This window comes from Pristiophorus japonicus, chromosome 9, assembly GCF_044704955.1.
Source record: "Pristiophorus japonicus isolate sPriJap1 chromosome 9, sPriJap1.hap1, whole genome shotgun sequence".
NCBI classification, from domain to species: Eukaryota; Metazoa; Chordata; class Chondrichthyes; family Pristiophoridae; genus Pristiophorus; species Pristiophorus japonicus.
Genome location: NC_091985.1, coordinates 193,262,565 through 193,406,743, shown reverse-complemented (window position 1 = coordinate 193,406,743; position 144,179 = coordinate 193,262,565). Strand labels below are relative to the sequence as shown.

Here is a 144,179-nt window from a genome sequence, read left to right as displayed (position 1 = left end):
AATTGTACACCGTAACTCCCAGTGTGATATGGTGACCAGAACTGTACACAGTAACTCCCAGTGTGATATGACTAGAACTGTATACAGTAACTCCCAGTGTGATATGGAGACCAGAAATGTACACAGTAACTCCCAGTGTGATATGGAGACCAGAACTGTACACAGTAACTCCCAGTGTGATATGGAGACCTGAACTGGACACAGTAACTCGCAGTGTGATATGTAGACCAGAACTGTACACAGTAACTCCCAGTGTGATATGGAGACCAGAATTGTACACAGTAACTCCCAGTGTGATATGGGGACCAGAACTGTACACAGTAACTCCCACTGTGATATGGTGACCAGAACTGTACACAGTAACTCCCAGTGTGATATGGAGATCAGAACTGTACACAGTAACTCCCAGTGTGATATGGAGACCAGAACTGTGCACAGAAACTCCCAGTGTGATATGAAGACCAGAACTGTACACAGTAACTCCAAGTGTGATATGGTGATCAGAACTGTACACAGTAACTCCCAGTGTGATATGACCAGACCTGTACACAGTAACTCCCAGTGTGATATGGAGACCAGAAATGTGCACAGTGTCTCCCAGTGTGAAATGTAGACCAGAATTGTACACCGTAACTCCCAGTGTGATATGGTGACCAGAACTGTACACAGTAACTCCCAGTGTGATATGACCAGAACTGTATACAGTAACTCCCAGTGTGATATGGAGACCAGAAATGTACACAGTAACTCCCAGTGTGATATGGAGACCAGAACTGTACACAGTAACTCCCAGTGTGATATGGAGACCAGAACTCTGTACAGTAACTCCCAATATGATATGGAGACCAGAACAGCGCATAGTAACTCCCAGTGTGATATGACCAGAACTGTACACAGTAACTCCCAGTGTGATATGGAGACCAGAACTGTACACATTAACTCCCAGTTTGATATGGAGAACAGAACTGTACACAGTAACTCCCAGTGTGATATGGAGACCAGAACTGTACACAGTAATTCCCAGTGTGATATGTAGACCAGAACTGTACACAGTAACTCCCAGTGTGATACGGACACCAGAACTGTGCACAGTAACTCACAGTGTGATATGGAGACCAGAACTGTACACAGTAACTCCCAGTGTGATATGACCAGGACTACACAGTAACTCCCAGTGTGATATGGAGACCAGAACTGTACACAGTAATTCCCAGTGTGATATGTAGACCAGAACAGTACACAGTAACTCCCAGTGTGATTTGTAGACCAGAACTGTACACAGTAACTCCCACTGTGATATGTAGACCAGAACTGTACACAGTAACTCCCAGTGTGATATGACCAGAACTGGAAACAGTAACTCCCAGTGTGATATGAACAGAATTGTACACAGTAACTCCCAGTGTGATATGGAGAACAGAACTATACACAGTAACTCCCAGTGTGATATGGGGACCAGAACTGTGCACAGTAACTCCCAGTGTGATATGGTGAGCAGAACTGTACACAGTAACTCCCAGTGTGATATGGAGACCAGAACTGTACACAGTAACTCCCAGTGTGATGTGACCAGAACTGTACACAGAAACTTCCAGTGTGATATGGAGACCAGAACTGTACACAGTAACTCCCAGTGTGATATGGAGTCCAGAACTGTGCAGAGTAACTCCCAGTGTGATATGCAGACCAGAACTGTGCACAGTAACTCCCAGTGTGATATGGAGACCAGAACAGTGCACAGAAACTCCCAGTGTGATATGGAGACCAGAACTGTACACAGTAACTCCAAGTGTGATATGGTGATCAGAACTGTACACAGTAACTCCCAGTGTGATATGACCAGAACTGTACACAGTAACTCCCAGTGTGATATGGAGACCAGAACTGTACACAATAATTTCCAGTGTGAAATGGAGACCAGAACTGTGCAGAGTAAATCCCAGTGTGATATGTAGACCAGAACTGTGCACAGTAACTCCCAGTGTGATATGGAGACCAGAACTGTACACAGTAACTCCCAGTGTGATCTGGAGACCAGAACTGTGCACAGAAACTCCCAGTGTGATATGGAGCCCAGAACTGTACACAGTAACTCCCAGTGTGATATGGTGACCAGAACTGTACACAGTAACTCCCAGTGTGATAGGGAGACCAGAACTGTGCACAGTAACTCCCAGTGTGATATGGAGATCAGAACTGTACACAGTAACTCCCAGTGTGATATGGAGACCAGAAATGTGCACAGTGACTCCCAGTGTGATATGTAGACCAGAATTGTACACCGTAACTCCCAGTGTGATATGGTGACCAGAACTGTACACAGTAACTCCCAGTGTGATATGACCAGAACTGTATACAGTAACTCCCAGTGTGATATGGAGACCAGAACTGTACACAATAACTCCCAGTGTGATGTGATGACCAGAACTGTACACGGTAACTCCCAGTGTGATATGGAGACCAGAAATGTGCACAGTAACTCCCAGTGTGATATGGAGACCAGAACTGTACAGAGTAACTCCCAGTGTGATACGGAGACCAGAGCTGTGCACAGTAGCTCCCATTGTGATATGACCAGGACTGTACACAGTAACTCTCAGTGTGATATGGAGACCACAACTGTACACAGTAACTCCCAGTGTGATATGGAGACCAGAACTGTACACAGTAACTCCCAGTGTGATATGGTGACCAGAACTGTACACAGTAACACCCAGTGTGATATGGAGACCAGAACTGTACACAGTAACTCCCAGTGTGATCTGGAGACTAGAACTGTACACAGCAACTCCCAGTGTGATATGGAGACCAGAACTGTACACAGTAACTTCCAGTGTGATATGGTGACCAGAACTGTACACAGTAACACCAAGTGTGATATGGAGACCAGAACTGTATACAGTAACTCCCAGTGTGATATGGAGACCAGAACTGTACACAGTAACTCCCAGTGTGAAATGGAGACCAGAACTGTGCACAGTAACTCCCAGTGTGATATGGAGACCAGAAATGTGCACAGTGACTCCCAGTGTGAAATGTAGACCAGAATTGTACACCGTAACTCCCAGTGTGATATGGTGACCAGAACTGTACACAGTAACTCCCAGTGTGATATGACTAGAACTGTATACAGTAACTCCCAGTGTGATATGGAGACCAGAAATGTACACAGTAACTCCCAGTGTGATATGGAGACCAGAACTGTACACAGTAACTCCCAGTGTGATATGGAGACCAGAACTCTGTACAGTAACTCCCAATATGATATGGAGACCAGAACAGCGCATAGTAACTCCCAGTGTGATATGACCAGAACTGTACACAGTAACTCCCAGTGTGATATGGAGACCAGAACTGTACACAGTAACTCCCAGTTTGATATGGAGAACAGAACTGTACACAGTAACTCCCAGTGTGATATGGAGACCAGAACTGTACACAGTAATTCCCAGTGTGATATGTAGACCAGAACTGTACACAGTAACTCCCAGTGTGATACGGACACCAGAACTGTGCACAGTAACTCACAGTGTGATATGGAGACCAGAACTGTACACAGTAACTCCCAGTGTGATATGACCAGGACTGTACACAGTAACTCCCAGTGTGATATGGAGACCAGAACTGTACACAGTAATTCCCAGTGTGATATGTAGACCAGAACAGTACACAGTAACTCCCAGTGTGATTTGTAGACCAGAACTGTGCACAGTAACTCCCAGTGTGATATGTAGACCAGAACTGTACACAGTAACTCCCAGTGTGATATGACCAGAACTGTAAACAGTAACTCCCAGTGTGATATGAACAGAATTGTACACAGTAACTCCCAGTGTGATATGGAGAACAGAACTATACACAGTAACTCCCAGTGTGATATGGGGACCAGAACTGTGCACAGTAACTCCCAGTGTGATATGGGGAGCAGAACTGTACACAGTAACTCCCAGTGTGATATGGAGACCAGAACTGTACACAGTAACTCCCAGTGTGATGTGACCAGAACTGTACACAGAAACTTCCAGTGTGATATGGAGACCAGAACTGTACACAGTAACTCCCAGTGTGATATGGAGACCAGAACTGTGCAGAGTAACTCCCAGTGTGATATGCAGACCAGAACTGTGCACAGTAACTCCCAGTGTGATATGGAGACCAGAACAGTGCACAGAAACTCCCAGTGTGATATGGAGACCAGAACTGTACACAGTAACTCCAAGTGTGATATGGTGATCAGAACTGTACACAGTAACTCCCAGTGTGATATGACCAGAACTGTACACAGTAACTCCCAGTGTGATATGGAGACCAGAACTGTACACAATAATTTCCAGTGTGAAATGGAGACCAGAACTGTGCACAGTAACTCCCAGTGTGATATGTGGACCAGAACTGTGCACAGTAACTCCCAGTGTGATATGGAGACCAGAACTGTACACAGTAACTCCCAGTTTGATCTGGAGACCAGAACTGTGCACAGAAACTCCCAGTGTGATATGGAGCCCAGAACTGTACACAGTAACTCCCAGTGTGATATGGTGACCAGAACTGTACACAGTAACTCCCAGTGTGATAGGGAGACCAGAACTGTGCACAGTTACTCCCAGTGTGATATGGAGATCAGAACTGTACACAGTAACTCCCAGTGTGATATGGAGACCAGAAATGTGCACAGTGACTCCCAGTGTGATATGTAGACCAGAATTGTACACCGTAACTCCCAGTGTGATATGGTGACCAGAACTGTACACAGTAACTCCCAGTGTGATATGACCAGAACTGTATACAGTAACTCCCAGTGTGATATGGAGACCAGAACTGTACACAATAACTCCCAGTGTGATGTGATGACCAGAACAGTACACGGTAACTCCCAGTGTGATATGGAGACCAGAAATGTGCACAGTAACTCCCAGTGTGATATGGAGACCAGAACTGTAAAGAGTAACTCCCAGTGTGATACGGAGACCAGAGCTGTGCACAGTAGCTCCCATTGTGATATGACCAGGACTGTACACAGTAACTCTCAGTGTGATATGGAGACCACAACTGTACACAGTAACTCCCAGTGTGATATGGAGACCAGAACTGTACACAGTAACTCCCAGTGTGATATGGTGACCAGAACTGTATACAGTAACACCCAGTGTGATATGGAGACCAGAACTGTACACAGTAACTCCCAGTGTGATATGGAGACTAGAACTGTACACAGTAACTCCCAGTGTGATATGGAGACCAGAACTGTACACAGTAACTTCCAGTGTGATATGGTGACCAGAACTGTACACGTGTAACACCAAGTGTGATATGGAGACCAGAACTGTATACAGTAACTCCCAGTGTGATATGGAGACCAGAACTGTACACAGTAACTCCCAGTGTGAAATGGAGACCAGAACTGTGCACAGTAACTCCCAGTGTGATATGTAGACCAGAACTGTACACCGTAACTCCCAGTGTGATATGGTGACTAGAACTGTACACAGTAACTCCCTGTGTGATATGACCAGAACTGTACACAGTAACTCCCAGTGTGATATGACCAGAACTGTACACAGTAACTCCCAGTGTGATTTGGAGACCAGATTTGTACACAGTAACTCCCAGTGTGATATGTAGACCAGAACTGTGCACAGTAACTCCCAGTGTGATATGGAGACCAGAACTGTACACAGTAACTCCCAGTGTGATATGGAGACCAGAACTGTGCACAGAAACTCCCAGTGTGATATGACCAGAACTGTAAACAGTAACACCCAGTGTGATATGAACAGAATTGTACACAGTAACTCCCAGTGTGATATGGAGAACAGAACTATACACAGTAACTCCCAGTGTGATATGGGGACCAGAACTGTGCACAGTAACTCCCAGTGTGATATAGGGAGCAGAACTGTACACAGTAACTCCCAGTGTGATATGGAGACCAGAACTGTACACAGTAACTCCCAGTGTGATATGGAGACCAGAACTGTACACAGTAATTCCCAGTGTGATATGTAGACCACAACTGTACACAGCAACTCCCAGTGTGATATGAAGACCAGAACTGTACACAGTAACTCCCAATGTGAATTGTAGACCAGAACTGTACACAGTAACTCCCAGTGTGATATTGAGACCAGAACTGTACACAATAATTTCCAGTGTGAAATGGAGACCAGAACTGTGCAGAGTAAATCCCAGTGTGATACGTAGACCAGAACTGTGCACAGTAACTCCCAGTGTGATATGGAGACCAGAACTGTACACAGTAACTCCCAGTGTGATCTGGAGACCAGAACTGTGCACAGAAACTCCCAGTGTGATATGGAGCCCAGAACTGTACACAGTAACTCCCAGTGTGATATGGTGATCAGAACTGTACACAGTAATTCCCAGTGTGATATGGAGAACAGAACTGTACACAGTAACTCCCAGTGTGATATGGAGACCAGAAATGTGCACAGTGACTCCCAGTGTGATATGTAGACCAGAATTGTACACCGTAACTCCCAGTGTGATATGGTGACCAGAACTGTACACAGTAACTCCCAGTGTGATATGACCAGAACTGTATACAGTAACTCCCAGTGTGATATGGAGACCAGAACTGTACACCATAACTCCCAGTGTGATATGGTGACCAGAACTGTACACGGTAACTCCCAGTGTGATATGGAGACCAGAAATGTGCACAGTAACTCCCAGTGTGATATGGAGACCAGAACTGTACAGAGTAACTCCCAGTGTGATACGGAGACCAGAGCTGTACACAATAGCTCCCAGTGTGATATGACCAGGACTGTACACAGTAACTCTCAGTGTGATAAGGAGACCAGAACTGTACACAGTAACTCCCAGTGTGATATGGAGACCAGAACTGTACACAGTAGCTTCCATTGTGATATGGAGACCAGAACTGTACACAGTAACTCCCAGTGTGATATGGAGACCAGAACTCTGTACAGTAACTCCCAGTATGATATGGAGACCAGAACAGCGCACAGTAACTCCCAGTGTGATATGACCAGAACTGTACACAGTAACTCCCAGTGTGATATGGAGACCAGGACTGTACACAGTAACTCCCAGTGTGATATGGAGAACAGAACTGTACACAGTAACTCCCAGTGTGATATGGAGACCAGAACTGTACACAGTAATTCCCAGTGTGATATGTAGACCAGAACTGTACACAGTAACTCCCAGTGTGATACGGACACCAGAACTGTGCACAGTAACTCACAGTGTGATATAGAGACCAGAACTGTACACAGTAACTCCCAGTGTGATATGACCAGGACTGCACACAGTAACTCCCAGTGTGATATGGAGACCAGAACTGTACACAGTAATTCCCAGTGTGATATGTAGACCAGAACATTACACAGTAACTCCCAGTGTGATTTGTAGACCAGAACTGTACACAGTAACTCCCAGTGTGATATGGAGACCAGAACTGTACACAGTAACTCCCAGTGTGATATGACCAGAACTGTAAACAGTAACTCCCAGTGTGATATGAACAGAATTGTACACAGTAACTCCCAGTGTGATATGGAGAACAGAACTATACACAGTAACTCCCAGTGTGATATGGGGACCAGAACTGTGCACAGTAACTCCCAGTGTGATATGGGGAGGAGAACTGTACACAGTAACTCCCAGTGTGATATGGAGACCAGAACTGTACACAGTAACTCCCAGTGTGATGTGACCAGAACTGTACACAGAAACTTCCAGTGTGATATGGAGACCAGAACTGTACACAGTAACTCCCAGTGTGATATGGAGACCAGAACTGCACACAGTAACTCCCAGTGTGATATGGAGACCAGAACTGTGCACAGAAACTCCCAGTGTGATATGGAGACCAGAACTGTAAACAGTAACTCCCAGTGTGATATGGAGAACAGAACTGTACACAGTAACTCCCAGTGTGATATGGAGAACAGAACTGTACACAGTAACTCCCAGTGTGATATGGAGACCAGAACTGTACACAGTAATTCCCAGTGTGATATGTAGACCAGAACTGCACACAGTAACTCCCAGTGTGATACGGACACCAGAACTGTGCACAGTAACTCACAGTGTGATATGGAGACCAGAACTGTACACAGTAACTCCCAGTGTGATATGACCAGGACTGTACACAGTAACTCCCAGTGTGATATGGAGACCAGAACTGTACACAGTAACTCCCAGTGTGATATGGAGACCAGAACTGTGTACAGTAACTCCCAGTGTGATATGGAGACCAGAACAGCGCACAGTAACTCCCAGTGTGATATGACCAGAACTGTACACAGTAACTCCCAGTGTGATATGGAGACCCAAATTGTACACAGTAATTCCCAGTGTGATATGGAGAACAGAACTGTACACATAAACTCCCAGTGTGATATGGAGACCAGAACTGTACACAGTAATTCCCAGTGTGATATGTAGACCACAACTGTACACAGCAACTCCCAGTGTGATATGGAGACCAGAACTCTACACGGTTACTCCCAGTGTGAATTGTAGACCAGAACTGCACACAGTAACTCCCAGTGTGATATGGTGACCAGAACTGTACACAGTAACTCCCAGTGTGATATGGAGACCAGAACTGTACACAGTAACTCCCAGTGTGATATGGAGACCAGAACTGTACACAGTAACTCCCAGTGTGATATGGAGACCAGAACAGTAAACAGTAACTCCCAGTGTGATATGGTGACCAGAACTGTAAACAGTAACTCCCAGTGTGATATGGAGTCCAGAACTGTACAAAGTAACTCCCAGTGTGATATGGAGACCTGAACTGCACACAGTAGCTCCCAGTGTGATATGGAGACCAGAACTGTACACAGTAACTCCCAGTGTGATATGTAGACCAGAACTGTACACAGTAACTCCCAGTGTGATATGGAGACCAGAACTGTACACAGTAACTCCCAGTGTGACATGACCAGAACTGTAAACAGTAACTCCCAGTGTGAGATGAACAGAATTGTACACAGTAACTCCCAGTGTGATATGGTGACCAGAACTATACACAGTAACTCCCAGTGTGATATGGAGACCAGAACTGTACACAGTAACTCCCAGTGTGATATGGAGACCAGAACAGTACACAGTAACTCCCAGTGTGATATGGAGACCAGAACTCTGTACAGTAACTCCCAGTATGATATGGAGACCAGAACAGCGCACAGTAACTCCCAGTGTGATATGACCAGAACTGTACACAGTAACTCCCAGTGTGATATGGAGACCAGACCTGTACACAGTAACTCCCAGTGTGATATGGAGAACAGAACTGTACACAGTAACTCCCAGTGTGATATGGAGACCAGAACTGTACACAGTAATTCCCAGTGTGATATGTAGACCAGAACTGTACACAGTAACTCCCAGTGTGATAAGAACACCAGAACTGTGCACAGTAACTCACAGTGTGATATGGAAACCAGAACTGTACACAGTAACTCCCAGTGTGATATGACCAGGACTGTACACAGTAACTCCCAGTGTGATATGGAGACCAGAACTGTACACAGTAATTCCCAGTGTGATATGTAGACCAGAACAGTACACATTAACTCCCAGTGTGATATGGGGACCAGAACTGTGCACAGTAACTCCCAGTGTGATATGGGGAGCAGAACTGTACACAGAAACTTCCAGTGTGATATGGAGACCAGAACTGTACACAGTAACTCCCAGTGTGATATGGAGACCAAAACTGTACACAGTAACTCCCAGTGTGATATGGAGACCAGAACTGTGCACAGAAACTCCCAGTGTGATATGGAGACCAGAACTGTAAACAGTAACTCCCAGTGTGATATGGAGACCAGAACTGTACACAGTAACTCCCAGTGTGATATGGAGAACAGAACTATACACAGTAACTCCCAGTGTGATATGGAGACCAGAACTGTACACAGTAATTCCCAGTGTGATATGTAGACCAGAACTGCACACAGTAACTCCCAGTGTGATACGGACACCAGAACTGTGCACAGTAACTCACAGCGTGATATGGAGACCAGAACTGTACACAGTAACTCCCAGTGTGATTTGACCAGGACTGTACACAGTAACTCCCAGTGTGATATGGAGACCAGAACTGTACACAGTAACTCCCAGTGTGATATGGAGACCAGAACTGTGTACAGTAACTCCCAGTGTGATATGGAGACCAGAACAGCGCACAGTAACTCCCAGTGTGATATGACCAGAACTGTACACAGTAACTCCCAGTGTGATATGGAGACCCAAATTGTACACAGTAATTCCCAGTGTGATATGGAGAACAGAACTGTACACAGAAACTCCCAGTGTGATATGGAGACCAGAACTGTACACAGTAATTCCCAGTGTGATATGTAGACCACAACTGTACACAGCAACTCCCAGTGTGATATGGAGACCAGAACTCTACACGGTTACTCCCAGTGTGAATTGTAGACCAGAACTGCACACAGTAACTCCCAGTGTGATATGGTGACCAGAACTGTACACAGTAACTCCCAGTGTGATATGGAGACCAGAACTGTACACAGTAACTCCCAGTGTGATATGGAGACCAGAACTGTACACAGTAACTCCCAGTGTGATATGGAGACCAGAACAGTAAACAGTAACTCCCAGTGTGATATGGTGACCAGAACTGTAAACAGTAACTCCCAGTGTGATATGGAGACCAGAACTGTACAAAGTAACTCCCAGTGTGATATGGAGACCTGAACTGCACACAGTAGCTCCCAGTGTGATATGGAGACCAGAACTGTACACAGTAACTCCCAGTGTGATATGTAGACCAGAACTGTACACAGTAACTCCCAGTGTGATATGGAGACCAGAACTGTACACAGTAACTCCCAGTGTGACATGACCAGAACTGTAAACAGTAACTCCCAGTGTGAGATGAACAGAATTGTACACAGTAACTCCCAGTGTGATATGGTGACCAGAACTATACACAGTAACTCCCAGTGTGATATGGAGACCAGAACTGTACACAGTAACTCCCAGTGTGATATGGAGACCAGAACAGTACACAGTAACTCCCAGTGTGATATGGAGACCAGAACTCTGTACAGTAACTCCCAGTATGATATGGAGACCAGAACAGCGCACAGTAACTCCCAGTGTGATATGACCAGAACTGTACACAGTAACTCCCAGTGTGATATGGAGACCAGACCTGTACACAGTAACTCCCAGTGTGATATGTAGACCAGAACCGTACACAGTAACTCCCAGTGTGATAAGAACACCAGAACTGTGCACAGTAACTCACAGTGTGATATGGAAACCAGAACTGTACACAGTAACTCCCAGTGTGATATGACCAGGACTGTACACAGTAACTCCCAGTGTGATATGGAGACCAGAACTGTACACAGTAATTCCCAGTGTGATATGTAGACCAGAACAGTACACATTAACTCCCAGTGTGATATGGGGACCAGAACTGTGCACAGTAACTCCCAGTGTGATATGGGGAGCAGAACTGTACACAGAAACTTCCAGTGTGATATGGAGACCAGAACTGTACACAGTAACTCCCAGTGTGATATGGAGACCAGAACTGTACACAGTAACTCCCAGTGTGATATGGAGACCAGAACTGTGCACAGAAACTCCCAGTGTGATATGGAGACCAGAACTGTAAACAGTAACTCCCAGTGTGATATGGAGACCAGAACTGTACACAGTAACTCCCAGTGTGATATGGAGAACAGAACTATACACAGTAACTCCCAGTGTGATATGGAGACCAGAACTGTACACAGTAATTCCCAGTGTGATATGTAGACCAGAACTGCACACAGTAACTCCCAGTGTGATACGGACACCAGAACTGTGCACAGTAACTCACAGCGTGATATGGAGACCAGAACTGTACACAGTAACTCCCAGTGTGATATGACCAGGACTGTACACAGTAACTCCTAGTGTGATATGGAGACCAGAACTGTACACAGTAACTCCCAGTGTGATATGGAGACCAGAACTGTGTACAGTAACTCCCAGTGTGATATGGAGACCAGAACAGCGCACAGTAACTCCCAGTGTGATATGACCAGAACTGTACACAGTAACTCCCAGTGTGATATGGAGACCAGAACTGTACACAGTAATTCCCAGTGTGATATGTAGACCACAACTGTAAACAGCAACTCCCAGTGTGATATGGAGACCAGAACTGTACACAGTAACTCCCAGTGTGAATTGTAGACCAGAACTGTACACAGTAACTCCCAGTGTGATATGGTGACCAGAACTGTACACAGTAACTCCCAGTGTGATATGGAGACCAGAACTGTACACAGTAACTCCCAGTGTGATGTGGAGACCAGAACTGTACACAGTAACTCCCAGTGTGATATGGAGACCAGAACAGTAAACAGTAACTCCCAGTGTGATATGGTGACCAGAACTGTAAACAGTAACTCCCAGTGTGATATGGAGACCAGAACTGTACACAGTAACTCCCAGTGTGATATGGAGACCAGAACTGTACACAGTAACTCCCAGTGTGATATGGAGACCAGAACTGTACACAGTAACTCCCAGTGTGATATGGAGACCAGAACTGTACACAGTAACTCCCAGTGTGACATGACCAGAACTGTAAACAGTAACTCCCAGTGTGAGATGAACAGAATTGTACACAGTAACTCCCAGTGTGATATGGAGACCAGAACTGTACACAGTAACTCCCAGTGTGATATGGAGACCAGAACAGTACACAGTAACTCCCAGTGTGATATGGAGACCAGAACTCTGTACAGTAACTCCCAGTATGATATGGAGACCAGAACAGCGCACAGTAACTCCCAGTGTGATATGACCAGAACTGTACACAGTAACTCCCAGTGTGATATGGAGACCAGACCTGTACACAGTAACTCCCAGTGTGATATGGAGAACAGAACTGTACACAGTAACTCCCAGTGTGATATGGAGACCAGAACTGTACACAGTAATTCCCAGTGTGATATGTAGACCAGAACTGTACACAGTAACTCCCAGTGTGATAAGAACACCAGAACTGTGCACAGTAACTCACAGTGTGATATGGAAACCAGAACTGTACACAGTAACTCCCAGTGTGATATGACCAGGACTGTACACAGTAACTCCCAGTGTGATATGGAGACCAGAACTGTACACAGTAATTCCCAGTGTGATATGTAGACCAGAACAGTACACATTAACTCCCAGTGTGATATGGGGACCAGAACTGTGCACAGTAACTCCCAGTGTGATATGGGGAGCAGAACTGTACACAGTAACTCACAGTGTGATATGGAGACCAGAACTGTACACAGTAACTCCCAGTGTGATGTGACCAGAACTGTACACAGAAACTTCCAGTGTGATATGGAGACCAGAACTGTACACAGTAACTCCCAGTGTGATATGGAGACCAGAACTGTACACAGTAACTCCCAGTGTGATATGGAGACCAGAACTGTGCACAGAAACTCCCAGTGTGATATGGAGACCAGAACTGTAAACAGTAACTCCCAGTGTGATATGGAGACCAGAACTGTACACAGTAACTCCCAGTGTGATATGGAGAACAGAACTATACACAGTAACTCCCAGTGTGATATGGAGACCAGAACTGTACACAGTAATTCCCAGTGTGATATGTCGACCAGAACTGCACACAGTAACTCCCAGTGTGATACGGACACCAGAACTGTGCACAGTAACTCACAGCGTGATATGGAGACCAGAACTGTACACAGTAACTCCCAGTGTGATATGACCAGGACTGTACACAGTAACTCCCAGTGTGATATGGAGACCAGAACTGTACACAGTAACTCCCAGTGTGATATGGAGACCAGAACTGTGTACAGTAACTCCCAGTGTGAATTGTAGACCAGAACTGTACACAGTAACTCCCAGTGTGATATGACCAGAACTGTACACAGTAACTCCCAGTGTGATATGGAGACCAGAACTGTACACAGTAATTCCCAGTGTGATATGTAGACCACAACTGTACACAGCAACTCCCAGTGTGATATGGAGACCAGAACTGTACACAGTAACTCCCAGTGTGAATTGTAGACCAGAACTGGACACAGTAACTCCCAGTGTGATATGGTGACCAGAACAGTACACAGTAACTCCCAGTGTGATATGGAGACCAGAACTGTACACAGTAACTCCCAGTGTGATGTGGAGACCAGAACTGTACACAGTAACTCCCAGTGTGATATGGAGACCAGAACAGTAAACAGTAACTCCCAGTGTGATATGGTGACCAGAACTGTAAACAGTAACTCCCAGTGTGATATGGAGACCAGAACTGTACACAGTAACTCCCAGTGTGATATGGAGACCTGAACTGTACACAGTAGCTCCCAGTGTGATATGGAGACCAGAACTGTACACAGTAACTCCCAGTGTGATATGGAGACCAGAACTGTACACAGTAACTCCCAGTGTGATATGGAGACCAGAACTGTACACAGTAACTCCCAGTGTGACATGACCAGAACTGTAAACAGTAACTCCCAGTGTGAGATGAACAGAATTGTACACAGTAACTCCCAGTGTGATATGGTGACCAGAACTATACACAGTAACTCCCAGTGTGATATGGAGACCAGAACTGTACACAGTAACTCCCAGTGTGATATGGAGACCAGAACAGTACACAGTAACTCCGAGTGTGATATGGAGACCAGAACTCTGTACAGTAACTCCCAGTATGATATGGAGACCAGAACAGCGCACAGTAACTCCCAGTGTGATATGACCAGAACTGTACACAGTAACTCCCAGTGTGATATGGAGACCAGAACTGTACACAGTAACTCCCAGTGTGATATGGAGAACAGAACTGTACACAGTAACTCCCAGTGTGATATGGAGACCAGAACTGTACACAGTAATTCCCAGTGTGATACGGACACCAGAACTGTGCACAGTAACTCACAGTGTGATATGGAGACCAGAACTGTACACAGTAACTCCCAGTGTGATATGACCAGGACTGTACACAGTAACTCCCAGTCTGATATGGAGACCAGAACTGTACACAGTAATTTCCAGTGTGATATGTAGATCAGAACAGTACACAGTAACTCCCAGTGTGATATGTAGACCAGAACTGTACACAGTAACGCCCAGTGTGATATGGAGACCAGAACTGTACACAGTAACTCACAGTGTGATATGGAGACCAGAACTGTACACAGTAACTCCCAGTGTGATACGGACACCAGAACTGTGCACAGTAACTCACAGTGTGATATGGAGACCAGATTTGTGCACAGTAACTCCCAGTGTGATATGACCAGGACTGTACAAATTAACTCCCAGTGTGATATGTAGACCAGAACTGTACACAGTAACTCCCAGTGTGATATGGAGACCAGAACTGTGTACAGTAACTCCCAGTGTGATATGGAGACCAGAACAGCGCACAGTAACTCCCAGTGTGATATGACCAGAACTGTACACAGTAACTCCCAGTGTGATATGGAGACCAGAACTGTACACAGTAATTCCAAGTGTGATATGGAGAACAGAACTGTACACAGTAACTCCCAGTGTGATATGGAGACCAGAACTGTACACAGTAATTCCCAGTGTGATATGTAGACCACAACTGTACACAGCAACTCCCAGTGTGATATGGAGACCAGAACTGTACACAGTAACTCCCAGTGTGAATTGCAGACCAGAACTGTTCACAGTAACTCCCAGTGTGATATGGTGACCAGAACTGTACACAGTAACTCCCAGTGTGATATGGAGACCAGAACTGTACACAGTAACTCCCAGTGTGATATGGAGACCAGAACTGTACACAGTAACTCCCAGTGTGATATGGAGACCAGAACAGTAAACAGTAACTCGCAGTGTGATATGGTGACCAGAACTGTAAACAGTAACTCCCAGTGTGATATGGAGACCAGAACTGTACACAGTAACTCCCAGTGTGATATGGAGACCTGAACTGTACACAGTAGCTCCCAGTGTGATATGGAGACCAGAACTGTACACAGTAACTCCCAGTGTGATATGTAGACCAGAACTGTACACAGTAACTCCCAGTGTGATATGGAGACCAGAACTGTACACAGTAACTCCCAGTGTGACATGACCAGAACTGTAAACAGTAACTCCCAGTGTGAGATGAACAGAATTGTACACAGTAACTCCCAGTGTGATATGGTGACCAGAACTATACACAGTAACTCCCAGTGTGATATGGAGACCAGAACTGTACACAGTAACTCCCAGTGTGATATGGAGACCAGAACAGTACACAGTAACTCCCAGTGTGATATGGAGACCAGAACTCTGTACAGTAACTCCCAGTATGATATGGAGACCAGAACAGCGCACAGTAACTCCCAGTGTGATATGACCAGAACTGTACACAGTAACTCCCAGTGTGATATGGAGACCAGAACTGTACACAGTAACTCCCAGTGTGATATGGAGAACAGAACTGTACACAGTAACTCCCAGTGTGATATGGAGACCAGAACTGTACACAGTAATTCCCAGTGTGATATGTAGACCAGAACTGTACACAGTAACTCCCAGTGTGATAAGGACACCAGAGCTGTGCACAGTAACTCACAGTGTGATATGGAGACCAGAACTGTACACAGTAACTCCCAGTGTGATATGACCAGGACTGTACACAGTAACTCCCAGTGTGATATGGAGACCAGAACTGTACACAGTAATTCCCAGTGTGATATGTAGACCAGAACAGTACACAGTAACTCCCAGTGTGATATGTAGACCAGAACTGTACACAGTAACGCCCAGTGTGATATGGAGACCAGAACTGTACACAGTAACTCCCAGTGTGATATGACCAGAACTGTAAACAGTAACTCCCAGTGTGATATGAACAGAATTGTACACAGTAACTCCCAGTGTGATATGGAGACCAGAACTATACACTGTAACTCCCAGTGTGATATGGGTACCAGAACTGTGCACAATAACTCCCAGTGTGATATGGGGAGCAGAACTGTACACAGTAACTCCCAGTGTGATATGGAGACCAGAACTGTACACAGTAACTCCCAGTGTGATGTGACCTGAACTGTACACAGAAACTTCCAGTGTGATATGGAGACCAGAAATGTACACAGTAACTCCCAGTGTGATATGGAGACCAGAACTGTGCAGAGTAACTCCCAGTGTGATATGTAGACCAGAACTGTGCACAGTAACTCCCAGTGTGATATGGAGACCAGAACTGTACACAGTAACTCCCAGTGTGATATGGAGACCAGAACTGTGCACAGAAACTCCCAGTGTGATATGGAGACCAGAACTGTAAACAGTAACTCCCAGTGTGATAAGGAGACCAGAACTGTACACAGTAACTCCCAGTGTGATATGAAGAACAGAACTGTGCACAGTAACTCCCAGTGTGATATGTAGACCAGAACTGTACACAGTAATTCCCAGTGTGATATGTAGACCAGAACTGTGCACAGTAACTCCCAGTGTGATACGGACACCAGAACTGTGCACAGTAACTCACAGTGTGATATGGAGACCAGAACTGTACACAGTAATTCCCAGTGTGATATGACCAGGACTGTACACAGTAACTCCCAGTGTGATATGGAGACCAGAACTGTACACAGTAACTCCCAGTGTGATATGGTGACCAGAACTGTACACAGTAACTCCCAGTGTGATATGGAGACCAGAACTGTACACAGTAACTCCCAGTGTGATATGGAGACCAGAACTGTACACAGTAACTCCCAGTGTGATATGGAGACCAGAACTGTACACAGCAACTCCCAGTGTGATATGGAGACCAGAACTGTACACAGTAACTCCCAGTGTGATATGGAGACCAGAACAGCGCAGAGTAACTCCCAGTGTGATATGACCAGAACTGTACTCAGTAACTCCCAGTGTGATATGGAGACCAGAACTGTACACAGTAATTCCCAGTGTGATATGGAGAACAGAACTGTACACAGTAACTCCCAGTGTGATATGGAGACCAGAACTGTACACAGTAATTCCCAGTGTGATATGTAGACCAGACCTGTACACAGCAACTCCCAGTGTGATATGGAGACCAGAACTGTACACAGTAACTCCCAGTGTGATATGGAGACCAGAACTGTACACAGTAACTCCCAGTGTGATATGGTGACCAGAACTGTACACAGTAACTCCCAGTGTGATATGTAGACCAGAACTGTACACAGTAACTCCCAGTGTGATATGGAGACCAGAACTGTACACAGTAACTCCCAGTGTGATATGGAGACCAGAACTGTGCACAGAAACTCCCAGTGTGATATGGAGACCAGAACTGTAAACAGTAACTCCCAGTGTGATATGGAGACCAGAACTGTACTCAGTAACTCCCAGTGTGATATGGAGACCAGAACTGTACACAGTAATTCCCAGTGTGATATGGAGAGCAGAACTGTACACAGTAACTCCCAGTGTGATATGGAGACCAGAACTGTACACAGTAATTCCCAGTGTGATATGTAGACCAGAACTGTACACAGCAACTCCCAGTGTGATATGGAGACCAGAACTGTACACAGTAACTCCCAGTGTGATATGGAGACCAGAACTGTACACAGTAACTCCCAGTGTGATATGGTGACCAGAACTGTACACAGTAACTCCCAGTGTGATATGTAGACCAGAACTGTACACAGTAACTCCCAGTGTGATATGGAGACCAGAACTGTACACAGTAACTCCCAGTGTGATATGGAGACCAGAACTGTGCACAGAAACTCCCAGTGTGATATGGAGACCAGAACGGTAAACAGTAACTCCCAGTGTGATATGGAGACCAGAACTGTACACAGTAACTCCCAGTGTGATATGGAGAACAGAACTGTGCACAGTAACTCCCAGTGTGATATGGAGACCAGAACTGTACACAGTAATTCCCAGTGTGGTATGTAGACCAGAACTGTGCACAGTAACTCCCAGTGTGATACGGACACCAGAACTGTGCACAGTAACTCACAGTGTGATATGGAGACCAGAACTGTACACAGTAACTCCCAGTGTGATATGACCAGGACTGTACACAGTAACTCCCAGTGTGATATGGAGACCAGAACTGTACACAGTAACTCCCAGTGTGATATGGTGACCAGAACTGTACACAGTAACTCCCAGTGTGATATGGAGACCAGAACTGTACACAGTAACTCCCAGTGTGATATGGAGACCAGAACTGTACACAGTAACTCCCAGTGTGATATGGAGACCAGAACTGTGTACAGTAACTCCCAGTGTGATATGGAGACCAGAACAGCGCAGAGTAACTCCCAGTGTGATATGACCAGAACTGTACTCAGTAACTCCCAGTGTGATATGGAGACCAGAACTGTACACAGTAATTCCCAGTGTGATATGGAGAACAGAACTGTACACAGTAACTCCCAGTGTGATATGGAGACCAGAACTGTACACAGTAATTCCCAGTGTGATATGTAGACCAGAACTGTACACAGCAACTCCCAGTGTGATATGGAGACCAGAACTGTACACAGTAACTCCCAGTGTGATATGTAGACCAGAACTGTACACAGTAACTCCCAGTGTGATATGGTGACCAGAACTGTACACAGTAACTCCCAGTGTGATATGTAGACCAGAACTGTACACAGTAACTCCCAGTGTGATATGGAGACCAGAACTGTACACAGTAACTCCCAGTGTGATATGGAGACCAGAGCAGTAAACAGTAACTCCCAGTGTGATATGGTGACCAGAACTGTACACAGTAACTCCCAGTGTGATATGGAGACCAGAACTGTGCACAATAACTCCCAGTGTGATATGGAGACCTGAACTGTACACAGTAACTCCCAGTGTGATATGGAGACCAGAACTGTACACAGTAACTCCCAGTGTGATATGTAGACCAGAACTGTACACAGTAACTCCCAGTGTGATATGGAGACCAGAACTGTACACAGTAACTCCCAGTGTGATATGGAGACCAGAACTGTACACAGTAACTCCCAGTGTGATATGGAGACCATAACTATGCATAGTAACTCCCAGTTTGATATGACCAGAACTGTGCACAGAAACTCCCAGTGTGATATGGAGACCAGAACTGTAAACAGTAACTCCCAGTGTGATATGGTGACCAGAACTGTACACAGTAACGCCCAGTGTGATATGGAGACCAGAACTGTACACAGTAACTCCCAGTGTGATATGGAGACCATAACTGTACACAGAAACTGCCAGTGTGATATGGAGACCAGAACTGTACACAGTAATTCCCAGTGTGATATGGAGAACAGAACTGTACACAGTAACTCCCAGTGTGATATGGAGACCAGAACTGTACACAGTAATTCCCAGTGTGATATGGAGACCAGAACTGTACATAGTAACTCCCAGTGTGAATTGTAGACCAGAACTGTACATAGTAACTCCCAGTGTGATATGGTGACCAGAACTGTACACAGTAGCTCCCAGTGTGATATGGAGACCAGAACTGTACACAGTAACTCCCAGTGTGATATGGAGACCAGAACAGTAAACAGTAACTCCCAGTGTGATATGGTGACCAGAACTGTAAACAGTAACTCCCAGTGTGATATGGAGACCAGAACTGTACACAGTAACTCCCAGTGTGATATGGAGACCAGAACTGTACACAGTAACTCCCAGTGTGATATGGAGACCAGAACTGTGCACAGAAACTCCCAGTGTGATATGGAGACCAGAACGGTAAACAGTAACTCCCAGTGTGATATGGAGACCAGAACTGTACACAGTAACTCCCAGTGTGATATGGAGAACACAACTGTGCACAGTAACTCCCAGTGTGATATGGAGACCAGAACTGTACACAGTAATTCCCAGTGTGATATGTAGACCAGAACTGTGCACAGTAACTCCCAGTGTGATACGGACACCAGAACTGTGCACAGCAACTCCCAGTGTGATATGGAGACCAGAGCAGTAAACAGTAACTCCCAGTGTGATATGGTGACCAGAACTGTACACAGTAACTCCCAGTGTGATATGGAGACCAGAACTGTGCACAATAACTCCCAGTGTGATATGGAGACCTGAACTGTACACAGTAACTCCCAGTGTGATATGGAGACCAGAACTGTACACAGTAACTCCCAGTGTGATATGTAGACCAGAACTGTACACAGTAACTCCCAGTGTGATATGGAGACCAGAACTGTACACAGTAACTCCCAGTGTGATATGGAGACCATAATTATGCATCGTAACTCCCAGTTTGATATGACCAGAACTGTGCACAGAAACTCCCAGTGTGATATGGAGACCAGAACTGTAAACAGTAACTCCCAGTGTGATATGGTGACCAGAACTGTACACAGTAACTCCCAGTGTGATATGGAGACCAGAACTGTACACAGTAACTCCCAGTGTGATATGGAGACCATAACTGTACACAGAAACTGCCAGTGTGATATGGAGACCAGAACTGTACACAGTAATTCCCAGTGTGATATGGAGAACAGAACTGTACACAGTAACTCCCAGTGTGATATGGAGACCAGAACTGTACACAGTAATTCCCAGTGTGATATGGAGACCAGAACTGTACACAGTAATTCCCAGTGTGATACGGACACCAGAACTGTGCACAGTAACTCACAGTGTGATATGGAGACCAGAACTGTACACAGTAACTCCCAGTGTGATATGACCAGGACTGTACACAGTAACTCCCAGTCTGATATGGAGACCAGAACTGTACACAGTAATTTCCAGTGTGATATGTAGATCAGAACAGTACACAGTAACTCCCAGTGTGATATGTAGACCAGAACTGTACACAGTAACGCCCAGTGTGATATGGAGACCAGAACTGTACACAGTAACTCACAGTGTGATATGGAGACCAGAACTGTACACAGTAACTCCCAGTGTGATACGGACACCAGAACTGTGCACAGTAACTCACAGTGTGATATGGAGACCAGATTTGTGCACAGTAACTCCCAGTGTGATATGACCAGGACTGTACAAATTAACTCCCAGTGTGATATGTAGACCAGAACTGTACACAGTAACTCCCAGTGTGATATGGAGACCAGAACTGTGTACAGTAACTCCCAGTGTGATATGGAGACCAGAACAGCGCACAGTAACTCCCAGTGTGATATGACCAGAACTGTACACAGTAACTCCCAGTGTGATATGGAGACCAGAACTGTACACAGTAATTCCAAGTGTGATATGGAGAACAGAACTGTACACAGTAACTCCCAGTGTGATATGGAGACCAGAACTGTACACAGTAATTCCCAGTGTGATATGTAGACCACAACTGTACACAGCAACTCCCAGTGTGATATGGAGACCAGAACTGTACACAGTAACTCCCAGTGTGAATTGCAGACCAGAACTGTTCACAGTAACTCCCAGTGTGATATGGTGACCAGAACTGTACACAGTAACTCCCAGTGTGATATGGAGACCAGAACTGTACACAGTAACTCCCAGTGTGATATGGAGACCAGAACTGTACACAGTAACTCCCAGTGTGATATGGAGACCAGAACAGTAAACAGTAACTCGCAGTGTGATATGGTGACCAGAACTGTAAACAGTAACTCCCAGTGTGATATGGAGACCAGAACTGTACACAGTAACTCCCAGTGTGATATGGAGACCTGAACTGTACACAGTAGCTCCCAGTGTGATATGGAGACCAGAACTGTACACAGTAACTCCCAGTGTGATATGTAGACCAGAACTGTACACAGTAACTCCCAGTGTGATATGGAGACCAGAACTGTACACAGTAACTCCCAGTGTGACATGACCAGAACTGTAAACAGTAACTCCCAGTGTGAGATGAACAGAATTGTACACAGTAACTCCCAGTGTGATATGGTGACCAGAACTATACACAGTAACTCCCAGTGTGATATGGAGACCAGAACTGTACACAGTAACTCCCAGTGTGATATGGAGACCAGAACAGTACACAGTAACTCCCAGTGTGATATGGAGACCAGAACTCTGTACAGTAACTCCCAGTATGATATGGAGACCAGAACAGCGCACAGTAACTCCCAGTGTGATATGACCAGAACTGTACACAGTAACTCCCAGTGTGATATGGAGACCAGAACTGTACACAGTAACTCCCAGTGTGATATGGAGAACAGAACTGTACACAGTAACTCCCAGTGTGATATGGAGACCAGAACTGTACACAGTAATTCCCAGTGTGATATGTAGACCAGAACTGTACACAGTAACTCCCAGTGTGATAAGGACACCAGAGCTGTGCACAGTAACTCACAGTGTGATATGGAGACCAGAACTGTACACAGTAACTCCCAGTGTGATATGACCAGGACTGTACACAGTAACTCCCAGTGTGATATGGAGACCAGAACTGTACACAGTAATTCCCAGTGTGATATGTAGACCAGAACAGTACACAGTAACTCCCAGTGTGATATGTAGACCAGAACTGTACACAGTAACGCCCAGTGTGATATGGAGACCAGAACTGTACACAGTAACTCCCAGTGTGATATGACCAGAACTGTAAACAGTAACTCCCAGTGTGATATGAACAGAATTGTACACAGTAACTCCCAGTGTGATATGGAGACCAGAACTATACACTGTAACTCCCAGTGTGATATGGGTACCAGAACTGTGCACAATAACTCCCAGTGTGATATGGGGAGCAGAACTGTACACAGTAACTCCCAGTGTGATATGGAGACCAGAACTGTACACAGTAACTCCCAGTGTGATGTGACCTGAACTGTACACAGAAACTTCCAGTGTGATATGGAGACCAGAAATGTACACAGTAACTCCCAGTGTGATATGGAGACCAGAACTGTGCAGAGTAACTCCCAGTGTGATATGTAGACCAGAACTGTGCACAGTAACTCCCAGTGTGATATGGAGACCAGAACTGTACACAGTAACTCCCAGTGTGATATGGAGACCAGAACTGTGCACAGAAACTCCCAGTGTGATATGGAGACCAGAACTGTAAACAGTAACTCCCAGTGTGATAAGGAGACCAGAACTGTACACAGTAACTCCCAGTGTGATATGAAGAACAGAACTGTGCACAGTAACTCCCAGTGTGATATGTAGACCAGAACTGTACACAGTAATTCCCAGTGTGATATGTAGACCAGAACTGTGCACAGTAACTCCCAGTGTGATACGGACACCAGAACTGTGCACAGTAACTCACAGTGTGATATGGAGACCAGAACTGTACACAGTAATTCCCAGTGTGATATGACCAGGACTGTACACAGTAACTCCCAGTGTGATATGGAGACCAGAACTGTACACAGTAACTCCCAGTGTGATATGGTGACCAGAACTGTACACAGTAACTCCCAGTGTGATATGGAGACCAGAACTGTACACAGTAACTCCCAGTGTGATATGGAGACCAGAACTGTACACAGTAACTCCCAGTGTGATATGGAGACCAGAACTGTACACAGCAACTCCCAGTGTGATATGGAGACCAGAACTGTACACAGTAACTCCCAGTGTGATATGGAGACCAGAACAGCGCAGAGTAACTCCCAGTGTGATATGACCAGAACTGTACTCAGTAACTCCCAGTGTGATATGGAGACCAGAACTGTACACAGTAATTCCCAGTGTGATATGGAGAACAGAACTGTACACAGTAACTCCCAGTGTGATATGGAGACCAGAACTGTACACAGTAATTCCCAGTGTGATATGTAGACCAGAACTGTACACAGCAACTCCCAGTGTGATATGGAGACCAGAACTGTACACAGTAACTCCCAGTGTGATATGGAGACCAGAACTGTACACAGTAACTCCCAGTGTGATATGGTGACCAGAACTGTACACAGTAACTCCCAGTGTGATATGTAGACCAGAACTGTACACAGTAACTCCCAGTGTGATATGGAGACCAGAACTGTACACAGTAACTCCCAGTGTGATATGGAGACCAGAACTGTGCACAGAAACTCCCAGTGTGATATGGAGACCAGAACTGTAAACAGTAACTCCCAGTGTGATATGGAGACCAGAACTGTACTCAGTAACTCCCAGTGTGATATGGAGACCAGAACTGTACACAGTAATTCCCAGTGTGATATGGAGAGCAGAACTGTACACAGTAACTCCCAGTGTGATATGGAGACCAGAACTGTACACAGTAATTCCCAGTGTGATATGTAGACCAGAACTGTACACAGCAACTCCCAGTGTGATATGGAGACCAGAACTGTACACAGTAACTCCCAGTGTGATATGGAGACCAGAACTGTACACAGTAACTCCCAGTGTGATATGGTGACCAGAACTGTACACAGTAACTCCCAGTGTGATATGTAGACCAGAACTGTACACAGTAACTCCCAGTGTGATATGGAGACCAGAACTGTACACAGTAACTCCCAGTGTGATATGGAGACCAGAACTGTGCACAGAAACTCCCAGTGTGATATGGAGACCAGAACGGTAAACAGTAACTCCCAGTGTGATATGGAGACCAGAACTGTACACAGTAACTCCCAGTGTGATATGGAGAACAGAACTGTGCACAGTAACTCCCAGTGTGATATGGAGACCAGAACTGTACACAGTAATTCCCAGTGTGGTATGTAGACCAGAACTGTGCACAGTAACTCCCAGTGTGATACGGACACCAGAACTGTGCACAGTAACTCACAGTGTGATATGGAGACCAGAACTGTACACAGTAACTCCCAGTGTGATATGACCAGGACTGTACACAGTAACTCCCAGTGTGATATGGAGACCAGAACTGTACACAGTAACTCCCAGTGTGATATGGTGACCAGAACTGTACACAGTAACTCCCAGTGTGATATGGAGACCAGAACTGTACACAGTAACTCCCAGTGTGATATGGAGACCAGAACTGTACACAGTAACTCCCAGTGTGATATGGAGACCAGAACTGTGTACAGTAACTCCCAGTGTGATATGGAGACCAGAACAGCGCAGAGTAACTCCCAGTGTGATATGACCAGAACTGTACTCAGTAACTCCCAGTGTGATATGGAGACCAGAACTGTACACAGTAATTCCCAGTGTGATATGGAGAACAGAACTGTACACAGTAACTCCCAGTGTGATATGGAGACCAGAACTGTACACAGTAATTCCCAGTGTGATATGTAGACCAGAACTGTACACAGCAACTCCCAGTGTGATATGGAGACCAGAACTGTACACAGTAACTCCCAGTGTGATATGTAGACCAGAACTGTACACAGTAACTCCCAGTGTGATATGGTGACCAGAACTGTACACAGTAACTCCCAGTGTGATATGTAGACCAGAAATGTACACAGTAACTCCCAGTGTGATATGGAGACCAGAACTGTACACAGTAACTCCCAGTGTGATATGGAGACCAGAGCAGTAAACAGTAACTCCCAGTGTGATATGGTGACCAGAACTGTACACAGTAACTCCCAGTGTGATATGGAGACCAGAACTGTGCACAATAACTCCCAGTGTGATATGGAGACCTGAACTGTACACAGTAACTCCCAGTGTGATATGGAGACCAGAACTGTACACAGTAACTCCCAGTGTGATATGTAGACCAGAACTGTACACAGTAACTCCCAGTGTGATATGGAGACCAGAACTGTACACAGTAACTCCCAGTGTGATATGGAGACCAGAACTGTACACAGTAACTCCCAGTGTGATATGGAGACCATAACTATGCATAGTAACTCCCAGTTTGATATGACCAGAACTGTGCACAGAAACTCCCAGTGTGATATGGAGACCAGAACTGTAAACAGTAACTCCCAGTGTGATATGGTGACCAGAACTGTACACAGTAACGCCCAGTGTGATATGGAGACCAGAACTGTACACAGTAACTCCCAGTGTGATATGGAGACCATAACTGTACACAGAAACTGCCAGTGTGATATGGAGACCAGAACTGTACACAGTAATTCCCAGTGTGATATGGAGAACAGAACTGTACACAGTAACTCCCAGTGTGATATGGAGACCAGAACTGTACACAGTAATTCCCAGTGTGATATGGAGACCAGAACTGTACATAGTAACTCCCAGTGTGAATTGTAGACCAGAACTGTACATAGTAACTCCCAGTGTGATATGGTGACCAGAACTGTACACAGTAGCTCCCAGTGTGATATGGAGACCAGAACTGTACACAGTAACTCCCAGTGTGATATGGAGACCAGAACAGTAAACAGTAACTCCCAGTGTGATATGGTGACCAGAACTGTAAACAGTAACTCCCAGTGTGATATGGAGACCAGAACTGTACACAGTAACTCCCAGTGTGATATGGAGACCAGAACTGTACACAGTAACTCCCAGTGTGATATGGAGACCAGAACTGTGCACAGAAACTCCCAGTGTGATATGGAGACCAGAACGGTAAACAGTAACTCCCAGTGTGATATGGAGACCAGAACTGTACACAGTAACTCCCAGTGTGATATGGAGAACACAACTGTGCACAGTAACTCCCAGTGTGATATGGAGACCAGAACTGTACACAGTAATTCCCAGTGTGATATGTAGACCAGAACTGTGCACAGTAACTCCCAGTGTGATACGGACACCAGAACTGTGCACAGTAACTCACAGTGTGATATGGAGACCAGAACTGTACACAGTAACTCCCAGTGTGATATGACCAGGACTGTACACAGTAACTCCCAGTGTGATATGGAGACCAGAACTGTACACAGTAACTCCCAGTGTGATATGGTGACCAGAACTGTACACAGTAACTCCCAGTGTGATATGGAGACCAGAACTGTACACAGTAACTCCCAGTGTGATATGGAGACCAGAACTGTACACAGTAACTCCCAGTGTGATATGGAGACCAGAACTGTGTACAGTAACTCCCAGTGTGATATGGAGACCAGAACAGCGCAGAGTAACTCCCAGTGTGATATGACCAGAACTGTACTCAGTAACTCCCAGTGTGATATGGAGACCAGAACTGTACACAGTAATTCCCAGTGTGATATGGAGAACAGAACTGTACACAGTAACTCCCAGTGTGATATGGAGACCAGAACTGTACACAGTAATTCCCAGTGTGATATGTAGACCAGAACTGTACACAGCAACTCCCAGTGTGATATGGAGACCAGAACTGTACACAGTAACTCCCAGTGTGATATGTAGACCAGAACTGTACACAGTAACTCCCAGTGTGATATGGTGACCAGAACTGTACACAGTAGCTCCCAGTGTGATATGTAGACCAGAACTGTACACAGTAACTCCCAGTGTGATATGGAGACCAGAACTGTACACAGTAACTCCCAGTGTGATATGGAGACCAGAGCAGTAAACAGTAACTCCCAGTGTGATATGGTGACCAGAACTGTACACAGTAACTCCCAGTGTGATATGGAGACCAGAACTGTGCACAATAACTCCCAGTGTGATATGGAGACCTGAACTGTACACAGTAACTCCCAGTGTGATATGGAGACCAGAACTGTACACAGTAACTCCCAGTGTGATATGTAGACCAGAACTGTACACAGTAACTCCCAGTGTGATATGGAGACCAGAACTGTACACAGTAACTCCCAGTGTGATATGGAGACCATAACTATGCATCGTAACTCCCAGTTTGATATGACCAGAACTGTGCACAGAAACTCCCAGTGTGATATGGAGACCAGAACTGTAAACAGTAACTCCCAGTGTGATATGGTGACCAGAACTGTACACAGTAACTCCCAGTGTGACATGGAGACCAGAACTGTACACAGTAACTCCCAGTGTGATATGGAGACCATAACTGTACACAGAAACTGCCAGTGTGATATGGAGACCAGAACTGTACACAGTAATTCCCAGTGTGATATGGAGAACAGAACTGTACACAGTAACTCCCAGTGTGATATGGAGACCAGAACTGTACACAGTAATTCCCAGTGTGATATGGAGACCAGAACTGTACATAGTAACTCCCAGTGTGAATTGTAGACCAGAACTGTACACAGTAACTCCCAGTGTGATATGGTGACCAGAACTGTACACAGTAGCTCCCAGTGTGATATGGAGACCAGAACTGTACACAGTAACTCCCAGTGTGATATGGAGACCAGAACAGTAAACAGTAACTCCCAGTGTGATATGGTGACCAGAACTGTAAACAGTAACTCCCAGTGTGATATGGAGACCAGAACTGTACACAGTAACTCCCAGTGTGATATGGAGACCTGAACTGTACACAGTAGCTCCCAGTGTGATATGGAGACCAGAACTGTACACAGTAACTCCCAGTGTGATATGTAGACCAGAACTGTACACAGTAACTCCCAGTGTGATATGGAGACCAGAACTGTACACAGTAACTCCCAGTGTGACATGACCAGAACTGTAAACAGTAACTCCCAGTGTCAGATGAACAGAATTGTACACAGTAACTCCCAGTGTGATATGACCAGAACTGTACACAGTAACTCCCAGTGTGATATGGAGACCAGAACAGTACACAGTAACTCCCAGTGTGATATGGAGACCAGAACTCTGTACAGTAAATCCCAGTATGATATGGAGACCAGAACAGCGCACAGTAACTCCCAGTGTGATATGACCAGAACTGCACACAGTAACTCCCAGTGTGATATGGAGACCAGAACTGTACACAGTAACTCCCAGTGTGATATGGAGAACAGAACTGTACACAGTAACTCCCAGTGTGATATGGAGACCAGAACTGTACACAGTAATTCCCAGTGTGATATGTAGACCAGAACTGTGCACAATAACTCCCAGTGTGATATGGGGAGCAGAACTGTACACAGTAACTCCCAGTGTGATATGGAGACCAGAACTGTACACAGTAACTCCCAGTGTGATGTGACCTGAACTGTACACAGAAACTTCCAGGGTGATATGGAGACCAGAACTGTACACAGTAACTCCCAGTGTGATATGGAGACCAGAACTGTGCAGAGTAACTCCCAGTGTGATATGTAGACCAGAACTGTGCACAGTAACTCCCAGTGTGATATGGAGACCAGAACTGTACACAGTAACTCCCAGTGTGATATGGAGAACAGAACTGTACACAGTAACTCCCAGTGTGATATGGAGACCAGAACTGTACACAGTAATTCCCAGTGTGATATGTAGACCAGAACTGTGCACAGTAACTCCCAGTGTGATCCGGACACCAGAACTGTGCACAGTAACTCACAGTGTGATATGGAGACCAGAACTGTACACAGTAACTCCCAGTGTGATATGACCAGGACTGTACACAGTAACTCCCAGTGTGATATGGAGACCAGAACTGTACACAGTAACTCCCAGTGTGATATGGTGACCAGAACTGTACACAGTAACTCCCTGTGTGATATGGAGACCAGAACTGTACACAGTAACTCCCAGTGTGATATGGAGACCAGAACTGTACACAGTAACTCCCAGTGTGATATGGAGACCAGAACTGTGTACAGTAACTCCAAGTGTGATATGGAGACCAGAACAGCGCACAGTAACTCCCAGTGTGATATGACCAGAACTGCACACAGTAACTCCCAGTGTGATATGGAGACCAGAACTGTACACAGTAATTCCCAGTGTGATATGGAGAACAGAACTGTACACAGTAACTCCCAGTGTGATATGGAGACCAGAACTGTACACAGTAATTCCCAGTGTGATATGTAGACCAGAACTGCACACAGCAACTCCCAGTGTGATATGGAGACCAGAACTGTACACAGTAACTCCCAGTGTGATATGTAGACCAGAACTGTACACAGTAACTCCCAGTGTGATATGGTGACCAGAACTGCACACAGTAACTCCCAGTGTGATATGGAGACCAGAACTGTACACAGTAACTCCCAGTGTGATATGGAGACCAGAACTGTACACAGTAACTCCCAGTGTGATATGGAGACCAGAACAGTAAACAGTAACTCCCAGTGTGATATGGTGACCAGAACTGTACACAGTAACTCCCAGTGTGATATGGAGACCAGAACTGTGCACAATAACTCCCAGTGTGATATGGAGACCTGAACTGTACACAGTAACTCCCAGTGTGATATGGAGACCAGAACTGTACACAGTAACTCCCAGTGTGATATGTAGACCAGAACTGTACACAGTAACTCCCAGTGTGATATGGAGACCAGAACTGTACACAGTAACTCCCAGTGTGATATGGAGACCAGAACTGTACACAGTAACTCCCAGTGTGATATGGAGACCATAACTATGCATAGTAACTCCCAGTTTGATATGACCAGAACTGTGCACAGTAACTCCCAGTGTGATATGGAGACCAGAACTGTAAACAGTAACTCCCAGTGTGATATGGTGACCAGAACTGTACACAGTAACTCCCAGTGTCATATGGAGACCAGAACTGTACACAGTAACTCCCAGTGTGATATGGAGACCACAACTGTACACAGAAACTCCCAGTGTGATATGGAGACCAAAACTGTACACAGTAACTCCCAGTGTGAATTGTAGACCAGAACTGTACACAGTAACTCCCAGTGTGATATGGAGACCAGAACAGTAAACAGTAACTCCCAGTGTGATATGGTGACCAGAACTGTAAACAGTAACTCCCAGTGTGATATGGAGACCAGAACTGTACACAGTAACTCCCAGTGTGAATTGTAGACCAGAACTGTGCACAATAACTCCCAGTGTGATATGGAGACCTGAACTGTACACAGTAACTCCCAGTGTGATATGGAGACCAGAACTGTACACAGTAACTCCCAGTGTGATATGTAGACCAGAACTGTACACAGTAACTCCCAGTGTGATATGGAGACCAGAACTGTGCACAGTAACTCCCAGTGTGATATGGAGACCAGAACTTTACACAGTAACTCCCAGTGTGATATGGAGACCAGAACTGTACACAGTAACTCCCAGTGTGATATGGAGACCAGAACTGTACACAGTAACTCCCAGTGTGATATGGAGACCATAACAATGCATAGTAACTCCCAGTTTGATATGACCAGAACTGTGCACAGTAACTCCCAGTGTGATATGGAGACCAGAACTGTAAACAGTAACTCCCAGTGTGATATGGTGACCAGAACTGTACACAGTAACTCCCAGTGTGATATGGAGACCAGAACTGTACACAGTAACTCCCAGTGTGATATGGAGACCATAACTGTACACAGAAACTCCCAGTGTGATATGGAGACCAGAACTGTACACAGTAATTCCCAGTGTGATATGGAGAACAGAACTGTACACAGTAACTCCCAGTGTGATATGGAGACCAGAACTGTACACAGTAATTCCCAGTGTGATATGTAGACCACAACTGTACACAGCAACTCCCAGTGTGATATGGAGACCAGAACTGTACACAGTAACTCCCAGTGTGAATTGTAGACCAGAACTGTACACAGTAACTCCCAGTGTGATATGGTGACCAGAACTGTACACAGTAACTCCCAGTGTGATATGGAGACCAGAACTGTACACAGTAACTTCCAGTGTGATATGGAGACCAGAACTGTACACAGTAACTCCCAGTGTGATATGGAGACCAGAACTGTACACAGTAACTCCCAGTGTGATATGGAGACCATAACTATGCATAGTAACTCCCAGTTTGATATGACCTGAACTGTGCACAGAAACTCCCAGTGTGATATGGAGACCAGAACTGTAAACAGTAACTCCCAGTGTGATATGGTGACCAGAACTGTACACAGTAACTCCCAGTGTGATATGGAGACCAGAACTGTACACAGTAACTCCCAGTGTGATATGGAGACCATAACTGTACACAGAAACTGCCAGTGTGATATGGAGACCAGAACTGTACACAGTAATTCCCAGTGTGATATGGAGAACAGAACTGTACACAGTAACTCCCAGTGTGATATGGAGACCAGAACTGTACACAGTAATTCCCAGTGTGATATGGAGACCAGAACTGTACATAGTAACTCACAGTGTGAATTGTAGACCAGAACTGTACACAGTAACTCCCAGTGTGATATGGTGACCAGAACTGTACACAGTAGCTCCCAGTGTGATATGGAGACCAGAACTGTACACAGTAACTCCCAGTGTGATATGGAGACCAGAACTGTACACAGTAGCTCCCAGTGTGATATGGAGACCAGAACAGTACACAGTAACTCCCAGTGTGATATGTAGACCAGAACTGTACACAGTAACTCCCAGTGTGATATGGAGACCAGAACTGTACACAGTAACTCCCAGTGTGACATGACCAGAACTGTAAACAGTAACTCCCAGTGTCAGATGAACAGAATTGTACACAGTAACTCCCAGTGTGATATGGTGACCAGAACTATACACAGTAACTCCCAGTGTGATATGGAGACCAGAACTGTACACAGTAACTCCCAGTGTGATATGGAGACCAGAACAGTACACAGTAACTCCCAGTGTGATATGGAGACCAGAACTCTGTACAGTAACTCCCAGTATGATATGGAGACCAGAACAGCGCACAGTAACTCCCAGTGTGATATGACCAGAACTGTACACAGTAACTCCCAGTGTGATATGGAGACCAGAACTGTACACAGTAACTCCCAGTGTGATATGGAGAACAGAACTGTACACAGTAACTCCCAGTGTGATATGGAGACCAGAACTGTACACAGTAATTCCCAGTGTGATATGTAGACCAGAACTGTACACAGTAACTCCCAGTGTGATAAGGACACCAGAGCTGTACACAGTAACTCCCAGTGTGATATGGAGACCAGAACTATACACAGTAACTCCCAGTGTGATATGGGTACCAGAACTGTGCACAATAACTCCCAGTGTGATATGGGGAGCAGAACTGTACACAGTAACTCCCAGTGTGATATGGAGACCAGAACTGTACACAGTAACTCCCAGTGTGATGTGACCTGAACTGTACACAGAAACTTCCAGTGTGATATGGAGACCAGAACTGTACACAGTAACTCCCAGTGTGATATGGAGACCAGAACTGTGCAGAGTAACTCCCAGTGTGATATGTAGACCAGAACTGTGCACAGTAACTCCCAGTGTGATATGGAGACCAGAACTGTACACAGTAACTCCCAGTGTGATATGGAGAACAGAACTGTACACAGTAACTCCCAGTGTGATATGGAGACCAGAACTGTACACAGTAATTCCCAGTGTGATATGTAGACCAGAACTGTGCACAGTAACTCCCAGTGTGATATGGACACCAGAACTGTGCACAGTAACTCACAGTGTCATATGGAGACCAGAACTGTACACAGTAACTCCCAGTGTGATATGACCAGGACTGTACACAGTAACTCCCAGTGTGATATGGAGACCAGAACTGTACACAGTAACTCCCAGTGTGATATGGTGACCAGAACTGTACACAGTAACTCCCAGTGTGATATGGAGACCAGAACTGTACACAGTAACTCCCAGTGTGATATGGAGACCAGAACTGTACACAGTAACTCCCAGTGTGATATGGAGACCAGAACTGTGTACAGTAACTCCAAGTGTGATATGGAGACCAGAACAGCGCACAGTAACTCCCAGTGTGATATGACCAGAACTGCACACAGTAACTCCCAGTGTGATATGGAGACCAGAACTGTACACAGTAATTCCCAGTGTGATATGGAGAACAGAACTGTACACAGTAACTCCCAGTGTGATATGGAGACCAGAACTGTACACAGTAATTCCCAGTGTGATATGTAGACCAGAACTGTACACAGCAACTCCCAGTGTAATATGGAGACCAGAACTGTACACAGTAACTCCCAGTGTGATATGTAGACCAGAACTGTACACAGTAACTCCCAGTGTGATATGGTGACCAGAACTGTACACAGTAACTCCCAGTGTGATATGGAGACCAGAACTGTACACAGTAACTCCCAGTGTGATATGGAGACCAGAACTGTACACAGTAACTCCCAGTGTGATATGGAGACCAGAACAGTAAACAGTAACTCCCAGTGTGATATGGTGACCAGAACTGTACACAGTAACTCCCAGTGTGATATGGAGACCAGAACTGTGCACAATAACTCCCAGTGTGATATGGAGACCTGAACTGTACACAGTAACTCCCAGTGTGATATGGAGACCAGAACTGTACACAGTAACTCCCAGTGTGATATGTAGACCAGAACTGTACACAGTAACTCCCAGTGTGATATGGAGACCAGAACTGTACACAGTAACTCCCAGTGTGATATGGAGACCAGAACTGTACACAGTAACTCCCAGTGTGATATGGAGACCATAACTATGCATAGTAACTCCCAGTTTGATATGACCAGAACTGTGCACAGTAACTCCCAGTGTGATATGGAGACCAGAACTGTAAACAGTAACTCCCAGTGTGATATGGTGACCAGAACTGTACACAGTAACTCCCAGTGTCATATGGAGACCAGAACTGTACACAGTAACTCCCAGTGTGATATGGAGACCACAACTGTACACAGAAACTCCCAGTGTGATATGGAGACCAGAACTGTACACAGTAACTCCCAGTGTGAATTGTAGACCAGAACTGTACACAGTAACTCCCAGTGTGATATGGAGACCAGAACAGTAAACAGTAACTCCCAGTGTGATATGGTGACCAGAACTGTAAACAGTAACTCCCAGTGTGATATGGAGACCAGAACTGTACACAGTAACTCCCAGTGTGATATGGAGACCTGAACTGTACACAGTAGCTCCCAGTGTGATATGGAGACCAGAACTGTACACAGTAACTCCCAGTGTGATATGTAGACCAGAACTGTACACAGTAACTCCCAGTGTGATATGGAGACCAGAACTGTACACAGTAACTCCCAGTGTGACATGACCAGAACTGTAAACAGTAACTCCCAGTGTGAGATGAACAGAATTGTACACAGTATCTCCCAGTGTGATATGGTGAGCAGAACTATACACAGTAACTCCCAGTGTGATATGGAGACCAGAACTGTACACAGTAACTCCCAGTGTGATATGGAGACCAGAACAGTACACAGTAACTCCCAGTGTGATATGGAGACCAGAACTCTGTACAGTAACTCCCAGTATGATATGGAGACCAGAACAGCGCACAGTAACTCCCAGTGTGATATGGAGACCAGAACTCTGTACAGTAACTCCCAGTGTGATATGGAGACCAGAACTGTACACAGTAACTCCCAGTGTGATATGGAGAACACAACTGTACACAGTAACTCCCAGTGTGATATGGAGACCAGAACTGTACACAGTAATTCCCAGTGTGATATGTAGACCAGAACTGTACACAGTAACTCCCAGTGTGATAAGGACACCAGAGCTGTGCACAGTAACTCACAGTGTGATATGGAGACGAGAACTGTACACAGTAACTCCCAGTGTAATATGACCAGGACTGTACACAGTAACTCCCAGTGTGATATGGAGACCAGAACTGTACACAGTAACTCCCAGTGTGATATGGAGACCAGAACAGTAAACAGTAACTCCCAGTGTGATATGGTGACCAGAACTGTACACAGTAACTCCCAGTGTGATATGGAGACCAGAACTGTGCACAATAACTCCCAGTGTGATATGGAGACCTGAACTGTACACAGTAACTCCCAGTGTGATATGGAGACCAGAACTGTACACAGTAACTCCCAGTGTGATATGTAGACCAGAACTGTACACAGTAACTCCCAGTGTGATATGGAGACCAGAACTGTGCACAGTAACTCCCAGTGTGATATGGAGACCAGAACTTTACACAGTAACTCCCAGTGTGATATGGAGACCAGAACTGTACACAGTAACTCCCAGTGTGATATGGAGACCAGAACTGTACACAGTAACTCCCAGTGTGATATGGAGACCATAACTATGCATAGTAACTCCCAGTTTGATATGACCAGAACTGTGCACAGTAACTTCCAGTGTGATATGGAGACCAGAACTGTAAACAGTAACTCCCAGTGTGATATGGTGACCAGAACTGTACACAGTAACTCCCAGTGTGATATGGAGACCAGAACTGTACACAGTAACTCCCAGTGTGATATGGAGACCATAACTGTACACAGAAACTCCCAGTGTGATATGGAGACCAGAACTGTACACAGTAATTCCCAGTGTGATATGGAGAACAGAACTGTACACAGTAACTCCCAGTGTGATATGGAGACCAGAACTGTACACAGTAATTCCCAGTGTGATATGTAGACCACAACTGTACACAGCAACTCCCAGTGTGATATGGAGACCAGAACTGTACACAGTAACTCCCAGTGTGAATTGTAGACCAGAACAGTAAACAGTAACTCCCAGTGTGATATGGTGACCAGAACTGTAAACAGTAACTCCCAGTGTGATATGGAGACCAGAACTGTACACAGTAACTCGCAGTGTGATATGGAGACCTGAACTGTACACAGTAGCTCCCAGTGTGATATGGAGACCAGAACTGTACACAGTAACTCCCAGTGTGATATGTAGACCAGAACTGTACACAGTAACTCCCAGTGTGATATGGAGACCAGAACTGTACACAGTAACTCCCAGTGTGACATGACCAGAACTGTAAACAGTAACTCCCAGTGTGAGATGAACAGAATTGTACACAGTAACTCCCAGTGTGATATGGTGACCAGAACTATACACAGTAACTCCCAGTGTGATATGGAGACCAGAACTGTACACAGTAACTCCCAGTGTGATATGGAGACCAGAACAGTACACAGTAACTCCCAGTGTGATATGGAGACCAGAACTCTGTACAGTAACTCCCAGTATGATATGGAGACCAGAACAGAGCACAGTAACTCCCAGTGTGATATGAACAGAACTGTACACAGTAACTCCCAGTGTGATATGGAGACCAGAACTGTACACAGTAACTCCCAGTGTGATATGGAGAACAGAACTGTACACAGTAACTCCCAGTGTGATATGGAGACCAGAACTGTACACAGTAATTCCCAGTGTGATATGTAGACCAGAACTGTACACAGTAACCCCCAGTGTGATAAGGACACCAGAGCTGTGCACAGTAACTCACAGTGTGATATGGAGACCAGAACTGTACACAGTAACTCCCAGTGTGATATGACCAGGACTGTACACAGTAACTCCCAGTGTGATATGGAGACCAGAACTGTACACAGTAATTCCCAGTGTGATATGTAGACCAGAACAGTACACAGTAACTCCCAGTGTGATATGTAGACCAGAACTGTACACAGTAACGCCCAGTGTGATATGGAGACCAGAACTGTACACAGTAACTCCCAGTGTGATATGACCAGAACTGTAAACAGTAACTACCAGTGTGATATGAACAGAATTGTACACAGTAACTCCCAGTGTGATATGGAGACCAGAACTATACACAGTAACTCCCAGTGTGATATGGGTACCAGAACTGTGCACAATAACTCCCAGTGTGATATGGGGAGCAGAACTGTACACAGTAACTCCCAGTGTGATATGGAGACCAGAACTGTACACAGTAACTCCCAGTGTGATGTGATCTGAACTGTACACAGAAACTTCCAGTGTGATATGGAGACCAGAACTGTACACAGTAACTCCCAGTGTGATATGGAGACCAGAACTGTGCAGAGTAACTCCCAGTGTGATATGTAGACCAGAACTGTGCACAGTAACTCCCAGTGTGATATGGAGACCAGAACTGTACACAGTAACTCCCAGTGTGATATGGAGACCAGAACTGTGCACAGAAACTCCCAGTGTGATATGGAGACCAGAACTGTAAACAGTAACTCCCAGTGTGATATGGAGACCAGAACTGTACACAGTAACTCCCAGTGTGATATGGAGAACAGAACTGTACACAGTAACTCCCAGTGTGATATGGAGACCAGAACTGTACACAGTAATTCCCAGTGTGATATGTAGACCAGAACTGTGCACAGTAACTCCCAGTGTGATACGGACACCAGAACTGTGCACAGTAACTCACAGTGTGATATGGAGACCTGAACTGTACACAGTAACTCCCAGTGTGATATGACCAGGACTGTACACAGTAACTCCCAGTGTGATATGGAGACCAGAACTGTACACAGTAACTCCCAGTGTGATATGGAGACCAGAACTGTACACAGTAATTCCCAGTGTGATATGGAGAACAGAACTGTACACAGTAACTCCCAGTGTGATATGGAGACCAGAACTGTACACAGTAATTCCCAGTGTGATATGTAGACCAGAACTGTACACAGCAACTCCCAGTGTGATATGGAGACCAGAACTGTACACAGTAACTCCCAGTGTGATATGTAGACCAGAACTGTACACAGTAACTCCCAGTGTGATATGGAGACCAGAACTGTACACAGTAACTCCCAGTGTGATATGGAGACCAGAACTGTACACAGTAACTCCCAGTGTGATATGGAGACCAGAACAGTAAACAGCAACTCCCAGTGTGATATGGTGACCAGAACTGTACACAGTAACTCCCAGTGTGATATGGAGACCAGAACTGTGCACAATAACTCCCAGTGTGATATGGAGACCTGAACTGTACACAGTAACTCCCAGTGTGATATGGAGACCAGAACTGTACACAGTAACTCCCAGTGTGACATGACCAGAACTGTAAACAGTAACTCCCAGTGTGAGATGAACAGAATTGTACACAGTAACTCCCAGTGTGATATGGTGACCAGAACTATACACAGTAACTCCCAGTGTGATATGGAGACCAGAACTGTACACAGTAACTCCCAGTGTGATATGGAGACCAGAACAGTACACAGTAACTGCCAGTGTGATATGGAGACCAGAACTCTGTACAGTAACTCCCAGTATGATATGGAGACCAGAACAGCGCACAGTAACTCCCAGTGTGATATGAACAGAACTGTACACAGTAACTCCCAGTGTGATATGGAGACCAGAACTGTACACAGTAACTCCCAGTGTGATATGGAGAACAGAACTGTACACAGTAACTCCCAGTGTGATATGGAGACCAGAACTGTACACAGTAATACCCAGTGTGATATGTAGACCAGAACTGTACACAGTAACTCCCAGTGTGATAAGGACACCAGAGCTGTGCACAGTAACTCACAGTGTGATATGGAGACCAGAACTGTACACAGTAACTCCCAGTGTGATATGACCAGGACTGTACACAGTAACTCCCAGTGTGATATGGAGACCAGAACTGTACACAGTAATTCCCAGTGTGATATGTAGACCAGAACAGTACACAGTAACTCCCAGTGTGATATGTAGACCAGAACTGTACACAGTAACGCCCAGTGTGATTTGGAGACCAGAACTGTACACAGTAACTCCCAGTGTGATATGACCAGAACTGTAAACAGTAACTCCCAGTGTGATATGAACAGAATTGTACACAGTAACTCCCAGTGTGATATGGAGACCAGAACTATACACAGTAACTCCCAGTGTGATATGGGTACCAGAACTGTGCACAATAACTCCCAGTGTGATATGGGGAGCAGAACTGTACACAGTAACTCCCAGTGTGATATGGAGACCAGAACTGTGCACAGTAACTCCCAGTGTGATATGGAGACCAGAACTGTACACAGTAACTCCCAGTGTGATATGGAGACCAGAACTGTGCACAGCAACTCTGAGTGTGATATGGAGACCAGAACTGTAAACAGTAACTCCCAGTGTGATATGGAGACCAGAACTGTACACAGTAACTCCCAGTGTGATATGGAGAACAGAACTGTACACAGTAACTCCCAGTGTGATATGGAGACCAGAACTGTACACAGTAATTCCCAGTGTGATATGTAGACCAGAACTGTGCACAGTAACTCCCAGTGTGATACGGACACCAGAACTGTGCACAGTAACTCACAGTGTGATATGGAGACCAGAACTGTACACAGTAACTCCCAGTGTGATATGACCAGGACTGTACACAGTAACTCCCAGTGTGATATGGAGACCAGAACTGTACACAGTAACTCCCAGTGTGATATGGTGACCAGAACTGTACACAGTAACTCCCAGTGTGATATGGAGACCAGAACTGTACACAGTAACTCCCAGTGTGATATGGAGACCAGAACTGTACACAGTAACTCCCAGTGTGATATGGAGACCAGAACTGTGTACAGTAACTCCCAGTGTGATATGGAGACCAGAACAGCGCACAGTAACTCCCAGTGTGATATGACCAGAACTGTACACAGTAACTCCCAGTGTGATATGGTGACCAGAACTGTACACAGTAATTCCCAGTGTGATATGGAGAACAGAACTGTACACAGTAACTCCCAGTGTGATATGTAGACCAGAACTGTACACAGTAACTCCCAGTGTGATATGGAGACCAGAACTGTGCACAGTAACTCCCAGTGTGATATGGAGACCAGAACTTTACACAATAACTCCCAGTGTGATATGGAGACCAGAACTGTACACAGTAACTCCCAGTGTGATATGGAGACCAGAACTGTACACAGTAACTCCCAGTGTGATATGGAGACCAGAACTATGCATAGTAACTCCCAGTTTGATATGACCAGAACTGTGCACAGTAACTCCCAGTGTGATATGGAGACCAGAACTGTAAACAGTAACTCCCAGTGTGATATGGTGACCAGAACTGTACACAGTAACTCCCAGTGTGATATGGAGACCAGAACTGTACACAGTAACTCCCAGTGTGATATGGAGACCAGAACTGTACACAGTAACTCCCAGTGTGATATGGAGACCAGAACTGTACACAGAAACTCCCAGTGTGATATGGAGACCAGAACTGTACACAGTAACTCCCAGTGTGATATGGAGACCAGAACTGTACACAGTAACTCCCAGTGTGGTCTAACTGAGGAGCTAAGCAAGTGTAACATGATCTCCTTTCTATTGATGTCGAATTGGCATAATCTGGTAATCAAAAAAACCTCATGACTGGAGAACATTGTGCAGAAAGGAATCTGGAAATCTTCCCGAATTCCTGACACGCTATCTGTCCCAGAACGTTGCTCTGAGAGTCATTCGCAACAAGGTTGATCATTAAAGCTAACTTCAACAATAAAAATAATTTGATATTATCCACCCCACTGTGTTCTATTTATGTAAATGACGAGCAGGGTCTCTTCCCCAATTAAAAACCATCGCTTAAGATTGTCTCCACACTGATCCTGGATGTTGAGCAGGTTGGGCCTAAACTCATTGTTTGGAAGAATGAGAGGTGATCTTATTGAAACATATAAGATTCTGAGGGGGCTAGACAGGGTAGATGCAGAGAGGAACCTCCCTATCTCTGTAACCTCCTCCAGCCCTACAACCCTCCCTATCTCTGTAACACCCTCCAGCACCTAAAACCCTCCCTCTCCCTGTAACCTTCTCCAGCCCTACAACCCTCCCTATCTCTGTAACTTCCTCCAGCACCTAAAGCCCTCCCTCTCCCTGTAACCTTCTCCAGCCCGTACAAACCTCCCTATCTCTGTAACCTCCTCCAGCCCCTACAACCCTCCCTATCTCTGTAACCTCCTCCAGACCCTACAACCCTCCCTATCTCTGTAACCTCCTCCAGCTCTTCAACCCTCCCTATCTCTGTAACCTCCTCCAGCCCCTAAAACCCTCCCTATCTCTGTAACCTCCTCCAGCCCTACTACCCTCCCTATCTCTGTAACACCCTCAAGCCCTACAACCCTCCCTATCTCTGTAACCTCCTCCAGCCCCTACAACCCTCCCTAGCTCTGTAATCTCCTCCAGCCCTACAACCCTCCCTATCTCTGTAATGTCCTCCAGCCCCTACAACCCTCCCTATCTCTGTAACCTCCTCCAGCCCTACTACCCTCCCTATCTCTGTAACACCCTCAAACCCTACAACCCTCCCTATCTCTGTAACCTCCTCCAGCCCCTGCAACCCTCCCTATCTCTGTAACCTCCTCCAGCCCCTACAACCCTCCCTATCTCTGTAACCTCCTCCAGCCCTACAACCCTCCCTATCTCTGTAATCTCCTCCAGCTCTACAACCCTCCCTATCTCTGTAATCTCCTCCAGCCCTACAACCCTCCCTATCTCTGTAACCTCCTCCAGCCCCTACAACCCGCCAGCCCTACAACCCTCCCTATCTCTGTAACACCCTCAAGCCCTACAACCCTCCCTATCTATGTAACCTCCTGCCGTCCTACAACCCTCCCTATCTCTGATTCCTCCTCCAGCCCCTACAACCCTCCCTATCTCTGTAACCTCCTCCAGCCCTACAACCCTCCCGAACTCTGTAACACCCTCAAGCCCTACAACCCTCCCTATCTCTGTAACCTCCTCCAGCCCTACAACCCTCCCAAACTCTGTAACACCCTCAAGCCCTACAAACCTCCCTATCTCTGTAACCACCTCCAACCCTACATCTCTCCCTATCTCTGTAATCTCCTCCAGCCCCTACAACCCTCCCTAGCTCTGTAATCTCCTCCAGCCCCTACAACTCTCCCTATCTCTGTAACCTCCTCCAGCCACTACAACCCTCCTTATCTCTGTAACCTCCTCCAGCCCCTACAACCCTCCCTATCTCTATAACCTACTCCAGCCCGACAAACCTCTGAGATATCTGCGCTCCTCCACTTCTGGCCTCTTGCGTATCCCCCCAGTGTCCATCGCTCCACCATTAGTGGCCGTGCCTGCAGCTGCCTTGGCCCTGAGCCATCGAATTACCTCCATAATCACTCTGCCACTCTCTCCTCCTCCTTTACGAATCTACTTAAAACCTCACTGAGCAAGCCTTTTGGCCATCTGCCCGAATATCTCCTTATGTGGATTGGTGTCAAATGTGAAGCACCTTGGGACATTTTACGACATGAAAGGCGTGGTATAAACGCAAGTTGTCGTTCTATCTACCCTATCAACTGCTTTAATCATTTTAACCACCTCAATAAGATCACATAATAATGTAAGACCATAAGAAATAGCAGCAGGAGTAGGCCATACGGCCCCTCGAGCCTGCTCCGCCATTCAATAAGATCATGGCTGATCTGATCATGGACTCAGCTCCACTTCCCTGCCCGCTCCCCATAACCCTTCACTCCCTTATCGCTCAAAGATCTGTCTATCTCCACCTTAAATAGGTTACGGTGGTGTGATATATTTTATATGACATCACAAACACGCACACTACAAAAGATGGCTCTAATACATCATGTGACTTTTATTGTATTTACAGCAGCAGTTGCATTAAAACTAGGTGGAGCTCTATATTGCACTGACAGGAACAATCAAATTTTTCAGGGTTTCATACAGCTCGAAGCCTGCTTCACTCAAGGTAATCACCAGTTTTCTTTCTAACGGCAACCGGTTATGGTGTTCATCATCGGGGACCTCGACGATACTATTTGCAGTGAAAAACATGTCTAGCCGCCCCACATACGCTCCGAAAGTCTCTCAGTCGCGGTGGATCTCACCCAAGCGCCCTGTTATTCCCTCAGGCGCGACCATCTGGAATCTGACAGTTCAGCCAAGTGGTGCTTGACATTTATCTTGGATTTTTAGCTGCGCTGCAAATCAAAGAACTTCTCAAAGTCCCCTTGTTGTTTGGCTAGAATCATCCGCCAACGCAAATTTCAGCGAGACTATCCCGAAATCCGATCGTGCGTCGCCAATGTGGTATATTGTTTACAACATCACGAGCAACACACCTGCACAAGATGGCTCCAATACACCGTGTGACTTTTCATTGTATTTACAGCAGCAGTTGCGTTACCACAGCAGTCCACTAGGTGGAGCTCTATGTTACAGTTGGGCGGTTCAGTTGGCGGTATAGGGGGGGTCGGGGGGTGTGGCTGGTGGAGGGGAGGGTCGGAACCGTGCCTAGGACCTCCGCTGCCCACGTAGCCTTGGTGGGGTGATTGGGGAAGTCTGCCCCCCTCTCCCCACTCCACCCCGTAGACAACCATGGCCGGCATCATCGCGACCCTTGTAGTAGCGCACCGTTAGCGAGGTGAAGACCAGGAGAGTCACGCACTGGAGGCCAGCCAGCAGGAAGAAGTAATAGTCCATGTGGCAGTTGTTGATGTTGCCTGGAGGGAGACAGAGAAGAAGAGAAGAAGACATGGAATTGTAGAATGACACAGCACAGAAGGAGGCCATTCGGCCCATCGTGCCTGTGCGAGCTGCTTTGGTGGAGCAATCCAATTAGTTCCACTCTCCATGCATAAGGGAGTTAGATGTGGCCGTTACGGCTAAAGGGATCAAGGGGTGTGGAGAGAAAGCAGGAAAGGGGTACGGAGGTGAATGATCAGCCATGAACTCATTGAATGGTGGTGCAGGCTCGAAGGGCCGAATGGCCTGCTCCTGCACCTATTTTCTATGTTTCTACTGTTTCATACAAAAAGCAAAAATACTGCGGATGCTGGAAATCTCAAACGTTAAACAGACAATGCTGGAAAACTCAGCGGGTCAGGCACCATTTGTGGAGAGAAAAGCAGAGTTGACGTTTCAGGTCGGTGACCCCTCGTCACTATAATTCCCCTCCCACTCTGACCTCTCCGTCCTCGGCCTCCTGCACTGTTCCAATGAAGCTCAACGCAAGCTCGAGGAATCATAGAAACATAGAAAATCTGCAGGAGTAGGCCATTCGGCCCTTCGAGCCTGCACCACCATTCAATAAGATCATGGCTGATCATGCAACTTCAGTACCCCATTCCTGCTTTCTCTCCATACCCCTTGATCCCTTTAGCCGTAAGGGCCACATCTAACTCCCTTTTGAATATATCTAACAAACTGGCCTCAACAACTTTCTGTGGTAGAGAATTCCACAGGTTCACAATTCTCTGAGTGACGAAGTTTCTCCTCATCTCGGTCCTAAATGGCTTACCCCTTATCCTTAGACTGTGTCCCCTGGTTCTGGGCTTCCCCAACATCGGGAACATTCTTCCTGCATCTAACCCGCCCTGTCGTCAGAATTTTATATGCTTCTATGAGATCCCCTCCCATCCTTCTAAACTCCAGTGAATATGAACCCTAACCCTAACCCGAACCCGAACCCTAACCCGAACCCGAACCCTAACCCGAACCCTAACCCTAACCCGAACCCTAACCCGAACCCTAACCCTAACCCTAACCCTAACCCTTTCTTGATAGGTCAGTCCCGCCATCCCGGGAATCAGTCTGGTGAACCTTCGTTGCACTCCCTCAATAGCAAGAATGTCCTTCCTCAGATTAGGAGATCAAAACTGTACACAATATTTAAGGTGTGGCCTCACCAAGGCCCTGTACAACTGCAGTAAGACCTCCCTGCCCCTATACTCAAATCCCCTAGCTATGATGGCCAACATGCCATTTGCCATCTTCACCGCCTTTGAGGAACAGCACCTCGCAGTTTAGGCACTTTATAGCCTTCTGGACTCAACATCGAGTTTGACAATTTCAGACCAAAACTTCTGCCCATTTAATGCTCCCTTTCCTCCTTTTGTTAAAACCCCTCCACAATCCCCCCCCACACACAGCCCACCCCCCCACACCCCTCCCCCCGCACCCCCCCTGCCCGATCTGATGTATTTCTCTCTCTCGATTTCCCATGGTAGCTGCTAATTACCTCACCATTCACACCCTATCTGGACTAACCTGTTTCTAACTCCGGCCATTACCACCTCAAGTTTTCCCATCATCCCTTTTGTCTCTCTAATCTCTCCTGCCTTCCCCCCCGATCACAGACCTTCCCTTTCGATCTATCCACCCTTCCCCCTTTCAGTGCTTGTCAAGAATCCGTTCAGTTCGAACACTCTCCAGTTCTGACGGAGGGTCATCGGCCTGAAACATTAACTCTGCTTCTCTCTCCACAGATGCTCCCTGACCCGCTGAGATTTCCAGCACTTTCTGCTTTTAGTCTCTCTCTCCTGCTCTTTCCCCATAGCCTAGCAATATTGAATTCCCTTCAAGTGTTGATCCAATTCCCATTTGAACGTAGCTACTGTGTCAGCTGTGGCTCAGTGGGCAGCACTCTCGCCTCTGAGTCAGAGGGTTGTGGGTTCAAGTCCCGCTCCAGGGACTTTAACACAAAAATCTAGGCTGACACTCCCAGTGCAGTACTGAGGGAGCGCTGCACTATCGGAGGGGCAGTACTGAGGGAGTGCTGCACTGTCGGAGGGGCAGTACTGAGAGAATGCTGCACTGTCGGAGGGGCAGTACTGAGGGAATGCTGCACTGTCGGAGGGGCAGTACTGAAGGAGCGCTGCACTGTTGGAGGGGCAGTACTGAGGGAGTGCTGCACTTTCGGAGGGGCAGTACTGAAGGAGCGCTGCACTGTCGGAGGGGCAGTACTGAGGGAGCGCCGCACTGTCGGAGGGGCAGCACTGAGGGAGCCCTGCACTGTCGGAGGGGCAGTACTGAGGGAGCCCTGCATTGTCGGAGGGGCAGTACTGAGGGAGCCCTGCACTGTGTCGGAGGGGCAGCACTGAGGGAGTTCTGCACTGTCGTAGGGGCAGTACTGAGGGAGCCCTGTACTGTCGGAGGGGCAGTACTGAGGGAGCCCTGTACTGTCGGAGGGGCAGTACTGAGGGAGTGCTGCACTGTCGGAGGAGCAGTACTGAGGGAGCCCTGCACTGTGTCGGAGGGGCAGCACTGAGGGAGTGCTGCACTGTCGTAGGGGCAGTACTGAGGGAGCCCTGTACTGTCGGAGGGGCAGTACTGAGGGAGTGCTGCACTGTCGGAGGAGCAGTACTGAGGGAGCCCTGCACTGTCGGAGGGGCAGTACTGAGGGAGTGCTGCACTGTCGGAGGGGCAGTACTGAGGGAGCCCTGCACTGTTGGAGGGGCAGTACTGAGGGAGCGCCGCGCTGTCGGAGGGGCTGAATCAAAGCAAAACCTGAAGGTTCTCTCCCTCGCCCTCCTCTCCCACCCCCGCTCCCTCCCTCCCAAACCCGTCTCTCCGAGCTCCCCAGTCACAAAACTCACCATAGTCTTTGTGGCAATTCAGCCAGCCAATGGCAGGCAGGGACACGAGATCCAGAAGCCCGGAACCGATGAAGGAACCAATCCCAGAGAAGAAGAAGAAGAGGCCCATGATGGCGCACTGCATGGATTTGGGAGCCTCAGAATAGGCAAACTCCAAACCTTGGCAAAGAAACATAACATCAAGAAAAATTACTGAGAGTCCCCAGGGACACAATCAAAGTGGAAAACTGTCCAGGTATGTCCTGTCTACAAAAAGCAGGGCAAATCCAATCCGGCCAATTACCACCCCATCAGTCTACTCTCAATCATCAGCAAAGTGATGGAAGGTGTCATTGACAGTGCTATCAAGCAACACTTACTCATCAATAACCTGCTCACCGATGCCCAGTTTGGGTTCCGTCAGGACCACTCGGCTCCAGACCTCATCACAGCCTTGGTCCAAACATGGACCAAAGAGCTGAATTCCAGAGGTGAGGTGAGAGTGACTGCTCTTGACATCAAGGCAGCATTTGACTGAATGTGACATTAAGGAGCCCTAGTATAAATGCCGTCATAAGAGCAGAAGAAATAGGAGCAGGAGTAGGCCATTCGGCCCCTCGAGCCTGCTCCGCCATTTAATAAGATCACGGCTGATCTGACCATGGACTCAGCTCCACTTCCCTGCCCGCTCCCCATAACCCTTCACTCCCTTATCGCTCAAAAATCTGTCTATCTCCGCCTTAAATATATTCAATGACCCAGCCTCCACAGCTCTCTGGGGCAGAGAATTCCACAGATTTACAACCCTCTGAGAGAAGAAATTCCTCCTCATCTCAGTTTTAAATGGGCGGCCCCTTATTCTGAGACTATGCCCCCTAGTTCTAGATTCCCCCACGAGGGGAAACATCCTCTCTGCATCTACCCTGTTCAGCCTGTCATGGTTGTAACTACAATGTAACACCACTGTATTACTGTATACACTCAACTCAGATGCACACCTTGACCACAGGGGGTGAACTTGTGGGAGACACTCCTTACCTGATCACACAGGTATATAAAGGGAGGCCCCACACAGGGTCATCACTTCTGGAGTCCTGTAATAAAGAGTTAAGGTCACAGAGTGGCCTTGTCCCTGGAATGTGCCTCGTGGGGTTTCATGCTGTAGAGTAAGGACTTTACATTGGCGACGAGAAACGGGAATTCACGACCCACAAGAATGGGCACCGGTAGCACAGTACTGTGTTGGGGAATACTGGGACGATTTTGTCGAGAGGCTTCAGCAAAGCTTCATTACAAAAGACTGGCTGGGGGATGCAGCGACCAACAAGCGTCGGGCTCATCTCCTGACCAGCTGCGGGCCAAAGACTTACGCACTCATGAAGGACTTACTGGCACCCGAAAAGCCGTCGGACAAAACCTTTGAAGAGCTCAGCAAATTAATCAGGAAGCAGCTCAAACCGGCGAGCAGCATACACATGGCTCGACACAGATTCTACACCCACCGACGTCGTGAAGGACATAGCATACCGGACTTTGTAGCGGACCTCCGGCGTTTGGCCAGCCTCTGTAAGTTCACAGACGCCTGCAGGGGGGAGATGTTAAGGGACTTCTTTATCGAGGGTATCGGTCATGCGGGAATTTTTCGCAAATTAATTGAGACCAAGGACTTGACCTTGGAAGTGGCAGCGTTATTAGCTCAAACTTTCATGGTGGAGGAGGAAGAGATGAAAATGATTTACGCGCGCAATTCTGCCTCTAACACGGCGATGGATCTGGGAGTCAACACCACCAATGCTACTCAGAGCCCCGCGGGCAGGCAGCGGCAGTCCGATATTTACCAGGCAGCAATAGACCCCAGAGCAGGACCTCAACAGAGACAATGGCAGGCTGAATGGATGATCACGCCATCACAGTGGACAATGCGGCCTGGGATGGGGCCATTGACACCCACTAATAGGGTACTTAAGAGCAGTCAAAGGGACAGTCAGTGCGGAATTCCTGGCCATAGTCCCTTTGTCCCCAACAATGTAAACTTTAACTCATGCTGGAGGTGTGGGGGAAAACACCCTGCCAGATCTTGCAGATTCCAACAGTTTGCCTGCAGAATCTGCAATCTCACTGGCCATTTAGCTCAAATGTGCAGAAAACCTGCAACCAGACTAATATATGAGGCGGATGGACCAGAAGAGGGTTCTGTGAGACAGATGACTTTTAGGGCAAATCGATGGACGCCGAGGTTGAGCGGGTCCATGTGGCGAATATTCACAGTTCATACACCAGAACGGCACCAATGATGATGAGGGTTTTGTTGAATGGTATCCCAGTATGCATGGAGCTGGACACTGGGGCCAGCCAGTCACTCATGGGCGTTCAGCAATTGAGACGCAATTACGGACTTACACCAAAGAAATCATTCCGGTGCTAGGCAGTGCAATGATGGCTGTCACACACAATGGGTTAGTGAATCGGCTGCCACTCTGGATTGTCCCGGGCAATGGTCCCGCACTGTTGGGGAGTTGCTGGTTAGCTGAGATGAACTGGAAATGGGGGGATGTTCACGCAATGCCCTCGGTGGAGCGAAGTTCATGCTCACAAGTCCTACAGCAATTCGAGTCACTATTCCAATCGGGTGTCAGGACTTTCAAAGGCACTAAAGTCGTGATACACATCACCCCTCATGCCAAGCCAGTGCACCACAAAGCCAGAGCGGTGCCGTATATAATGCGGGAAAAAAATCGATAGCGAATTGGACCGGCTGTTGCGAGAGTGCATCATCTCGCCCGTTGAATTCAGTGACAGGGCGAGCCCCATCGTTCCCGTCCTAAAAGCAGATGGCTCGGTCAGGATCTGTGGCGACTACAAGGCCACCATCAATCTGGTGTCCCTACAAGACCAATACCCGCTCCCGAAAGCGGAGGACCTTTTTGCCATGCTGGCAGATGGAAAGCTGTTCACCAAGTTGGACCTCACTTCAGCCTATATGACCCAGGAACTGGCCGACGAATCCAAACTACTGACCACCATCACCACGCACAAGGGACTGTTTGCGTATAACAGGTGCCTGTTCGGCATTCGATCAGCGGCCGCGATTTTTCAACAGAACATGGAAAGCCTGCTTAAATCCATTCCGGGAACGATCGTATTCTACGACGACATCCTCATCACGGGTCAAGACACCGAGGAACACCTCCACAACCTAGAGGAGGTGCTACGCTGACTGGACCGGGTAGGCCTGCGACTCAAGAAGTCTAAATGTGTGTTCTTAGCTCCCGAGGTTGAGTTTCTGGGCAGGAGGGTTGCTGCAGATGGGATTCGGCCCACTGAATCCAAAACAGAGGCGATTCGACAAGCGCCCAGGCCAGACAACACATCGGAGTTGCGTTCATTCCTGGGACTGTTGATCTATTTCGGGAACTTTCTGCCAAACTTGAGCACGTTGTTGGAGCTGCTACACATACTCCTGCGTAAGGGTTGCGATTGGTTTTGGGGGGACTGTCAGGAACGGGCTTTTAATCGGGCGTGGAACCTACTTTGTTCAAACAAGTTGTTGACCCTGTACGACCCCTGTAAACGTGTAGTTCTGACATGTGATGCATCGTCCTATGGGGTTGGGTGCGTGTTGCAGCAGGGTAATGCTGAGGGTCAGCTACAACCTGTGGCTTATGCTTCCAGGTCACGCTCTCAAGCAGAATGGGGATATGGGATGTTCGAGAAGGAAGTGCTTGCATGCATCAGTACCTTTTCGGTAGGAAGTTTGAATTAGAGACTGACTACAAGCCACTCACATCTCTGTTGTCAGACAGCAAGTCTATCAATGCCAACGCATCAGCTCGCATACAGCGATGGGCTCTCACGCTGGCTGCTTATGACTACTCCATCCGGCACCGGCCCGGCACTGAAAATTGCACTGACGTGCTCAGCAGGCTCCCACTGGCCACCACCGAGGGGGGAGCTGAGCAAAGCTCTGAGATGGTCATGGCCGTCGATGCCTTTGACAGCGCAGGCTCCTCCATCACAGCCCGCCAGAAAAAAATCTGGACCAACAGAGATCCCCTCCTATCCCTGATTAAGAAATGTGTCCTGACTGGGGATTGGGCGCCCGCACACGGAGCATGCCCTGAGGAGGTCAGACCGTTTCACAGACGGATGGATGAGCTCTCCATCCAAGCCGGCTGCCTACAATGGGGCAGCCGGGTAGTCATGCCCCAGAAGGGCAGGGAGGCATTCATCAGGGAACTCCACAGCGAGCACCCAGGCATCGTGCTGATGAAGGCCATTGCCCGGTCACACGTTTGGTGGCCTGGAATTGATTCAGACCTGGAACACTGTGTTCGCAGGTGCACGACGTGTGCCCAGCTGGGTAATGCCCCCAGAGAGGCCCTGCTAAGCCCGTGGCCCTGGGGAAGATGTTCCTCATTGTCGTAGATGCGTACTCGAAATAGATCGAGTGCATCATCCTGAATTCATGCACGTCATCCACCACCGTGGAAAGCCTACGTGCGATCTTTGCAACCCATGGCTTGCCGGACATCCTGGTTAGTGATAATGGCCCATGTTTCACGAGCTATAAATTCCGTGAGTTTATGTCGGGCAATGGCATCAACCACGTCAGGACTGCGCCGTTCAAGCCGGCCTCCAATGTCCAGGCGGAACGTGCGGTCCAAATCATTAAGCAAGGGATGCTCAGGATTCAAGGACCCTCCCTACAATGCCGCCTATCGCGCCTCCTGCTGGCCTATAGATCCCGACCACACTCACTCACGGGGGTCCCGCCCGTAGAGCTACTCATGAAACGGACACTCAAAACTCGGTTGTCCCTCATCCACCCAGTCCTGACCGACATAGTTGAGGGCAAGCGTAAGACACAAAACGAGTACCATGACCGTAATTCAAGGGGGAGATGTATAGAAATAAATGATCCTGTATTCGTCCTCAATCACGCCATGGGGCCCAAATGGCTTGAGGGCACTGTAAATGACAAAGAAGGGAATCGTATTATCGTGGTAAAACTCAACAATGGCCAGATATGCCGTAAGCATCTGGACCAAGTACAAAAAAGATTCAGCATCGACACAGAGGAACCTGAAGAAGACCATGAGATGGAGCTCACCACACCGCCAGTGAACAAGTAACAAGAGCAATCAGAAGAATGCACAGTCCCTGCGGTCAGCCCGGACAGGCCGGAATCACCACAGGTGACAGACACTCACGTCAGTGTCCAACAACCAGAGCCCCAACTGCGGCGCTCCACGAGGGAGCGCAGACCACCTGAAAGACTAAACCTATGATCCCAATAAGACTTTGGGGAGGGGAAGGTGATGTCATGGTTGTAACTACAATGTAACACCACTGTATTACTGTATACACTCAACTCAGATGCACACCTTGACCACAAGGGGTGAACTTGTGGGAGACACTCCTTACCTGATCACACAGGTATATAAAGGGAGGTCCCACGCAGGGTCATCACTTCTGGAGTCCTGTCATAAAGAGTTAAGGTCACAGAGTGGCCCTCGTGGGGTTTCATGCTGTAGAATAAGGACTTTACACAGCCCGCTCAGAATCTTATACGTTTCAATAAGATCACCTCTCATTCTTCTAAACCCCAATGAATTGAGGTCGAAGATCTTCCATGATCTTATTGAATGGTGGAGCAGGCTCGAGGGGCCGAATGGCCGACACCTGCTCCCAATCATTATGCTGCGATGCACAAATGGAGGTTGTTTGCCTTACCTGGAATACTGGCGAATATTTCGCTCACCCCGATCAGCAGATATTGGGGAATCTGCCACCACACAGAAAGATGTGCCGCGTTGTACGTGGTATTCCCGACCTGCTGGCTCACGGTGTCGTTGTTCCGTATGTGGATCAGACGCTGGTTTTCCAGAAGACCTGTCGCGATGGAAAAAGTGCTGGATGAAAAGCTTCGCAGGAGCGACGAACGAGCAAAAAATTGACACTGAGCCACAGGAGGGGACATTAGGGCAGGTGACCAAAAGCTCGGTCAATGAGGAAGGTTCACAGAGCATCTTAAACAACAACAACTTGAATTCATATAGCTCCTTTAACGTAGTGAAACCTCCCAAGGCGCTTCACTGGAGTATTATGGGGAAATTAGTTTGACACCGAGCCACATAAGTAGAAATTAGCGCAGGTGACCAAAAGCTGGGTCAGAGATGTAGGTTTTAAGGAGCGTCTTGAAGGAGGAGCGAGAGGTAGAGAGGTGGAGAGGTTTAGGGCTTGGGGCCCAGGCAGCTGAAGGCACGGCCACCGATGGTGGAGCGATTATAATCAGGGATGCTCAAGAGGGCAGAATTAGAGGAGCGCAGACATCTCGGGGGGTTGTGGGGCTGGAGGAGATTACAAAGATAGGTAGGGGCGAGGGCCATGGAGGGATTTGTAAACAAGGGTGAGAATTTTGAAATCGAGGCGTTGCTTAACCGGGAGCCAATGTAGGTCAGCGAGCACAGGGGGTGATGGGTGAGCAGGACTTGGTGCGAGTTAGGACACGGGCAGCCGAGTTTTGGATCATCTCTAGTTTATGTAGGGTAGAATGTGGGAGGCCGGCCAGGAGTGCGTTGGAATAGTCAAATCTAGAGGTAACAAAGGAGGAGAGAGAGGTAGAAAGGCGGAGAGGTTTACGGAGGGAATTCCAGAGCTTAGGGCGAAGGTAGCTGAAGGCACGGACACCAATGACGGAGCGATGGAAATCAGGAGATACGCAAGAGGCCAGAATTGGAGGAACGCAGAGATTTAAGATGGTTGTAAGCTGGAGGTGGTTGCAGAGATAGGGAGGTTTGTAGGGCTGGAAGAGGTTACTGAGATAGGGAGGGTTGTAGTGGCTGGAGGAGGTTACAGAGATAGGGAGGGTTGTAGGGGCTGGAGGAGGTTACAGATATAGGGAGGGTTGTAGGGGCTGGAGGAGGTTACAGACATAGGGAGGGTTGTAGGGGCTGGAGGAGGTTACAGAGATAGGGAGGTGCTTAGGATTGGAGGAGGTTGCAGAGGTAGGGAGGTGTCAAGGGTTGGAGGAGGTTACAGAGATAGGGAGGTGTCTAGGGCTGGAGGAGGTTACAGAGATAGGGAGGGTAGTAGGGGTTGGAGGAGGTTACAGAGATAGGAAGGTGTGTAGGGATGGAGGAGGTTACAGAGATAGGGAGGGTTTTAGGGGCTGGAGGAGGTTACAGAGATAGGGAGCGGTGCAGGGGCTGGAGGAGGTTACATAGATAGGGAGGGTTGTAGGGTTGGAGGAAGTTACAGAGATAGGGAGAGTTGTAGGGCTGGAGGAGGTTACAGAGATAGGGAGGGGTGTAGGGGCTGGAGGAGGTTACAGAGATAGGGAGGGGTGTAGGTTGGAGGAATTTACAGAGATATGGAGGTTTGTGGGCTGGAGGTGGTTACAGAGATAGGGAGGTGTGTAGGGTTGGAGGAGATTACAGAGATAGGGAGGATTGTAGGGCTGGAGGTGGTTACAGAGATAGGGAGGGTTGTGGGGCTGGAGGAGGTTAAAGAGATTGGGAGGGTTGTCGGGGTTGGAGGAGGTTACAGAGATAGGGAGGGGTGTAGGGTTGGAGCAGATTACAGAGATAGGGAAGATTGTGGGGCTGGAGGTGGTTACAGAGATAGGGAGGGTTATAGGGGCTGGAGGAGGTTACAGAGATAGGGAGGTGTCAAGGGTTGGAGGAGGTTACAGAGATAGGGAGGGTTGTAGGGCTGGAGGAGGTTACAGAGATAGGGAGGGTTGTAGGGGCTGGAGGAGGTTGCAGAGATAGGGAGGTGTCAAGGGTTGGAGGAGGTTACAGAGATAGGGAGGGCTGTCGGGGTTGGAGGAGGTTACAGTGATAGGGAGGGGTGTAGGATCTGGAGGAGATTACAGAGATAGGGAGGGTTGTAGGGTTGGAGGAGGTTACAGAGATAGGGAGGGTTGTAGAGGCTGGAGGAGGTTACAGAGATAGGGAGGGTTGTAGGGCTGGAGGAGGTTACAGAGATAGGGAGGGTTGTAGGTATGGAGGAGGTTACAGAGATAGGGAGGGTTGTCGGGGCTGGAGAAGGTTACAGAGATCGAGAGGTTTGTAGGGGCTGGAGGAGGTTACAGAGATAGGGATGTGTCTAGGGTTGGAGGAGGTTACAGTGTTATGGAGGGAAGAGGCCATGGAGGGATTTGAAAACAAGGATGTGAATTTTCTAAAGCGCGGAACCATGATCCTTTTGATGGCGGAGCAGGCTGGGAGCCAATGTAGGTAGGCGAGCACAGGGGGTGATGGGTGAACGGGACTTGGTGCGAGTTAGGACATGGGCTGTTGAGCTTTGGCTCACCTCGAGTTTATGTAGGGTAGAATGTGGGAGGCCGGCCAGGAGTGCGTTGGAATAGTCAAGTCTCGAGGTAACAAAGGCATGGATGAGGGCTTCAGCAGCGGATGAGCTGAGTCACGGGCCGAGACGGGCGATGTTACGGAGGTGGAAATAGACGGTCTTAGTGATCGAAGAGGACATGTGGCCGGAAGCTCATCTCGGAGTCAAACACGACAACATTACAGCCAGGAATCGTTCCTTCGCACCCTCCCCACCCCCCCAGCCCTTATCCCGGCCTCACCTGCTGCAATGGCAGAGAACATGGCGAAGATCATACCCAGGCTGATTCGGGTCAGAGGGGTCGGTAGAAGATTCCTCTTCATCAGGATGGGGTCAATCACCTTGTCCTTCAGGGGGATCAGGATCAGAAGCAGCAGGGCATCGAACATGGTCAACCAAGCAGTGGGGAGCTGTGGGCAAAGAGAGAGAGATTACAGCCCGGTGTGGACAGGAGGCGGCCATTCGGCCCATCATACCTGTGCTGGCTCATTCAAAGAGCTACACAATTAGTCCCACTCCCCCCTGCCCTTTCCCCATACCCTTGCAATTTTCTCCCCTTCCAGTATTTATCCAATCCCCCCTTTTGAAAGTGACGATTGAACCTGCTCCCACCGCCCTTTCAGGCAGCGCGTTCCCGATCACAACAACTCGCTGAGTAAACACATCTCTCCTCATCTCCCCCTCTGGGTCTTTTCCCAATTCCCTTCAATCTGTGTCCTCTGGTTACCCACCCTCCCGACACAGGAAACTGTTTCTCTTTACTTATTTGATCAAAACCCTTCATGATTCTAAACACCTTAATCAAATCTCCCCTTGGCAAATGCATGGCAGATGCGGTATAATGTGGATAAATGTGAGGTTATCCACTTTGGTTGCAAAAACGGGAAGGCAGAATATTATCTGAATGGCGGCAGATTAGGAAAAGGGGAGGTGCAACGAGACCTGGGTGTCATGGTACACCAGTCATTGAAGATTGGCATGCAGGTACAGCAGGCGGTGAAGAAAGCAAATGGTATGTTGACCTTCATAGCGAGGGGATTTGAGTATAGGAGCAGGGAGGACTTATTGCAGTTGTACAGGGCCTTGGTGAGGCCTCACCTGGAATATTGTGTTCGGTTTTGGTCTCCTAATCTGAGGAAGGACGTTCTTGCTATTGAGGGAGTGCAGCGAAGGTTCACCAGACTGATTCCAGGGATGGCTGGACTGACATATGAGGAGAGACTGGATCGACTGGGCCTGTATTCACTGGAGTTTAGAAGGTTGAGAGGGGATCTCATAGAAACATATAAAATTCTGATGGGATAGGACAGTTTAGATGTCGGAAGAATGTTCCCGATGTTGGGAAAGTCCAGAACCAGGGGACACAGTCTTAGGATAAGGGGTAGGCCATTTAGGACTGAGATGAGGAGAAACTTCTTCACTCAGAGAGTTGTTAACCTGTGGAATTCCCTGCCGTAGAGACTTGTTGATGCCAGTTCACTGGATATATTCAAGAGGGAGTTAGATATGGTCCTTATGGCTAAAGGGATCAAGGGGTATGGACAGAAAGCAGGAATGGGGTACTGAGGTGAATGATCAGCCATGATCATATTGAATGGTGGTGCAGGCTCGAAGGGCCGAATGGCCTACTCCTGCACCTATTTTCTATGTTTCTATGTTTCTATATTAACCTTCTCTGCTCTAAGGAGAACAATCCCAGCTTGTCCAGTCTCTCCATGTAACTGAAGTCCCACATCCCTGGTACCATTCTGAGCAATCTCCCCTTAACCTTTTCTGCTCTAAGGAGAACAATCCCAGCTTCTCCAGTCTCTCCATGTAACTGAGGTCCCACATCCCCGGTACCATTCTGGTCAATCTCCCCTTAACCTTCTCTGCTCTAAGGAGAACAATCCCAGCTTCTCCAGTCTCTCCATGTAACTGAGGTCCCACATCCCTGGTACCATTCTGGGCAATCTCCCTCTACACCCTCTCCAAGGACTTCACATCCTGACTAAAGTGTGGGGCCCAGAATTGGACACAATACTCCAGTCTGGGGCCTAACCAGTGCATTATCAATGTTTAGCATTACTTCCTGGCTATTGTCTCTATCTATAAAGCCCATGTTCCTAATAAAGCATTTACCGAGTCGATCCAGTCTCTCCTCATATGTCAGTCCTGCCATCCCGGGAATCAGTCAGGAGAGATGTGTTTACACAGGGAGTTGTTGTGATCGGGAACGCGCTGCCTGAAAGGGCGGTGGGAGCAGATTCAATAGTGACTTTCAGAAGCAAATTGGATAAATACTTGAAGGAAGACCATTTGGGGGGACATGGGGAAAGTGCAAGGGGGAGTGGGACTAATTGGAGAGCTCTTTCAAAGAACCGACACAGGCACGATGGGCCGAATGGCCTCCTCCCGTGTTTTGCATGAGTTTCAGCGGCCGAAATTGCCCTCCGCCTCAAACGGGGCGGATAATTCCAATTAAATGATTATTCTCCGGAGAATAGAGGTAAAATTGGTCTCGTTCGGCTAGAGATTAGCCGGCCTAACGCACGTTCTAACGCGTTTTTTTTCACGTTAAAACTGCTTTTTTTTTCTTCTTAAAATAAAGTGCACAAAATTCGCCAAAGTTTAAGAACGGCGTTTTGAAAATATCGCCATTTTTCCGGATCGCCGTGCCTTACAAAAAGGGACGGCTAAGTTTGGCCATTCGACGAACCCGTACTCGGGTCAACAAACAACGCGTGGAAACCGCGACTTCATTCGTCCAGGCGGTGTTTGGGGTGGCTGAGGGGCTGATGTGGGTCGGGAGCGGGTGGAAGGCAGCCAAAGGCGGCTTCCCACAGGCGGAGTATAATGTTGGAAAGTGTGAGGTCATGCACTTTGGCAGAAAAAAAAAAGCAAAGAGCAAGTTATTATTTAAATGGAGAAAGATTGCAAAGTGCTGCAGTACAGAGGGACCTGGGGGTTACTTGTTCATGAAACACAAAAGGATAGTATGCAGTTACAGCAAGTGATCAGGAAGGCCAATGGTATCTTGGCCTTTATTGCAAAGGGGATGGAGTATAAAAGCAGGGAAGTCTTGCTACAGTTATACAGGGTATTGGTGAGGCCACACCTGGAATACTGCGTGCAGTTTTGCTTTCCATATTTACGAAAGGAGATACTTGCTTTGGAGGCAGTTCAGAGAAGGTTCACTCGGTTGATTCCGGGGATGAGAGGGTTGAATTATGAGGAAAGGTTGAGCAGGTTGGGCCTTTACCCATTGGAGTTCAGAAGAATGAGAGGTGATCTTATCGAAACGTATAAGATTATGAGGGGGCTTGACAAGGTGGATGCAGAGAAGATGTTTCCACTGATGGGGGAGACTAGAACTAGAGGGCATGGTCTTAGAATAAGGGGCCGCCCATTTAAAACTGAGATGAGGAGAAATTTCTTCTCTCAGAGGGTTGTAAATCTGTGGAATTCGCTGCCTCAGAGAGCTGTGGAAGCTGGGACATTGGATATATTTAAGACAGAAATAGACAGTTTTTTGAACGGTAAGGAGATAAGGGGTTATGGGGAGCGGGCGGGGAAGTGGAGCTGATTCCATGATCAGATCAGCCATGATCTTATTGAATGGCGGAGCAGGCTCGAGGGGCCGAATGGCCGACTCCTGCTCCTATTTCTTAAGTTCTTATGTAAATGCAGTGCAGGGCATCGAGCGGGGCAATTTCCCACGCGGGGCGGAAAGGGGTCGGCACGTGCCCGACGAGGCGGGCAAACTGGGCGCGGCGGAAAGCCTTTTCTGATTTCGAACGGGGCGGAACATCAGCCTGGCCCCGCTCAGAAAGGCCTTCGCGCCCCATTCCCGCCTCTTACAGGCGGTGTTGGGCCTTAAAGAGGGCGGCAATTTCAGTCCCGCAGATTCCTGCCAACCGAGGTCACGACCCCGTTACTCTGGTGACGCAGGCCGTAGGGATTACGGGGCCTATCCGAAAAGGCTTCTCACTAATAATAATGCTTGAAAGAAGCTGTGGCTTTTCGCAGTGGTGAGGTCGAGCGGATTGGACCTCAAGGCACGACTGTAAGTCTGACAAAGCCCTTACATCCCCTTTCACTCTTCGTCAGTGCTGCTTTGAGAAAGGGGAATTTTAAACCACAATACAAACAAATGCCTCGCACTCTCGCACTTACCACAACTTGGTAACTCCCCCTTCCTCGATTAACCGATGGCTTTTGGCAGAATGAAAATTCGTGTTCCATACTGGGTGGAAAGGGAACGGTTCACTCCCGTCTGGCACTGTACAGCCCGTGTGTGTGTGTGTGTGTGTGTGTGTGTCTCACAGGAACTGGGGCCCCTCGAGCCTGTTTTCAGCATCCAGCTAGGCCATGGCTGCTCTGTATCTCAGCTCCATTGGTTCCCTATCTTTAATACCCTGACCCATCAAAAATCTATCAGCCACAGTTTTGACCCTGTTAATTGACCTCCGGCCTCAACAGCGTTTTGGGGGAGGGAGTTCCAGATTTTCACCACGATTTGTGTGAAGATATGATTCCTGACTTCACCCCTGAACGGCCTGGCTCTAATCTTAAGGTGATGCCCACTTGTTCTGGACCCTCCCCCGCCTCCCCACGCACCGCCCTCCGCAGAGTAAATAGTCTCTCTCTATCTGCCTTATCAACTCCTTTAACCACCTTAAATACCTCGATTAGATCACCCCTTAATCTTCTACACTCGAGGGAATACAAGCTCAGTCATTTAATCCTTTTAGCTCCCGGGTATCATTTTCGTGAAGCTGTGCTTCAGCCCCTCCGAGGCCCACATGTCCTTCCGGAGGTATGGTTGAGGCTGGGGCTCAATTGAAAATGACAAAACTGAAATGGATCGATTTATCTTGGGTAAGGCTGTGAAAGGTTCTGGAACCAAGGCGGGTAGATGAAGGTAAGATACAGATCAGTCATGACTTAATTGAATGTCTGAATGGGTCTCCTCCTGTTCCTGTGGTAACAGGCCCGAGGGGCTGAATGGGCCTCCTCCTGTTCCTGTGTAACAGGCCCGAGGGGCTGAATGGGCCTCCTCCTGTTCCTGTGTAACAGGCTCAAGGGGCTGAATGGACCTCCTCCTGTTCCTGTGTAACAGGCTCAAGGGGCTGAATGGGCCTCCTCCTGTTCCTGTGTAACAGGCTCGAGGGGCTGAATGGGCCTCCTCCTGTTCCTATGTAACAGGCTCGAGGGGTTGAATGGGCCTCCTCCTGTTCCTATGTAACAGGCCCGAGGGGCTGAATGGGCCTCCTCTTGTTCCTATGTAACAGACTCGAGGGGCTGAATGGGCCTCCTCCTGTTCCTGTGTAACAGGCTCGAGGGGCTGAATGGACCTCCTCCTGTTCCTATGTAACAGGCCCGAGGGGCTGAATGGGCCTCCTCTTGTTCCTATGTTTCAGACTGTCGAAATCTCGACCTCAGAAAAGAATGACTCCGACACTTACAGCTCCGATGGAAGTTTCCCTTTTAATTTACTTGCTCGCAAGGGGTAGGTTTCACTCAGTCAAGGGCCAAATGAAACCTCCGCAATGGTACAGCTTCACAAGATATTTATACAGTAAAACCCAAGTTCTGGCCTCTCCCTGTGTATTGCTCTGTCTCACAGTCAGTGAATACAGATAAAGAGTTAATTACTATATCCTGGTCTTGAAATGGTGTCAAGATATTTCCTTTTGTCAGGGTTATCAGAAAGCCAAACGGCCATTACTCCATGAGTCATAGGTAATGGGCTATCACCTGTCTTGTATTGTATCAGGATTATCCAATTTCCTGGTCAGTTTACCTGTTTGCTTCAAATGGATGAGGTAAAGGAAAGAGATAATGGCTAGAAGATAAGGGTGGGGTGACATGGAACTCCTGTAGTGTAGACAATAGGAGAGCACCATGGGGGGTTACTTGTCTCAGCATGACTTGTCTCCTAGCTGTCTGATAACCATCAGCCATCTAACAGCAGGTTTAGCTGTTCATAATAAGCTGGCTGCAAAAATGCAGAAAGTTCTGGAAGGGCCAGGACTCCATTTTAATCAAAAGGCACACAAATACCGTATGGTATCAGCTTAGATAAAAATACATTTCCACAAGACTCGAGGGGCTGAATGGGCCTCCTCTTGTTCCTATGTAACAGACTCGAGGGGCTGAATGGGCCTCCTCCTGTACCTATGTAACAGGCCCGAGGGGCTGAATGGGCCTCCTCTTGTTCCTATGTTACAGACTCGAGGGGCTGAATGGGCCTCCTCTTGTTCCTATGTAACAGACTCGAGGGGCTGAATGGGCCTACTCCTGTTCCTGTGTAACAGGCTCAAGGGGCTGAATGGGCCTCCTCTTGTTCCTATGTTACAGACTCGAAGGGCTGAATGGGCCTCCTCCTGTTCCTATGTAACAGACTCGAGGGGCTGAATGGGCCTCCTCCTGTTCCTATGTAACAGGCCCGAGGGGCTGAATGGGCCTCCTCTTGTTCCTATGTTACAGACTCGAAGGGCTGAATGGGCCTCCTCCTGTTCCTATGTAACAGACTCGAGGGGCTGAATGGGCCTCCTCTTGTTCCTATGTTTCAGACTCGAGGGGCTGAATGGGCCTCCTCCTGTTCCTATGGTAACAGGCTCAAGGGACTGAATGGGCCTCCTTCTGTGCTGTTGAACGATTCTATAATAGCATGCTGCGAGCTCACCGTCGGCTGTTGTACCGTGCTATCGCTTTGGGATCGATTGCCAAAGAGTGCAGGTAGCTGGAGGTGAAGACTCTGCAACACGTAAGTGCTTTCCATCTGTAAGTAGAAAGAGACAATCAGTTAGGCAGAACAACCACAACAGAGACACAAAAGGAGATATCAGGACAGGTGGCCAAAAGCTTGGCCAAAGAGGAAGGTTTTAAGGAGCATCGTAAAGGAGAAGAGAAAGAGAGGCGGAGAGGTTTAGGGAGGAAATTCTGGAGCTCAGGCTCCTGGGCAACACAAGGCACGGCCGCCAATGGTGGAGCGATTATAATGAGGGCTGCTCAAGAGGTTAGAATTGGTGGAGCGCAGAGATCTGGGAGGGTTGTAGGGGCTGGAGGAGGTTATAGAGATATGGAGGGTTGGAGGGGCTGGAGGAGGTTACAGAGATATGGAGTATTGTAGGGGCTGGAGGAGGTTACAGAGATAGCGAGAGTTGTCGGGGCTGGAGGAGGTTACAGAGATAGGGAGGGTTGTAGGGGCTGGAGGAGGTTACAGAGATAGGGAGGATTGTAAGGCTGGAGGTTACAGAGATAGGGAGGGTTGTCGGGGCTGGAGGAGGTTACAGAGATATGGAGTATTGTAGGGGCTGGAGGAGGTTACAGAGATAGCGAGAGTTGTCGGGGCTGGAGGAGGTTACAGAGATAGCGAGAGTTGTCGGGGCTGGAGGAGGTTTCAGAGATAGGGAGGTTTGTAGGGGCTGTAGGAAGTTATAGAGATAGGGCGGGTTGTAGGGCTGGAGGAGGTTACAGAGATAGGGAGGGTTGTAGGGGCTCGAGGAGTTTTGAGAGTTAGGGAGGGTTGTAGGACTGGGGGAGGTTACAGAGATCGGGACTGTTGTAGGGCTGGAGGAGTTTTGAGAGTTAGGGAGGGTTGTCGGGCTGGAGGAGGTTACAGATATAGGGATGCTTTTAATGGCTGGAGGAGGTTACAGAGATATTGAAGGTTGTAAGGGCTGGGGAGGTTATAGAGATAGGGAGGGATGTAGTGCTGGAGGAGATTATAGAGATAGGGAATGTTGTAGAGCTGGAGGAGGTTACAGAGATAGGGAGGTATGTAGTGCTGGAGGAGATTACAGAGATAGGGAATGTTGTAGAGCTGGAGGAAGTTACAGAGATAGGGAGGGGTGTAGGGGATGGAGGAGGTTTGAGAGATAGGGAGGGTTGTAGGGCTGGAGGAGGTTACAGAGATAGGGAGCGTTGTAGTGTTGGAGGAGGTTACAGAGATAGGGAGGCTTGTATGGCTGGAGGAGGTTACAGAGATAGGGAGGCTTGTATGGTTGGAGGAAGTTACAGAGATAGGGAGGGGTGTTGGGGCTGGAGGGGGTTACAGAGATAGGGAGGGGTGTAGGGGCTGGAGTAGGTTACAGAGATAGGGAGGCTTGTATGGCTGGAGGAGGTTACAGAGATAGGGAGGGGTGTTGGGGCTGGAGGAGGTTACAGAGATAGTGAGGGTTGTAGGGGCTGGAGGAGGTTACAGAGATAGGGAGGGTTGTAGGAGCTGGAGGAGGTTACAGAGATAGGGAAGGGTGTAGGGCTGGAGGAGGTTACAGAGATAGGGAGGGGTATAGAGGCTGGAGGAGGTTACAGAGATAGGGAGAGTTGTAGGGGCTGGTGGAGGTTACAGAGTGAGAGGGAGGGTTGTGGGGCTGGAGGAGATTACACAGATAGGGAGGGGTGTAGGGCTGGAGGAGGTTACAGGGATAGAGAGGGTTGTAGTGGCTGGAGGAGGTTACAGAGTTAGGGAGGGGTGTAGGGCTGGAGGAGGTTACAGGGATAGAGAGGGGTGTAGTGGCTGGAGGAGGTTACAGAGTTAGGGAGGGGTGTAGGGCTGGAGGAGGTTACAGGGATAGAGAGGGTTGTAGTGGCTGGAGGAGGTTACAGAGTTAGGGAGGGGTGTAGGGCTGGAGGAGGTTACAGGGATAGAGAGGGGTGTAGTGGCTGGAGGAGGTTACAGAGTTAGGGAGGGGTGTAGGGCTGGAGGAGGTTACAGGGATAGAGAGGGTTGTAGTGGCTGGAGGAGGTTACAGAGTTAGGGAGGGGTGTAGGGCTGGATGAGGTTACAGGGATAGAGAGGGGTGTAGTGGCTGGAGGAGGTTACAGAGTTAGGGAGGGGTGTAGGGCTGGATGAGGTTACAGGGATAGAGAGGGGTGTAGTGGCTGGAGGAGGTTACAGAGTTAGGGAGGGGTGTAGGGCTGGAGGAGGTTACAGGGATAGAGAGGGTTGTAGGGGCTGGAGGAGGTTACAGAGTTCGGGAGGATTGTAGGGCTGGATGAGGTTACAGGGATAGGGAGCGTTGTAAAGGCCAGAGGAGATTACAGAGATAGGGAAGGTTGTAGGGCTGGAGGAGTTTACAGGGATAGGGAGGGGTGAGGCCACGGAGGGTTTTGAAAGCCAGGATGTTTGTCAGCGAGAGCAGGGGGTAATGGGTGCATGGGTCTTTCGGACACGGATATGCAGCATCAGAGTTTGAATGAAGTTTATGGAGATTGGAATGTGGGAGGCCGGCCAGGAAGCTGCCAAGGAACGGCTGAGGGTTTCAGCAGCAGGTGACCTGAGGCAAGGGCAGAGACGGGCGGTGTTACCGAGGTGGAAATGGTCAGTCTTTTTCTCAAGGCTACAGCTGGTGGATGTTGGAGGTGGGGGCGCGGGTGTCACGATGCGGGGGTTCGGCGAGCGAGGGGGTCGGGGATTCGGGAGGTCGGGGTGTGGGGGGGTCGGGGAGTGGGTGGGTGTCGGGGATCAAGGAGCAGAGGAGTCGGGTGTTGGGGGGTTGCGGAGCGGGGTCCGGGAGTGAGGAACGGGTGGGTCAGGGGTCCTGGGTTGGACGGTTTGGGGAGCGGGGGGTGGGGGTCACGGAGCAGGGGTGTCAGGGTTTGAGGGGGTTGTGGAGCGAGGAACGAGGGGGATCGAGGGTCGTGGGGGTAGGGGAGCGGGGGGCTCGGGGGTTCGAGAAGCAGGGGTGTCGTATCACGAGGAACGGGAGGTGGTGGGTTGGTGAGGCTCGGGAAGCGGGGGGCTCGTGGAGCGAGGAACATGGGGTTCGGGGGTCGGTGGTCAGGGGGGCTGGAACGAGAAACGAGGGGAGTCGGGGAGCGGGGGTGGGGTTTGGAGTCGGGAGGGGTTGAGGAGCGGGGTGATCTGCGAGCGAGCGGGTCGGGGAGCGTAGAGTCGGGGTTCAGGGTGTCCGGGACGAGGAACGGGGGGGGGGTCGGACAGCAGGGCTGTCGGGGTCGGGGAATCGGAATCGTACATCGGGGAGCGGGGGTGTTGGGGAGCAAGGGATGGGGGGGGGTCGGGTTTCAGGGAGTGGGGGAGTCGGGGAGCGGTGGGATCTGGGGGCAAGCGGGTCGGGGAGTGGGGGGGTCAGGGATTGAAGGAGTCGTGGTCGGGGGGGTAGTGGAGCAGGGGAGTCGGGGGTCGGGGGTTCGAGGAGCGGGGGATTGTGGGGCGAGGAACGGGGGGGTCGGGGTCGGGGGGGGCCTGAATGAGGAACGGGGGGTTGGGGGTCACGGAGTCGGGGAGAGGGGGGGTCAGGGAGCGAGGAGCGGGGATTCGGGCATCGGGGGCTGTTGGGGAGCAGGGGGGCCGGAATGAGGAACGGGGGGTTCGGGGGTCGGGGGGTTGAGGTGCGGGGGGTCAGGGAGCAAGGAATGGGGGGTTCTAGGGTTGCGGGTGTCGGGGAGCGAGGGGGTCGGGGGCTGAAGAGCGGGGGTTCGGGGGTCGGGGGTCGGGGAGAGGGGGGTCGGGGATCGGGGGGGCCAGAATGAGGAACGGGGGGGTCGGGGAGAGGGGGTGTCGGGGGTGCCAGATTGAGGAACGGGGGGGTTGGGGGTTGGGGGGTCGGGGGTCGAGGAGCGGAGGGGTCGGGGAGATGGGAGAGGGGGTGTCGGAGGTCGGGTACGTCGGGAGTCGGGGTCAGGGAGCGGGAAGTTCTGGGGTCGGGGAGCAGGGTGTGTCAGAGGTTGAGAGGCGGGGGGGTCGGGGAGCAGGGGTATCGTGGAGCAAGGAACAGAGGGGTGTTGGAGGTGTCGGGGGTCGGGGGGATCGCGGAGCAGCGGGGAGTTGGCGGTCGGGCAGAGTCGAGGAGCGGGGGGATCTGGGAGCGAGATGGTCGGGGTGTGGGGGGTCGGAATCGGGGAGCGGGGGGTGGGGTCGGGGAGGGAGGGGGGGTCATAGAGCGGGGGGTCAGGGAGCAGGGGGTGTCAGGGAGCGGGGTCGTCGGGGGTCAAGGGTCAGGGAGCGGGGGTCGGGGAACGGTGGGGGGGGCGGTTGGGGAGCAGGAGGGTTCGGGAGCGGGGTGGGTCAGGGAGCGGGGGGGGGATCAGGGAGTTTGGGGGTCAGGGAGCGGGGTGAGTGTTGGGAAGCGGGGTAATCGGGGGTGTAGGGTTGGGGAGCGGGGTTGTCAGGGAGCAGGGGGCGTCGGGGGTCGGGGAGTTCGGTGGTTGGGGACGGGAGGGTCAGGAAGCAGGGGGGCGTCAAGGGTCGTGGAGCAGGGGGGTCGGGGGGAGGGGGGGGTCAGGGAGCAGGGGGGTTCGGGTGTCGAGGAGCACAGGGGTTCAGGGAGCGGGGGGCGGTCAGTGAGCGGGGAGGTCAGGGAGTCGGTGGCCAGGGAGCGGTTGGTTCTGGGGTCGGGGAACGGGGTGGGGTTCGAGGACCGGGGGCATCGGGGGTCGACGGTTGGGTCTCGGGGGTCGGGGAGCAGGGGGGGTTCGAGGAGCGGGGGGGTCGGAGGACGAGGAGCAGGGGGGTCGGAGGTTGGGGAGCCGGGGCATTGGGGAGCGGGGGGGGGTCGGAAGCACGGGGTCAGGGGTCGGGGAGTGGGGGCGTTGGGGAGACGGGGAGGTCAAGGAGCGGGGGGATCGGGGGTTGGGGAGTCGAGGAGCCCAGCAGCAAGGCTGAGGCCCAGCAGCGCACAGCATATAACAACACCGGGGTCGGGGCCAGGGACCCAGGGGCAGCACGGGCCCAGCCAACACAGCGATATGTGTGGGCGCACTAGGTCCGTGCAGCAGAGCAAATCTCCAGTCGTCTTGGTTAATCCTTGCCACTGGATAAAGGCCTAGCTCTGTCAAGCCCGTGTGGTGGCTGGTGTGCAACAGCCACCATACGTTAAAACAATCCACACACCGGCATCTTCCACCCCCTTGAGGATGTAGTTCTGGCCTGGAGTATTCGTTCCTTCATTGAAACACTTGTGAGCTCATCCATTTTTGGTGTGGAAGTATGTCATCCTCGACACGAGGGACAGCCTAATAATATACAGGTGGAGGGGAGGTACATGGGACTCAACAACATGGCATATGAACACTTTACAATCTCACAGACACAGGAGAATAAATAGTTGGGAATAAACTGAGTGACCTCTGCTACCAAATTAATCGCCGAGATCTCCGCAATGTGACAACAAGCTCGTGAAATCATCACCGAACCGTTGTTCTTACCGTCCAATCAAAAACTCCTGGTAGACAGAGCTTGACTCTGTATCTAACCCCGTGCTGTACCTGCCCTGGGAGTGTTTGATGGGACAGTGTAGAGGGAGCTTTACTCTGTATCTAACCCCCTGTACCTGCCCTGGGAGTGTTTGATGGGACAGTGTAGAGGGAGCTTTACTCTGTATCTAACCCCCTGTACCTGCCCTGGGAGTGTTTGATGGGACAGTGTGGAGGGAGCTTTACTCTGTATCTAACCCCGTGCTGTACCTGCCCTGGGAGTGTTTGATGGGACAGTGTGGAGGGAGCTTTAGCATGTATCTAACCCCGTGCTGTACCTGCCCTGGGAGTGTTTGATGGGACAGTGTAGAGGGAGCTTTACTCTGAATCTAACCAGTGCTGTATCACTCTCATATCCCGATCCCCCATTAACCATGTACCCTTGCTGGCCACTGGTTTCTCAATATACAAAATGCAGCCTTTCATAGTTACATAGAATCGCATCATAATTTACAGCATATCAACAGGCTATGAAGGATGTGAACGCCTTGGAGAGGGTGCAGAGGGAGATTGCCCAGAATGGTACCGGTGATGTGGGACTTCAGTTACATGGAGAGACTGGAGAAGCTGGGATTGTTCTCCTTAGAGCAGAGAAGGTTAAGGGGAGATTGACCAGAATGGTATCGGGGATGTGGGACTTCAGTTACATGGAGAGACTGGAGAAGCTGGGGTTGTTCTCCTTCGAGCAGAGAAGGTTAAGGGGAGATTGACCAGAATGGTATCGGGGATGTGGGACTTCAGTTACATGGAGAGACTGGAGAAGCTGGGATTGTTCTCTTTAGAGCAGAGAAGGTTAAGGGGAGATTGCCCAGAATGGTACCAGGGATGTGGGATCTCAGTTACATGGAGAGACTGGAGAAGCTGGGATTGTTCTCCTTAGAGCAGAGAAGGTTAAGGGGAGATTGACCAGAATGGTACCGGGGATGTGGGACTTCAGTTACATGGGGAGACTGGAGAAGCTGAGATTGTTCTCCTTAGAGCAGAGAAGGTTAAGGGGAGATTTGAACGAGGTGTTCAAAATCATGAGGGCTCTGGACAGAGTAGATAGGGAGAAACTGTTCCCATTGGTGGAAGGGTCGAGAACCAGAGAACACAGATATAAGGTGATTGGTAGAAGAACCAAAGGCGAGATGAGGGAAAACTATTTTACGCAGCGAGTGGTTAGGATCTGGAATTCACGGCCTGAGAGGGCGGTGGATACAGATTCAATCGTGGCCCTCAAAAGGGAGTTGGATAAGTACCTGAAGGGAAACTTTTGCCGGGCTACGGGGAAAGGGCCGGGGAGTGGGACTGGCTGAAGTGCTCTTGCAGAGAGCCGGCACAGGCTCGACAGGCCCGATGGCCTCCCTCTGTGATAATGGTCTCGGAGCGGGAAGGAACGCAGATTCACCAGAATCATACCGGGGTCTAAAAGGGTTAAGTAATGAGGGCTGGTTGCACAGAAAGGGCTTGTATTCCCTCGAGTGCAGAGGACCAAGGGGTGAGCTAATCGAGGTGATTAATATGATTATAGGTGTTGATCGCGTCGATGGAAAGAAATTGTTTCCTCTGGGTGGGGGCAGTCCAGAACAAGGGGGTGTAACCGGTAAATTAGAGCCAGGCCGTTCAGGGGTGACGTCAGCAAGCATTTCCTCACACAAGGGGTGCTGGGAATCGGGAACTCTTCCCCCAGAAGACTCGATAGGCCGAACGACCTCCGACTGTGCTGTGACCGTTCGGTGATCCTGTTTGGCCAAACTGCTCCGTGCTGGTGTCTAAGCAACGAGCCTGCTCCCACCTCTTTCCATCTCACCCCATCACCATATACCCAGCTTCCTCTTAAATGTATCTACGCTATTCGTCACAACCACTGCTTGTGGTGGCGAGTTCCACATTCTCACCGCTCACTGCTCGAAATAAATTTCTCCAGAATTCCCCTGTTGCGTTTCTTGGGTGACTGTCTCATATCGATGGGCCCGCTAGTTTTGGACTCGTCCCCGCGCCTTCTCTACGTCTACCCTACCGAGTCCATTTCACAACCTCAAAGACCTCTATCAGCCCACCCCCTCAGCCTTCTCTTTTATTGAGAACAGAGCCCCAGGCCTGTTCGGCCTTTCCTGGTGGCTGTGACTGGACATGCGACCTCTGACCTGGAAGTACACCATCCAGTAGGGCACCAACGTCACGAAGACCGGGATGACCCTCTTCAGGACCTTGACGTTTTCGCACGTCGTATCCAAGCAACGTCTGCCATCCTTGAACAAGGTCTCCTCCGACAGGTCGCTGTAGGGGGATCTGTTCCCACGGCTACTGGAATGACAGAAACGGCCCGACAATTTCTAAACTGAGATCGATGCATTTGTGTCAGGTGCGGGTATTAACGGTTACGGAACCCAGGCGGGTAGATGGAGTTTAGGTGCAGCCCAGACGTGATTTGATTCAATGGTGGAACAGTGTCGAAGGGATGAATGCGCCTCCCCCTGTTCCTGTGTAACAGGCTCAAGGGGCTGAATGGGCCTCCGCTTGTTCCTGTGTAACAAACTCGAGGGGCTGAATGGGCCTCCTCCTGTTCCTGTGTAACTGGCTCGAGGGCCTAAATGGCCTCCTCCTGTTCCTGTGTAACAGGCTCGAGGCGCTGAATGGGCCTCCTCCTGTTCCTCTGTAACAGGCTCGAGGGGCTGAATGGGCCTCCTCCTGTTCCTATGTAACAGGCTCAAGGGGCTGAATGGGCCTCCTCCTGTTCCCATGTAACAGACTCGAGGGACTGAATGGGCCTCCTCCTGTTCCTGTGTAATAGGCTCGAGGGGCTGAATGGGCCTCCTCCTGTTCCTGTGTAACAGGCACGAGGGGCTGAATGGGCCTTCTCCTATTCCCATGTAACAGGCTCTAGGGGCTGAATGGGCCTCCTCCTGTTCCTGTGTAACAGGCACGAGGGGCTGAATGGGCCTCCTCCTGTTCCTATGTAACAGGCTCGAGGGGCTGAATGGGCCTCCTCCTGTTCCTATGTAACAGGCTCAAGGGGCTGAATGGGCCTCCTCCTGTTCCCATGTAACAGACTCGAGGGACTGAATGGGCCTCCTCCTGTTCCTGTGTAACAAGCTCGAGGGGCTGAATGGGCCACCTCCTGTTCCTGTGTAACAGGCTCGAGAGGCTGAATGGGCTTCCTTCTGTTCCTGTGTAACAAGCTCGAGGGGCTGAATGGGCCACCTCCTGTTCCTGTGTAACAGGCTCGAGGGGTTAAATGGCCTCCTCCTGTTCCTGTGTAACAGGCTCGAGGGACTGAATGGCTTCCTCAATACCTGTGCTGAACCAGCTGAGTTTTTAATCAATAATTCTCTAAAATATCAAATTTGTTGAACACAAATTCAGAACCTACACCAGATGCAATTTGAACTCTCAATCTCTGAAGTTTAATGCACCAAAGCATAACCATCCTGTCCCACTCTACAGACCAATAATAAGCACTCATGGGACCCTAGGTTAGTCTGAGTAATGGAGGGGAATTCTCCATTGTTCAGATTGTTTTCGACTTGAGTATCACACAGTTTGTCTGCCAGACCCACTCCTTAAACAACATGTGAGAGAGCAAGGACGATGAGAGGGAGAGGGAGGCAGACAGGCACAGAGAGAGACAGAGAGACAGACAGAGGTACAGAGAGAGAGAGATACAGTGAGAGAGACAGAGAGAGAGAGATACAGAGAGACAGACAGAGGAACAGAGAGAGAGAGAGAGAGAGAGATGCAGTGAGAGAGATAGAGAGAGAGAGATACAAAGAGAGAAAGATACAGAGAGAGACAGAGAGAGAGAGTAAGAGAGAGGGACAGAGGTACAGAGAGATACAAGGAGAGAGAAAGAAAGATACAGTTAGCGAGAGAGAGACAGAGAGAGAGTGCGAGAGAAAGAGAAAACGAGAGACAGGGAGAGAGAGAGAGAGAGAGAGAGAGAGAGACAGAAAGGCAGAGAGATAGAGAATGAAAGAGAGAGAGCGAGAAACATAAATATTATGTCATCCTCGTCGCCAATTGTTATGTTCAGAATAACTCCACAAGACTGTATACTGTAAGCTCAAACTGTTGTGACCTTGGTCCCTTTAATGTAACTCCAGAGTGAGGAAGCAGCATGGTAGACTGCCTTTTATACCTGCTTGCCCGGGGTGTACAGGTGGCCCTTGGTTCTCCCACAGGTGCGCCCCCTGGTGGCAAGTCTTACACACTAGTAAAGTTTACATACATAACATCAAAGACACATAGAGAGCAAACGATAGAGACAAAGCGAGAAAGACAAAGAGAGAGAGAGAGGGAGAGAGATAAATAGAGAGAACAATAACATAAGAACATAAGAAATAGGAGCAGGGGTCGGCCATACGGCCCCTCGAGCCTGCTCCGCCTCTCAATAAGGTCATGGCTGATCTGATCATGGACTCAGCTCCACTTGGGCCACCCATTTAGAACTGAGGTGAGGAGGAATTCCTTCTCTCAGAGGGTTGTAAATCTGTGGATTTCTCTGTTCCAGAGAGCTGCGAGAGAGAGTTAGACAGAGAGAGACAGAGAAACAACAATTCCTATTTAAACAGTGCCTTTAACGCGGTAAAAACACCCCAAGGCCCTTCACAGAAGAGCAAACCAGACAAGAATTTGACACTGGCCTACATTGGGGCAAGTGACCAAAAGCTTGGCCAAAGAGCTAGGTTTTAAGTTGCAGAGATAGGGAAGTTTGTAGGGGTTGGAGGAGGTTACAGAGATAGAGAGGGTTGTAGGGGCTGGAGGAGGTTACAGAGATAGGAAGGGGTGTCGGGGCTGGAGGAGGTTACAGAGATAGGGAGGTTTGTAGGGGTTGGAGGAGGTTACAGAGATACGGAGGGGTGTAGGGGCTGGAGGGGGTTACAGAGATAGGGAGAGGTGTAGGGCTGGAGGAGGTTACAGAGATAGGGAGTGATATCGGGGCTGGAGGAGGTTACAGAGATAGGGAGGGTTGTAGGGACTGGAGGAGGTTACAGAGATAGGGAGGGGTGTAGGGGCTGGAGGAGGTTACAGAGATAGGGAGTGGTGTCAGGGCTGGAGGGGGTTACAGAGATAGGGAGGGGTGTAGGGGCTGGAGGAGATTACAGAGATAGGGAGGGTTGTAGGGGCTGGAGGAGGTTACAGAGATACGGAGGGGTGTAGGGGCTGGAGGGGGTTACAGAGATAGGGAGGGGTGTAGGGGCTGAAGGAGGTTACAGAGATAGGGAGAGGTGTAGGGCTGGAGGACGTAACAGAGATAGGGAGTGGTATCGGGGCTGGAGGAGGTTACAGAGATAGGGAGGGATGTAGGGGCTGGAGTAGGGTTGCAGAGATAGGGAGGGGTGTAGGGACCGGAGGAGCTTACTGAGATAGGGAGGGGTGTAGGGACTGGAGGAGATTACAGAGATAGGGAGGGATGTAGGGGCTGGAGGAGGTTACAGAGATAGGGAGGGTTGTAGGGGATGGAGTAGGGTTGCAGAGACAGGGAGGGGTGTAGGGACCGGAGGAGCTTACTGAGATAGGGAAGGAGGGCTGAGTCCAAGGAGGAATTAGATCTCGAGGTGTAGGATTTTAAAATCGAGCTGGTGCAGGACCGGGAGCCAGCGAACTATTCAAATTTGCCCACCTGTAGCTCCTCCCGACCGTTCTCTCTGTCAGTGACCATCAGAGGCAGGGCAGATACTCCTGGTGAGCTGGGTCAGATTGTTTGGTCGTGCATTGAGTTGTGAATGAGGCATAACCTCAACCAATTGAATACTGATAAAGGTGAAGCCAACCCTCGTTAGAATGATACCGGGGGAGGGGGCTAGTCGGGTTAAATTACCAGGACAGATTGCATAGACTAGGCTTGTATTCCCTGGAGTATGGAAGATTAAGGGGTCTAATCGAGGTTTTTAAGACAATTAAAGGTGTTGGTAGGGTACTTAGAGCAGGGCGGGGAGAGTCAGGGGAGGGGTCCAGAACAAGGGGACATCACCTTAAGACTAGAGCCCGGCCGTTCAGACGTGACGTCAGGAACCATTTCTTCACACAAAGGGTGGTAGGAATCGGGAACTCTCTCCCCCAAAGGGCTGTGGATGCTGGGGGTCAGTTGGAGCTTTTTGGGACCGAGGCCGATAGATCCCGATTCGGTAAGGGATTCCAGGGATAAGGGGCGAAGGTTAAATGGTTAAATGGAGTCGAGGTACAGATGAGCCAGGATCTGATTCAATGGCGGAGCAGGCTCGAGGGGCTGAACGGCCTCCTCCTGTTCCTATGCTCCCAGATTCACAGACTGACACAGCACAGAAGACCATTCGGCCCACCGTGCCTGTGACGGACCTTGGAAAGAGCTCTCCAGTTAGTCCCACTCCCCCCTGCTCTTTCCCCGTCGCCCTGTGAATTTTCCCCGTTCAAGTATTTATCCAATCCCCCTCTTGGAAGTCACGACTGAATCTGCTCCCACCGGCCTTTCAGGCAGCGCCTTCCCGATCACAACAACTCGCTGCGTCAACACATCTCTCCTCATCTGGGTCTTATCCCAATCGCCTTCAATCTGTGTCCTCTGGTTACCCACCCTCCCGACACAGGAAACTGTCTCTCCTTCTATCTTGGAAATAAATTTTACTCAATGTACAGGAGGGAAATAGATTTGTAACTCATTTCTTGCTTTTTGTAATTTGGCCGGCAACAAATTTTCTCGGGCTGAAATAGTTACAACAGGTATTCGGACAACCTCCTCCTCAACGACGATCGGGGCCCCTCTCTCCCACGTAGGCGACTGGCCTCCCCGTCTCCTTCAGTGACGACTGGAGCTCTCCTTCCCCACCGGTGACCTGGCCTCTTCTCCTCCTCCAGCACATGGTGAGTACAATGGCTGTGAACCCCCCTGTCCCCCCCCATTCTGAACCCCAGTGCACCGCTGGCCCCCTCAATGTCTGCCCCCAAACAAACCTCGGACCATCTACCACCAAGGGCGCTATCCAGCTCCGAGCCTGTGGCCAACATCTCGCCGTAGGCAATTAGACCCATACAGCAGTGCCTGGTCTCCAGGGATGGAGTACAAAAGCAGGGAGGTCCTGCTGCAACTGTACAGGGTATTGGTGAGGCCGCACCTGGAGTACTGCGTGCAGTTTTGGTCACCTTACTTAAGGAAGGATATACTGGCTTTGGAGGGGGTACAGAGACGATTCACTAGGCTGATTCCGGAGATGAGGGGGTTACCTTATGATGATAGATTGAGTAGACTGGGTCTTTACTCGTTGGAGTTCAGAAGGATGAGGGGTGATCTTATAGAAACATTTAAAATAATGAAAGGGATAGACAAGATAGAGGCGGAGAGGTTGTTTCCACTGGTCGGGGAGACTAGAACTAGGGGGCACAGCCTCCAAATACGGGGGAGCCAATTTAAAACCGAGTTGAGAAGGAATTTCTTCTCCCAGAGGGTTGTGAATCTGTGGAATTCTCTGCCCAGGGAAGCAGTTGAGGCTAGCTCATTGAATGTATTCAAGTCACAGATAGATAGATTTTTAACCAATAAGGGAATTAAGGGTTACGGGGAGAGGGCGGGTAAGTGGAGCTGAGTCCACGGCCAGATCAGCCATGATCTTATTGAATGGCGGAGCAGGCTCGAGGGGCTAGATGGCCTACTCCTGTTCCTAATTCTTATGTTCTTATGTTCTTATGTTCTTATGTTCAGTGGTCCTGGACCCCCTTGCCCACTGGACCACCTCCCACCAAGAGCGCTACCCAGCTCCGAGCCTGCGGCCAACATTTCGCCGTAGGCAGTGCCTGGTCTCCAGTCGTCCTGGACCCCCTTGCCCACTGGACCAAGACCTTGCTCAGCTAAGCCCGTGTGGTAGCTGGCGTGCAACGGCCACCCCGCGTTAAACGAAATCACGCACAGGCACCTTCCACTCCTCTAACGTGAAGTTCGGAACCTGGAACGTCAGGACCCTCATGGACAACCCCAACAGCGACAGGCCGGAACGCCGCATGGCCATAATGGTCCGGGAACTTAAGACGCTCTGAGATCGACATCACCGCCCGAAGCGAGACCCGGCGGGCAGGGGAAGGCCAGCTCAAGGAACAAGGTGGAGGTTACACCTCCTTCTGGAAAGGGAAACCAGAGGAAGAACGCCGTCTCCACAGAGTTGGCTTCGCCATCAAAAACGAGCTGGTCGACCGCCTCAAAGACTCCCCCTGTGGGGCTAACGAACGCCTCATGACTCTTCGACTCACCCTATCCTGGAACCAGTGCGCCACAGCCATCAGTGCTTACGCCCCAACACTCCATGCAACAGATGAGGCCAAAGAGGGTTTTTACTCCAACCTCGAAAAATCCCTGACCTGCGTCCCCGCGGGCGACAAACTGATCCTCCTCGGTGACTTCAACGCCAGGGTCAGCAAGGACACAGACCTCTGGGGAGGCGTGATTGGCAGAGAGGGGGTAGGGAAAGCCAACTCCAGTGGTACCCTACTCCTGACAAAATGTCGAGAGCATGAACTTGTCATCACCAACACCTTGTTCCGCCAGAGGGACAAGTACAAGGCATCGTGGCAACACCCTCGCTCCAAACACTGGCACCTGTTCGACTATGTCATCATCCGAGCCAGGGATCGCCAGGATGTGCACATCACCCGTGCCATGACAGGAGCTGACAACTGCTGGACAGACCACTACCTAATCCGATCCATCATTGACATCAACATAGCGCCAGAGTGAAGGGGGCAACAGAAGCAGTTCTGCAAAAAAGTCAATGCCGGAGCATTAAAGACCCAGTTAAGAGAGCCCTATACAGTCAGCGCCTCACAGCTAGCCTGGTGACCCTTGATGACCCCGAGACGCAGAATGCCCACAGCACTTGGTCTGCCCTTCAGACCTCCATAACCAGTGTCTGTGAAGAGACGCTCGGTCACTCAACCAGGAAACAGCAAGACTAGTTCGATAGAATGACCAGGAGATCCAAGAGCTAATAGATCGCAAGCGCAGGGCATTTCTGAGCCTTAAACAACAACCCAACTCGGGAGCAGCAAAACAGCATTACAGACGGCTAAAGGCTCAGGTCCAACAAAAAATCCGGGACCTAAAGAACAGGTGGTGGATGGAGAAAGCACAAGAGATACAACAACTGGCTGATAACCATGATGTGTGAGGATTCTTCATCGCAGTCAAGGTCACATACGTCCAAACACCCAAGGACCCACCCCACTCCTGGCCAAGAACGGGCAAACACTCATCAAGGACACTGAGGCAGTCAGGGCCCGCTGGAAGGAGCACTTCGAGGATCTCCTCAATCGAGACTCTGCCTTTGATTCGAGTGTTCTCGACTCCATCCCGCAGCATGCGACCCGCCATCACCTCAGTGAGACCCCCAACACTGCACGCGGTAGGCAAAGCCATAAGGCAGCTCAAAAACAACAAGGCTATGGGAGCGGATTGAATCCCTGCTGAGGCACTGAAGTATGGCGGAGAGGCACTGTTGGCGTGGATACATGACCTCATCTCTCTCATCTGGAGGGAGGAGAGCATGCTGGGAGATCTGAGAGATGCAGTGATCGTGACCATCTTTAAAAAAGGGGCAAGTCTGACTGCGGCAACTACAGAGGAATCTCCCTGTTATCAGCCACTGGGAAAGTCGTCGTTAGAGTTCTCCTCAATCGTCTTCTCCCCGTGGCCGAGGAGCTCCTCCCGGAGTCGCAGGGCGGATTTCAACACCTCCGGGGCACAACAGACATGATTTTTGCAGCACGACAGCTGCAGGAAAAATGCAGCAACAGCAGCAGCCCTTATACATGGCCTTCTTCGACCTTACAAAGGCCTTTGACACTGTCAACCGCGAGGGTCTATGGAGCGTCCTCCTCCGTTTCGGATGCCCCCAAAAGTTCATCACCATCCTCCGCCTGCTCCACGACAACATGCAGGCCGTGATCCTTACCAATGGATCCATGACAGACCCAATCCAAGTCCGGACCGGAGTCAAACAGGGCTGCGTTATCGCTCCAACCCTCTTCTCAATCTTCCTCGCCGCCATGCTCCACCTCACAGTCAACGAGCTCCCCGCTGGAGTGGAACTAAACTACAGAACCAGTGGGAAGCTGTTCAACCTTCGCCATCTCCAGGTCAGGTCCAAGACCACCCCAACCTCTGTCGTCGAGCTACAGTACGTGGACGACGCCTGTGTCTGTGTACATTCAGAGGCTGAGCTCCAGGATATAGTCAACGTATTTACCGAGGCGTACAAAAGCATGGGCCTTACGCTAAACATCCGTAAGACAAAGGGCCTCCACCAGCCTGTCCTCACCGTACAGCACTGCCCCCCAGTCATCAGGATCCACGGTGCGGCCCTGGACACCGGGGACCACTTCCCATATCTCGGGAGCCTCCTATCAACAAGAGCCGACATCGACGACAAGATCCAACACCGCCTCCAGTGCGCCAGTGCAGCCTTCGGCCGCCTGAGGAAAAGAGTGTTTGAAGACCAGACCCTCAAATCTGCCACCAAGCTCATGGTCTACAGGGCTGTAGTAATACCCGCCCTCCTGTATGGCTCATAGACATGGACCATGTACAGCAGACACCTCAAGTTACTGGAGAAATACCACCAACGATGTCTTCACAAGATCCTGCAAATCCCCTGGGAGGACAGACGCACTGACGTTAGCGTCCTCATTCAGGCCAACATCTCGAGCATTGAAGCACTGACCACACTCGATCAGCTCCGCTGGGCAGGCCACATTGTCCGTATGCCAGACACAAGACTCCCAAAGCAAGTGCTCTAGTCGGAACTCCTTCACAGCAAACGAGCCAAAGGTGGACAGAGGAAATGTTACAAGGACACCCTCAAAGCCTCCCTGATAAAGTGTGACATCCCCACTGACACCTGGGAGTCCCTGGCCAAAGACCGCCCTAAGTGGAAGAAGTGTATCCGGGAGGGCGCTGAGCACCTCGAGTCTCGTCGCCGAGAGCATGCAGAAAACAAGCGTAGGCAACGGAAAGAGCGTGCGGCAAACCTGTCCCACCATCCCTCACCCTCAATCTGTCCCACCTGCGACAGAAACTGTGGCTCTCGTATTGGACTGTTCAGCCACCTAAGCACTCATTTTAAGAGTAGAAGCAAGTCTTCCTCAATTCCGAGGGACTGCCTATGATGATGACCTACTCTATCAAAACCTTCATGATTTTGAAAACCTCGATCAAATCTCCCCTTAACCTTCTCTGCTCTAAGGAGAACAATCCCAGCTTCTCCAGTCTCTCCATGTAACTGAAGTCCCACATCCCGGGTACCATTCTGGGCAATCTCCCTCTGCACCCTTTCTAAGGCCTTCACATCCTTCCTAAAGTGTGGTGCCCAGAATTGGACATAATAAGAACATAAGAATTAGGAACAGGAGTCGGCCATCTAGCCCCTCGAGCCTGCTCCGCCATTCAACAAGATCATGGCTGATCTGGCCCTGGACTCAGCTCCACTTACCCGCCCGCTCCCCATAACCCTTAATTCCCTTATTGGTTAAAAATCTATCTATCTGTGACTTGAATACATTCAATGAGCTAGCCTCAACTGCTTCCCTGGGCAGAGAATTCCACAGATTCACAACCCTCTGGGAGAAGAAATTCCTTCTCAACTCGGTTTTAAATTGGTTCCCCCGTATTTTGAGGCTGTGCCCCCTAGTTCTAGTCTCCCCGACCAGTAGAAACAACCTCTCCGCCTCTGTCTTGTCTATCCCTTTCATTATTTTAAATGTTTCTATAAGGTCACCCCTCATCCTTTTGAACTCCAACGAGTAAAGACCCAGTCTACTCAATCTATCATCATAAGGTAACCCTCTCATCTCCGGAATCAGCCTAGTGAATCGTCACTGTACCCCCTCCAAAGCCAGTATATCCTTCCTTAAGTAAGGTGACCAAAACTGCACGCAGTACTCCAGGTGCGGCCTTACCAATACCCTGTACAGTTGCAGCAGGACCTCCCTGCTTTTGTACTCCATCCCTCTCGCAATGAAGGCCAACATTCCATTCGCCTTCCCGATTACCTGCTGCACCTGCAAACTAACTTTTTGGGATTCATGCACAAGGACCCCCAGATCCCTCTGCACAATAATCCAGTTGGGGCCGAAACAGTGTTATATAAAAGTTGAACATAACTTCCTTGTAATTATACTCTATGCCTCTATCTGCAAAGCAGTGGAGACCGTATGCATGTTTAACTTCTCTAGCCACCTTCAAAGACTTCTGTACGTACACCCCGGGTCCCTCTGTTCCTGCACTCCCTTTACAATTGTACCATTTAGTTCATATATTGCCTCTCCTCATTCTTCCGACCCAAATGTATCACTTCACACTGCTCGGCAAGGTTATTAATAAGTTTTCAAATACAACAACAAACCTTATTTATATAGTGCCTGTAACATAGTACAAAGTCCAAAGGCACTTCACAGGTGTGTCATAAAACAAAATTGGACACCGAGCCACAGAAGGAGAAATTAGCGCAGGTGACCAACAGCTTGGTCAAAGAGGTCGGTTTTAAGGAGCGTCTTGAGGGAGGAAAGAGAGGTTGAGAGGCGGAGAGGTTTAGGGAGGGAGTTCCAGAGCTTGGGGCCCAGGCAGCTGAAGGCACGGCCACCGATGGTGGAGCGATTATAATCAGGGATGCTCAGGAGGGCAGAATTAGAGGAGTGCAGACATCTCGGGGGTGTAGTGGGACTGGAGGAGATTACAGAGATGGGGAGGGGCGAGGGCCATGGAGGGATTTGTAAACAAGGATGAGAATTTTGAAATCGAGGCGTTGTTTAACCGGGAGCCAATGTAGGTCAGCGAGCACAGCGGGTGATGGGTGAGCGGGACTTGGTGCGAGCTAGGACACGGGTCAGCAAGAACAGGGGGTGATGGGTGAGCGGGACTTGGTGCGAGCTAGGACACGGGTCAGCAAGAACAGGGGGTGATGGGTGAGCGGGACTTGGTGCGAGCTAGGACACGGGTCAGCAAGAACAGGGGGTGATGGGTGAGCGGGACTTGGTGCGAGCTAGGACACGGGTCAGCAAGAACAGGGGGTGATGGGTGAGCGGGACTTGGTGCGAGCTAGGACACGGGTCAGCAAGAACAGGGGGTGATGGGTGAGCGGGACTTGGTGCGAGCTAGGACACGGGTCAGCAAGAACAGGGGGTGATGGGTGAGCGGGACTTGGTGCGAGCTAGGACACGGGTCAGCAAGAACAGGGGGTGATGGGTGAGCGGGACTTGGTGCGAGCTAGGACACGGGTCAGCAAGAACAGGGGGTGATGGGTGAGCGGGACTTGGTGCGAGCTAGGACACGGGTCAGCAAGAACAGCGGGTGATGGGTGAGCGGGACTTGGTGCGAGCTAGGACACGGGTCAGCAAGAACAGGGGGTGATGGGTGAGCGGGACTTGGTGCGAGCTAGGACACGGGTCAGCAAGAACAGGGGGTGATGGGTGAGCGGGACTTGGTGCGAGCTAGGACACGGGTCAGCAAGAACAGGGGGTGATGGGTGAGCGGGACTTGGTGCGAGCTAGGACACGGGTCAGCAAGAACAGGGGGTGATGGGTGAGTGGGACTGGGTGCGAGTTAGGACACGGGCTGCCGAGTTTTGGATCACCTCTAGTTTATGTCGGGTAGAATGTGGGAGGCCGGCCAGGAGTGTGTTGGAACAATCCAGCCTAGAGGTAACAAAGGCATGGATGAGGGTTTCGTCAGCGGATGAGCTGAGGCGGGGCGGAGATGGGCGATGTTACGGAGGTGGAAATAGGCGGTCTTACTTATGGCGCGGATATGTGGTCGAAAGGTCATTCCTGCGTTAATTTGACTCCTGGGTTGCAAACATGTGGTTCAGCCTCAGACAGGTGCTCGGCAGAGGGGTGGAGTCAGTGGCAAGGGAATGGATGCATATGGTGCATGTCGGAAGGGCAGTACTGAGGGAGTGCTGCACTGCCGGAGGGGCAGTACTGAGGGAGCGCTGCACTGTCGGAGGGGCAGTACTGAGGGAGTGCTGCACTGCCGGAGGGGCAGTACTGAGGGAGCGCTGCACTGTCGGAGGGGCAGTACTGAGGGAGCGCTGCACTGTCGGAGGGGCAGTACTGAGGGAGCGCTGCACTGCCGGAGGGGCAGTACTGAGGGAGAGCTGCACTGTCGGAGGGGCAGTACTGAGGGAGTGCTGCACTGTCAGAGAGGCAGTACTGAGGGAGTGCTGCACTGTCAGAGAGGCAGTACTGAGGGAGTGCTGCACTGTCGGAGGGGCAGTACTGAGGGAGTGCTGCACTGTCGGAGGGGCAGTACTGAGGGAGCGCTGCACTGTCGGAGGGGCAGTGCTGAGGGAGAGCTGCACTGTCGGAGGGGCAGTACTGAGGGAGCGCTGCACTGTCGGAGGGGCAGTACTGAGGGAGCGCTGCACTGTCGGAGGGGCAGTACTGAGGAGAGCTGCACTGTCGGAGGGGCAGTACTGAGGGAGCGCTGCACTGTCGGAGGGGCAGTACTGAGGGAGCGCTGCACTGTCGGAGGGTCAGTACTGAGGGAGTGCTGCACTGTCGGAGGGGCAGTACTAAGGGAGCGCTGCACTGTCGGAGGGGCAGTACTGAGGGAGCGCTGCACTGTCGGAGGGGCAGTACTGAGGGAGTGACGCACTGTCGGAGGGGCAACACTGAGGGAGTGCTGTACTGTCGGAGGGGCAGTACTGAGGGAGAGCTGCACTGTCGGAGGGGCAGTACTGAGGGAGCGCTGCACTGTCGGAGGGGCAGTACTGAGGGAGCGCTGCACTGTCGGAGGGGCAGTACTGAGGGAGCGCTGCACTGTCGGAGGGGTAGTACTGAGGGAGTGCTGCGCTGTCGGTGGGGCAGTACTGAGGGAGTGCTGCACTGTCGGAGGGACAGTACTGAGGGAGTGCTGCACTGTCGGAGGGACAGTACTGAGGGAGTGCTGCACTGTCGGAGGGACAGTACTGAGGGAGTGCTGCACTGTCGGAGGGACAGTACTGAGGGAGTGCTGCACTGTCGGAGGGGCAGTACTGAGGGAGTGCTGCACTGTCGGAGGGACAGTACTGAGGGAGTGCTGCACTGTCGGAGGGACAGTACTGAGGGAGCGCTGCACTGTCGGAGGTGTCTTATTTTTCCTTTGTTCGTTTTATCTTCATTCCTTCCTTCCTCAATTTCTTCAGGTCTTCTTCCTAAACCAGTTGGTCATTCGACTCGTGCCTCCCCCACCCCCCACCCCCAGACCCTCACCCCCCACAGACCCCCCACCCCGCCCAGACCCCCCCAGACCCCTCACTCCCACCCCCCCAGACCCCCTACCCCCCCAACACCCCCCCAGACCCCCCACCCCCCACCCCCCCAGCCCCCCACTCCCCCCCCAGACCCCCCGCCCCCCCACTCTCCCCCCAGACCCCCCACACCCCCACCACCCTCCCAGACCCTCGCACCATCCTATTGAACTTTCAGCCTCGCCAAGCCGCGGTGCCCGATGAAGTTCCCCCGGTGCCACCTTACCCGGAGATGCCGCCTGTCCTCGGGCAGCAGGAGGTGACGAGGGCACGGGCCATGCCGGAGAAGGCACTGCCGTCGGCAGGTTTGGAGACGAAGGTGGGCCCAGCCAGCATGAAGACCAGGAGGCCCACGGCCAGGCAGATGGCGGGGATGATGTAGCCGATGAAGAAGTCTATGTTCTGCTGCACGTACGAGACCAGGAAGAGGGAGAGGATGGCGCCCACGTTGATGGACCAGTAGAACCAGTTGAAGAAGCGCCTGACCGCCTCAGGCCCTCGGTCCCTCACCTGAACACACAGAGAGAGAGAGAGAGAGAGAGAGAGCATGAGGAGCCAAACTGACAACCAGGGGCCTTTCCTTCCCACAAGGCCCTCCGGACTAGGAGCAGGAGGAGGCCCTACGATCCCTCGACCCTGCTCCGCCATGGTCAACGAGACCATGGCTGATCTTCGACCTCAATTAAGAAAGACTTGGCGTCTTTCACGACCCACCGGACATCTCAAAACCAGAACGTTTCCAGGGATGACGTACTTCAGTTCCATGGAGAGACTGCAGAAGCTGGGGCTGCTCCCCTTCGAGCAGAGAAGGTTAAGAAAAAAAAAGGTAGAAAGACTTGCATTTCTATAGCGCCTTTCACGACCACCGGACGTCTCGAAGCGCTTTACAGCCAATGAAGTACTTTTGGAGTGTGGTCGCCGTTGTAATGTGGGAAACGCGGCAGCCAATTTGCGCACAGCAAGCTCCCACAAACAGCAATGTGATAATGACCCAGATAATCTGTTTTTTAGTGATGTTAGTTGAGGGATGAATATTGGCCCAGGACACTGGGCAGAACGCCCCCGCTCTTCTTCGAAATAGTGTCAAGGGATCGTTTACGTCCACCTGAGAGGGCAGACGGACCCTCGGTTTAACGTCTCATTTTAAAGACGGCATCTCCGACAGTGCAGCGCTCCCTCAGTACTGCCCCCACGACAGTGCAGCGCTCCCTCAGTACTGCCCCTCCAACAGTGCGGCGCTCCCTCAGTACTGCCCCCGCAACAGTGCAGCGCTCCCTCAGTACTGCCCCTCCGACAGTGCGGCGCTCCCTCAGTACTGCCCCTCCAACAGTGCGGCGCTCCCTCAGTACTGCCCCTCCGACAGTGCAGCGCTCCCTCAGTACTGCCCCTCCAACAGTGCGGCGCTCCCTCAGTACTGCCCCTCCGACAGTGCAGCGCTCCCTCAGTACTGCCCCTCCAACAGTGCGGCGCTCCCTCAGTACTGTCCCTCCGACAGTGCAGCGCTCCCTCAGTACTGCCCCTCCAACAGTGCGGCGCTCCCTCAGTACTGTCCCTTCGACAGTGCAGCGCTCCCTCAGTACTGCCCCTCCGACAGTGCGGCACTCCCTCAGTACTGCCCCTCCCACAGTGCAGCGCTCCCTCAGTACTGTTCCTCTGACAGTGCATCGTTCCCTCAGTACTGCCCCTCCGACAGTGCGGCGCTCCCTCAGTACTGCCCCCACGACAGTGCAGCGCTCCCTCAGTACTGCCCCTCCGACAGTGCGGCGCTCCCTCAGTACTGCCCCCACGACAGTGCAGCGCTCCCTCAGTACTGCCCCTCCGACAGTACGGCCCTCCCTCAGTACTGCCCCTCCAACAGTGCGTCACTCCCTCAGTACTGCCCCTCCGACAGTGCGGCCCTCCCTCAGTACTGCCCCTCCGACAGTGCGTCACTCCCTCAGTACTGCCCCTCCGACAGTGCGGCCCTCCCTCAGTACTGCCCCCACGACAGTGCAGCGCTCCCTCAGTACTGCCCCCCGACAGTGCGGCCCTCCCTCAGTGCTGCCCCCCCGACAGTGCGGCCCTCCCTCAGTCCTGCCCCCCCGACAGTGCGTCACTCCCTCAGTACTCCACTGCCGATTTTTTTCCTGCTCAAGTCCCTTGACTGGGACTATGAACCCAGCACCTTCTGACTCAGAGGTGCGAGTGTTATCCACTGAGCCATGACTGACAATTCACTTTCCTGCACTATCCGAATATCCCTTAATCCCTTTGGCGAATAGAAGCTATCAGTCTCAGATTTAAAGTGAACAACTGACCCAGCATCCACTGCCATTTGTGGAAGAGAGTTCCAAGCATCGACCGACCTTTGTGTGTCCAAGTGTTTATTAACTGCACTTCTGGAAGGCCTGGCTCTCATTTTTGGGTTAAACTCCCCAACCAGTGAAAGTCGTTTCGCTCGATTGATCCCGATCAGTTCCCCTTAATTTACCTTGAAAACTGCAATCAAATCACCAGGGAATACAACCCTACTTTGTGTAATCTCATAATATAATCCCTGATGTCCAACGATCATTCTGGTACACTGCGCTGCACTCCCTCCAATATATCCTTCCTGACGTTTGGTGCCTACAACCGAACACATGGCTGATCTTCTCCCTCAACTCCACTTTCCCGATCCCCATATCCCTCGATTCCCTGAGTGCCCGGAAATCTATCGACCTCAGCCTTGAATATACTCACCGACTGAGCCTCCACAGCCCTCTGGGGGAGAGAATTCCAAAGATTCACCACCCTCTGAGTGAAGAAATCTCTCCTCATCTCAGCCCTAAATGGCCGACCCCTTATCCTGAGACTGTGACCCCTGGTTCTAGGCTCCCCAACCCGGGGAAACATCCTCCCTGCATCTACCCTGTCAAACACAGTAAGAATTTTCTATGTTTCAATAAACCTCCCTAAACCTCTCCGCCTCTCTATCTCTTTTTCCTCCTTTAAGACACTCCTCAAAACTTATCTCTTTGACCAATCTGCCCTAATTTCTTCTTTTGTGGTTTGGTGTCAAAGTTATCTGTTTTGTCTTGTAACACTCCTGTGACGCTATATAAATAAAGTTTGCTCAATGAGATCAGCAATCATTCTTCCGAACTTCCTCGACACTGCACTGGAGCATCAGCCTAGATTTGTGTGCTCACGTTCTTGGAGGGAGGACGTGAGCCCACAACCTTCTGATAGCAGAAGCAAGTGTGCTACCCACTGAGCCACAGCTGACACTGACAACTCTACATTGTACGCAATAATCCAGGTGTGGTCTCACCAAGGCCCGACATAATTGCGGCGAGAGATCGTGGCGGAGGAGCGGCGAGAGATCGGGACGGAGGAGCGGCGAGAGATCGTGGTGGAGGTTCGGGGAGTGTTTCTAGCGGGGGAGCGGTGAGAGATCGTGGCGGAGGTGCGGGGAGTTAGCAGAGGAGCGGTGAAAGATCGTGGTGGAGGTGCGGGGAGTGTTTGTAGCGGAGGAGCGGCGAGAGATCGTGGCGGAGGTTCGGGGAGTGTTTGTAGCGGAGGAGCGGCGAGAGATCGTGGCGGAGGTTCGGGGAGTGTTTCTAGCGGAGGAGCGGCGAGAGATCGTGGTGGAGGTTCGGAGAGTGTTTGTAGCGGAGGTTCGGGGAGTGTTTGTAGCGGAGGTTCGGGGAGTGTTTGTAGCGGAGGAGCGGCGAGAGATCGTGGCGGAGGTTCGGGGAGTGTTTCTAGCGGAGGAGCGGCGAGAGATCGTGGTGGAGGTTCGGAGAGTGTTTGTAGCGGAGGTTCGGGGAGTGTTTGTAGCGGAGGTTCGGGGAGTGTTTGTAGCGGAGGAGCGGCGAGAGATCGTGGCGGAGGTTCGGGGAGTGTTTCTAGCGGAGGAGCGGCGAGAGATCGTGGTGGAGGTTCGGAGAGTGTTTGTAGCGGAGGTTCGGGGAGTGTTTGTAGCGGAGGTTCGGGGAGTGTTTGTAGCGGAGGAGCGGCGAGAGATCGTGGCGGAGGTGCGGGGAGTGTTTGTAGCGGAGGTTCGGGGAGTGTTTGTAGCGGAGGTTCGGGGAGTGTTTGTAGCGGAGGTTCGGGGAGTGTTTGTAGCGGAGGTTCGGGGAGTGTTTGTAGCGGAGGAGAGGTGAGAGATCGTGGCGGAGGTGCGGGGAGTGTTTGTAGCGGAGGTTCGGGGAGTGTTTGTAGCGGAGGTTCGGGGAGTGTTTGTAGCGGAGGTTCGGGGAGTGTTTGTAGCGGAGGTTCGGGGAGTGTTTGTAGCGGAGGTTCGGGGAGTGTTTGTAGCGGAGGTTCGGGGAGTGTTTGTAGCTAAGGAGCGGCGAGAGATCGTGGCGGAGGAGCGGTGAGAGATCGTGGCGGAGGTTCGGGGAGTGTTTGTAGCGGAGGTTCGGGGAGTGTTTGTAGCGGAGGAGCGGCGAGAGATCGTGGCGGAGGAGCGGTGAGAGATCGTGGTGGAGGTTCGGGGAGTGTTTGTAGCGGAGGTTCGGGGAGTGTTTGTAGCGGAGGAGCGGCGAGAGATCGTGGTGGAGGAGCGGTGAGAGATCGTGGTGGAGGTTCGGGGAGTGTTTGTAGCGGAGGTTCGGGGAGTGTTTGTAGCGGAGGAGCGGCGAGAGATCGTGGTGGAGGTGCGGGGAGTTAGCGGAGGAGCGGCGAGAGATTGTGGTGGAGGTGCGGGGAGTTAGCGGAGGAGCGGCGAGAGATCGTGGCGGAGGAGCTGTGAGAGATCGTGGTGGAGGTTCTGCGAGAGATCGTGGTGGAGGAGCTGTGAGAGATCGTGGTGGAGGTTCGGAGAGAGATCGTGGCGGAGGAGCGGCGAGAGATCGGGACGGAGGAGCGGCGAGAGATCGTGGCGGAGGAGCGGCGAGAGATCGGGACGGAGGAGCGGCGAGAGATCGTGGCGGAGGAGCGGCGAGAGATCGGGACGGAGGAGCGGCGAGAGATCGTGGCGGAGGAGCGGCGAGAGATCGTGGCGGAGGAGCGGCGAGAGATCGTGGCGGAGGAGCGGCGAGAGATCATGGCGGAGGAGCGGCGAGAGATCGTGGCGGAGGAGCGGCGAGAGATCAGGACGGAGGAGCGGCGAGAGATCGTGGAGGAGGAGCGGTGAGAGATCGTGGCTGAGGAGCGGCGAGTGTTTGTGGTGGAGGTGCGGTGAGAGATCGTGGTGGAGGTGCGGGGAGTGTTTGTAGCGGAGGAGCGGTGAGAGATCGTGGTGGAGGAGCGGTGAGAGATCGTGGTGGAGGAGCGGCGAGAGATCGTGGTATAGGAGCGGTGATAGATTGTGGTGGAGGAGCGGCAAGAGATTGTGGTGGAGGAGCGGCGAGAGATCGTGGTGGAGGAGCGGCGATAGATCGTGGTGGAGGAGTGGCGAGAGATCGTGGTGGAGGAGCGGCAAGAGATTGTGGTGGAGGAGCAGCGAGAGATCGTGGTGGAGGAGCGGTGAGAGATCGTGGTGGAGGAGCGGCGAGAGATTGTGGTGGAGGTGCGGGGAGTGTTTGTGGTGGAGGTGCGGTGAGAGATCGTGGTGGAGGAGCGGCGAGAGATTGTGGTGGAGGTGCAGGGAGTGTTTGTGGTGGAGGTGCGGTGAGAGATCGTGGTGGAGGTGCGGGGAGTGTTTGTAGCGGAGGAGCGGTGAGAGATTGTGGTGGAGGTGCGGGGGGTGTTTGTAGCGGAGGAGCGGTGAGAGATCGTGGTGGAGGAGCGGCGAGAGATCGTGGTGGAGGAGCGGTGAGAGATCGTGGTGGAGGAGCGGCAAGAGATCGTGGTATAGGAGCGGTGATAGATCGTGGTGGAGGAGCGGCGAGAGATTGTGGTGGAGGTGCGGAGAGTGTTTGTGGTGGAGGAGCGGCGAGAGATCGTGGTATAGGAGCGGTGATAGATCGTGGTGGAGGAGCGGCGAGAGATCGGGACGGAGGAGCGGCGAGAGATCGTGGTGGAGGAGCGGCGAGAGATCGGGACGGAGGAGCGGCGAGAGATTGTGGTGGAGGAGCGGCGAGAGATCGTGGTGGAGGTGCGGGGAGTGTTTGTGGCGGAGGAGCGGCGAGAGATCGGGACGGAGGAGCGGTGAGAGATCGTGGTGGAGGAGCGGTGAGAGATCGTGGTGGAGGAGCGGCGAGAGATCGTGGTATAGGAGCGGCGAGAGATCGGGACGGAGGAGCGGTGAGAGATCGTGGTGGAGGAGCGGTGAGAGATCGTGGTGGAGGAGCGGTGATAGATCGTGGTGGAGGAGCGGTGAGAGATCATGGTGGAGGAGCGGTGATAGATCGTGGTGGAGGAGCGGTGAGAGATCGTGGTGGAGGAGCGGTGATAGATCGTGGTGGAGGAGCGGTGAGAGATCGTGGTGGAGGAGCGGTGATAGATCGTGGTGGAGGAGCGGTGAGAGATCGTGGTGGAGGAGCGGTGAGAGATCGTGGTGGAGGAGCGGTGAGAGATCGTGGTGGAGGAGCGGTGAGAGATCGTGGTGGAGGAGCGGTGAGCGATCGTGGTGGAGGAGCGGTGAGAGATCGTGGTGGAGGAGCGGTGAGAGATCGTGGTGGAGGAGCGGTGAGAGATCGTGGTGGAGGTTCGGGGAGTGTTTGTAGCGGAGGTTCGGGGAGTGTTTGTCGCGGAGGTTCGGGGAGTGTTTGTAGCGGAGGTTCGGGGAGTGTTTGTAACGGAGGTTCGGGGAGTGTTTGTAACGGAGGTTCGGGGAGTGTTTGTAGCGGAGGTTCGGGGAGTGTTTGTAACGGAGATTCGGGGAGTGTTTGTAACGGAGGTTCGGGGAGTGTTTGTCGCGGAGGTTCGGGGAGTGTTTGTAGCGGAGGTTCGGGGAGTGTTTGTAACGGAGGTGCGGGGAGTGTTTGTAGCGGAGGTTCGGGGAGTGTTTGTAGCGGAGGTTCGGGGAGTGTTTGTAACGGAGGTTCGGGGAGTGTTTGTAACGGAGGTTCGGGGAGTGTTTGTAGCGGAGGTTCGGGGAGTGTTTGTAACGGAGGTGCGGGGAGTGTTTGTAGCGGAGGTTCGGGGAGTGTTTGTAACGGAGGTTCGGGGAGTGTTTGTAGCGGAGGTTCGGGGAGTGTTTGTAGCGGAGGTTCGGGGAGTGTTTGTAACGGAGATTCGGGGAGTGTTTGTAGCGGAGGTGCGGGGAGTGTTTGTAGCGGAGATTTGGGGAGTGTTTGTAGCGGAGGTTCGGGGAGTGTTTGTAGCGGAGGTTCGGGGAGTGTTTGTAGTGGAGGTTCGGGGAGTGTTTGTAACGGAGGAGCAGCGAGAGAACGTGGTGGAGGAGCGGTGAGAGATCATGGTCGAGGAGCGGCGAGAGATCGTGGTGGAGGTTCGGGGAGTGTTTGCAGCGGAGGTGCGGGGAGTGTTTGTAGCGGAGGTTCGGGGAGTGTTTGTAGCGGAGGTTCGGGGAGTGTTTGTAGCGGAGGTTCGGGGAGTGTTTGTAGCGGAGGTTCGGGGAGTGTTTGTAGCGGAGGTTCGGGGAGTGTTTGTAGCGGAGGTTCGGGGAGTGTTTGTAGCGGAGGTTCGGGGAGTGTTTGTCGCGGAGGTTCGGGGAGTGTTTGTAGCGGAGGTTCGGGGAGTGTTTGTCGCTGAGATTCGGGGAGTGTTTGTAACGGAGGAGCAGCGAGAGATCGTGGTGGAGGAGCGGTGAGAGATCATGGTCGAGGAGCGGCGAGAGATCGTGGTGGAGGTTCGGGGAGTGTTTGCAGCGGAGGTGCGGGGAGTGTTTGTAGCGGAGATTTGGGGAGTGTTTGTAGCGGAGGTTCGGGGAGTGTTTGTAGCGGAGGTTCGGGGAGTGTTTGTAGTGGAGGTTCGGGGAGTGTTTGTAACGGAGGAGCAGCGAGAGAACGTGGTGGAGGAGCGGTGAGAGATCATGGTCGAGGAGCGGCGAGAGATCGTGGTGGAGGTTCGGGGAGTGTTTGCAGCGGAGGTGCGGGGAGTGTTTGTAGCGGAGGTTCGGGGAGTGTTTGTAGCGGAGGTGTGGGGAGTGTTTGTAACGGAGGAGCAGCGAGAGATCGTGGTGGAGGAGCGGGGAGCTGAAGGCTGCACTGGCGCACTGGAGGCGGTGTTGGATCTTGTCGTCGATGCCGGCTCTTGTTGATAGGAAGCTCCCGAGATATGGGAAATGGTCCACGTTGTCCAGGGCCACGCCGTGGATCTTGATGACTGGGGGGGCAGTGCTGTGCGGTGAGGACAGGCTGGTGGAGGCCCCTTGTCTTACGGATGTTTAGTGTAAGGCCCAGGCTTTCGTACGCCTCGGTAAATACGTCGACTATGTCCTGGAGTTCAGCCTCTGAATGTGTACAGACCCAGGCGTCGCCCGCGTACTGTAGCTCGATGACAGAGGTTGGGGTGGTCTTGGACCTGGCCTGGAGATGGCGAAGGTTGAACAGGTTCCCACTGGTTCTGTAGTTTAGTTCCACTCCAGCTGGGAGCTCATTGACTGTGAGGTGGTGCATGGCGGCGAGGAAGATTGAGAAGAGGGTGGGACGATGATGCAGCCCTGTTTGACCCCGGTCCGGACGTGGATTGGGTCTTTGATAGATCCGTTGGTAAGGATCTCGGCCTGCATGTTGTCGTGGAGCAGGCGGAGGATGGTGATGAACTTCTGGCGGCATCCGAAACGGAGGAGGACGCTCCATAGACCCTCGCGGTTGACGGTGTCAATGGCCTTTGTAAGGTCGAAGAAGGCCATGTATAAGGGCTGGCGCTGCTCCCTGCATTTTTCCTGCAGCTGTCGCGCTGTAAAGATCATGTCTGATACTACAACACCATTGTAATAAAGGCCAACATGCCATTTGCCTTCCTCATTGCTTGCTGTACCTGCATGTTAATAGAAGGTTAGTAGTTTATAGCGAAACGCTAACAGAACGTGAATCTTTCTAGTTGGTGGCTTGATGTGTTTTCGTTGATTAGTCCAGCCGCCCACATCTCAAATCTTGGCAGTAAATCAAACAGCCGGGCAAACTGTCAGACAGTGGTTAGTCAGGCAGGAATAGGGCACAGTAGCAGTGCCAATCTTTGGTTGAGTTATATCTGCACCTGTGCGATGCCAACTGATCCTTAGCATACACACACACACACACACACCGTGCATTTGTTGCCTCCAGACTTGCCTACTCCAATGCTGTCTTGGCCGCACTCCCACATTCCTCCCTCCGTGAACTTGAACTCAGCCAATACTCTGCAGTCCCGTAAACTAATCCTCATTCACCCCCAACCTCTGCTGTGATCATTGGACACCGGCCCAGGAACGCCTCGATTTTAAAATTCTTCATCATTGTTCTCAAGTTCCTGGCCTCCCTGCCCCCTCCCTACCTTTGGAACCAGTTCCAGCCCTAAAACCCTCCATATCTCTGAAACCTCCTCCAGCCCTACAACCCTCCATATCTCTGTAACCTCCTCCAGACCTATAACCTCCCTATCTCTGTACTCTCCTCCAGACCTACAACCCTCCATACCTCTGTAGCCTCCTCCAGACCTACAACCTCCCTATCTTTGTCCTCTCCTCCAGACCTACAACCCTCTATAGATCTGTAACCTCCACCAGCCCCTACAACTCTCCCTATCTCTGTAACCTCCTCCAGCCTTTCACCCCTCCCTATCTCTGTAACTCCCTCCAGCCCCTACAACCCTCCCTATCTCTGTAACCTCCTCCAGCCCCTAAACCCCTCCCTATCTCTGTAACCTCCACCATCCCTGAAACGCTCCCTATCTCTGCAACCTCCTCCAGTCCCTACACCCCTCCCTATCTCTGTAACCTCCTCTTGCCCTACAACCCTCCCTATCTCTGTAACCTCCTCCAGCCCCTACACCCTCCCTATCTCTATAACCTCCTCAAATCCCTACACCCCTTCCTATCTCTGTAACCTCCTCCAGCCCTACACCCCTCCCTATCTCTCTAACCTCCTCCTGCCCTACAATGCTCCTTATCTCTGTAACCTCCACCAGCCCTACAACACTCGCTATCTCTATAAATTCCTCCAGCCGCTACACCCTCCCTATCTCTGTAACCTCCTGCAGCCCCGACTGTTGTATATCTGTAAAGCATGCACTCCCATGTTCTTCCACCAGGGAGCGCATCCCCTGAAGACCCAAGGGATCCCAGCATCCCTTGGGAGCACTGTATATAAGCCGGCCCCAAAAGCCTCTTCCTCACTCTGGAGTGTCTTATTAAAGACTGAGGTCACTGTTACTTTAACCTCCCTGTGTGCAGCCTCATCTGTGTTAGGAACACAATAACTGGCGAGGAGTATACGAATCCAACGCAAAGATGCAGCAAACTGTGGGCATCCTGGAGAAGTTCTCGGAGGGTGAGGACTGGGAAGCCTATGTCCAACGGCTAGACCAGTACTTTGTAGCCAACGAGCTGGACGGAGAAGGAAGCGCTGCAAAAAGGAGAGCGGTCCTCCTCACAGTCTGCGGGGCACCGACCTACAGCCTCATGAAGAATCTTCTGGCTCCGGTGAAACCCACAGATAAGTCGTATGAGGAGCTGTGTACACTGGTTCGGGAGCATCTTAACCCGAGGGAGAGCGTGCTGATGGCGAGGTATCAGTTCTACATGTGCCAGTGATCTGAAGGAAATGGCGAGCTACATCGCCGAGCTAAGGCGACTTGCAGGACAATGTGAGTTTGATGGCTACCTGGAGCAAATGCTCAGAGACTTTTTTGTACTGGGCATTAGCCATGAGACCATCCTACGAAAACTTCTGATTGTAAAGACACCGACCCTCAGTAAGGCCATTGCGATAGCACAGGCGTTTATGTCCACCAGTGATAATACCAAACAAATCTCTCAACACACAAGTGCTAGCAATGTTCAGCAATTAACTGGAACATGTCACCTCGGCCCTGTTTAAACCAGCCTCCAATGGGCAGGCAGAGCGGGCAGTACAAACCATCAAACAGAGCCTTAAACGAGTCACAGAAGTCTCACTCCAAACCTGCCTGTCCCGAGTACTGCTCAGCTACCGCACGAGACCCCACTCACTCACAGGGGTGCCCCCGGCTGAGCTACTCATGAAAAGGACACTTAAAACCAGACTCTCGCTGGTTCACCCCAACCTGCATGATCAGGTAGAGAGCAGGCGGCAGCAACAAAATGTAAACGATGGTCGCGCCACTGTGTCATGGGAAATTGATCTGAATGACCCTGTGTATGTGCTAAACTATGGACATGGTCCCAAGTGGATCGCGGGCACGGTGATAGCTAAAGAAGGGAGAAGGATGTTTGTGGTCAAACTAGACAATGGACAAATTTGCAGAAAGCACCTGGACCAAACGAGGCTGCGGTTCACAGACTGCCCTGAACAACCCACAGCAGACGCCACCTTTTTCGAGCTCACAACACACACCCAAAGGATCAACGACACCACACCGGACCAGGAAATTGAACCCATCACGCCCAACAGCCCAACAAGGCCAGGCTCACCCAGCAGCCCTGCAGGGCCAACAACACGCCAGCCCAGCGAGGGCACAGCCAACACACCAGAACAGACATTTGTACCGAGGCGGTCCACCAGGGAAAGAACGGCTCCCGACCGCCTCACCTTATAAATAGTTTTCACTTTGACTTTGGTGGGGGGGGGAGTGATGTTGTGTATCTGTAAAGCATGCACTCCCATGTTCCGCCACCAGGGAGTGCATCCCCTGAAATCCCAAGGGATCCCAGCATCCCTTGGGAGCACTGTATAAAAGCCGGCCCCTAAGGCCTGTTCCTCACTCTGGAGTATCTTAATAAAGACTGAGGTCACTGTTACTTTAACCTCCCTGTGTGCAGCCTCATCTGTGTTAGGAATACCATAAACTCCACTCCCTATCTCTGTAATCTCCTCCAGCCCCACAACTCTCCTTATCTCTGTAAACCTCCTCCAGCCTCACAACCCTCCCTATCTCTGAAAACTCCTTCAGGCCTTCACCTCTCTCTATCTCTGTAACCTCCTCCAGCCCCACAACCCTCCCTATCTCTGAAAACTTCTTCAGGCCTTCACCTCTCTCTATCTCTGTAACCTCCTCCAGCCCTACAACCCTCCCTATCTCTGTGACCTCCTCCAAATTCTACACCTCTCTTTATCTCTTTAACTTCCTCCAGCCCCTACAACCCTCCCTATCTCTAACCTCCTGCAGCTCTACAATCCTCCCTATCTCTGTAACCTCCTTCATCACTACACCCCTCCCTATCTCTTAAATCTCCTGCAGCCCCTACAATCCTCCCTCCCTCTGTAGCCTCCTCCAGCGTTACAAGTCTCCCTATCTCTGCAACCTCCTCCAGCCCCTACACACCTCCCTACCTCTGTAAACCCCATCCAGTCCCACAACCCACCCTATCTCTGTAACCTCCTCCAGTCCCACAACCCTCCCGATCTCTGTAACCTCCTCCAGCCCCTACACATCTCCCGACCTCTGTAACCTCCTCCAATCCCACAACCCTCCCTCTCTGTAACCTCCTCCAGCCCCTACAACCCTCCCTATCTCTGTAACTCCTCCAGTCCCACAACCCTCCCGATCTCTGTAACCTCCTCCAGCCCCTACACATCTCCCGACCTCTGTAACCTCCTCCAATCCCACAACCCTCCCTCTCTGTAACCTCCTCCAGCCCCTACAACCCTCCCTATCTCTGTAACTCCTCCAGCCCCTACAACCCTCCCTATCTCTGTAACCTCCTCCAGCCCCTAAAACACTAAGTATCTCCGTACCCTCCTCCAGCTCCGACAACCATCCATATAGCTGATGTCTTCGAGCCCATACAACCCACCCTATGTCTGTAATCAACTCCAGCCTTACAAACCTCCCTATCTCTGTAACCACCTTCAGCCCCTACAACCCTCCTATCTCTGTAACCTCCTCCAGCCCTACAACCCTCCCTATCTCTGTAACCTCCTCCAGCCCTTCAACCCTCCCTATCTCTGTAACCTCCTCCAGCCCTTCAACCCTCCCTATCTCTGTAACCTTTTCCAGCCCCTACAACCCTCCCTATCTCTGTAACCTCCTCCAGCCCTACACCCCTCCCTATCTCTGTAACCTCCTCCAGCCCCTACAACGCTCTCTATCTCTATAAACCCCTCCAGCTCTACAAGACTCCCGATCTCTGTAACTTCCAGCCCCTATAACCCTCCCTATCTCTGATCTCCTTGAGCCCCTACAACCCTCCCTATCTCTGTAACTAATGCCAGCCCTACCACTCTCCCTCCCTCAGTAACTCCTTCAGCCCCTACAACCCTCCTTCTATCTCAAATCTCCACCAGCCCTACAACCCTCCCTATCTCAGTTACCTCCTCCAGCCCTGCAACACTCCCGATCTCTGTGACCTCCTCCAGCCCCGACACCTCTCCATATCTCTTTAACTCCCTCCAGCCCGTACAACGCTCCCTATCTCTGTAAACTCCTCCAGCCCGACAACCCTCCTTCTGTGCTGGGGCCCCAGCTGTTTACACTGTACATTAATGATTTGGACGAGGGGATTAAATGTAGTATCTCCAAATTTGTGGATGACACTAAGTTGGGTGGCAGTGTGAGCTGCGAGGAGGATGCTATGAGGCTGCAGAGTGAATTGGATAGGTTAGGTGAGTGGGCAAATGCATGGCAGATGAAGTATAATGTGGATAAATGTGAGGTTATCCACTTTGGTGGCAAAAACAGAGAGACAGACTATTATCTGAATGGTGACAGATTAGGAAAAGGGGAGATGCAACGAGACCTGGGTGTCATGGTACATCAGTCATTGAAGGTTGGCATGCAGGTACAGCAGGTGGTTAAGAAAGCAAATGGCATGTTGGCCTTCATAGCGAGGGGATTTGAGTACAGGGGCAGTGAGGTGTTGCTACAGTTGTACAGGGCCTTGGTGAGGCCACACCTGGAGTATTGTGTACAGTTTTGGTCTCCTAACTTGAGGAAGGACATTCTTGCTATTGAGGGAGTGCAGCGAAGGTTCACCAGACTGATTCTCGGGATGGCGGGACTGACATGTCAAGAAAGACTGGATCAACTGGGCTTGTATTCACTGGAGTTCAGAAGAATGAGAGGGGATCTTATAGAAACGTTTAAAATTCTGACGGGTTTCGACAGGTTAGATGCAGGAAGAATCTTCCCAATGTTGGTGAAGTCCAGAACCAGGGGTCACATTCTAAGGATAAGGGGTAAGCCATTTAGGACCGAGATGAGGAGAAACTTCTTCACCCAGAGAGTGGTGAACCTGTGGAATTCTCTACCACAGAAAGTTGTGGAGGCCAATTCACTAAATATATTCAAAAAGGAGTTAGATTTAGTCCTTACTACAAGGGGGATCAAGGGGTATGGCGAGAAAGCAGGAATGGGGTACTGAAGTTGCATGTTCAGCCATGAACTCATTGAATGGCGGTGCAGGCTCGAAGGGCCGAATGGCCTACTCCTGTACCTATTTTCTATGTTTCTATGTTTATCTCTGAGACATCCTCCAGCCCCGACACCCCTCCCTATCTCTGTAACCACCTCCAGCCCCAGCAACGCTCCCGATCTCTGTATACTCCTCCAGCCCCTATACCCCTCCCTATCTCTATGACCCCCTCCAGCCCTGACAACCATCCGTATCTCTGTAACCTCCTCCAGCCCTACAACGCTCCCTATCTCTGCAACCTCCTCCAGTCACTACACCCCTCCCTATCTCTCTAACCTCCTCCAGCCCCTACAATCCTCCCTATCTCTTTAACCTCCTCCAGCCCCGACAATCCTCTCTATCTCTATAAACCCCTCCAGCACCTACAAGCCTCCCTATCTCTTTGATCTCCTCCAGCCCTACAATCCTCCCTATCTCTGTAACCTCCTCCAGGCCTTAAAACCTCCCCATCTCTGTAACCTCCTCAAGCCCGTACAACTCTCCCTATCTCTGTAAAAAAACTCCAGCCCTAACACTCTCCCTCCCTCAGTAATCTCCTCCAGCCTTACAACCCTCCCTATCTCTGTGACCACCTCCAGACCCAACACCTCTCTCTATCTCTTTAACTTCCTCCAGTCTGTACAATGCTCCCTATCTCTAATCTGCTGCAGCCCGACACCCCTCCCTATCTCTGAGACGTGCTCCAGCCCCTACACCCCTCCCGATCTCTGTAACCTCCTCCTGTCCCACAACCCTCCCTATCTCTGTAACCTCCTCCACCCCTACAACCCTCCCTATCTCTGTAACCTCCTCCACCCCTACAACCCTCACTATCTCTATGATCTCATCCAGCCCTTACACCCTCCCTGCTTCTGTAAAGTCCTCCAGCGCCAACAACCCTCCCTATCTCTCTAACCTCCACCATTCCGACAACCCTCCCTATCTCTGTGACCTCATCCAGCCCCTACCCCCCTCCCTATATCTGTAACCTCCTCCAGTGCTACAACCCTCCCTATCTCTGTAACCTCCTCCAGCCACTACACCCCTCCCTATCTCTGTAATCTCCTCCAGCCCCGACAACCCTCCCTATCTCTGTAACCCCCTCCAGCCACTACACCCCTCCCTATCTCTGTAACCTCCTCCAGCCCTACAACCCTCCCTATCTCTGTAACCTCCTCCAGCCCTACAACCCTCCCTATCTCTGTAACCACCTCCAGCCGTACAAACCTCCCTATCTCTGTAACCTCCTCCAGCCCTACAAGCCTCCCTATCTCTGTAACCTCCTCCAGCCCTACAACCCTACCTATCTCTGTAACCTCCTCCAGCCGTACAAACCTCCCTATCTCTGTAACCTCCTCCTGCCCTAAAGCCCTCCCTATCTCTGTAACCTTCTCCAGCCCCTACACACCTCCCTATCTCTGTAACCTCCTCCAGCCCCTACAACCCTCCCTATCTCTGTAACCTCCTCCAGCCGTACAAACCTCCCTATCTCTGTAACCTCCTCCTGCCCTACAACCCTCCCTATCTCTGTAACCTTCTCCTGCCCTACAACCCTCCCTATCTCTGTAACCTCCTCCAGCCCCTACACCCTTCCCTATCTGTGTAATATCCTCCAGCCCCTACAACCCTCCCTATCTCTGTAACCCCCCTCCAGCCACTACACCCCTCCCTATCTCTCTAATCTTCAGCCCCTATAACTCCCCTATCTCTGTGATCTCCTCCAGCCCCTACAACCCACCTTCCTTCTGTAATCTCCTCCAGCGCCCACAACACTCCCTATCTGTCTAACCTCCTCCAGTCCTACAATCCTCCCTATCTCTATAACCTTCTCCAGACCTACAACTCTCCCTATCTCCGTGATCTCCTCCAGCCCCGACAACCCTCCCTATCTCTGTGATCTCCTCGAGCCCCTACTACCCTCTCTCTGTCGGTAACCTCCTCCAGCCCCTACAACCCTCCCTATCTCTCTAACTTCCTCCAGTCCTACAACCCTCCCTATCTCTGGAACTTCCTCCAGCGCCTACAACCCTCCCTATCTCTGTAACCTCCTCCAGCCCCTACAACCCTCCCTATCTCTGTAACCACCTCCAGCCCGACACCCATCCCTATCTCTGTAACTTCCTCCAGTCTCAACAAGCCTCCTATCTCGTTAACCTACTCCAGCCCGACAACCCTCCCTATCTCTGCAACCTCCTCCAGTCACTACACCCCTCCCGATCTCTCTAACCTCCTCCAGGCCCTACAATCCTCTCTATCTCTATGAAGCCCTCCAATCCCTACAAGCCTCCCTATCTCTGTAACCTCCTCCAGCCCTACAAGCCTCCCTATCTCTGTAACCTCCTCCAGCCCTACAAGCCTCCCAATCTCTGTAACCTCCTCCAGCCCTACAACCCTACCTATCTCTGTAACCTTCTCCAGCCCCTACACACCTCCCTATCTCTGTAACCTCCTCCAGCCCCTACAACCCTCCCTATCTCTGTAACCTCCTCCAGCCGTACAAACCTCCCTATCTCTGTAACCTCCTCCTGCCCTACAACCCTCCCTATCTCTGTAACCTTCTCCTGCCCTACAACCCTCCCTATCTCTGTAACCTCCTCCAGCCCCTACACCCCTCCCTATCTGTGTAATATCCTCCAGCCCCTACAACCCTCCCTATCTCTGTAATCCCCTCCAGCCACTACACCCCTCCCTATCTCTCTAATCTTCAGCCCCTATAACTCCCCTATCTCTGTGATGTCCTCCAGCTACTACAACCCACCTTCCTTCTGTAATCTCCTCCAGCGCCCACAACACTCCCTATCTGTCTAACCTCCTCCAGTCCTACAATCCTCCCTATCTCTATAACCTTCTCCAGACCTACAACTCTCCCTATCTCCGTGATCTCCTCCAGCCCCGACAACCCTCCCTATCTCTGTGATCTCCTCGAACCCCTACTACCCTCTCTCTGTCGGTAACCTCCTCCAGCCCCTACAACCCTCCCTATCTCTCTAACTTCCTCCAGTCCTACAACCCTCCCTATCTCTGGAACTTCCTCCAGCGCCTACAACCCTCCCTATCTCTGTAACCTCCTCCAGCCCCTACAACCCTCCCTATCTCTGTAACCACCTCCAGTCTCTACAAGCCTCCTATCTCGTTAACCTACTCCAGCCCGACAACCCTCCCTATCTCTGCAACCTCCTCCAGTCACTACACCCCTCCCGATCTCTCTAACCTCCTCCAGGCCCTACAATCCTCTCTATCTCTATGAAGCCCTCCAGTCCCTACAAGCCTCCCTATCTCTGTGATCTCCCCCAGCCCCGACAACCCTCCCTATCTCTCTAACTTCCTCCAGTCCTACAACCCTCCCTATCTCTGGAACTTCCTCCAGCGCCTACAACCCTCCCTATCTCTGTGACATCCTCCAGCCCCTACAAGCCTCCCTATCTCTGTGATCTCCTCCAGCTCCTACAACCCTCCCTATCTCTCTAACCTCCTCTGGTCCTACAACCCTCCCTATCTCTGCAACCTCCTCCAGTCACTAAACCCCTCCCTATCTCTCTAACCTCCTCCAGCCCCTACAATCCTCTCTATCTCTATAAACCCCTCCAGCCCCTACAACCCTCCCTATCTCTGTAATCTCCTCCAGCCCGACACCCTCCCTATCTCTGTAACCTCCTCCAGCCCTACAACCCTCCCTATCTCTGTAATCTCCTCCAGCCCCTACAACCCTCCCTATCTCTGTAATCTCCTCCAGCCCGACACCCTCCCTATATCTGTAACTTCCTCCAGTCTCTACAAGCCTCCTATCTCGTTAACCTACTCCAGCCCGACAACCCTCCCTATCTCTGCAACCTCCTCCAGTCACTACACCCCTCCCTATCTCTCTAACCTCCTCCAGCCCCTACAATCCTTTCTATCTCTATAAAGCCCTCCAGTCCCTACAGGCCTCCCTATCTCTGTGACCTCCTCCAGCCCCGACAACCCTCCCTATCTCTCTAACTTCCTCCAGTCCTACAACCCTCCCTATCTCTGGAACTTCCTCCAGCGCCTACAACCCTCCCTATCTCTGTGACATCCTCCAGCCCCTACAAGCCTCCCTATCTCTGTGATCTCCTCCAGCTCCTACAACCCACCCTATCTCTCTAACCTCCTCCGGTCCTACAACCCTCCCTATCTCTGCAACCTCCTCCAGTCACTACACCCCTCCCTATCTCTCTAACCTCCTCCAGCCCCTACAATCCTCTCTATCTCTATAAACCCCTCCAGCCCCCACACCCCTCCCTATCTCTGTGATCTCCTCCAGCTCCTACAACCCTCCCTATCTCTCTAACCTCCTCCAGCCCCTACACCCCTCCCTATCTCTCTAACCTCCTCCAGCCCCTACAATCCTCTCTATCTCTATAAACCCCTCCAGCCCCTACAAGCCTCCCTATCTCTGTGATCTCCTCCAGCCCCTACAACCCTCCCTATCTCTGTAATCTCCTCCAGCCCGACACCCTCCCTATCTCTGTAACCTCCTCCAGCCCTACAATCCTCCCTATCTCTGTAACCTCCTCCAGCCCTTAAAACCTCCCCATCTCTGTAACCTCCCCAAGCCCGTACAGCTCTCCCTATCTCTGTAAAAAAACTCCAGCCCTAACACTCTCCCTCCCTCAGTAACCTCCTCCAGCCTTACAACCCTCCCTATCTCTGTGACCACCTCCAGACCCAACACCTCTCTCTATCTCTTTAACTTCCTCCAGTCTGTACAATGCTCCCTATCTCTAATCTGCTGCAGCCCTACATCCCTCCCTATTTCTGAGACGTGCTCCAGCCCCTGCACCCCTTCCGATCTCTGTAACCTCCTCCTGTCCCACAACGCTCCCTATCTCTGTAAACTCCTCCAGCCCCTGCACCAATCCCTATCTCTGCAACCTCCTACAGCCCCTGCACCACTCCCTATCTCTGTAACCTCCTCCAGCCACTACACCCCTCCCTATCACTGTAACCTCCTCCAGCCCCTACAACCCTCCCTATCTCTGTAACCACCTCCAACCCTACAACCCTCCCTATCTCTGTAACCTCCTCCAGCCCCTAAAACAATCCCTATCTCTGTAACCTCATTCAGCCCCCCACAAACCTCCCTCTCTCTGGAACCCCCCCCCCCCCCCGCCATCTCTGTAACCACTTCCAGCCCCTACAACACTCCCTATCTCGGTAACCTCCTCCAGCCCCTACAACCCTCCCTATCTCAGTAACATTCGCAGGCCCTACACCCCTCCCTATCTCAGTAACCTCCTCCAGCCCCTACAAACCTCTCTACTTCTGTAATCTCCTCCAGCCCCTACAACTCTCCCTATCTCTGTAGCCTCCTCCAGCCCCTACAACTCTCCCTATCTCTGTAACCTCCTCCAGCCCCTACAACCCTCACTATCTCTGTGATCTCATCCAGCCCTTACACCCTCCCTGCTTCTGTAAACTCCTCCAGCACCAACAACCCTCCCTATCTCTCTAACCTCCTCCATTCCGACAACCCTTCCTAACTCTGTGACCTCATCCAGCCCCTACACCCCTCCCTATATCTGTAACCTCCTCCAGCGCTACACCCCTCCCTATCTCTGTAACCCCCTCCAGCCCTTCACCCCTCCCTATCTCTGTAACCTTCTCCAGCCCCTACACACCTCCCTATCTCTGTAACCTCCTCCAGCGCTACACCCCTCCCTATCTCTGTAACCCCCTCCAGCCACTACACCCCTCCCTATCTCTGTAATCTCCTCCAGCCCGTACAACCCTCCCTATCTCTGTAACCCCCTCCAGCCACGACACCCCTCCCTATCTCTGTAACCTCCTCCAGCCCTACAACCCTCCCTATCTCTGATCTCCATGAGCCCCTACAACCCTCCCTATCTCTGTAACGAACGCCAGCCCTACCACTCTCCCTCCCTCAGTAACTCCTTCAGCCCCTACAACCCTCCTTCTATCTCAAATCTCCACCAGCCCTACAACCCTCCCTATCTCACTTACCTCCTCCAGCCTTGCAACACTCCCTATCTCTGTGACCTCCTCCAGCCCCGACACTTCTCCAAATCTCTTTAACTTCCTCCAGCCCGTCCAACGCTCCCTATCTCTGTAAACTCCTCCAGCCCTACAACCCTCCTTCTGTGCTGGGGCCCCAGCTGTTTACATTGTACATTAATGATTTGGACGAGGGGATTAAATGTAGTATCTCCAAATTTGCGGATGGCACTAAGTTGGGTGGCAGTGTGAGCTGCGAGGAGGATGCTATGAGGCTGCAGAGTGACTTGGATAGGTTAGGTGAGTGGGCAAATGCATGGCAGATGAAGTATAATGTGGATAAATGTGAGGTTATCCACTTTGGTGGTAAAAACAGAGAGACAGACTATTATCTGAATGGTGACCGATTAGGAAAAGGGGAGGTGCAACGAGACCTGGGTGTCATGGTACATCAGTCATTGAAGGTTGGCATGCAGGTCCAGCAGGCGGTTAAGAAAGCAAATGGCATGTTGGCCTTCATAGCGAGGGGATTTGAGTACAGGGGCAGGGAGGTGTTGCTACAGTTGTACAGGGCCTTGGTGAGGCCACACCTGAAGTATTGTGTACAGTTTTAGTCTCCTAACTTGAGGAAGGACATTCTTGCTATTGACGGAGTGCAGCGAAGGTTCACCAGACTGATTCCCGGGATGGCGGGACTGACATGTCAAGAAAGACTGGATCAACTGAGCTTGTATTCACTGGAGTTCAGAAGAATGAGAGGGGATCTTATAGAAACGTTTAAAATTCTGATGGGTTTAGACAGGTTAGATGCAGGAAGAATGTTCCCAATGTTGGGGAAGTCCAGAACCAGGGGTCACAGTTTAAGGATAAGGGGTAAGCCATTTAGGACCGAGATGAGGAGAAACTTCTTCACCCAGACAGTGGTGAACCTGTGGAATTCTCTACCACAGAAAGTTGTTGAGGCCAGTTCACTAAATATATTCAAAAAGGAGTTAGATGAAGTCCTTACTACTAGGGGGATCAAGGGGTATAGCGAGAAAGCAGGAATGGGGTACTGAGGTTGCATGTTCAGCCATAAACTCATTGAATGGCGGTGCAGGCTCGAAGGGCCGAATGGCCTACTCCTGCACTTATTTTCTATGTTTCTATGTTTCTATGTTTATCTCTGAGACATCCTCCAGCCCCTACACCCCTCCCTATCTCTGTAAATACCTCCAGCCCCAGCAACGCTCCCTATCTCTGTGACATCCTCCAGCCCCTACAACCCTCACTACCTCTGTATACTCCTCCAGCACCTATACCCCTCCCTATCTCTATGACCCCTCCAGGCCAGACAACCATCCGTATCTCTGTAACCTCCTCCAGCCCTACAACCCTCCCTATCTCTGCAACCTCCTCCAGTCACTACACCCCTCCCTATCTCTCTAACCTCCTCCAGCCCCTACAATCCTCTCTATCTCTATAAACCCCTCCAGCCCCTACAAGCCTCCCTATCTCTGTGATCTCCTCCAGCCCCTACAACTCTCCCTATCTCTGTGACATCCTCCAGCCCCTACAAGCCTCCCTATCTCTGTGATCTCCTCCAGCTCCTACAACCCTCCCTATCTCTCTAACCTCCTCCAGCCCGACAACCCTCCCTATCTCTGCAACCAACTCCAGTCACTACACCCCGCCCTATCTCTCTAACCTCCTCCAGCCCCTACAATCCTCTCTATCTCTATAAACCCCTCCAGCCCCTACAAGCCTCCCTATCTCTGTGATCTCCTCCAGCCCCTACAACTCTCCCTATCTCTGTGACATCATCCAGACCCTACAAGCCTCCCTATCTCTGTGATCTCCTCCAGCTCCTAGAACCCTCCCTATCTCTCTAACCTCCTCCAGCCCCTACACCCCTCCCTATCTCTCTAACCTCCTCCAGCCCCTACAATCCTCTTTATCTCTATAAACCCCTTCAGTCCCTACAAGCCTCCCTATCTCTGTGATCTCCTCCAGCCCCTACAACCCTCCCTATCTCTGCAACCGCATCCAGTCCTACACCCTCCCTATCTCTGTAACCTCCTCCAGCCCTACAATCCTCCCTATCTCTGTAACCTCCTCCAGCCCTTAAACCCTCCGCATCTCTGTAACCTCCTCAAGCCTGTACAACTCTCGCTATCTCTGCAAAAAAAACTCCAGCCCTAACACTCTCCCTCCCTCAGTAACCTCCTCCAGCCTTACAACCCTCCCTATCTCTGTGACCACCTCCAGACCCAACACCTCTCTCTATCTCTTTAACTTCCTCCAGTCTGTACAATGCTCCCTATCTCTAATCTGCTGCAGCCCTACACCCCTCCCTATCTCTGAGACGTGCTCCAGCCCCAACATCCCTCCCTATCTCTTAGACGTGCTCCAGCCCCTACACCCATCCCGATCTCTGTAACCTCCTCCTGTCCCACAAACCTCCCGATCTCTGTAACCTCCTCCTGTCCCACAACCCTCCCTATCTCTGTAACCTCCTCCAGCCCCTGCACCACTCCCTATCACCGTAACCACTTCCAGACCCTACAGCCCGCCCTAACTCGAAAACCTGCTCCAGCCATACACCCCTCCCTATCTCTGTAACCTCCTCCTGCCCCTACAACCCTCACTATCTCTGAGATCTCATCCAGCCCTTACACCCGCCCTGCTTCTGTAAACTCCTCCAGCGCTACACCCCTCCCTATCTCTGTAACCCCCTCCAGCCCTACCTATCTCTGTAACCTTCTCCAGCCCCTACACACCTCCCTATCTCTGTAACCTCCTCCAGCCCCTACAACCCTCCCTATCTCTGTAACCTCCTCCAGCCCCTACAACCCTCCCTATCTCTGTAACCTCCTCCAGCCCCTACACCCCTCCCGATCTCTGTAACCTCCTCCTGTCCCACAAACCTCCCGATCTCTGTAAACTCCTCCTGTCCCACAAACCTCCCGATCTCTGTAACCTCCTCCTATCCCACAACCCTCTCTATCTCTGTAACCTCCTCCAGCCCCTGCACCACTCCCTATCACCGTAACCACTTCCAGACCCTACAGCCCGCCCTAACTCGAAAACCTGCTCCAGCCATACACCCCTCCCGATCTCTGTAAATTCCTCCTGTCCCACAAACCTCCCTATCTCTGTAACCTCCTCCAGCCCCTACACCCCTCCCTATCTCTGTAACCTCCTCCAGCCCCTACAACCCTCCCTATCTCTGTAACCTCCTCCAGCCCCTACAACCCTCCCTATCTCTGTAACCTCCTCCAGCCCCTACACCCCTCCCAATCTCTGTAACCTCCTCCAGCCCCTACAACCCTCCCTATCTCTGTAACCTCCTCCAGCCCCTACACCCCTCCCTATCTCTGTAACCTCCTCCAGCCCCTACAACCCTCCCTATCTCTGTAACCTCCACCAGCTCCTACAACCCTCCCTATCTCTGTAACCTCCTCCAGCCCCTACAACCCTCCCTATCTCAGTAACCTCCTCCAGCCCCTACAAACCTCTCTACTTCTGTAACCTCCTCCAGCCCCTACAAACCTCTCTACTTCTGTAACCTCCTCCAGCCCCTACAACCCTCCCTATCTCTGTAACCTCCTCCAGCCCTACACCCCTCCCTATCTCTGTAACCTCCTCCAGCCCTACAACCCTCCCTATCTCTGTAGCCTCCTCCAGTCCCTACAACCCTCCCTATCTCTGTAACCTCCTCCAGCCCTACACCCCTCCCTATCTCTGTAACCTCCTCCAGCCCTACACCCCTCCCTATCTCTGTAACCTCCTCCAGCCCCTACAACCCTCCCTATCTCTGTAGCCTCCTCCAGCCCCTACAACCCTCCCTATCTCTGTAACCTCCTCCAGCCCCTACAACCCTCACTATCTCTGAGATCTCATCCAGCCCTTACACCCGCCCTGCTTCTGTAAACTCCTCCAGCACCAACAACCCTCCCTATCTCTCTAACCTCCTCCATTCCGACAACCCTCCCTATCTCTGTGACCTCATCCAGCCCCTACACCCCTCCCTATATCTGTAACCTCCTCCAGCGCTACACCCCTCCCTATCTCTGTAACCCCCTCCAGCCCTACCTATCTCTGTAACCTTCTCCAGCCCCTACACACCTCCCTATCTCTGTAACCTCCTCCAGCGCTACACCCCTCCCTATCTCTGTAATCTCCTCCAGCCCCGACAACCCTCCCTATCTCCGTAACCCCCTCCAGCCACTACACCCCTCCCTATCTCTGTAACCTCCTCCAGGCCTACAACCCTCCCTATCTCTGTAACCTCCTCCAGCCGTACAAACCTCCCTATTTCTGTAACCTCCTCCTGCCCTACAACCCTCCGTATCTCTGTAACCTCCTCCAGCCCCTACAACCCTCCCTACCTCTATAACCTCCTCCAGCCATACAAACCTCCCTATTTCTGTAACCTCCTCCTGCCCTACAACCCTCCCTATCTCTGTAACCTCCTCCAGCCCCTACAACCCTCCCTATCTGTCTAACTTCCTGCAGTCCTACAATCCTCCCTATCTCTATAACCTCCTCCAAACCTACAACTCTCCCTATTTCCGTGATCTCCTCCAACCCCGACAACCCTCCCTATCTCTGTGATCTCCTCGAGCCCCTACTACCTTCTCTCCGTCTGTATCCTCCTCCAGCCCCTACAACCCTCCCTATCTCTCTAACTTCCTCCAGTCCTACAACCCTCCCGATCTCCAGAACTTCCTCCAGCGCCTACATCCCTCCCTATCTCTGTAACCTCCTCCAGCCCCTACAACCCTCCTATCTCTGTAAACACCTCCAGCCCGACACCCCTCCCTGTCTCTGTAACCTCCTCCAGCCCTACAACCCTCCCTATCTCTGTAACCTCCTCCAGCCTCTACAACCCTCCCTATCTCTGTAAACACCTCCAGCCCGACACCCCTCCCTATCTCTTTAACTTCCTCCAGTCACTACAAGCCTCCTATCTCGTTAACCTCCTCCAGCCCGACAACCCTCCGTATCTCTGTAATCTCCTCCAGTCACTACAACCCTCCCTATCTCTGTCACCTACTCCAAGCCCTAAAACCCTCGCTATCTCTGTAACCTCCTCCAGCCTCTACAGCCCTCCCTATCTCTGTATCCTGCTCCAGCCCCTACAACTCTCCCTATCTCTCTAATCTCCTCCAGTCCTACAACCCTCCCTATGTCTGTAACCTCCTCCAGCCCTACAACCCTCCCTATCTCTGTAACCTCCTCCAGCCCCTAGAACTCTCCCTATCTCCGTCACCTCCTCCAGCCCCTACAACCCTCCCTATCTCTGTGACCTCCTCCAGCCCTACAACCCTCCCTATCTCTGTGACCTCCTCCAGCCCTACAACTCTCCCTCCTTCTGTAACCTCCTCCAGGCCCTACAACCCTTCCTATCTATGTAACCTTCTCCAGTCCTACAATCATCCCTATCTCTGTGATCTCCTCCAGCCCCTACAACCCTCATTTCCTCTGTATCCTCCTCCAGCCCCTACAACCCTCCTTATCTCTCTAACCTCCTCCAGTCCTACAACCCTCCCTATGTCTGTAACCTCCTCCAGCCCTACAACCCTCCCTATCTCTATAAGCTCCTCCAGCCCAGAACTCTCCCCACCTCTGTCACCTCCTCCAGTCCCTAAATCACTCGCTATCTTTGTAACCTCCTCCAGCACCTACAATCCTCCCTATCTCTGTAACCTTCTCCAGCCCCTACAACCCTCGCTGCCTCTGTAACCTCCTCCAGCCCCTATAGCCCTCTCTTTCTCTGTAACCTTCTCTGGCCCTCTACAACCATTATTAAGGAAGCAGTAGCTGGACATTTGGAAAAGCATAATTCAGTCAAGCAGAGTCAGCAAGGTTTTATGAAAGGGATATCATGTTTGACAAATTTGCTGCACTTCTTTGAGGCTGTAAAGAACAGGGTGGATTAAGGGAGAACCAGTGGATGTGGTGTTAATGGATTTCCAGAAGGCATTTGACAAGGTGCCACATAAAAAGTTACTGCACAAGATAAAAGTTTATGGGGTTGGGGGTAATATATTAGCATGGATAGAGGATTGGCTGACAACAGAAAACAGAGAGTCGGAATAAATGGGTCATTTTCCGATTGTCAAACAGTGACTAGTGGGGTGCCGCAGGGATCGGTGCTGGGGCCTCAACTATTTACAATCTATATTAATGAATTGGATGAAGGGACCGAGTGTAATTTAGCCAAGTTGGCTGATGATATGAAGATGGATGGGAAAGCAAATCATGAGGAGGCCACATACAATCTGCAAAGGGATATAGACAGGCTAAGTGAGTGGGCAAACATTTGGTAGATGAAGTATAATGTGGAAAAATGTGTGGTTACCCACTTTGGCAGAAAAAATAGAAAAGCAAATTATTATTTAAATGGGGAGAGATTACAAAATGCTGCAGTACAGAGGGACCTGGGGTCCTTGTGCATGAAACACAAAAGGTTAGTATGCAGGTACAGCAAGTGATCAGGAAGGCAAATGGAATGTTGGCCTTTATTGCAAGGGGGATGGAGTATAAAAGCAGAGAAGTCTTGCTACACCTGTATAGGGTATTGGTGAGGCCACACCTGGAGTACTGCGTGCAGTTTTGGTCTCCATATTTACGAAAGGATATACTTGCTTTGGAGGCTGTTCAGAGAAGGTTCACTAGGTTGATTCCGGGGATGAGGGGGTTGACTTATGAGGAAAGGTTGAGTAGGTTGGGCCTCTACTCATTGGAATTCAAAAGAATGAGAGGTGATCTTTTTGAAACATATAAGATACTGAGGAGGCTGGACAGGGGAGATGCAGAGAGGATGTTTCCCCTCGTGGAGGAATCTAGAACTAGGGGGACATAGTTTCAGAATAAGGGGCCACCCATTTAGAACTGAAATGAAGAGGAATTCCTTCTCTCAGAGGGTTGGAAATCTGTGGAATTCTCTGCCCCAGAGAGCTGTGGAGGCTGGGTCATTGAATATATTTGAGGTGGAGAAAGACAGATTTTTGAACGATAAGGGAGTGAAGGGTTATGGGGAGCGGGCAGGGAAATGGAGCTGAGTCCATGATCAGATCAGCCATGATCTTATTGAATGGTGGAGCAGGCTCGAGGGAGCAAATGGCCGACTCCTGTACCTATTTCTTATGTTCTTAACCCTCCCTATCTCTGTAACCTCCTCTAGCGCTATAACGCTGTCTGTCTGTAACCTCCTCCAGCCCCTACAACCCTCCCTATCTCTGTAACCTCGTCCAGCCCTACAACCCTCCCTATCTCTGTAACCTCCTCCAGCCCTACACACCTCCCTATTTCTGTAACCTCCCCCAGCCCCGACAACCCTCCCTATCTCTGTAACTGCCTCCTGCAATACAACCCTCCCTATCTCTGTAACCTCGTCCAGCCCTACAGCCCTCCCTATCTCTGTAACCTCCTCCAGCCCTACACACCTCCCTATTTCTGTAACCTCCCCCAGCCCTGACAACCCTCCATCTCTCTGTAACTGCCTCCTGCAATACAACCCTCCCTATCTCTGTAACCTCGTCCAGCCCTACAGCCCTCCCTATCTCTGTAACCTCGTCCAGCCCTACAGCCCTCCCTATCTCTGTAACCTCCTCCAGCCCTACACACCTCCCTATCTCTGTAACTTCCACCAGCCCCGACAACCCTCCAAGATCTCTGCGCTCCTCCAATTGCTGAGCTCTTGCGCATTTCCCGATTTCCATCGCTCCACCATTGGCGGCCGTGTCTTCAGCCACCTGACCCTCAGTGCTGGAATTCCCTCCCCAAACGCTCCGCCTCTTTGCCTCCTTCTTTAACGCGCTCCTTAAAATCTACCTGTTTGACCAAGCTTTTGGTCACCTGTGCCTAATCTCTCCTTATGTGGCTCGGTGTCAAATCATGTTTGGGCGCGCTTCAAGTCCTTACTACTCGGGGGATCAAGGGGTATGGCGAGAAAGCAGGAATGGGGTACTGAAGTTGCATGTTCAGCCATGAACTCATTGAATGGCGGTGCAGGCTAGAAGGGCCGAATGGCCTACTCCTGCATCTATTTTCTATGTTTCTATGTTTCTGTGAATGTTGTTGTCATTTTGAACCTTGCCTCTCTCTCCTTTCGTCTGTGGGATTCCACAGTTGTTTGTTGAGACAATAATAAGCATCAATCATTGAGCGATACAGCACAGAAGGAGGCCACTCAGCCCATGGTGCCTGTGCCGGCTCTTTGAAAGACCTCTCCAATTCGTCCCATTCACAAGAACGTAAGAAATAGGAGCAGGAGTAGGCCATACGGCCCCTCGAACCTGCTCCGCCATTCAATAAGATCATGGCTGATCTGATCATGGATTCAGCTCCACTTCCCCGCCCGCTCCCCATAACCTCTTATCCCCTTATTGTTTAAGAAACTGTCTATTTCTGTCTTAAATTTATTCAATGTCCCAGCCTCCACAGCTCTCTATGGCAGCGAATTCCACAAATTTACAACCCTCTGAGAGAAGAAATTTCTCCTCATCTCAGTTTTAAATGGGCGGCCCCTTATTCTAAGACCATGCCCTCTAGCTCTAGTCTCTCCCATCAGTGGAAACATCCTCTCTGCATCCACCTTGTCAAGCCCCCTCATAATCTTATACGTCTCGATAAGATCACCTCTCATTCTTCTGAAATCCAATGAGTAGAGGCCCAACCTACTCAACCTTTCCTCATCCCCGGAATCAACTGAGTGAACCTTCTCTGAACTGCCTCCAAAGCAAGTATCTCCTTTCGTAAATATGGAAAACAAAACTGCACGCAGTATTCCAGGTGTGGCCTCACCAATACCCTGTATAACTGTAGCAAGACTTCCCTGCTTTTATACTCCATCCCCTTTGCAATAAAGGCCAAGACACCATTGGCCTTCCTGATCACTTGCTGTACCTGCATACTATCCTTTTGTGTTTCATGCACAAGTACCCCCAGGTCCCGCTGTACTGCAGCACTTTGCAATCTTTCTCCATTTAAATAATAACTTGCTCTTTGCTTTTTTTCTGCCAAAGTGCATGACCTCACACTTTCCAACATTATACTCCATCTGCCAAATTTTTGCCCATCACTTTGCCTGTCTATGTCCTTTTGCAGATTTTTTGTGTCCTCCTCACATATTGCTTTTCCTCCCATCTTTGTAGCGTCAGTCCCTGCTTCCAAGTCGTTAATTATAGGTTGTAAATAGTTGGGGTCCCAGCACTGATCCCTGCGGCACCCCACTAGTTACTGGTTGCCAACCAGAGAATGAACCATTTATCCCGACTCTCTGTTTTCTGTCAGTTAACCAATCCTCTATCCATTCTAATATATTACCCCCAACCCCCCGTGAACTTTTATCTTGATTTCTATTGACTCTGCTCCCACCGACCTTTCAGGCAGCGCGTTCCCGATCACAAGCACTTGCCGCGTAAACAAAATGGCGCGGAAGCTCGGGTGCGACCCATTTGGGGGCGCGAACGCGTGCGACTCACAAAACTTTGCGTCGGGCGCAGACGTCCCGCCCCATTGCGAGAAATTGGGGTTAACGCCCGCGAAAGGAAGTGGAGCGTTAAATCGAGCATCCACACTTCCTTTCAGGGGCGGTAGTGGCGGGGGGGAATGCCTCGGGAGCGGGGGCGCACTGCCTAGCTGCGCCGCGCACTGGGCCGTGTAGCGCTGCCGTGTAGGAGGGGGCTCGCCCCCTGAAGTAAAGGGAAGGGCCCAGGCTGCATACTCTGCATTATTGAAAGGGGCCGTCCTGGCTCGCCGGGGGCCGGGTGTTGCCACGCCAACAGCCCCCGCACTCCAGCAGAGCGCCGGGCTGAGCGATCGCGGCACGGAGACCACTCCTCCAAAGTGGCACCGGTATACAGCAGAAAATCGCCCGACAGCAGCCCACCTTGCCCTTTAACCTTCGCCCCCGCGAGCAGACGGCCAACAAGTCCCGCAAAGCCGCCATTGTCATCGCCCGCCGTGGGGCAGGGCGCAGGGCGCGGCGATGATGTCACGCTCTCCGGGCGCAGGAGGGCGGGGCGCTACGGGTTATGCCGCCGTTAAACGCCCGCCGAGTTTAGCTCGGGGTCGGCGCCGTTGCCGCACCGGGTGGCAAAATCCGTTGCGTCACATGGGAGCGCTAACGTTACGTGACCCAATTTCTCCCCCAATGCTTCTCCATCTTCCCCCTCTGGTTCCTTGGCCGATAATCTTCAATCTGTTTTTGTTTGGTTCTCCACCCTCCTGCCACAGGAAACACTTTCTCCTTATTTACTCGATCAAAATTCCTCATGATTTCAATCATCTCTACTAAATCTCCCCTTCCAGTACCAGCCGTGGCTCAGTGGGTAGCACACTGGCCTCTGAGTCAGAAGGTTGTGGGACTTGAGCAGTACTGAGGGAGCGCTGCACTGTCGGAGGGGCAGTACTGAGGGAGCGCTGCACTGTCGGGGGGGCAGTACTGAGGGAGCGCTGCACTGCCGGAGGGGCAATACTGAAGGAGTGCTGCACTGTCGGAGGGACAGTACTGAGGGAGCGCTGCACTGTCAGAGGGGCAGTACTGAGGGAGTGCTGCACTGTCAGAGGGGCAGTACTGAGGGAGCGCTGCACTGTCAGAGGGGCAGTACTGAGGGAGCGCTGCACTGCCGGAGGGGCAGTACTGAGGGAGTGCTGCACTGTCGGAGGGGCAGTACTGAGGGAGCGCTGCACTGCCGGAGGGGCAGTACTGAGGGAGTGCTGCACTGTCGGAGGGACAGTACTGAGGGAGCGCTGCACTGCCGGAGGGGCAGTACTGAGGGAGTGCTGCACTGTCGGAGGGACAGTACTGAGGGAGCGCTGCACTGCCGGAGGGGCAGTACTGAGGGAGTGCTGCACTGTCGGAGGGACAGTACTGAGGGAGCGCTGCACTGCCGGAGGGGCAGTACGGAGGGAGCGCTGCACTGCCGGAGGGGCAGTACTGAGGGAGCACTGCACTGTCAGAGGGGCGGTACTGAGGGAGTGCTGCACTGTCGGAGGGGCAGTACTGAGGGAGCGCTGCACTGCCGGAGGGGCAGTACTGAGGAAGCGCTGCACTGTCAGAGGGGCAGTACTGATGGAGCACTGCACTGTCGGAGGGGGAGTACTGAGGGAGCGCTGCACTGCCGGAGGGGCAGTACTGAGGGAGCGCTGCACTGCCGGAGGGGCAGTACTGAGGGAGCGCTGCACTGTCAGAGGGGCAGTACTGAGGGAGTGCTGCACTGTCGGAGGGGCAGTACTGAGGGAGCACTGCACTGTCAGAGGGGCAGTACTGAGGGAGAGCTGCACTGTCGGAGGGGCAGTACTGAGGGAGCGCCGCATTGTCGGAGGGGCAGTACTGATGGAGCGCTGCACTGTCGGAGGGACAGTACTGAGGGAACGCTGCACTGTCGGAGGGGCAGTACTGAGGGAGCGCCGCACTGTCGGAGGGACAGTACTGAGGGAGCGCTGCACTGCTGGAGGGACAGTACTGAGGGAGTGCTGCACTGTCAGAGGGACAGTACTGAGGGAGTGCTGCACTGTCGGAGGGGCAGTACTGAGGGAGTGCTGCACTGTCGGAGGGGCAGTACTGAGGGAGCGCTGCACAGTCAACAAGCTCCCCGCTGGAGTGGAACTAAACTACAGAACCAGTGGGAACCTGTTTAACCTTCGCTGTCTCCAGGCCAGGTCCAAGATCACCCCAACCTCTGCCGTCGAGCTACAGTATGTGGACGCCGCCTGCATCTGTGCACGTACAGAGGCTGAACGGCAGGACATAGTCGACGTATTTACTGAGGCGTACGAAATCATGGGCCTTACGCTAAACATCCGGAAGACAAAGGTCCTCCACCAGCCTGTCCTCACCGCACAGTACTGTCCCCCCAGTCATCAAGATCCACACCGTGGCCCTGGACAACGTGGACCATTTCCCATATCTCGGGAGCCTCCGATCAACAAGGGCCGGCATCGACGACGAGATCCAACACCGCCCCCAGTGCACCAGTGCAGCCTTCGGCCGTCTGAGGAAAAGAGTGTTTGAAGACCAGGCCCTCAAATCTGCCACCAAGCTCATAGTCGACAGGGCTGTAGTAATACCCGCCCTCCTGTATGGCTCAGAGATGTGGACCATATACAGCAGACAGCTCAAGTCGCTGGAGAAATACCACCAAAGATGTCTCCGCAAGATCCTGCAAATCCCCTGGGAGGACAGACGCACCAACGTTAGCGTCCTGGACCAGGCCAACATCCCCAGCATCGAAGCACAGACCACACTCGATCAGCTCCACTGGGCGGGCCACATTGTCCGCATGCCCCAGACACGAGACTCCCAAAGCAAGCGCTCTACTCGGAACTCCTTCACGGCAAACGAGCCAAAGGTGGGCAGAGGAAACGTTACAAGGACACCCTCAAAGCCTCCCTGATAAAGTGCGACATCCCCACTGACACCTGGGAGTCCCTGGCCAAAGACCGCCCTAAGTGGAGGAAGTGCATCCGGGAGGGCGCTGAGCACCTCGAGTCTCGTTGCCGAGAGCGTGCAGAAATCAAGCGCAGGCAGCGGAAGGAGCGTGTGGCAAACCAGTCCCGCCCTCCCTTACCCTCAACGACTATCTGTCCCACCTGGGACAGGGACTGTGGTTCGTGTATCGGACTGTTCCGCCACCTAAGGACTCATTTTAAGAGTGGAAGCAAGTCTTTCTCAATTCCGAGGGACAGCCTATGATGATGATGACTGAGGGAGCGATGCACTGTCAAAGGGGCAGTGCTGAGGGAGTGCTGCACTGTCAGAGGTGCCGTCTTTCGGATGAGACATTAAACCGAGGCCCCGTCTGCTCTCAGGTGGATGTAAAAGATCCCACGGCACTATTTCAAAGAAGAGCAGGGGAGTTATCCCTGGTGTCCTGGGCCAATATTTATCCCTCAATCAATGTGACAAAAACAGATTATCTGGGTCATTATCACATTGCTGTTTGTGGGTTGTGCAAATTGCCGCGTTTCCCACATTACAACAGTGACTACACTCCAAAAGTACTTCATTGGCTGTAAAGTGCTTTGAGACCTCCGGTGGTCATGAAAGGCGCCAAATAAATCCAAATTCTTTTTTTTCTTAACCTTCTCTGCTCTAAGGAGAACAACCCCAGCTTCTCCAGTCTCTCCATGTAACTGAAGTCCCACATTCCTGGTACCATTCTGGTCAATCTCCCCTTCACCTTCTCTGCTCGAAGGAGAACAATCCCAGCTTCTCCAGTCTCTCCATGTAACTGAGGTCCCACATCCCCGGTACCATTCTGGTCAATCTCCCCTTAACCTTCTCTGCTCTAAGGAGAACAATCCCAGCTTCTCCAGTCTCCCCATGTAACTGAGGTCCCACATCCTGGGTACCATTCTGGGCAATCTCCCCTTAACCTTCTCTGCTCTAAGGAGAACAATCCCAGCTTCTCCAGTCTCTCCATGTAACTGAAGTCCCACATCCCTGGTACCATTCTGGTCAATCTCCCCTTAACCTTCTCTGCTCTAAGGAGAACAATCCCAGCTTCTCCAGTCTCCCCATGTAACTGAAGTCCCACATCCCCGGTACCATTCTGGGTCAATCTCCCCTTAACCTTCTCTGCTCTAAGGAGAACAATCCCAGCTTCTCCAGTCTCCCCATGTAACTGAGGTCCCACATCCTGGGTACCATTCTGGGCAATCTCCCCTTAACCTTCTCTGCTCTAAGGAGAACAATCCCAGCTTCTCCAGTCTCCCCATGTAACTGAAGTCCCACATCCCTGGTACCATTCTGGTCAATCTCCCCTTAACCTTCTCTGCTCTAAGGAGAACAATCCCAGCTTCTCCAGTCTCCCCATGTAACTGAAGTCCCACATCCCTGGTACCATTCTGGGCAATCTCCCTCTGCACCCTCTCCCAGGCCTTCACATCCTCCCTAAAGTGTGGTGCCCAGAATTGGACACAATACTCCAGCTGTGGGCTTAAACCAATGTTTTATATAAAGGCCCTGACATATCCCTCGCTTGCATGGATAAAAAATTATCTTAAGAACATAAGAACATGAAGAAATAGGAGCAGGAGTCGGCCATTCGGCCCCTCGAGGCGACTCCACCATTCAATAAGCTCATGGCTGATCTGATCATGGACTCAGCTCCACTTCCCCGCCCGCTCCCCATAACCCTTCACTCCCTTATCACTCAAAAATCTGTCTATCTCCACCTTAAATATATTCAATGACCCAGCCTCCACAGCTCTCTGGGGCAGAGAATTCCACAGATTTACAACCCTGAGAGAAGAAATTCCTCCTCATCTCAGTTTTAAATGGATGACCCCTTATTCTGAAACTATGCCCCCTAGTTCCAGATTGCCCCACGAGGGGAAACATCCTCTCTGCATCTACCCTGTCCAGCTCCCTCACATTCTTAAACATTTCAATAAGATCACCTCCCATTCTTCTAAACTCCAATGAGTATAGGCCCAACCTGCTCAACCTTTCTTCATAAGTCAGCCCCTTCATCTCCGGAATCAACCTCGTGAACCTTCTCTGAACAGCCTCCAATGCAAGTACATCCTTCCTTAAATACGGAGACCAAAACTGTACGCAGTACTCCAGGTGTGGCCTCACCAATACCCTGTACAGTTGTAGCAGGACTTCTCTGCTTTTATACTCTATCCCCCCTTGCAATAAAGGCCAACATTTCATTTGCCTTCCTGATCACTTGCTGTACCTGCATACTAACTTTTTGTGTTTCATGCACAAGGACCCCCAGGTCCCTCTGTACTGCAGTGTTTTGTAGTCTCTCTCCATTTAAATAATAACTTCCTTTTTTATGTTTCCTACCAAGTGGATAACCTCACATTTTCCCACATTATATTCCATCTGCCAAATGTTTGCCCACTCACTTGGCCTGTCTATATCCCTTTGAAGATTTTTTGTGACCTCCTCACAACTTGCTTTCCCACCCATCTTTGTATCATCAGAAAACTTGGCTACATTACACTCGGTCCCTTCATCCAAGTCATTAATACAGATCGTAAATAGTTGAGGCCCCAGCACCGATCCCTGCGGCACCCCACTAGTTATCGTTTGCCAACCGGAAAATGACCCATTTATCCCGACTCTCTGCTTTCTGTTAGTTAGCCAATCCTCTATAGGATCGTAAAATCAGAGAAGTTTACAGCACGGAAGGAGGCCATTTCGGCCCATCGTGTCCGTGCCGGCCGACCAAGAGCTACCCAGCCTAATCCCACTTTCCAGCTCTGGGTCCGTAGCCCTGTAGGTTACAGCACGTCAAGTGCACATCCAAGTACTGTTTAAATGTGGTGAGGGTTTCTGCCTCTACCACCCTTTCAGGTAGTGAGTTCCCCCCCAGACCCCCACCACCCTCTGGGTGAAGACATTTCCCCTCAAATCCCCTCTATACCTCCGCCCCAATTACTTTAAATCTATGCCCCCTGGTTGTTGACCCCCCTCTGCCGAGGGAAACAGGTCCGTCCTATCCACTCTATCCAGGCCCCTCATAATTTTACACACCTCAATCAGGTCTCCCCTCAGCCTCCTCTGTTCCAAAGAAAACAGACCCAGCCTATCCAATCTTTCCTCATTGATAAAATTCTCCAGTCCAGGCACCGTTCTGGTAAAACTATCCACGCGAATATATTGCCCCCAACCCCGCGAGGTCTTATCTTGTGCAGTGACTTTTTCTGTGGTACGGATAATGAATTATTTTAACAGTGGGAGGGAAGCGGGAGGGGGGGTGAAACTGCGGGCAGGTAGCGTGGGTGGGGGGAGGTGGGTGAGACAGAAAGGGACTCCAAAAGCTCAGCGCTCACCTGATCCGCTCCAAACGGAGTGATGTTGGACTTGACGCACCCCACGGCGATCCCGGTCAACACCAGGCCAGTGTAGACGAAACCCCGGCAGTAGTCGTCCCGGCCCCCGCCCGCGTCCCTGGCCCCTCCCGCCGGCCCCGAGAGGTTCCAGCGGGCCGCCAGGGCCCCTGCGCCCGGCCCCACGCCCCCGCCCCCCGCCGCCGTGTTGTTGCCGCAGATGAGGGCCCGGGTCCTGGGCTCGGCCGTCAGGGGCAGGGCCAGCATCCCGGCCAGGTAGAGGGCCATGCCGGCCGCGATGGTGCGGAAGCGGCCCAGCAGGGCGTCGGCCAGCCAGCCCCCGAAGGGCGAGGCCAGGTAGGCCGCCCCGGTGAACACCAGGCAGGCGCTGGTGGCCCGCGGCCCATCCCAGCCGAAGGACGAGCCGTTGAGGTACAGCACCAGGTTGCCCACCACGGCGTAGAAGGCCACACGCTCCAGGGCCTCCACCGTCAGGATGGCTCCGCACGCCAGCTTGCGGCCGTGGAAGGCCGATACCGCCCGGCGGGTCTCCTCCGGGCTACGTCCCAGGAGAGGCCTGGTCTCTCCGCGGCGCTCCATCAATCGCTCACTCACTCCGTCTCTCTCTGTCTCTCTCTCTGTCTCTCTCTCTGCCTGACTCGCTCTCTCTCTCTCTCTGTCTGTCTCTTTCTCTCTCTGGCTCTCTCTCTCTCTCTCTCTGTCTCTCTCTCTCTGTCTCTCTCTCTGCCTGTCTCACTCTCTCTCTCTCTCTGTCTGTCTCTTTCTCTCTCTGGCTCTCTCTCTCTCTCTGTCTCTCTTTTCTCTCTCTCTCTCTGTCTCTCTCTGTCTGTCTCTCTCTCTCTCTCTCTCCGTCTGTCTGTCTCTCTCCCTCTGTCTCACTCTCTCCCCCTGTCTCTCTCTCTCTCTCCCTCTGTCTCTCTCTCTCTGCCTGTCTCACTCTCTCTCTCTCTCTGTCTGTCTCTTTCTCTCTCTGGCTCTCTCTCTCTGCCTGTCTCACTCTCTCTCTGTCTCTCTCTCTCTCTCTGGCTCTCTCTCTCTGCCTGTCTCACTCTCTCTCTCTCTCTGTCTCTCTCTCTCTCTGTCTCTCTCTCTCTCTCTCTCTCTCTGCCTCTCTCTCTGTCTGTCTCTCTCTCCCTGGCTCTCTCTCTCTCTCTGTCTCTCTTTTCTCTCTCTCTCTCTGTCTCTCTCTGTCTGTCTCTCTCTCTCTCTCTCCCTCTGTCTCTCTCTCTCTCCGTCTGTCTGTCTCTCTCTCTCTGTCTCTGTCTCTCTCCCTCTGTCTCTCTCTCTCTCTGTCTGTCTCTCTCCCCCTGTCTCTCTCTCTCTCTCCCTCTGTCTGTCTCTCTCCCTCTGTCTCTCTCTCTCTCCCTCTGTCTCTCTCTCTCTCTCTCTGTCTCTCTCTCTCTATCTCTCTATCTCTCCCTCCCGCTGGTCCTCACCCCGCACCTCCTCTCGGCCAAACTCCCCAACGCTGTTTCTCTCACTGTTCACTTCACGCCTGCTTCTGGTGCATGCTTCCTCTTTTCGCATGTCTGTTTGGGTTGTTCCCAGTGACAAGAACATGACCACATCAGGATGTCTGTTCGTGTGCGAGAGAGAGAGAGCTCCCACGGAGTGGGTGGGGTGGAGGGACTTTCCTCATCGCAAGTCAAAAGCGATCTGAGGCAGAAGCAATATACTGCCGATGCTGGAATCTGCAATAAAAACAGAAAATGCTGGAAATCTCAGCGGGTCAGGCAGTGTCTGTGGAGAGAGAAACAGAGTTAATGTTTCAGGTCTGTGACCCTTCGTCAGAACTGGAAAAGTTTGAAATGAACAGATTCTTAAGAACATAAGAACATAAGAAATAGGAGCAGGAGTAGGCCACTTGAGCCCTCGAGCCTGCTCTGCCATTTAATAAGATCATGGCTGATCTGATCATGGACTCAGCTCCACTTCCCCGCCCGCTCCCCATAACCCTTCACTCCCTTATCGCTCAAAAATCTGTCTATCTCCACCTTAAATATATTCAATGACCCAGCCTCCACAGCTCTCTGGGGCAGAGAATTCCACAGATTTACAACCCTCTGAGAGAAGAAATTCCTCCTCATCTCAGTTTTAAATGGGCGGCCCCTTATTCTGAGACTACGCCCCCGAGTTTTAATTTCCTCTGTTATGTATGTTAACTGGGTTTTACCTGCCACCAGAGGGCGCGACTGTCGGAGTCCTAATGGTCACTGGCAGACACGTGCAGGCCGTGTATATAACGTTGGCAGCCATGTTGAATCCTCACTTTGAGAGTAAATAAACTGGAGTAAGGTCACGCCTGAACTAGCTCACCGTACTTAGCCTCGTGGAGTTATTCGATACTTAACAATTGGCAACGAGCAGGGCCTACTCGTCCGCATTTGTACGACCTGTAACTGCTCAAAGTCTGCCATCGGGGTGAATCAAATCTCGCCTTGTTGGCGTTGCGGGGGCTATCATCACTGCCGATTCAAGCAATACGTGTGCAAAGGCTGTGCAGCAATGGGGCACCTCCAGCGAATGTGTCCGCAACCGAGCAAGCGTGCTGCGACACACCACGTGGCTGAGGATGATCGATCCAGCGTGGATCTCAACCCGAGGTACAGGACGAAGAAGTGTATGGGGTACATTCTTTCACCGCAAGTCCTCCGATAACACTGGAAGTTAAATTAAATGGGGTTCCAGTATCCATGGAATTGGACACGGGGGCGAGTCAGTCAATAATGAGCCAGAGGGCTTTCGAAAAGCTGTGGAGGCTCCACTGAATCTGTGGTCATGGCCATCCAAACCGTGGTCAAGGACCCTTTCTCAGCAAAATGTTTTTCGTGGTAGTGGACGCTTACTCCAAATGGATTGAATGCATAACCATGTCATCCAGCACGTCCATAGCCACTATTGAAAGCCTCCGGGCCATGTTCGCCACCCATGGCCTGCCCGACGTCCTTGTCAGTGACAACGGACTGTGTTTCACCAGTTCAGAGTTCCACGAGTTTATGACCCGTAATGGCATCAAGCATGTCAGGTCTAACCCTTTCAAACCCGCGTCTAACGGTCAAGCGGAGCGGGCTATCCAAACCATTAAGCAGAGCCTAAAACACATGATTCACGGCTCCCTGCAGACCCACTTGTCCCGCATTCTGCTCAGTTACCGGACGAGACCCCACTCGCTCACCGGGGTCCCTCCTGCCGAGCCGTTAATGAAGAGAGGCCTCAAAGCCAGGCTCTCCCTTGTACACCCGGATCTCAATGATCAGGTCAAAACCAGAAGGCAACGGCAGCAATTGCACCACGATCACGCGGCCGTATCACGTGACATTGCTTTCCTTGACCCTGTGTATGTCCTGAATTATGGTCATGGTCCAAAGTGGGTTGCTGGCACGGTTTTGGCCAAGGAGGGGAACAGGGTGTTTGCAGTCAAACTGTTAAATGGCCAAACGTGCAAGAGGCAGATCGACCAAACCAAACTGCGATTCACAGACAACCCAGAACAAATTGAAGATGACATCATCATCGACCAACCAACACACATCCAACCATCAGTTGACCCTTGAGTCATTCACGAAGATGAACCTACCATCCCCGACAGTCCTGTCAGACCGACTGCTCCACAATGCAGCAATGGTCTTACTAACTCACCCAAGCTTGGGTTCGAACTGAGAAGATCAACCAGGGGGCGGAAGGCCCCGGACTTGTAAATACAACCTGGACCAAGGACTTTGGGGGGAATGATGTTATGTATGTTAACTTGGTTTTACCTGCCACCAGAGGGCGCGACTGTCGGAGTCCTAATGGTCACTGGCAGACACGTGCATGCCGTGTATATAATGTCGGCAGCCATGTTGAATCCTCACTTTGAGAATAAATAAACTGGAGTAAGATCATGCGTCAACTAGCTCACCGTACTTAGCCTCGTGGAGTTATTCGATACTTAACATCCTCTGTGACTGGAAATATCGTCTCTGCATCCACCTTAACAAGCACTGAAAGGGGGAGGGGAGGAAAGAACAAAAGGGAAGGTCAGTGATAGAGGCGGAAGGCAGGAGAGGTTAGAGAGACAAAAGGGATGGTGGGCCGAATTAAAATGGTAATGGCAGGAGTTAGAAAAAGGTTAGTCTAGATAGGCTGTGAATATCGGAATAATTATCAGCACGTGCTCTACTCGGAACTCCTTCACGGCAAACGAGCCAAAGGTGGGCAGAGGAAACGTTACAAGGACACCCTCAAAGCCTCCCTGATAAAGTGCAACATCCCCACCGACACCTGGGAGTCCCTGGCCCAAGACCGCCCTCAGTGGAGGAAGTGCATCCGGGAGGGCGCTGAGCACCTCGAGTCTCGTCGCCGAGAGCGTGCAGAAAGCAAGCGCAGGCAGCGGAAGGAGCGTGCGACAAACCTGTCCCACCCTCCCTTACCCTCAACGACTGTCTGTCCCACCTGTGAAAGAGACTGTGGTTCTCGTATTGGACTGTTCAGCCACCTAAGGACTCATTTTAAGAGTGGAAGCAAGTCTTCCTCGATTCCGAGGGCCTGTCTGTCATGACGATGAATTAGCAGCTGCCATGGGAAACAGGGAAAAAAATAAAAATTAAAAGAGTGGTGGGAGGGAGTTTGTATTAAAAAAAGGAGGAAAGGAAACAAAATATTGACAGAGGTTACTGTTCTATATGCAGACTATAGATATACTCTGTGTAGTCACTGTATAGTTGCATAAGATGGAGACGTGTTACCTGGTGTACTATCAATAATATTTACACTGTGTATATACTACGCTGGTACCACTAGAGGGTGCAACTGGTGGAGACCGGGGTTTCCTGCCCCTGTGGCAGAGGCTGTCCACCAGAGGGCAGTGCGGTGGGAGACCTGAGGGTCACCTGCATAGGTGTGCAGGGCCCAGTATAAAAGGCTGCTCACCGTGCTTGTGCCTCACTCTGGAGTTACAAATAAAGGGCGAAGGTCACTACAGTTTGAGTACAACACATTGCCTCGTGGAGTCATTCATAAGTGCATTACAGACATAACAGTTACGCTCTGAAATTGTCGAACTCGATGTTGAGTTGAAGGCTGTAAAGTGCCTAAACGAAAGATGAGGTGCTGTTCCTTGAGCTTGCGTTGAGCTTCATTGGAACAGTGTAGGAGACCGAGGACGGAGAGGTCAGAGTGCGAGGGGAGTGGGGAATTAAAGTGACAGGCGACCGGGAGCTCGGGGTCACACTTACAGGACTGGACGGAGGTGCTCCGCAAAGCGGTCACCCAATCTACACTTGGTCTCCCCAGTGTAGAGGGGACCACATCGTGAGCAACGAATACAGTGTACTATATGGCCAGAAGTACAAGTAAATCGCTGTTTCACCTGGAAGGGGAATTTGGGGCCCTGATGCAGATTCTACAGAGAGGATTCACAAGGCGGAAGCCAGCCATTCGGCCCATCTGGTCCATGCAGATACTTTTCAAGGCTTCACAAGCACCTCCACCCACCTCCTCGAGAGCAAGGGGATAGCGAGAATCAATTGGACAGCACTTTTAAAGAGCTGACACAGGCCAAATGGGATGAATGGCCCCCTTCCATGTTGTATCATTCTATGATTCTACCCTTTCTTCCCGTCTGTCACAGCGGAGATTGCCCAGAATGGTACCAGGGATGTGGGACTTCAGTTACATGGAGAGACTGGAGAAGCTGGGATTGTTCTCCTGAGAGCAGAGAAGGTTAAGGGGAGATTGACCAGAATGGTACCAGGGATGAGGGACTTCAGTTACATGGGGAGACTGGAGAAGCTGGGGTTGTTCTCCTTAGAGCAGAGAAGGTTAAGGGGAGATTGACCAGAATGGTACCAGGGATGTGGGACTTCAGTTACATGGGGAGACTGGAGAAGCTGGGGTTGTTCTCCTTAGAGCAGAGAAGGTTAAGGGGAGATTGCCCAGAATGGTACCCGGGATGTGGGACCTCAGTTACATGGGGAGACTGGAGAAGCTGGGGTTGTTCTCCTTAGAGCAGAGAAGGTTAAGGGGAGATTGCCCAGAATGGTACCCGGGATGTGGGACCTCAGTTACATGGAGAGACTGGAGAAGCTGGGATTGTTCTCCTTAGAGCAGAGAAGGTTAAGGGGAGATTGCCCAGAATGGTACCCGGGATGTGGGACCTCAGTTACATGGAGAGACTTGAGAAGCTAGGATTGTTCTCCTTAGAGCAGAGAAGGTTAAGGGGAGATTGCCCAGAATGGTACCGGGGATGTGGGACTTCAGTTACATGGGGAGACTGGAGAAGCTGGGATTGTTCTCCTTAGAGCAGAGAAGGTTAAGGGGAGATTGACCAGAATGGTACCCGGGATGTGGGACCTCAGTTACATGGAGAGACTGGAGAAGCTGGGGTTGTTCTCCTTAAAGCGTAAGAACATAAGAATTAGGAGCAGGAGTAGGCCATTCGGCCCCTCGAGCCTGGTCCGCCATTCAATAAGATCATGGCTGATCTTTGACCTCGACTCCACTTTCCCGCCCGATCCCCATATCCCTCGATTCCCTTCGCGTCTCGGCCTTGAATATACTCAATGTTTGAGCCTCATTGCCCTCTGGGGTAGAGAATTCCAAAGATTCACCACCCTCTGAGTGAAGAAATTTCTCCTCATCTCAGCCCTAAATGGTCGACCCCTTATCCTGAGACTGTGACCCCTGGTTCTAGACTCCCCAACCCGGGGAAACATCCTCCCTGCATCTACCCTGTCAAACCCCTGTGAGAATCCGTGTCCTCGATCAAATCTCCCCTAAATCTTCTCGGCTCTGTTCCAACTGAAGGGAGGGTCGGAAATGAACCCTCCCTTCAGCTGGAACAGAGCCGAGAAGATTTAGGGGAGATTTTGATCGAGGTGTTTCAAAATCATGGAATTTCGATCGCGTACTCGGGGGGAAAAGCTGCTCGCAGTGGCGGGAGGGACTGGAGGACACACATTGAAAATAATTGCCGATTGAAGCAGAGGGAGAGACGAGGAGAATTTATTTCTGCGTCGAGTTGTTGTGACCTGAAATGTTGAATGGAGCAGATTCAATTGCGGCTTTCAAAAGGGCGATTCGGTAAAAACCTTGAAAGGAATCAATATTTGCGGGGCTACGGGGAATGAGCAGGGGCGAGTGGGACTGATTAGAGAGCTCTGTCCATGGGCTCAGTGGCTTCCTGCTGTTCTGTATCAATCTACGATATTATTCCTTTCTCCCTCATATGTTTATCCAGCTTCCCCTTTAAATGCATCAACACTATTCACCACAACCACTCCCTGTGGCAGTGAGTTCCCCATTCTCACCCCTCAGAAGTTTCTCCTGAATTCCCGAAAGGTTTGCTTGGTGACTATCTGATTTTTGCATTTTCGACTCAGCCACAAGTGGAAACCATCACAAACGGCCCCATGGAACGAGGATGACTCGCTCCCACGAGAGTTCACAGCTGTTTTGATGAAGGACCCGATGTTCTAGGTCCTGAACTCCAGTTGAGGGGCTGGAAGATGCCTGCGCGTGGATTTTTTTTTAACGTGGGGTGACCGTTACACACCAGCCACCACACGGGCTCGACAGAGCTCGGCCTTTATCCAGTGGCAAGGGTTAACCAGGACATAGAAACATAGAAACATAGAAAATAGGTGCAGGAGTCGGCCATTCGGCCCTTCTAGCGTGCACCACCATTCAATGAGTTCATGGCTGAACATGCAACTTCAGTACCCCATTCCTGCTTTCTCGCCATACCCCTTGATCCCCCGAGTAGTAAGGACTTCATCTAACTCCTTTTTGAATATATTTAGTGAATTGGCCTCAACTACTTCCTGTGGTAGAGAATTCCACAGGTTCACCACTCTCTGGGTGAAGAAGTTTCTCCTCATCTCGGTCCTAAATGGCTTATCTCTTATCCTTAGACTGTGACCCCTGGTTCTGGACTTCCCCAACATCGGGAACATTCTTCCTGCATCTAACCTGTCCAATCCCGTCAGAATTTTAAACGTTTCTATGAGGTCCCCTCTCATTCTTCTGAACTCCAGTGAATACAAGCCCAGTTGATCCAGTCTTTCTTGATATGTCAGTCCCGCCATCCCGGGAATCAGTCTGGTGAACCTTCGCTGCACTCCCTCAATAGCAAGAATGTCCTTCCTCAAGTTAGGAGACCAAAACTGTACACAATACTCCAGGTGTGGCCTCACCAAGACCCTGTACAACTGTAGTAACACCTCCCTGCCCCTGTACTCAAATCCCCTCGCTATGAAGGCCAACATGCCATTTGCTTTCTCAACCGCCTGCTGTACCTGCATGCCAACCTTCAATGACTGATGTACCATGACACCCAGGTCTCGTTGCACCTCCCCTTTTCCTAATCTGTCACCATTCAGAGAATAGTCTGTCTCTCTGTTTTTACCACCAAAGTGGATAACCTCACATTTATCCACATTATACTTCATCGACTGGAGAGCTGCTCTGCTGCACGGGCCTAGTGCGTGCACATATCGCAGTGTGGGCTGGGCCCGTGTTTGCCCCCTGGGTCCCTGGCCTCTTCTGGGCCCCGTACGCTCATCTGTCGCAACTCCGCCACAAACACTCGTCGCTCCTCCGCCCTGACCTTCCCACTCCTCTGCACCTGGGCCCCGCCGGTGTTCCTGCCCACGCGCCAAAACGCCGAGCAGGGTTTTGATGGCATCGCCCATCTCAAAAATCTCGGAGCGGCTCACGCTGGAGTTTGAAGTGGTATTTTTATAGTCCGACCTGTGGTGTTGTTCTCTTGGGGAGATCTATGATTTTTACATATACGTGTAAAAATGGAAACATCTTTTACACGTCTACCCTATCGAACCCTTTATGGGGCCACCTTCTCTTTTCGAGAGAAAAAAGATCAAATCCGTTCAATCTTTCGGATTGAATCGTATACAATTCTCACAGGGGCTTGACAGGGTAGATGCAGGGAGGATGTTTCCCCCGGGCTGGGGAGTCTAGAACCAGGGGTCACAGTCTCAGGATAAGGGGTCGGCCATTTAGGACTGAGATGAGGAGAAATTTCTTCACTCAGAATCTGTGAAAATCTCTGCCGCAGAGGCCTGGAAATAGGCCGGCAATGTGTTTATTGGCTGTAACCATGGCTACGAGGCCTAGCAACAGGCTGCGTGCCTGTCTGTGGGTGACATACCAGTCCCCGCCAGCAGAGAGAGACAGATCACTATGGAGACAGCGAGAGCTGATGGGCCGCCCTAGTCAGCACTAACATGGGACGGATGCCGTTCAGCCCCTTTTAATCGACCCATCCCCAATTTTTTCCGATTCATTCTTTGGGGCATGCGTCGCTGGCAAAGTCGCCATTTATTGCCCATCCCTCATTTGCCCCCGAGAAGGAGGAAGTGAGCCGCCTTCTTGAGCATCTCAAAGCACTTTACAGCCAATGAAGTACTTTTGGAGTGTAGTCACTGTTGTAATGTGGAAAACACTGCAACCAACGTGAGCACAGCAAGCTCCCACAAACAACAATGTGATAATGACCCGATAATCTGTTTTTGTTATGTTGATTGAGGGATAAATATTGGCCAGGACACTGGGTATAACTCTCCTGCTCTTCTTTGAAATAGTGGCCGTGGGGTCTTTTACATCCACCTGAGAGAGCAGACGGGGCCTCGCTTTAATGTCTCATCCAAAAGTAGGCACCTCCGACAATGCAGCACTCCCTCAGTACTGCCCCTCCGACAGTGCATCGCTCCCCCAGTACTGCCCCTCCGACAGTGCAGTGCTCCCTCAGTACTGCCCTCTGACAGTGCAGCGCTCCCTCAGTACTGCCCCTCCGACAGTGCAGCACTCCCTCAGTACTGCCTCTCCGACAGTGCGGCACTCCCTCAGTACTGCCCCTCCGATAGTGCAGCACTCCCTCAATACTGCCCCTCCGACAGTGCAGTGCTCCCTCAGTACTACCCCTCCGACAGTGCAGCGCTCCCTCAGTACTGCCCCTCCAACAGTGCAGCACTCCCTCAGTACTGCCTCTCCGACAGTGCGGCACTCCCTCAGTACTGCCCCTCCGACAGTGCAGTGCTCCCTCAGTACTACCCCTCCGACAGTGCAGCGCTCCCTCAGTACTGCCCCTCCAACAGTGCAGCGCTCCCTCAGTACTGCCCCTCCAACAGTGCAGCACTCCCTCAGTACTGCCCCTCCAACAGTGCAGCACTCCCTCAGTACTGCCTCTCCGACAGTGCATCGCTCCCCCAGTACTGCCCCTCCGACAGTGCAGCGCTCCCTCATACTGCCCCTCCAACAGTGCAGCGCTCCCTCAGTACTGCCCCTCCAACAGTGCAGCGCTCCCTCAGTACTGCCCCTCCGACAGTGCAGCATTACCCCAGTACTGCCCCTCCGACAGTGCAGTGCTCCCTCAGTACTGCCCTCTGACAGTGCAGCGATCCCTCAGTACTGCCCCTCTAACATGCAACGCTCCCTCAGTACTGCCCCTCCGACAGTGTGGCATTCCCTCAACACTGTACTGGAATGTCAGCCGAGATTTTAGTGCTGCCCATTGAGCCACAGCTGTCACTCAGTTTATACTGCAACTACTGACTACGACCTGAAACATTTGTGGGGTTGTGGTGTAAGAGCGGGGGAGTGGGACTAGTTGAAAGTCTGCACGGTCTCGATGGGCCGAATGGCCTTCACCCGCGCTGTAACCATTCTATGACGCTGAGGGGCCGAAATTACGTCTCGCCCCGATTGGGCCGGCGAACCTTTGCGAGGACGGACATTCGGCGCCCGGCGCAGAAGTCTCGCCCCCGGAAGCAAAATTGGGTTTACCCCTCTCCCCCCCTCCCAAGAGGGAGTGGGGCGCATTGTCGGGTGCTCCACTTCCTGTCGAGGGCGGGCTCGGGTGGGATTACCCGGGCCAATGTCGGTGCGCTGCGCCACCTCTCCGCGTAACGATGACACGTTCCCAGGGCCCCTCCCCTTCCGTTAAAGGGACAGGCGCACTGTGAGTTCGGTTGGGTTTTCAGGCGCCAACGCTGGGTCACAGGGTACATGGTGGCTTGACACCCGGCACCGAAACAGAATGCCGGGCGACACGGAGTATAGTGTGGGAAAATGCAAGGGGATGCACTTTGGTCGGAAAAATTTTTTTTTTTTAATTATTATTTAAATAGAGGTTGCAAAACACTGCAGTACAGAGAGATCTGGGGGTCCTTGTGCATGAAACACAAAAAGTTAGTATGCAGGTTGTAAGGGGTGGTTTGCCGGGGATCAGCTTTCCCTTCTGACCTTATATGAGTGGTTCCGAATCGCTCCCACACCCTTGGTTCTAGACACTGGAATTATGAAGGGACTGTGACAGACTTGGACAGACAATCGGTTTCAAGGTAGGAAGCAGGTATGGCTTTATTGTGTTTAAAAAGAAGTAAAAGGCACACCTTTAATAACACACACAGACCAATACACACTGAGGGGTGCACCACATTGAATAAAATGTCAAATTACAGTCTGTGGGGAAAAGAATACAGCTTAAACTCTAAATGGGGTAAAGAGGAGAATGCAGATACACATTTACACAAGTTATCCCAGCCTCCCTCCTCCAATTCCCCAAACTAACTAAGTTATAGCTCTGGGGGGTTCAGGGGCTATGCTCACCAATCCCTTTAGACAGTTGCCGGTGAATCGTGGTTTCGGGGTTCGCTGCACTTGGCCTTCTAGGCGAGCCGCACCCCGGTCGGAGGAGAGGACTTCGGACTGAGTAGTCTTCGGTTGGGGTGTGTCCGTTGATGCGCTAAGTTGTGTTTTGGATGTATGGGGTAAGTACCCACTTTCTTTGGTTAGGAATAGTTTTAGTTAGGCCCTTTTGGTAATTTCTCACCCGTTGGTCGTTCCGAAGTAGATTGTAGAGTGGAAATAAATGTCGATTCTTCGGTTTTTGCTGAGTTGGTTTCGGTTGGTCGTTTCGCTGGTTGTGGTGGCCCGGGTTGTCAATTTGGTTGCTGACAACCTTCCATTTCGTGGGCCTCGTGCTCGGTCGGTCCTTTATGATTTCTTATAGTTTCCTCCACTACTCCATTTCTTCACTCCCCACCTCCGCTGCTTGTGTCTGTGTCTGTATTTGAGTCTGTGTTCTGCTGTTCGAGTCTGTGTCTTGCTTTCTGTGTTCTGCGAGCTTTTTGTCCTGCTAGTTTTGAGTTCTGCTAGTTTTCCTGTGTTCTGCTAGCTTTTAGTTCTGCTCCTCTGCGTGCTGCTCCTTGCTGGTCTTTTCTTGTAAAAACTGAGGGATAGATATATTCCCCAAAAAAGGCTCCGTTATCTCCCATCAAATCTCTTGGGCTCTGTTTAAACTGTTCTGTCCACTGATTTTCAAATGTCTCCTTTGTCAGCAGTAACTCGATTAGGGTGTGAGAATGTGCTATCAGTGGTTTTGCATTGTTTTAGGATTGTCCAGTTTCTTGACCATGATTACCATTGTGCTTGATTGGGTAATTCGATTATCTCTTAGAGGGTGAATAGTTCCCCCAGACAGTCTGGGGTCTTTAATACACGAATTTGGCCCCACCTCCTGTATTTGGTAACTCTTTTTTTTGCAGCCAAAATGTTGTAGAATCTTAAAATTGATATGCTCCTTCCCATAGATGTTATGGGGATCTCAGGCTTCTGTAATTTAGGTCCATTTTGAATTCCCTTTCCTATGGGTCCAAACACTGGGGGGGGGGGGGTTCTCCATGAATGCATCCCCTTTTATCCCCCGCAGGCTTTGTCTGCCCCTTTAAACTCATTTTAAAAGCCCAGAAAGGGATTCTTCTCCTCTGTAGGGGAAAGGTACCTGGAATCTTTGCGAGATATTGGTAAATTCTACAAGGTACAGCAAGTGATCAGGAAGGCCAATGGAATGTTGGCCTTTATTGCAAGGGGGATGGAGTATAAAAGGAGAGAAGTCCTGCTACAACTGTACAGGGTATTGGTGAGGCCACACCTGGAGTACTGCGTACAGTTTTGGTCTCTGTATTTAAGGAGGGATATACTTGTATTGGAGGCTGTTCAGAGAAGATTCACTCGGTTGATTCCTGAGATGACGGGGTTGACTTATGAAGAAAGGTTGAGCAGGTTGGGCTGATACTCATTGGAGTTCAGAAGAATGAGAGGTGATCTTATTGAAACATGTAAGATTCCAAGGCAACATAGAAACATAGAAAATAGGTGCAGGAGTAGGGCATTCGGCCCTTCGAGCCTGCACCGCCATTCAATATGATCATGGCTGATCATGCAACTTCAGGACCCCATTCCTGCTTTCTCTCCATACCCCTTGATCCCTTTAGCCGTAAGAGCCACATCTAACTCCCTTTTGAATATATCCAACGGAAGGTTTGACAGGGTGGATGCAGAGAGGATGTTTCCCCTCGTGGGGGAATCTAGAACGAGGGGACATAGTCTCAGAATAAGGGGCCGCCCATTTAAAACTGAGATGAGGAGGAATTTCTTCTCTCAGAGGGTTGTAAATCTGTGGAATTCTCTGCCCCAGAGAGCTGTGGAGGCTGGGTCATTGAATGTATTTAAGGCGGAGATAGAGAGATTTTTGAGCGATAAGGGAGTGAAGGGTTATGGGAAGTGGAGCTGAGTCCGTGACCAGATCAGCCATGGTCGTATTGAATGGCGGAGCAGGCTCGAGGGGCCTCCTGCTGCTCCTATTTCTTACGTTCCCGTGACCCCGGCGGGAACCGACACGAAGCCGGAGCAGTGACTGGGAGGCCCGCGTTCAATGGCGGCACGCAGCTCCCCCTTGGCATTTCGCCCCCCCCCCCCCGCGGGTGGAGTGCGGCCCGGTTTCTGCCGCGGGGCAGGAGGCGGTCGCCGGGTCCGGCCACGGCCGTCATCGCCAGAGGCGCCGGCAGCGTTACCGGCAGCGTTACCGGCAGGGGGGCGCTACTTGTCTCGCGTCTCCACGCTGACTCCTGCGCACTTTGGCGGGAGCCGGTCATGCACCCACCACACCCCACCCACCACACCCACCACACCCACCACACCCACCACACCCACCACACCCCACCCACCACACCCACCACACCCACCACACCCACCACACCCACCACACCCACCACACCCACCACGCCGGGCAAAAAACACTTTCCCGCCCCTGTTAGCGTTCCCCACCCCACCCCACCCCCCCCGGAGAAGCTAACGGGAAAGGCACCACAGGGGGAATTTCGCCCACAACGGTTCGATGACCCACAGCTTCAACATGGGTTCTCAGCAGAAAGTACTCCAATTGCCTTGCTTGGGAAATGTAATACTCCCCCTGTAATGTATTTGCTGTGTGGGTTCTTTGCTTCAGAATTCATCGCAACACGTCGCTATTCAGAACTGGTTGGTTTATTAACAAAGGTTTAACGATCACACCGCACATTCCCAGTTCATCCACTCGGCTCACAACTGCATGCCTCATCGTGACCTGGTGACCTGGACCCAACGGACTGGGGTTTTATTGAGGCTTGTGAACATCACGTGACTGGATCAGCCACTCACAATGCAACAGCTCGACAACTATTTTTGTCGACACAGTAATCAAGTGCCCCCTTATTAAAGGGGCAGTGGGCACACTCCAAAAACTTTTCAAGTGCGCCCTTTTTTTTGAGGGCGCTGAAAGACAAATTATACAAGTGCCCCCTGGCTAAAAGTGTGTGGTGGGGGGGGTGGGGGGAACAGTAAATCCGGTACAACAAACAAATTAAACTTTAAAACATTAAAATCAAATTAAAATTTGGTTGCCGGGGGTGATGATGCACTTCAACCCCGTGAGCATCCCCACGGGTGCACGCACTACACCCCACTCTCCAAATATTTAAGTACAATCATAGAATTGTGAAAGTCACTGTAGAAATGGGAGCTTGGTCTTGATTGTCATTTGCTACCTCTCTCTCTTTCAATCTCCCTTTCTCTCCATCCCTGCCCTCCCTACCTTTATCTCTCGATCCCTTTCTCCCTCTCTCCCTCCCTCATTCCTTCCCTCCCTCCTTTTAACCCTCCCTCACTTTTCTCCCTCCTTCTTCCCTCTCTACCTCCATCCCTCCCTCACTCCCTCCTTCTCTCTCTCCCTTTCTACCTTCCTCTCTGACCCTCCCCCCTCCCTCCATGCCTCCATTTCTCACTCCATTCATTCCCTCCCTCTCACTCCCTCTCTCCCTCCCCCTCTCTCTTTCTCCCTCCATCCCTCCCACACTCCCGTTCTCCGTCCCTCTCCCTCTTTCTCACTCCCTTTGTCTCTCTCTCCCTTTCTCCGTCCCTCACTCCCTTCCTCCCTTTCTCCCTCCCTCTCCTTTCTCCCTCTCTCCATTTCTTCGTCCCTCCCTCCCTCCCTTTCCCTCTCTCCCTTTCTCCCCCTTTCTCCCTCCCTCCCTCTCTGCTTTCCTCCACCTCTCTGCCCCCCTCTCTCTCCCTCTCTCCCTTTCTCCGTCCCTCTCTCCCTCCCTCTCTTCCTTTCTCCGTCCCTCTCTCCCTTTCTCTGTCCCTCTCTCCCTCCCTCTCCCCCTTTCTCCCTCCCTCCCTCTCTGCTTTCCTCCCTCTCTCTGTCCCCCTCTCCCTCCCTCTCTCCCTCTCTCTGTCCTCTTCTCCCACCCTCTTTCCCTTTCTCCGTCCCTCTCTCCCTCCCTTTCTCCGTCCCTCTCTCCCTCCCTCTCCCTTTCTCCGTCCCTCTCTACCTCCCTCTCTCCCTTTCTCCCTCCCTCTCTCCATTTCTCTGTCCCTCTCTCCCTCCCTCTCTCCCTTTCTCCGTCCCTCTCTCCCTCCCTCTCTCCCATACTCCGTCCCTCTCTCCCTCCCTCTCTCCCTTTCTTCGTCCCTCTCTCCCTCCCTCTCTCCCTTTCTCCGTCCCTCTCTCCCTCCCTCTCTCCTTTTCACAGTCCCTCTGGCCCTCTCTGCTTTGCTCCCTCTCTCCCCCCATCTCTTCCTTTCATCATCCCTCCATTCCTCCTTTTCCCCCTCCCTCCCTCTCTGCTTTCCTCCCTCTCTCTGAACCTCTCTCCCTCCACCTCTCCCTCCTTCTCTGCTTTCCTCCCTCTCTCCCTTCCTTCCTTCCTTCTTTCAATGTAACCTCCACCATCATTGATGTCTGGGGGCTTGTTTGTTGTTTTAACTGCAGTGAGCTTTGCTAAGAATGAAACCATTGAATAAGCTTTGGCACTGAGCTCCACACAGGCCTCAGGTTGAGGGTCACCCTACAGGGTTAACGGTCAAAGGCACATTGGCGCTTGCAAGCCTGGAAATAGGCCGGCAAAGTGTTTGGCCGTAACCATGGCTACGAGGCCTAGCAACAGGCTCCGTGCCTGTCTGTGAGTGACATTCCAGTTCCCGCCAGCAGAGAGAGACAGGTCACTATGGAGACAGCGAGAGTTGATGGGCTGCCCCAGTTAGCACTGACATGGGAGGGAAGCCGTTCAGCCCCTATTAATCGATGCATGCCCCAATTTTTTCCGATTCATTCTTTGGGGCACGCGTCGCTGGCAAAGTCGGAATTTATTGCCCATTCTTCATTTGCCCCCGAGAAGGAGGTGTTGCAGTGTCGGCTGTGACTCAGTGGGAAGCACATCTGGCACCGAGTCAGGAGGTTGTGGGTTCAAGTCCCACTCCAGAGACTTGAGCACGTAAATCTAGGCTGACACTCCAGTGCAGTACTGAGGGAGCGCTGCACTGTCGGAGGGACAGTACTGCGGGAGCGCTGCACTGTCGGAGGGGCAATACTGAGAGAGTGCTGCACTTTCGGAGGGGCAGTACTGAGGGAGTGCTGCACTGTCGGAGGGGCAGTACTGAGGGAGCGCTGCACTGTCGGAGGGGCAGTACTGAGGGAGAGCTGCACTGTCGGAGGGGCAGTACTGAGGGAGCACTGCACTGTCGGAGGGGCAGTACTGAGGGAGCGCTGCACTGTCGGAGGGACAGTACTGAGAGAGAGCTGCACTGTCGGAGGGACAGTACTGCGGGAGCGCTGCACTGTCGGAGGGGCAATACTGAGAGAGTGCTGCACTTTCGGAGGGGCAGTACTGAGGGAGTGCTGCACTGTCGGAGGGGCAGTACTGAGGGAGTGCTGTACTGTCGGAGGGGCAGTACTGAGGGAGTGCTGCACTGTCGGAGGGACATTACTGAGGGAGCGCTGCACTGTCGGAGGGGCAGTACTGAGGGAGTGCTGCACTGTCGGAGGGACATTACTGAGGGAGCGCTGCACTGTCGGTGGGGCAGTACTGAGGGAGTGCTGTACTGTCGGAGGGGCAGTACTGAGGGAGCGCTGCACTGTCGGAGGGGCAGTACTGAGGGAGCGCTGCATTGTCGGAGGGGCAGTACTGAGGGAGTGCTGCAGTGTCGGAGGGGCAGCACTGAGGGAGTGCTGCACTGTCGGAGGGCCAGTACTGAGGGAGTGCTGCACTGTCGGAGGGGCAGCACTGAGGGAGTGCTGCACTGTCGGAGAGGCAGTATTGAGGGAGTGCTGCACTGTCGGAGGGACAGTACTGAGGGAGTGCCGTTCTGTTGGAGGGGCAGTACTGAGGGTGTGCCGCACTGTTGGAGGGGCAGTACTGAGGGTGTGCCGCACTGTTGGAGGGGCAGTACTGAGGGTGCGCTGCACTGTCAGAGGGGCAGTACTTAGGGAACACTGCACTGTCGGAGGGGCAGTGCTGAGGGAGTGCCGTACTGTCGGAGGGGCAGTGCTGAGGGAGTGCTACACTGTCGGAGTGACGGTGCTGAGGGAGAGCTGCACTGTTGGAGGGGCAGTACTGAGGGAGCGCTGCACTGTCGGAGGGCCAGTACTGAGGGAGCGCTGCACTGTCGGAGGTGCAGCACTGAGGGAGTGCTGCACTGTCGGAGGGGCAGTACTGAGGGAGCGCTGCACTGTCGGAGGGGCAGTACTGAGGGAGCGCTGCACTGTCGGAGGGGCAGCACTGAGGGAGTGCTGCACTGTCGGAGGGGCAGTACTGAGGGAGCGCTGCCATGTGCGAGGTGCCATCTTTCGGATGAGACGTTAAACCAAGGCCTTGTCTGCTCTTTCAGGTGGATGTAAAAGATCCCATGACACTATTTCGACGGAGAACAGGAGAGTTATCCCCGGTGTCCAGGGGCCAATATTTATCCCTCAATCAACATAACAAAAACAGATTCTCTGGTCATTATCACATTGCACTGTGTGGGAGCTAGCTGTGCGTAAATTGGCTCCTGCGTTTCCTACATTACAACAGTACTTCATTGGCTGTCAAGCACTTTGAGATTTCCAGCGGTCGTGAAAGGTGCTATATAAATGCAAATCTTTCTTTCTTTCTTCCTTGAGCTGCTATAATGGCATGGTAGCACCATGGTTATGTCACAGCACCAATACTCCAAAGGCTTGGGCTAATGATCCAGAGACATGACTTAAAATCCCACCATGGTAGCTGGGGGGTATTAATTAAATCAATGGGGAATTAAAATACAAAGCCAGTATCAGTAATGGTAACCATGAAACTACTGGATTGTCGTCAAGACCCATCTGGTTCACCAATTTTCTTTCGGGTAGCAAATAGGTTATCCTTACCCGGTCTCATCATTATAGGCGGTCCCTGGAACGAGGATGACTTGCTTCTCCACGTGTTCACAGATGTTTCAATGAAGGACCCGACGTTCCAGTCCTGAACTCCAGTTGAGGGGGTGGAAGATGCCCGTGTGTTGATCTCTCACCGCTCCTCCGCCACGATCTCTCACCGCTCCTCCGCCCCGATCTCTCGCCGCTCCTCCGTCCCGATCTCTCGCCGCTCCTCCGTCCCGATCTCTCGCCGCTCCTCCGTCCCGATCTCTCGCCGCTCCTCCGTCCCGATCTCTCGCCGCTCCTCCGTCCCGATCTCTCGCCGCTCCTCCGTCCCGATCTCTCGCCGCTCCTCCGCCACGATCTCTCACCGCTCCTCCGCCACGATCTCTCGCCGCTCCTCCGTCCCGATCTCTCGCCGCTCCTCCGCCACGATCTCTCGCCGCTCCTCCGTCCCGATCTCTCGCCGCTCCTCCGCCACGATCTCTCGCCGCTCCTCCGCCACGATCTCTCACCGCTCCTCCGCCACGATCTCTCACCGCTCCTCCGTCCCGATCTCTCACCGCTCCTCCGTCCCGATCTCTCGCCGCTCCTCCGTCCCGATCTCTCGCCGTTCCTCCGCCCCGATCTCTCGCCGTTCCTCCGTCCCGATCTCTCACCGCTCCTCCGTCCCGATCTCTCGCCGCTCCTCCGTCCCGATCTCTCGCCGCTCCTCCGCCACGATCTCTCGCCGCTCCTCCGTCCCGATCTCTCTCCGCTCCTCCGTCCCGATCTCTCGCCGCTCCTCCGTCCCGATCTCTCGCCGCTCCTCCGTCCCGATCTCTCGCCGCTCCTCCGCCCCGATCTCTCGCCGCTCCTCCGCCACGATCTCTCGCCGCTCCTCCGTCCCGATCTCTCGCCGCTCCTCCGTCCCGATCTCTCGCCGCTCCTCCGCCCCGATCTCTCGCCGTTCCTCCGTCCCGATCTCTCGCCGCTCCTCCGTCCCGATCTCTCGCCGCTCCTCCGCCACGATCTCTCGCCGTTCCTCCGCCACGATCTCTCGCCGCTCCTCCGCCCCGATCTCTCGCCGCTCCTCCGCCACGATCTCTCGCCGCTCCTCCGCCACGATCTCTCGCCGCTCCTCCGCCTCGATCTCTCGCCGCTCCTCCGTCCCGATCTCTCGCCGCTCCTCCGTCCCGATCTCTCGCCGCTCCTCCGTCCCGATCTCTCGCCGCTCCTCCGCCACGATCTCTCGCCGCTCCTCCGCCACGATCTCTCGCCGCTCCTCCGTCCCGATCTCTCACCGCTCCTCCGCCACGATCTCTCGCCGCTCCTCCGTCCCGATCTCTCGCCGCTCCTCCGTCCCGATCTCTCGCCGCTCCTCCGCCACGATCTCTCGCCGCTCCTCCGCCACGATCTCTCACCGCTCCTCCTCCACGACCTTCCCATTCCTCTGCTTTACCAAGGCCCCGCCGATACTCCTGCCCACGCTCCAAACGGCGACCTGGGTCCTGATGACATCACCCAGTCGCCCGCCTCGAAGTCGTCGCACACCCAGACCAGCTCGCGCTGGAAGTTATGGTGGCACGCTCCAGCTCTTTTGTAGCCCCCGACCTGTGGAGCTGTTCTCTCACAGGTCGGCGGGGTGGGGGAGGGGGGGGCCAGCCTGTCTTATCCGGTTCCGGCCTATATGTGACTCCAGGCCCTTGACTCTTAACTGCCCTCTAGCAAGCCACTCGGTTGTAACGAACCACTGTGATAAAGTCCGGACTGTGGGAGCACCTTCACCACACGGACTGCAGCGGTTCAAGAAGGCGGCTCACCACCACCTTCTCAAGGGCTATTCGGGATGGGCAATAAATGCTGGTTTTGCCAGCGACGCCCACATCCCGTGAACAAACTTTTAAAAATATTCTTGTGATGTAGGTGCTCCCACAATGCAGTTCCAGGATTTTGACCCAGCAACGATGAAGGAACGGCCGATATATTTCCGAGTCAGGATGGTGTGTGTGACTCGGAGGGGAACGTGGAGGTGGTGGTGTTCCCATGCGCCTGCTGCCCTTGTCCTTCTAGATGGTGGAGGTCGTGGGTTTGGGAGGTGCTGCCGGAGAAGCCTTGGCGAGTTGCTGCAGTGCATCTTGTAGATGGTGCACACTGCAGCCACGGTGTGCCGGTGGTGGAGGAAAACGAGGCTGGGAAAGGCTTATTCTTTCAAATTGGACCTTGCTCACACCTCACAGAACCAAATCCTGAGTGGTTTCTTTGTAGGAGGCTTCCCGCCTTCCACCCTCCATCAACTTGAGCTCACCCTCAACTCTGCTACCCCCTCTCCCAACTTGCACCAAATCCCGCTCCCTGAGTAAAGAAAGACTTACACTCACATAGCGCCTTTCACGATCAGCGGATGTCTCAAGGTGATTAAGTACTTTTGGAGTGTAGTCACTGTTGTAATAAGAACATAAGAAATAGGAGCAGGAGTAGGCCATACAGCCCCTCGAGCCTGCTCCGCCATTCAATAAGATCATGGCTGATCTGGTCATGGACTCAGGTCTTTTTGCAGATTTTTTGTGTCCTCCTCACACATTGCTTTTCCTCCCAGCTTTGCATCATCAGCAAACTTGGCTACGTTACACTCGGTCCCTTCTTCCAAATCGTTAATATGGATTGTAAATAGTTGCGGTCCCAGCACTGATCCCTGCAGCACCCCACTGGTTACTGATTGCCAACCCGAGAATGAACCATTTATCCCTACTCTTTGTTTTCTGTTCGTTAGCCAATCCTCTATCCATGCTAATATATTACCCCCAACCCCGTGAACTTTTATCTTGTGCAGTAACCTTTTATGTGGCACCTTGTCAAATGCCTTCTGGAAGTGCAAATACACCACATCCACTGGTTCCCCTTTATCCACCCTGTTCGTTACATCCTCAAAGAACTCCAGCAAATTTGTCAAACATGACTTCCCCTTCATAAATCCACACTGACTCTGCCTGACCGAATTTTGCTTTTCCAAATGTCCTGCTACTGCTTCTTTAATAATGGACTCCAACATTTTCCCAACCACAGATGTTAGGCTAACTGGTCTATAGTTTCCTGCTTTTTGTCTGCCTCTTTTTTTAAATAGGGGCATTACATTTGCAGTTTTCCAATCTGCTGGGACCTCCCCAGAATCCAGGGAATTTTGGTAAATTACAACCAATGCATCCACTATCCCTGCCGTTACTTCTCTTAAGACCCTAGGATGCAAGCCATCAGGTCCAGGGGATTTATCAGCCTTTATAATGAGGGAAACGCGGCAGCCAATTTGTGCACAGCTAGCTCTCACAAACAGCAACATGATAATCACCCGATAATCTGTTTATATGATTGAGGGATAAATATTGGCCCCAGGACATCGGGGATAACTCCCCTGCTCTTCTTCGAAATAGTGCCCTGGGATCTTTTACCTGAGAGAGCAAACGGGGCCTCGGTTTTACATCTCATCCAAAAAATGGCACCTCCGACAGTGCAGCGCTCCCTCAGTACTGCCCCTCCGACAGTGCAGCGCTCCCTCAGTCCTGCCCCTCCGGCACTCCCTCAGTGCTGCCCCTCCGACAGTGCGGCACTCCCTCAGTACTGCCCCTCCGACAGTGAGGCGCTCCCTCAGTACTACCCCTCTGACAGTGCAGCACTCCCTCAGTACTGCCCCTCCGACAGTGCAGCACTCCCTCAGTACTGCCCCTCCAACAGTGAGGCACTCCCTCAGTACTGCCCCTCCGACAGTGCAGTATTCCCTCAGTACTGCCCCTCCAACAGTGAGGCACTCCCTCAGTACTGCCCCTCCGACAGTGCAGTATTCCCTCAGTACTGCCCCTCCGACACTGCCTGGATTTGAACCCACAATCTTCTGACCTGGAGGCAAGCGTGCAGCCCACTGAGCCACCACTGACAATAACAGATCACTGGCTGAAAGAAGTTTGTTCTGAATTCCCTTGGGATGTTTTACAACAACAACAACAACAAGTATTGATATAGTGATTTAACATAGTAAATCGGCCCTGGGGCTTCACAGGAGTATTATAAGCCAAAAATTTGACACTGAGCCACATAAGAATTACGTCAGATGACCAAGAGGTCGGTTTTAAGGAGCGTCTTGAAGGAGGAGAGAGAGGTTGAGAGGCGGAGAGGTTTAGGGAGGGAGTTCCAGAGCTTGGGGCCCAGGCAGCTGAAGGCACGGCCACCGATGGTGGAGCGATTATAATCAGGGATGCTCAGAAGGGCAGAATTAGAGGAGCGCAGACATCTCGGGGGGTTGTGGGGCTGGAGGAGGTTACAGAGATAGGGAGGGGCGAGGGCCATGGAGGGATTTGTAAACAAGGGATGAAAATTTTGAAATCGAGGCTTTGCTTAACCGGGAGCCAATGCAGGTCAGCGAGCACAGGGGGTGATGGGTCATCGACAAAGGCAGACACTGATGCAGACATTCAGCATCGCCTCCAGCGCGCCAGTGCAGCCTTCGGCCGTCTGAGGAAAAGAGTGTTTGAAGACCAGGCACTCCAATCTACCACCAAGCTCATGGTCTACAGGGCTGTAGTGATACCCGCCCTCCTGTATGGATCAGAGGTATGGATGATGTACAGAAGGCACCGCAAATCGCTGGAGATATATCACCAACGATGTCTCCACAAGATCCTGCAAATCCCCTGGGAGGACAGACGCACCAACATCAGTGTCCTCGACCAGGCCAACATCCCCAGTATTGAAGCACTGACCACACTCGATCAGCTTCGCTGGGCAGGCCACATAGTTCACATGCCAGATACGAGACTCCCTAAACAAATGCTTTATGCGGAGCTCCTTCATGGTAAACGAGCCAAAGGTGGGCAGCGGAAACGTTACAAGGACACCCTCAAAGCCTCCCTGATAAAGTGCGACATCACCACTGACACCTGGGAGACCCTTGCCGCAGACCGCCCGAGGTGGAGAAAGTCCATCCGGGAGGGTGTTGAGCTCTTCGAGTCTCAACACACAGAGTGTGAAGAGGCTGAGCGCAGGCAGCGGAAGGAACGCGCGGCAAACCAGCCCCACCCACCCCCTCCCCTCGCCGAATGTCTGTCCCACCTGTAACAGGGTCTGTGGCTCTCGTATCGGACTGTTCAGCCATCAGAGAACTCACTTTGGGAGTGGAAGCAAGTCCCCCTCGATTCCGAGGGACTGCCTATGATGATGATGGTGGGTGATCGGGACTTGGTGCGAGTTAGGACAGGGGCTGCCGAGTTTTGGATCACCTCTAGTTTACGTAGGGTAGAATGTAGGAGGCCGGCCAGGAGTGCATTGGAACAGTCAAGTCTAGAGATAGCAAAGGCATGGAAGAATCATAGATCGGGCTTAAAAAAAACTATTTTCTTTGCACAATACTGTTTTATCAATTCATTAGCGACGCGGTTCAAAAGGGCCCTTTGACTGGCAATCAACAACCATCCAATTGGGTAATGAGCAGGCTGTTCGCTTTCTGATTGGCTGGGAAGGCGGGGGTGTCACGGCGATGGACATGTCAGGTGACCAATGGCAGGAGAGTTTGGGAGGGGGTGGGGCAGCTGGAGATCATGTGATGGATGGACCCTGCAGGCACAGGCCCAACCAGAGTGGCCATCTCTCAGTAATGCCAAACCTTTTCTTGTCTGCAAATGGGTTTCGTGATCCCCATTTCCCCACTCCCAGAGCGTAAACAGGGGTGCAGGGGGTGACGTCAAGCATTTATACAGCGCCTGTCAGCAGCACCCGATGCCCCAAAGCACCTTGCGACCAATGGAGTACTTTTGAAGTGTTGTAATGTGGGAAACGCAGCAGTCAATCTGTGCACAGCAAGCTCCCACAAACAGCAGAGATATCTCTGTAATCTCCTGCACCCCTCCCTATCTCTGTAACCTCCTCCAACCCCTACAACCCTCCCT

At 51.4% G+C, this 144,179-nt stretch overlaps 1 protein-coding gene across 1 annotated transcript; it reads right to left on the bottom strand.

Annotated features, from left to right (window-relative positions):
• Positions 1 to 44,153: 44,153 nt before the first annotated feature.
• Positions 44,154 to 120,356, bottom strand: LOC139272806 (solute carrier family 15 member 4-like). The gene is made up of 9 exons (XM_070888914.1): positions 119,760 to 120,356; positions 83,904 to 84,187; positions 70,580 to 70,739; positions 62,932 to 63,012; positions 60,903 to 60,911; positions 56,488 to 56,656; positions 53,628 to 53,786; positions 47,916 to 48,074; positions 44,154 to 45,041 (listed from the first exon to the last, which is right to left on the bottom strand). The coding sequence occupies exons 1-9, from the start codon at positions 120,354 to 120,356 to the stop codon at positions 44,833 to 44,835; spliced, it is 1,827 nt and encodes a 608-aa protein (XP_070745015.1). The 3' UTR covers positions 44,154 to 44,832.
• Positions 120,357 to 144,179: the final 23,823 nt, after the last annotated feature.

Excerpts from the sequence above, each read along its gene's own strand:
- LOC139272806 (XM_070888914.1), bottom strand. The coding sequence starts at position 120,356 with ATGGAGCGCCGCGGAGAGACCAGGCCTCTCCTGGGACGTAGCCCGGAG. Across the intron at positions 84,188-119,759 it reads CTCCGTTTGGAGCGGATCAG|GTGAGGGACCGAGGGCCTGA; the intron begins GTGAGCGCTGAG and ends CTGTGTGTTCAG. Across the intron at positions 53,787-56,487 it reads GTTCTCTGCCATTGCAGCAG|GTCTTCTGGAAAACCAGCGT; the intron begins GTGAGGCCGGGA and ends CCATCGCGACAG.